Source organism: Dryobates pubescens, chromosome 6 (genome assembly GCF_014839835.1).
Source record: "Dryobates pubescens isolate bDryPub1 chromosome 6, bDryPub1.pri, whole genome shotgun sequence".
NCBI classification, from domain to species: Eukaryota; Metazoa; Chordata; class Aves; order Piciformes; family Picidae; genus Dryobates; species Dryobates pubescens.
In genome coordinates this window covers 19,671,388-19,815,566 of record NC_071617.1, presented here as the reverse complement: position 1 = coordinate 19,815,566, position 144,179 = coordinate 19,671,388, and the positions used below count along the sequence as shown (strand labels likewise).

The following is a 144,179-nucleotide window of genomic DNA, read 5'->3' as shown; positions in this document are numbered from 1 at the left end:
GAAGCTAAGAGCATGATTTTGTTACATAAAGCTTGAAAAGCATAACATTTTTAAGTGAAAGAATGAGTATGCACATGTAGCCTGTATCTGCAATTAATAATACAGTGATGCCATCACGGACAACTGCGTCAATTGATTAAACCACCCCCAGCCTCTTTGTAATTCAATACTGTAGGAGGAGAAGGTCATGGCTATTTTCAGAGGTTAAAGTTAAGAGGAAGATTCATTAACTTTGAATGAAGCTCATCACACATGCAACACTCTATACTGGGCAATGGCTTTACATTCCTAATAAGACAGGAAACACTAAAACACAAAGATTGTGAAAAATAACTTTAATTTAATAATATATAGAACTAAATAGGATCAGATAGAAAAAGTGGTAATTCACTAAATGTGTGCTTTAAGCAGCACTCACAAATAAAACAATAGATAATTTCAATTATATTTTCTCAGGCTGAATTCTGATATCTTTCTCAAATGACTTTTGGAAATTAATGAGAATCAACAGTATAGGAACATAATGCTGGAATTTAGTGCAAAATAGGAATGGAAAATCTTTATGCATGACAAATATCTAATGAAAGGTAAAAATCTTTGGTACTGGGCATTTTCTTTGCCTCCCTCCTCTTTAACAGAGAACCCTTACTTTAGATGTACGTGTGGGTATTGCTATTGTTGGCATCACAGAAACTGTCAGTTACTGAGATTAAATCTGATTTTATATGCTCTTACAGTGGCACAAAGAAAAGAACACAGATATAAAGATAGCCAAAAGGTGGAAGCCTACATCAGTATGATAACAAACTTAAAATAAGGGCCAAGTTTAGCACCAACTATGTGGGACAGCACTGACAATGTGATCTCCAGGACTTCTTACAGCAGACTTTGTAGCAGGAAATAAAAAGCTCCAGTATCACTGAGAGAGTGTAACAGTTTCTATAAGGCTGTACCACTGACTTTCCACAAGGAAGGTCTACACAGACATCAGCTGGAGGTAATAATGCTGTCCTGGCCAAGGACCAAGATCTGTATGTGCATGTACTTCCACCTGTTTGTTTTAAATCCCTTCAAGTATCAGGTAACATGAATCTGTGCTCTGATGTTAAAGCGCTGATGGGTTTGTTTTTTTAATTAATTTATTTTAAAAATAATAATTAAAAAAGTGGGGAAGATTGCATCTGCAGTAGGTATTCCAAAATAAGAAAAATCTTTCAAAAGAGTATTCTCCAGCTGCTTTAGAAAATGGGGTAAACACCACAGTCCCACTGGTGTTAGACTGGGTGGCTGCACTTCTCTTAGTGTCAGGGATAAAGCAGCTAGCTCAGGCAAATACTGTTGCAGGTCTGCTCCTATTGTGTTGCCAGTGACAGCAGTGAAAACCAGCACTGTGCCCTGCCAGCCTGCTCCCTTCTTCCTCAAGTGACTAGAGCTGGGGGGAGTATGAAGGTACTGAAAATTTTCTTTTAAAGCTCGGCTCTTGTTTGCTCTGAACATCATCCTGTCTGAGTGTGGAACCAAGTCTTTCATCATCCTCAGTTTCTGATGAGACTAACGTTAGGGGATGTTCAGTGCTCCCGCTGTGAACTTTGTGCAGTAGAATGCTTTAAGATGAGAGGAGACTCGTGCATTAACTGCCCATATGTGTGCATAGTGGGTCAGAAGTAGAACGGTGCGGTGCAGAAACAAGGGGCAATCCTGAACTCAACCCCATCCATTCAGCACACTGCAGACTCAGTTACACACCAGGTTTGGGATAGGACCTCTCAGGTTTCATGTTGTTTTCAGAGCATCACAATTCTGCCTGGAAAAATAAAGAGAAATGCTCTACAGACGTGTCCTCATCACAAACTCACACTGAAGGCAAATTACTACCTGACGACTGGTTTTATACGCAAGAAGAATCTCTTGGACAGTTACTTACCAGTTCAGGAGTGATCAAGTACTGACTTGGGCATCTTTCAAGTCACTGTGTTTAACATAACAAGCATGGATATTGTAGAAACTGCACTGACAAATGCACGGTAGCAAATACCAAATTTTTCAGTTGCAACTTTTTCATTTTGTCATCATTCTTGTGCTCTGAGGTGCAGGAAGGTTCACTAAGATTTTTATGTTGCTGTAAATTTGTAGTTTTGCTTTGTAGTTTCTGTACAGTTGTGACTGAGTAAGAGGACCTTGTAAAAGGTCAAGTCTGCTGACTCAGAAACCCTTAGATTGAAAGGCAAGTTGAGGGAGGTAGTTCTCCCCCTCTGCTCTGGTGAGACCCAGTCTGGAGTACTGTGTCCAGTTCTGGAGCCCCTATTACAGGAAGGATCTGGAGGTGCTGGAACATGTCCAGAGAAGGGCTATGAAGATGATTAGAAGGCTGGAGCACCTCTCCTATGAGGACAGCCTGAGGGAGTGGAGCTACTCAGTCTGGAGAAGAGAAGGCTCCAAGGAGACCTAATTGTGGCCTTCACAAGAAAGCTGGTGAGGGATTTTTTAGGGTGTCAGGTAATGATAGGAGTAGTGGTAATGGAAAAGAAATAGGAATAGGTAATTTCAGATTGGATATTAGGAAGAAGCTCTTCACCATGAGGGTGGTGAGACAAAGGAACAGGTTGCCCAGGGAGGTGGTAGAAGCCCCATCCCTGGAGGTTTTTAAGGCCAGGCTGGATGTGGCTGTGGGCAACCTGATCTAGCGTGAGGTGTCCCTGCCCATGGCAGGGGATTTGGAACTAGATGATCCTTGAGGTCCCTCCCAACCCTAACAATTCTATGATTCTTGAAAGAATTAAAGCCTGCTATCAACATTGCAAGGATAAGGTGGTGGAAATCAAGAATTATTAAGCAGAAGACTATATTAAAATTGCAGAAAGCTTTTAATCAACAAATTTAAAATTACATGTATCACATTAAAAAAAAGCAAGGAAGTCTCATTAAAAGTGTATCCTCCACTCCCTGAACTAAATTCTGTGATCTCTTAGATCTACCAAATGATATATTCTATGTTCCTTTCATGTTGTTTCAATTTTAGCATACATTTAAAAAGCTACATGCTACTACTATGAATTCAAAATCAATTCATACTCAAGTTTAATACAAATATAATGATGATACATTTTCATCCTCCTCAGACTTAACATTTATTACCTACAAAACATATCCAGACTAGAAGGACAATGAAAATAGAACTAGATAAGTGTATTTCTAATACTTTTGCAGCAGCTGTTATGGCAATACAGCAGCATCTCTAAAGGAAATTCATATAGAGGATATATAGTACCACAGATTGTTCTGAGTTCACCAGCAGATGAAATCCATTTTTCTGCAACACAGATGTTGCCTTAATTTACAAATATTTATGGATCAATTTCTTGCTCACAAGTTTCCTATTAGTCCTGTATTGAGCTCCTTTCATATGCTTAGAGGCAAGCCTATGGAGAAGATTTTTGGATCATGTTTTCTTCTGGTTTAATTTTTAAATTACAGGCTCTCCTGCTGACTTTGAACAAGTCTTAAAAATGGTAACAAAACCAGATGTTGACTTCTTTTAATTTCTAATCCTTCAAACTTTTGCTACCAGCAAACTGTTGTATTTGTGGCGGTCTAGAATGAACACCCTGCTATCATTTACGTAACAGCTGAAAATGCTCATTTTGTAGGCAGCTACATTTGTCAAGCTGGATTGACCATTTCCACAACTTTTATGAGCTGCACAATAAGTGATCACTACATACCTGGCCTATAACACTAGGTGCTCGTGCTTACAAGAGGAGAATGAATCCATTGGAGTGGTTCCATAGGAGGGCCACAAAAGTTATCAGAGGGCTGAAACACCTTCCCTATGAAGCAAGGCTGAGGCTGTTGGGGTTATTTAGCCTGAAGAAAAGAAGATTCTGAGGACACCTTTTTGTGACCTTACAAAACATAAATGGGGTCTATAGAAAATATGGGGACAATAGCTTTAGCAAAGCCTTTTTCAATAGGGCAAGTGGTAAAAACCTTAAACTAACAAAGGGTATATTCAGACTATGTAAGAGGACAAATGTTGGTTTTTTTACAGTGAGGGTAGTTAGTAATATAATGTGAGTTTGTGATGTTGCTCTTTCCCTTCTGCATTTTGTTGGTGATTATTTCAGGTAACTTATCTGAAAACCTCTTTGCAGCAACCAACTTTTCTGCCTGGAGAAATTCATTGCATCTGCCAAGGCAATTCTCCTCCATTCTGCCTTCCTTGAACTCCACTCAATAGGTGCCCACTGAAGAAGACAAGAATTAACAGGGTGGGTTAGTTCTGGGCTTCGATTCTTGACTAGTCTTTCAGGCTCCTTGAATTGAGAGAACTTTTCTTCTGGCATGGAGCTGGCTCTGCAACTGCTCCGGCCCTTGTCAGCTTCATACCAGGGTCCGAGGATGCCACACTCAGCAGTGATATCATCAAATGGTTTGAGTTGGAAGGGACCTTTCAAGGTCATCTAGTCCAAGCCCCCTGCAGTGAACAGGGACATTCAATTAGATGGGGTTTCTCAGAGACACCCCCAACTCCCTCAGCCTTTCTTCAGAGCAGAGATGTTCCAGCCCTCGGATCATTTTTGCAGCCAAAGTATTTGTATCCAAACATTTTAAAATCTGCTGCTGCACAAGGCTGGTCCTTGGCTTCTCAGTGCTGGTGCTGCCCTGCTGGAGTTGGTGGGGCAAGAGGCAGCAGTCACATGCAGATGCACACAACATCATGGTGCACATATGTGCCTCATGTGGAGAGATGCTCGTAGGCATGCCACCTACTTTGGGACCTCAGTAAGTGCCAGCCTGCCTCCTCAGAGTTCCCTTACATGGTATGGCCCATGGTCAGTGCTGGTTTTGCTGACTGGCACAAGCACAGGGCCCCCAGAATCTTGGGCCTTCTCTCAGCTTAGCAAATAGAAAGTGGGCTGGTGGCCACCACAGCAAAGTCTTTAGCTCTTCTTGATTTACTGGTGCATTTAGATAGAAATACAAGGTTTTTCTTTCAGAGACACAGTGTAGTTTCCCCTTGACATGAGTTAAAAATAGCACCTACCTAAACCGGGGGGCCACCAGGCCCCCCGGCCTTTGTTGTCACCACCACCATCACCCAGTGTGCACCATGGGCACTCACCAGTGATGAGAGGAAGATCCCTCAGCCCAGATGGGCTCAGCTTGGGGCTTCTGCCTTTCCTGGGGGGGATTAAATAGGGCATGGGCAGAGAGGGCCAAGTGGCCACACCTGGGATGGGAGGAGACTCCAACAGAGCTCAGGTGCTCTGGGATTTGATGGGAAATAGGGTGGAAAAGGGGCAGACTGTGAAAGCATTGCTGTTGAGAAAGAATGGATCTTAAAATAATATTCAAATAGGAATTATTGGCTTTTAGTTATGGCTAGATGCTTAATATGGCTCCTTTCAGGATGTTCCACTATTTTTGGATATTAGATAATTTATTGACAAACCCAAACATGGTTTTGATAGGTCAATATTGAGTTCAATAAACAAAAAACCCACACACACCTTCTGCTAAGGTAATTGCATAGTGTTACCATCTCAGCAAACTCTTTATCTCAGCCCAGAGGGGTTTTTTTGGCGTTGTTTTCCCACCTATCTCTGTGTGTGGGAGGAGGCTTGCTTCTGAGAGTAGGTTGTGTGAAGCCAGGACACTGCTGGGCTGAAGAGGGTCCAATGGGTTTAGCTGGCAGAGCTGAACTCTCCTACAGCTAAACAGGAACAGTCCATGCCACAATGAACCTTGTGGTCTCCCTTGTGTGAATATGGAGGCAATATGAGTATGAGATGGAAACCATTTGTTCTATAGGTCCAAATGCATGAGTTACAAAGAACAGTAAAGAGAAGAGAGAGTTCTTCCAGAAGGAGAGCTGCACTGCTTCACCATGAGCAGTTCTCAGGTCCTAGTACACGGGCAGCAGATCCAAATTTGATCTGGACAAGGCACTTAGTAATTGGCTAGTGGAATGGGCTGCCCAGGGAGGTGGTAGAGACACTGTCCCTGGAGATGTTAAAAAAAAAAGGTTGGATGTGGCACTTGAAGCCACGCTTTAGTTGTCACTAGGTATTAGGTAATAGGTTGGTCATTACAGGTGTGTTGGACTAGATGGGCCTTCAAAGGTTGCTTCCAATCCAAACCATTCTATGATTCTACAACCTGAAATCCAAATAATATTATTTCTAGTTTGTATGTTCTTCACTAGAAAAAGAAAAAAGGCACACATATTTTGTTTTTCATTCTTTCACTGTTTTCTGGTCACAAGTTTATACACCAGATGTTCTTTCAGCATTGTTCCCACAGAAATTTCTGTTAAATTCTAGTAAAAATGGAAGACAGATTGAACACAGAACTGGCATAATGCTTCTCCTCTCCCTTTCTGTGAAGGGGTGTGAGGTAAGGGGAAACGCAAGACAAGAGGATAAAATTGCTTTAAAAAATAAATACTATAAAAATATGTGCCCATAGTCATTAATGCCTTTATATATTTTAAATGTTAGCAACACAAATACTTGAAAATTGTATTTTAACAAGGTTATAGATTAAAAATATGGTTTAGCAGAATACACTTTAAATTATGGAAAAAGAAGCATGGATATCAGCTTAAAAACTGGGCATGAGTATGACCTCCTTACTTTCAAGTAGCCCCTATCACAATAATGTAAAGAAAATAAAAATTCATATTTTATGACTGACATATTTTGTTTAAAAATTGATTACATTTTCTGTCAATAAACACTGTAGCTGCATACACAGATAACCCTGCAACACAAGGTTTTTTTACTTTATTCCTGAAATAAAATTGTACTGTGTTAATTATAATGAATTTCTGTGCATATATCAATTTTCTTAACACTTGACAGCAGTGGAGACATTCAGAAATAATTTTAAACTTTACAATTTTACGTAATGCCTTATCTGGAAAAAAAAAAATCTGCTAATTTAAAATAAAAGGAAAAAAAAATAGCTGAAGGTTTTTCCTTTTCAGCTTATAATCCTTCTAAATCTGTATTATGTTATATAATTGATTTATTCAAGACAGATAGAAAAGGAAAAGCTATAGTTACCCTCTACTCCTCATAATTAAGTTTTTTTTTTATCCTTTAGAAGCCTAATCCACAGGTCTAGTCACAAGCATTTCTTCCAGTTATTCTTTTTTTTTATTTCACTTTGAGGGAGAATCATTTCAGCCTAGTTAGTTTTGCTAAAAGTTTAACCTTCTGTTTTCATCAAATGCATAAGAAATGCATGTGATGTAGACTTAAGAGGGCTGTATGAGTATACATCACTTACCTGTAGTAGGAGGTTGCCTCTGATCTTCACTTGGTCCTGAAAGTGTACAAGGCATAAGCTGAGCCTGGTTTTATCATTTCAGACAAGCTCTTTTGTACTTTTTTTTTTTCTTTTTTCCTTTTCTTTTTTTTCCCCACCAATATAAGTAACCCAGCTTGAAATACCACCAAATTAAACCAGTAATATTTCCTAAACAGACAAGCTGTAATATTCCAAAAAGTTTCATTGCTTGTTTGAGCACCAACTATCACAAAATACAAAGATTTTCTTGATTTACCACTTTAATTACTGTAACAAGTAGTATGGATAGGAGAAGACATGGTCCCAGAAGTTGGACTCAGAACGCACTGGCTATATTTGTAACAAACCACTACCTCAGTATGGATCAAGTATTTTGTTTCTCTACTGTCTTACATTTTAAACAGAATAATAAAATTCATCTTGTTCATGATGTTCTTTGCAACTTAGAGATACGAAATGACATGATTTAGGCATTAGTATGGCCCACTGCATGCCTGGTTTATGTTCCAATAAACCAAGATAATTCTAAAAAACGTTTCTAAAAACAATGTGCTGGTCATGGATTTGTTTTGCTTAGTGTGAATGCTCAGGAGGAAAATGTTTCATGAAGATTTAGCTATCATCTTAAAGAAAAGATCATGGATTCCCTGAATAGTATTTTTTCTCACATCACCAATTGGCAAAAGAAAAGTGAGGTTGAATAGCTACATCTTTCGGAAATTAAGCTGTTCTTAGTGTAAGAGTCACCACTAGCTGCCCACAAGTCAGTGTTTTTCAGTAATCTTATTATTACTTAGTATATTGTAAGCATTTCTTTTTCTCTGAGTATTTCCAGAGGAAGGAGCACATGTGCTCTAACTTCTTAGAATATGCACAACTATTTTTTATTTTGATCACCAGAATCTAAGAAACTGATATGGAAAAGAACAATTGCAAGCATTTCATTTGCTTCAGTGTCTCTATGTATGGATAGCAAATCTTAAAGCATTTAAATTACTGTGCATTTAAATTATGGCATGCAAACATTAAGTAACATACTAATTTACTGTCTACTCCAGAAACTTTGTGAAAATCCTGCTATGAACAATGAACAATGAAAAACTCATTCTTGACTGAAACTCCAAGGGAAAAGAATCTTTCTTCTGCTGTGATATGCAAAACACAGAACAAGAGGTATCTTCATCCCATTAAGACTGTCACACTTCAGGGTATAATCTATTTATAAGAGTGCTGAGAAGGCCAAAGAATAAGTACTGCAAGTATAAAAACACTGAGAGTATAAATAGAAATATTAAAAGGTGTACTTGTTGTCTGCTTCATGGTTAATTCTTAGAGGAATGGTGGAACTGTGGTAGTGGTGTAGGACAGTTTATACATTTATGTTTATAGATCATGTATAAGTAGTGAGAATACAACTGCTGTGTAACAGAGATGAGGAGAGGAGAAGAAACATGAACTGCTTACTTTTGCAAACTTCTAGCATGTGTACAATAAGTCTGGAAGTCCTATGATATTCTTATTGATTTACTTACCCTTAGTATTTTGGCTTACCCTACTTCAGTGGGCTTTTCCTACTACAGTTTAACATCACAACTTATTAGACAGCCATGATGTTCCGGTCATTCTGCCCCTGTACACTGCACTGGTTAGGCCGCACCTCGAGTACTGTGTCCAGTTCTGGGCCCCTCAGTTTAGGAAGGATGTTGACTTGCTGGAACGAGTCCAGAGAAGAGCAACAAAGTTGGTGAGGGGTTTGGAACATAAGCCCTACGAGGAGAGGCTGAGGGAGCTGGGGTTGCTTAGCCTGGAGAAGAGGAGACTCAGGGGTGACCTTATTACTCTCTACAACTACCTGAAGGGAGGTTGTAGACAGATGGATATTGGCCTCTTCTCCCAGGCAAGCAGTACCAGAACAAGAGGACACAGTCTCAGGCTGCGCCAGGGGAGGTTCAGGCTGGATGTTAGAAAAAAGTTCTATACAGAAAGTGATTGCCCATTGGAATGGGCTGCCTGGGGAGGTGGTGGAGTCGCCATCACTGGAGGTTTTTAGGAGAAGACTTGACGGGGTGCTTGGTGCTGTGGGTTAGTTGCTTGGGCGGTGTTGGATTGGTTGATGGGTTGGACGCGATGATCTTGAAGGTCTCTTCCAACCTGGTTTATTCTATGTATTCTAACAAGAATATAGCAACTAAAATCTTTCTGGATTTCATACTGACACCTGGATTTTTTTGTCTAAGGGTACATAAGAAAATGTGTTGAAGGGACAACACATATTATTGTGCTGCCTGTTGCAAATATTTTTAAGGCAACAAAAAGCTTTTTTGTTTAGAACTATCATGTGTATTTTTACAACCAGCTGCTGCTTGAAGTATGTTTGTAAGCAAATTGCAATTAAAGTCTTCTTTACTAATTTGGTATCCAGGGACAGTCTTGAAAATTAGATCTATATATGACTAACGAAAATCTGTTGTACAATGTAATTAATCGAGCTGAGGTATATCCTTGTGAAATGACACTAAACAAGCCTCAGAGGTCTTGTGTCATTGTGTTTGCATTATGAATCATGCATGAGCCAGCAACTAGTGAAGCCTCTGGAAGGAATGTTCATCATTGTTGAGAAGGGGCACTGTGCTCTCTGGTGGGTGTACAGGAGAAATAGGAAGAAAACAGGAATTTCAGGTGGTGGCAAGCAGTGAAATGCCACCATGGCTGTACTCATTCCAAGTCAATTATGTGAACCTGTAGCTGCCATGCGTTAGACTGGGAGAGCTATACCCTCAATGAAACACATAGGGCCACCAGAACTTTATATGCCCGGAGCAAATATTTTTGGTTAAAGCCAGTTCTGACCTTCACAGTGCTCTCAATTTTGGTCCAATGTAGGCTGAGAAAGCTAGTCTAATTAGGTCATTAAATGCAACACCATCATGTACCATTACTATCCTGGTTAGACTACAAGGTCACATAGAATGTTCAGAAGCCTTTGCTCTTCAGCAAACCCACACACATTTGACATGCTGTTAGGTAATGAAAGGCCACACACAAAGATTGTCCCCACCTTGGACCTCACAGTCACCCCAGCTAACTGTCCCATCCCTTCCTCCGTTCCCCACCATGCCCCAGCACAGCCCCTGCTCCAGCATCAGCCTTCCTGTTCCCCCTTACCAGATACAGCTGCATCAGCCAAGGGCAGAAGCACTTCTGGGGCCTCCCAAAAGCTAGCCCAATGCTTAGGAGGTAGAAAATAGTGCAGAGGAAGGGGCAAGGTTCCTCTCTTTCTCCAGCCACGTTCCTGCTTGGTCAGTGGACATCCTCAGGGCCACACTTTCGTTTCAAGGGCTTCCTTTGCACTTCATCTGGTTGAGGGATGTGAAGGGCTTGTTGTACTCCCCCAGCATGACAATGAAACCTATAGAGCAGTTAGAAAACACAGGCAATTGCATATTTTTATATCTTAATTTCTCAAAATGTCTTCCAAGCCCTTGTCTTGTTTAAGTGCTGTACGGAGGTACTAGGAGGGCAACTCTAATTGCAAAGAGCAGAGCAATATTAAAGCACCATGGTTTGGGGCCCAGCTGCAGCTGAGCCCTAATATGGCCATTCATGAGACTGCCCCCACATCCCCTCCAACACCCAGCTGCTGAAGCATCTGTGGCCACTACAAGAATGTCTGTCTTCATTTGAACCTTGCAACTATGTCTGCACATGCCAGCAAACTCAAGTAGACCCTTGCTGCTTTTATTTTATGTTAGGAGTATCTTGCTCTCTCCTTATGTTCACCTGGACTGTTTCAGAGGAGAAACCACTCTGACAAGATAATATTAAAACTGAGTGAACATAGCATGACAGTTTCTTCATATTCAGCTAAAGATCCTCATTCCAGAAGTTGTCCATCTCTGTAACTCCTCATCCTCTGCTCCAACGTTTAAATGTACTAGAAGGGGAATTTTTTCTATAATGGCAAGTTTATTATAAAATCAAGTGTCTATAACAATAATTACCCTGTCCATCCTTGCATTCAGATAATGGTATTTCAGTTGAAGACAGCAGTTCCTTCCGACTACAGTCGAGGCACTGTATGAGAAGTTGCCTTACATAGTCATACTACACATTTTAGATATTTTGCGAGTCAGAGCCATTAGCTTCTGCCAGAAGACACATCCATATCATGCCACAGCAGCTGTGAACCTGAGGTGTTCACCAAACCTCAGCTGATCGGGAATGTGATCTCTGATCCCAGACAAAGCTCTGCTGTTTACTACTTGTTCCAGACCCACACTGAGGGCTTGATGGAATGGCTTGCACCCACTGTTTTGCAGCGGTGGCTTTGCTCTCCACTTCTCACTACAGGGGTACCAAACATGCAAAATACATGTTATATTTTCAGGACAGTCAATCACTCCTGAAGAAGGCATGTGCATTTAGAAGCAGGTTAAATATGTACATATCCTACACAAACATGTTTGAATTAAAGGTTTGGGGTTTGTTCTTTTAATCACAGGTTTAATGCAATTACCTGTAACTCTAGTAACTAGATGGATAGCAGTCAGAGGAGGTGGAGGAAATAGAATCCACAAACTCAGCAAGAAGGAACAAAAATGAATCTTGTTTCATGTAATGTTTCAAGAGCACCATCTTGTGGTTTTTCCATTCTAGGACACATTTATGTATTTTCAATCTATACCACAGCATCTTTTCCTCAAAAGTGTTGTTAGCCTTTGCCTTCGGGAACAGATATTTTGTGAAGTGGGGAGGGAATTCTTATCACAACCTTAATCTATAATCCTTTTTTTAAACTCAGTGACTCATGGCAGACTTTATATTTTTATCAGTAAATATACTGAGATTTATTGAGTGATCAATGCCAGAACTTTGAGTTTTAATCTCTTTTGTTGAACAAAACACTCAATATACTAAAATGTTGCTTCTTTGTGGGGTGGAGCCTTTGACTAGTGACAGCATAAATGACACATCCTGAAGTTTTACAATGTGTTAGAAATAAGCCTCTGAGGTGAGAAGTGAGGCTGTGTGCTCTACTAAGATGCCAACAATTGCAGAGTTGAAGTAAGAGGAGTTTTGTTTATTTTGATTCCTCCTTCTCCCGCAGTCTTCAAAGCATGAAGGCTGCTGCTGAAGGATAAATTACATTAATAATTGTATGCAAATTAATCCTTGTTTTAGCAAGTGATTATATAATCAGATTCATCATCATTACATGACATTTCTTTCTTGTTTCTCCAATTGCTGTAGCTGGACAGCCACAAAGTACTGATTTCAGAAAGTTCTAAAGACCTGCCCCTGCCTGCCTCCCAGCTAGGGCCAGAATGTGAAGTTAAGGAATTAGCTCCATAGTCACCCAGGTCAGGGAAAACAGCTACTAGCCGCAGCAATTTACAGAGCAGAGAAATATCCCACTCCTCCTCACCATGCAGAGCCACACCTAGAGATAAGCAAGTAATTGGGAGAAAGTTGTATTCTTGCGCCAACTAGCCAGGGGACTCTGTCATCCTGCTGGTATTTATTACCCCTCTATAGGTCTGAAAAGTGTATCTAGTGTGGGCAAGAAGCTTATCACTTTCTTGCAATGTCCCTGAGGCTGCCAAATACTGAAAGTGGCTTTGACAACACAGCTGTAGTAGTGGAGAACGACTCATCTCCATATGTTTCTCTCTAGGTACCACTCTCACACTGATTACATACAAAAGGCAAGTTCAAGATAAGCTCAACACCCTGCATCTACTACTTTGTTCCCATCTCTGGTACATAAATCACTCTCCTCAGCACTGGTTGGGGCACTGCTAGTACAAACTTCCATCTCCCTTGCTCTCTATACGGAGGTGCTTTCTCACTCAGCAGTGGAGGCCAGCATGCCTGGGTAGATGCTGATTGTCCACTCTGTTTTTCCCTGCCTTATATAATTCACTGCAGCTGTTTCCAAGAAGACCAACTGTCGTGGCTTTCAGTAAGATGTGTAGATTTTATATAGGTCCACTGCTCAGCACTGTTGGGCAAGGTTTTAACTATTGGGCAAGATGATCACAAAGGAAGAAATAGTTGTGTGGTCAACACAGATCGTCAAGCTTGTCTTTAGAACTTTTGTGTAAGAACATTGCAAACAGTGATAACAGACCTTTAAGGAGCTGTCATTCACCTGTTGAAATCTGCAATGGAATCATAGAATCATTTAGGTTGGAAAAGACCTTTAAGATCCTTAAGTCCAACTGTTAATTTAGCACAGTGAGGTCCACCGCTAAACCATGTCTCTGAGCACCACATCTATACATCTTTTGAATACCCCTGCATATCTCAGCCATTTCCCCGAGCAGCCTTGTTTCAGTGTTTGACAACCTATTTTGTGAAGAAATTTTTCCTAATATCCAATGTAAAGATCCCTTGGCACAACCTGATGCCATTTCTTCTTGTCATATCACTTCTTACTTGGGAGATCAACAACCACCTTTCTACAACTTCCTTTCGGGTAGTTTTAGAGAATGATAAGGTCTCCCCTCAGCCTCCTTTTCTCTAGACTAAACTCCAGTTGCCTCAGCTGCTCCTCATAAGACTTGCTCTTTAGACTCTTTCCCAGGTTTGTTGCTCTTTCCCAGACTCTTTCCAGCACCTCATTGTCTTTCTTATTGGGGGGGAGGGAGGGGGGGGGGGGGGGCCGGGGCTGGGGCATGGCAAAAGTGAACACAGGTGCAGCCTCTTCAGTATTAATTCCTTAATCCTGCTAGCCACGCTATTTCTGATACAAGTCAGAATGCTGCTGGCCCTCTTGGGTACCTTGGCACACTGCTGGTTCATATTCAGCTGTCTTCAGTTTCTTTTCCACTAGGCAGCTCTGCAGACATTCTTCCTTAAGCCTGCAGCATAGAGTTGTTGTAATGCAAGGGCGGGAACTGATGCTTGGGTCATGAATGTCAATTTTGACCATTAACACTAAAGCTGGCAGACAAGGACCCGAGGATCAGAAAAAGACAAAAGATAAGGCAAGAGGAAAGAAACATCTGTGATAATTTGTAGCAGCCCCATTATAGCTTGGACAAAGCTTTGGTGGAAGTAATCTGACATTTCCAGCACTGTTTCAGGCAAATTGCCTCTTATTCAGAATTCTGTTAGTGAAAAATGTATGTCATGATGCTCCTCTCCAGCTGTGACTACTGAAGAAACAATGTAGTCCAATTCCTCCTCCTTGCCTGGAGATAACTAGGAATCTTCCTCAAAATTCCTCAAAATTATGCATGAAATGTAATTTCTACCGGAAGCAAACAAAAAAGCAGGTTTTTTCCCTCATTCTGTGTACACATTGTTAGGCCTACTAGAGGATGGATAGTTCCCCTTAGTAAGCACCAAACTTTAAAAGGTAAATGAAAATTCTAATTCAAGATGTATCGTAATTTGCAGCACCAGTGGATATCTGTGCTAAATTTCTCAAAATCAATGTACAAAGGAGCAGTCCTGTCCAGAATCACATTAAGGTATCTGTACTCTTCTGGACAGAGGAATTTCAATAGACAGATGAAAACCTTATAACAAACTGTTGCTTGTAGTATTTAGCTGTGCTCAGCCCATGGCCTAACAGAATCAATGTGGTTGCACACATACCAAGTCCCTGACCACTGCCTTTTCCACATCTCTTAAATAACACTGGGAGATACTAATATCCAGTACTTACAGGTTGTTACTTCCATACAAACACCATTCTTCTCCTGGCCTGCAGGACTGGTTGATAAAGATGGCCTAATTACCAGAACAACATATATATAGGATGGAAAGCTTCTACCTTTCATTCTCAGATCTTAAACATATCCAGAAGTACATACCCATATAGACAAGCTCTAGGGAATTAAAAGTTCTTGATTTAACTCAGCCAGCCTCTTGTCTCAAGTTTAAGTTAGGAAATAAGGTTTACCACCTAAGTGACAAGACAGAGGTCTCGCTCAACTGTTTCTAACACTGTTGTTGCAAATGAAAAATTAACATATGGAGGAAAAGCTGCCATGCATTATAGAACTGCAATTCAAGGAGCAGAACCTACAATGCTGCCTTCCCAGCCTGTTATCTAGTTAACAGGAAGGGAAAAAAAAAAAAATTCCAGACATTTCCAGAAAATGATCAGTCCTTTTGTTGAAAGCTTGCCTTTCTTTGCTGTGAGATCACAAAACAGGGAGTTAGTATCACAGTATTGCCAAGGTTGGAAGAGACCTCGAGGATCAGAGTCCAACCTGTCTCCACAAACCTCATGACTAGACCATGGCACCAAGTGCCATGTCCAATCCCCTCTTGAACACCTCCAGGGATGGTGACTCCACCACCTCCCCAGGCAGCCCATTCCAATGACTAATGACTCTTGGTGAAGAACTTTCTCCTCACCTCGAGTCTAAACCTCCCCTGGCACAGCTTGAGACTGTGTCCTCTTGTTCTGGTGCAGGTTGCCTGGGAGGAGACCAACCCCTTCCTACCTTTCAGGTAGTTGTAGAGGGCAAGGTCATCCCTGAGCCTCCTCTTCTCCAGGCTAAACAATCCCAGCTCCCTCAGCCTCTCCTCATAGGGCTTGTGCTCAAGGCCTCTCCCCAGCCTTGTTGCCCTTCTCTGGACACATTCAAGTGTCTCGATGTCCTTCTTAAACTGAGGGGCCCAGAACTGGACACAGTACTCAAGGTGCGGCCTAACCAATGCAGAGTACAGGGGCACAATGACCTCCCTGCTCCTGCTGGCCACACTATTCCTAATGCAGGCCAGCTCTGCAATAGTTCTGCAATAAGTTCAGCCAACAGAAAATTCTCCATTGAATGTGTTGGTTCTAGGAAATACTGGCAACTACTGCCAAGAGCCTTTAGGTAAGCTGCAGGAACATAGCATGCAAATGGATTCAGTATGCTTTACACAAAACCACATTTCCTTTTTGTTAAATCAACGTTTTTAAGGAGCACATACTGGAAGACTTGAGAACTGAGCACAAAAAGGACTCTTTGATGATAATATGGAAGAACAGATTTGCCAAACAAGTTATGAATAGTAATTTATTTTTACATTTACAAGACAAACAGGAATAATATTTAAAGCAGTATTTACAAATATATACAAATATTAAAAATTTATCTTATGATTTTGAAAAAAGTGGCAAAGCAGATTTTTAGCAGTATAGCCATGATACAGTACTTTTTTTTTCCAAGTTGGAAAGAATATACTCTCAATTCAGGGAAAACATGAAGTTTCTGAATGCAGAGATCAAGGAATGGAAAGATCAAGTACAGTTCAAGATTCACAGAAGACAAACCAAAGAAAATGGTATTATGAACTTTCACGTCATAAAATTATGGCAAAGCCTTGGGAAAAAAGAGTAATAAAACCTAGACTCATCATTTTACATTAAAAAGGACTTCACTTGCCTCGCTGGACATTCTTACTATAAATTCATTGAAAGGATTTTTGAAGAATAGTAAAGATTTAAATAAAACACAACTTAAGTTTCTCCCTTCAGGCATTCAAGAATTGCTAGGGCTACACATGGAAGGTTACTTGTCAAAACTGTTTTGGCTTGTTCATTATCATGGGGTGTTTTGAAGACTGAAACACAGTAGAGAGATGAGAATAATGAGAATGTTATTAGAATTCATTCAGAATTTTCTTTTAAATTTATAAATTTAAAAATCTTTTCTAATGGATATTTGTGACAATTCCTAGGAACTCCCAACACAACTAAATAGTACAGAGGAATAATAAAATTAGCCTTTAAAAAAAATAGAGTAGCACAAAGCACTTCCATGTTTGATTTTCTTTGTGGATAGTTTTGTATCTTAAAACCCCCCACATTCAAGAGTATATATTGGGATGGGTGGATCATAATCGGCGTAGATTCTTTTTGCTTCTTTTAGTCCCAGGAAGTGGCCCCAGCTTAGAGTTAGATTTCACTGGTTTGCTACTCATACAGTCACTGGAGTTGTGGTAGTTGCACATGCACTTTGTGCAAAAGTCAAATCCACAGCTTTCACGATTGCACGTTGCCCTTTGTAGATAGGAGTCATACTTTGCAGGTGAGCCACATTGATGGCAGATTTTAAGGCTTTCAGTATTTTTCAAGGTCTTGGCAGCCTGTTGGAAAAAAGCATACAAAGAAAATAGTGAGGAGGGTAAATACACATATCAAACATTCCCTGATGTATCTAAGTGCCACAAAACATCTTATAATTTCTCATACTCCAGACAGAGATATTACAAATTTAGCCTAATTCTGGGTGTATCAAATTCAGATGTAGACTTGACAGTCTAACTGCAGGTACTTGGGACTGGAAGAAAAGTAGTCAGTTTAAAATTCCTTACATTTTAAATTGAAGAAGACAGGCTAAATACAAAGCAGTAAGAAAAGCAGCCCTCTTGAATCCTCCAAACTTCATCCAAGGATGGTTATTTGGTTAACTTTAATAATAGTTCAAGTTTATTTTCTTTTGATTCAAATCATTAGCATTTTTGAAAAGTGAACCATGTGTCCAAAAGTCTCAAATATTTTCAGAAATACACTTTACAAGCTGATTGTGTGCTACATAACATGTAAGAAACTGAAGATGAGTGGAAATCAGTTACCTCAGAGAACTCCATGAGCCTGCTGTGATTCTTGGATGCTTTGGATCTGGTGCCTTTTTTGTTCAAGTTGACAGGTGGGATTGCTTTCTGAATGGAAGCTAAAGCAGCTCGGTAGAGGACAAACTCCCTTGTTGCAGCATTCTCTGATGTCTCAGTGGCATTCTAATGAAAATAAAAACAAGAATAAAATTTAAGAGAGTTATCTGACAGACCCCTATATCAGGTCACCAAACCCAACCATCTTCTATTACAAGTGAGTTGCATTATGTATCATGTCAACACATCATAATTATGTAAGCAAGGCACGTAACCAAACCATCACAATGCTTTAAAGCACAAAGAAACATCCCAAATTCTTTATGGTGAACAAAGATGCTTGCAGTTTTCTTTGAGAAGTAAACTCCTCCCACCAGTTTTCTAAGTTTGCAGTTCAAACTTAAAAATTGTAATGCTAGGGAGGAAATCAAACTTTGAAATGAATATTCAGTGGTGTCCAACTGTTTCACCTCAGCAGACTAGCAATACAAAATGCTACATAAAATCCATACTAGTGGTCAGCCTTATTCTGTGGCCGATCCTAAGCCTTGTTTCACTGTCTTCTCTTCTCTCAAGAGAAGAAAAACACTATTAAGTGTTTTACAAGAATCGTGCCTTAGCACAATGCTGTTGGGGTTGGCTCTTTATTCTTTATTTCACAATACAAATAGGCATTAGGAATAGCTTGCAGTGCAAAAAGCTTTTCAGTTTTCTGTAAGCAACACATTGCATTTCAGACTGTTGCTAGAAAGCATAAGCAGAGAAACATGACTGTCACAGTCATTTGAGCCATTTCTCTCAGTCTCTCTCCCTTCTGGATCAGTGGGGACACTGAAGCAAGAAAGCATCTGCTGAGAGCCTCCAAGCCTTGACCAGCAGGCAGTGCTGTAACTGATCCTTTCCTTCCTGCCTTGCTCTGTAACACAGGACATGAAAATTCTTAAGAAGATATTACTCTCTCCTTGGGTAATCTTCACAGGCAACTTTCCTTGGGCTCCAAAGAGTGACATGACTAGCAATACTTGAACAGGGTATTTTAACAGGACAAATTAAGATGCTAGTGTGACAACATTTTCAATCTGAGAAACTTTTCTGAAATCTCTTAAGATTGGGAAGAGTCCTAAAATGGCAAAAAGACATGGCTGATTTAGACTTGCAATACCAAACTGGAGTAGAGACTTACAGAATAGCTTTTCACAGCTTTACTATACTTTTGGAAAATCCATTTATCTTCTTGCAGAATCTTCTGCCACGTTGTGCTGACTTTGGCAAAACTGCAATGACAATAAAAACATATCAGTTACCTCCTAGGAAAGGGAAAAACTGTTTATTTCATAGTGTGAAGAACTAATGCAATCTTTTTCTTTCATGTGTAGTATGAGATTATGTTCACAGTCCTGATATTTAATTGCCTTCCAAGGAAACATTAACACTTTGTGTTTTAGTATATCAATACATGATGTTAACCAGTGATTAAATGTCATAGGCTCCATATCTAGAACATTCTTAAGACATTAAGTGTTTTTTTTAACTTTCCTAATAAAATGAGATCAAAATACTTACTTTATTAAATCCATCTCACCAAGATGCCTTAAAATATTTGCTAGTACATGCTTCAGGTTCTTTTGGAAGAGTTCAGCAAGAATGTCTATTCTGTCTAGTCCCATTTTCTTTCCAATTAGATTACAAAGTTCAACCTTTCCTCTGAAAACAATTTTCTCTACTGCAGCCCAAGACTTCAGATTTTTTTTACCACTTTTTTTCAAAGTTGAGCAAATCATCTCTTCATAATGGATTACTGGCAACAAAGTCTTTTTTGAAAACTGAATTTGGTTTTGGTTCTTCATGAGACATTGCTTTGGTGTGCCACAGATATTCCCAGCCAAAGGTATACTATCATCATGGTCTACTGGATCAGCATATTGATTGCTTAACATAGAGGAATAACCACTGTCCTCATTAAATTTACTGTGTTCCAGTGCCTCCATTTCATAGATACCTTCATCCAGTCTCTGGTTTATTTGTTTGTTTTCTTTGTTATGTACAGGTCTTCTTTCATCCTCAAGATCTAGAATTCCTTTGGCTACATGGTATGAGTCATTAGGGAGTACTTTCTGATGCTCTTCAGTGCAGCTTTTACAAAAGCCTTCCTCATAATTCAAGTGGCAGGATTCTTCCAATCTTGTGTTCTCCACAGCAGACTTCAGTGGTGCACACCCAGCATGAAGAGACGCACAAGGAAAATTGCATTTCATTTTGAAAGAGTTGTTTAAATTTGATTTCATTATTTTGTTTCTATCCTGCAAGAAACAACGAGAACAGTATTACAACACAGCATAAACTGTATCACAAATTATTCTTCCTATAAAGAACTGATCATGCCTTCCTTCAGAATCATGAATTTTAAGCTTTTTAACTCACTTTCACAGAATCATGATGGTGACCTCTAAGACCACCATGTTTCTAGCATCTAAAATACAGACAACTAGCAGAAAGATTTGAACGGCCACACAGTAAATCTATATAAATTCTTCTTGAAACTAGACCTTTATGCTGCATAGAGCTGGAGCAAGAATACTGACTTTGTCACCATTCCACCAGTACAGATTACGTTTAGCGCATCAATGCCTCCAATTCCTACCTTAAATGCAACTGCATACTCAGGACACTTAGAGCCTCTGAAAACGACATCAGTGGCAGAGTTCCATGAGTGACTGTAGGCCCATGCAGGGGTATAGCTAGTCCACAGCAGCCAGAAGCTTGCATCCAAGGCCAGAGGCAATGCTGCTGATGCAGCCAGGTGTCTGGCATTTTTAAAAGAGGAGGAAACCAAGTGGCACAGAAAAAGCTTGTGTGCCCACATGTCTGTGTAAATTACAATTAAAACCAGCACTGCTTAAACAAAGTGAAATAAGGCTACTTAGAAGCATGATTTTAAGAAGGTGGGAGGTCAACAGATATTGTCGGGAAATTGAGCTTTTCTTACCCTGTTTCTTTCCCCTCCCCCCCGAAGTGTGGTGCTATCTATATTAACAACGGCGGGGGGGATGGGCAAGGACTGAAGGGGAGAAAGAAGCCATCACTGCCGTGTTATATTTAAGGGGAAAATAATGTTCAACAGTTCGTAAGAAAACAAGGTCCCCCATGTGAGTAGATATTTCAAAGGATTTAAGCACATCCAGCAGTTTTGGAAAAATTAGGAAAATGTGTTTCTTGATCGTCTCAGAGCAGAAGCCCCTTCTTCGTACGTACATTTGGTGGAAGAAAGGAGCAAATATGCTTATGGCTTTGTACAGTGAGCTGAGAGAGCTACAGTCCCCTGGCTAAGCCTCCTTCTTTCCTTCCCTCTTTGCCACGCGCGCCGCGAGCGAGCAAAGGAGCTTTTGGGATGAAATCCTGCAGATCTGGAAAATGTCCCCACGCCGTATTTAGGGGCTCCAGGGCCAGCTCCGACCTCCTGGAGCAGTGGGCTCACCCGGGGGGGGGCCAAAGCACTGTCAAGCTGCTCCTGCCCCGCGCTCAAGATGGCCCAGGTCGGAGACAGGCAGACCAGCTCTCACGCCTGCCGTGCCCCATGGCCTCAGGAAACTCTTTCTGTGCCTCTGGGGGTCTCCGTTTCCACCCACGTTGAAGGATGCCCCCAAAAATGGTGGCGCCGAGACGGCCGGGAGCGCTCTGGGGGGATGCCTAGCGTGGCCCTTCGGGCGGGAGATTACGCGGCACCTCCTCACCAGCCACAGCCCGCCGGCGGGAGCTGTACTACCCACCGCGACTCAGGCCCGACCCCGACTACTGTGCAGCGGGGCGCGCCCCACATGCCGTTCGGTGGCGGGACCCGGGAGTTTCGCGGCTGCCTATGCGCCGCCGTCCACTTCCATCCTATCCCGCCGGCGGGATAACCGCGGGGCGAGGCTGCGGAGAGCGGCGGAGAGCGGCGGAGTCCCCATCCGCACTTCTCCTGCATCCTCTCAGAGGTCCAGAAACACATAAAATCCCTACACTTACATATACCGGTCCCCACCGTCCCGGCCACAGAGCCCTCACTTACAGCATCCCATTGCCCTGAAATAACTCTACTACAGAGCCCTCACCACAGCATCCCACTGCCACAAATCGCTCCTACCAGTGAGTCTTCATCGCAGCGCCCCGCTGCCCCAAATCGGTTTTGCCACAGGGCCCCTGCGATCCGCACACACTCACCTACAGGGCTGCCCCGCTGCGGCCGCCGGCAGTGAATGCGCGGCAGCCCTCGCTGGGTACTTTTAAAAACTTTGAATTTGGTATCCAAATCCCTGTCGGCCAATCGAAAGTCGCCGACACGGGAGGCGCAGCCAATAGGAAGTGAGCATTAGGCGGGGACCAATCCGCGGCGCCGTGGGCAGAGCCAAGTCAGCTCATATTTTCCCTCTTCGGCCAGTGAAGAGATAGACTAGTGGTGGAGAGGTGGCGCGCGCGCGCTCCGCGTGGGGCGGGGCTCGGGAACAAGAGCTTGGGGCAGCGCGCGGCAGGGCTGGCAGCGTCTCCCGCCTGGCGGCTTGCCCGCCTCTTCCTCCCGCCCTCCGGCAGCTGGGCGGCCTCACAGCGTTCTCCTAAACTAACCACCGGCATCTGTGCTACGGGGGTGACGTGACACGCACCTGAGTATTGCCTGGCGCCCAGCTTACATTTGCTTTTATCAATGGCTGTGCCTGGGATGTCTCACACCCTGATCGTCCTCCGCAGGAGGATCTAAATCTGGCGGTGGATCGTACACCTGGGCTTCTCCTTGTGGAAACTGTATTTTAAAGTGCAATCGACGTTAGTAGTAGTTGGCAGAGTGAGGAGTTCTACTGGGAGCCGAGCAGCCATGGGTCTCGGATGGAGGGATCCCACAGCTGCTGCAAATACCTGCTCACGGCTCAGGGTGGGCTGCGTTTGTAATTACAGAATACATCCGGTCCAAACTTCAACCCAGCACTGAAGGGTCAACACTAAACTGTGTCCCTGAGCCCCAGGTCCACACATGGCTTAAAAACCACTGGGGACAGTGACTCCACCACTTCACCCAGGGGCAGGCCACTCCAATGTCTGAAAACCTTTTCTGTGAAGAAGTATTTCCTAATATCCATCCTGAACCTCCCCTGGTGCAGCTTGAACTATTTCCTCTAGCCCTGCCACTTGCCACCAAGAAAAAAAGGGCTGTCCCACTCCTTGCTCCAACCTCCCTTCAGGTAGTCATAAAGAGGAATAAGATGTCCCCTCAGCCTCCTCCAGGATGAACAACCCCAGCTCCCTTAGATGCTTCTCCTAGGTCCACGTGTTCCAGGACCTTCAAGAGCATTGTTGCCCTTCTCTGGACGCATGCCAGCACATCAATGTTCTTTCTGTAGTGAGTGGCCCAGAACTGAACAAAATACTTGCCTCACCAGTGCTGAATACAGGGGGATGATCATCTTCCTATTCCTGCTGGCCACAGTGTTTCTAATGCAAACCAGGATGCTGCTGGCCTTCTTGGCCACACTGTTGACTCACACTGACTGTCAACCCCAGCCCCCAGGCCCCTCTCCAAGATGCAGCTTTCCAACCACACATGCCAAATTTGTAGCTTACCGTGGGGTTGTTGTGACCCAGGTGGAGGTCCTGGCACTTGGCCCTATTGACCTTCATAGAATTAGCCTTGGCCCATTGTTCTAACTTGTTCAGATCCTGTTGTAAAGCTTCCCAGCTTTACACAGCCATCCAGTTTGGCAGCATCTGCAAACTTACTGATAACAATATTAAAGAGGACAGGCCCCAGTACCCTGGGGAACAGCACTAGTGACTGGGTGCCAGCCAGATTTAACTCTGTGAGACAATAGGTCTTGTATTAAAATCAATACCAAGCAAGTAATGGACCTTGAGTCTTTATGCAGTGATGCTTGCCTTGACAGGCCAAGGAGGTAAACCTCAAGATAGTTCAAGTACACTTTGTATGATGCAGTCAGATGCCAGTTTTGGCATACCTCTGCAAGCCTCCTGCCAGAACCACAGTGTAGTTGGTTTTTCTCACACTGCCCAGAAGCTGGCCACTTGCAAGATAACATATCTAGTGTCTGTGCAGGAGCTAGACAAGAATAGGAAGGCCAGGCAGGATCTGGCCAGCCAGGCCACCAGCTGAACTGTCAAAGAAGGGCTAGGGTGACAAAGGTTTGAACACCTACATCAGTTTAACACAGTAGTCTAGTGTTTGGACCTGGCTGATGGCCCGTATTTGTTTAGAGGAATATGAAACTGAAGTTAGAAGGAATCATAAACTCCATCCATCCCTTGGTAAGAGATAGCTGACTTAATTGAAGTGAAGAAGACAGTGACAAGTGCCCTGTAGTACTGATCTGCTAGGAATAAAGACTTCAGTCCTAGTTTCTGTTCCAATCAATATCTAATTATTTTATACACAAAATGCATCAATTTTCCCCCCACTTCCTTATATACCAGTTGAGAATTGTAAATCTAGACCTAGGTCTCACACTTACCAATAGGAAATATGTACACCTTATGCTTACAGGCACTTCTACATCTGAAGCTAATGTATGCATCTTTAATGAAAAATTTGGAACTTAAGCACAGTTACCATAGAGTATTTCCCAGAAAACAAAGCTTGATAAAAGCATCAGATGATTCTATGTGGGGTTTTTTGTCATGCAGTGGTTCAAACTGCAGTCTCAAGTGCAGTAAAAGAAAAAAGAGACTGATAGTAAGAAGCTGATTTTTTATATAGGATTTTTAAATAATGTATTTCTATAAGCTAACTGTAGAAAACTTTGTTCCAATTCTAATTAGAAGTCTGAAAGTAAACACCCCTGTATTCATGGCAGCATTTTTCCCTAGCTTCCAATTTCTTATTTGTATTTCAAATACATTCTGTTTGTGTATACACACATGCATAGATACAATATGTAGTGGGATAGTGTGGCATGAAAGCTGCACGTTTTGTATAGTTATACATACTTGGGATTGTAAAATAAGGGTGAAAGTCTAAAACAATAAATTAAATGTAAGGGCTGAAAGTCTTCTTTACGTACAGATATAAACGTGCACATATATCAGTAGATTAGAAAGGTTAAAGTTTTACTTTGCTTTCAGAGATCAAATGTTTTAAGATGCTGTTAAACAGACAAAACCACTGAGATGCTGTTCATATTGTGCAACTTTTAGAAAAATCAATAAACTGGAGAGTCCATTAAAAACATAAAAGAAACACTGAACTGAAGCCAAATGGAGACTGAACTATCACCCAAACAATAATTGCAACAAGTATTTTCACTTTTGACTCAAGAGCAGAAACAGCCTTTTCAAAAACAATTCATACAACTTGATGCTTGGCTTCCACAGCTTTTTTGGGGTTTTTTTTGAACAAGAGATATTCCTAAAACATTTCTGTCTGTATTAGTAAGAGCCAGAACGCCATGAAAACATGATGAAGATAAACTTTGATGCCCTCTCCCATGTCACATATAAGCAATTAACAAACCTGAAGATAAGTAGTGGAGTAATTTATTTATCACTTTCTCACAGTCACTCAAAATAGGATGTTTTTGTTCTCTCAAGTAAACTGACTCTGTACTGATGTTTAAACTTGTTTAAACTAGAACTAGAAATAGCTCATTTTTAATGTGTACCTTTCAAGGGTGGTGTATCAGTATCTTCTCAACGCAGAAACTTAAAAACTGCAGTTTCTTCTGTCAAGTTTACTTTTTAAGTGGACTGCCGCAGCAATAATGTCTCATATAAAGGTGCTAAGGTCTTTACCTCAGCAAGTAAGAAAGCTGTTTATCAGTCACGAGGAAAGAAGTAGCGATATCTTTCATAATCCAAAAGGCAGCTGCATTTTCTAGGTAGTGCTCCAACAAGCTATTTTGCGGACTTGTACTTGTTGCAATGGGATGACAAAAAGCAACGTTCAGGATAGGTTCTTTTTTTCATTTTCTGAAATAACTTCCATTAAAGATTCGTAATCAGCATACGTGCTCAGAGTTTGTATCATTTCATCTAGCATTTCTTCCCCTAACATGAAAGACTCAATATGATGCACTGATCTGCTTATCCTGTGGTCAGTAATCCGGTCCTGCGGGAAGTTATATGTTCTGATCTTCTCTGATCTTCCTTTTGTGCCAATCTATCAAATGAGAAGAATCAGGATGAAACACTGATTATGCATCTAAAGTGAGAGCTTTCTCCTCCTGCCACAATTATCAAAAATGTGTTATAGTTCAGTAGCTCATAGAATGGCAGGGGTTGGAAAAGACCTCTGGAGATCAAGTCCAATCCCCTCGCCAAGACAGGTTCACCCAGAGAAGGTCACAGGAACATGTCCAAGCAGGTTCTGAACGTCTCCAGAAACGGAGACCCCATGACCCCTTCAGGCAGCCCACTCCAGAGCTCCTTCATCCTCAAATTAAAGAAGTTACTCCTCATGTTTAGATGGAACTTGTGCCAGTTACCCCTTGACCTGTCACTGGGCACCACAGTAAAAAGACTGGCCCCATCCTGACACCCACCCTCCTGAAGCCAGGGATACAGTAATTTTTGTCAATCATATAAAAGAATAATTGAGTGCATCTTTTTCTAATATTATTCTGATTCTTCATGCTGTAATCCAGTTTGTTTCATTAGATTTCTAGAATTCACATACTACTGAAATTTTTAATTCTGGCTAATACACAACTTCTATTGCTGAAGCAGAATGTTTTGGGCTTTTTTCCCCCCTTAAGTCCTTCCTGGGCTCCTGTTACTGTTTATTTCGAATTTGCAGTTCAACACAGGAGTTACCCCAAGAACATTCACTTGTACAGAACAGTATCTTTACTAAGTGAAACTTACTTGAATTTTTCGAGCACTGTTTCTCTTCTTGGTTTCTTCTTCCAGTTTGGCATTGTACAGTTTGGCACATAGCATCTGCATTGCCTTCTCTTTGTTTCTAATTTGTGATCTTTCTTGCTGACATTCAGACACAATCCCTGCCAAAAATATCATGACATTTAGCACTGAACAGTTACATACTAAATTTATTATGTTACAATAAGGTGTTTCTTTCATCAAAAGCCCAGGCTTATTAACGTCTAGTGATACATTTTGGGTGAGAACTGCAGACTGAGTTGTTTGTGTGCTTTAAGCCATAACACAGAAAATTTAATTTGGTATGTTGGGACAACAGGTGGATAATGAAATAAAAAATAGGTGATACGGTATCACTTACAGAAGACATCCTTAATACTTGGAAAATTTTGGCCACAGTACCACAAAGTTTAGGATTGAAGGAGCAGTAAAATGCATGAGATAGTGAGTATACAGAATATTGTCAGAATATACAAAAGTGGGAACAATTTTCTTGAAAATCAGTCTGGTTTCTCTTCCCAAAACTAAAAAAAAAAAAGGTTAAAATGAAAAGTGAATGACCTAAGAAAGGAGCAGGAAGAAGAAATACAGGAAGGCAACACAAGCTAAGTTGTTATTTATTTTAAATAACTCTGGTAAGATTACATAGTATTACTTTATAAAAAAATTGTTAATTTTTTGCATCACAAGAAAGGTTTATAGAGAGAGTTAGCATGAGAAAAATGAAAGAAGTAACACAATTGCAAGAGAGGTCAAGAGGAATATGAATAACCACCAAAAAAATCTGCAACATATTTTAAGATTGCTATATCAAACACTAATAACTGCCTTCAGCAAAAACTATGATAATTTGCTGGCTTTAGTTTGCAGGGCTTTTTTCACCAAACGATCCAAAACTTTTTGAATCTTGAGTACCTTTTTGTCACCGTATCTTGAATAGAATTCTACCCTCTCCACTGCATGAAGATAAAGAGCACATGGGATTGCCCTGAGGCTGTAAAGCCTGACTAATGCAGAGAAAAGTTAAAAAGCAATGAAAGTCAAGGCAGCTGTTGTGGATTGCTCAAAGGGAAGTAAAAAGATTAAGAATGGGAATAAAATAAAAAGTAAATAATTTTTTAAAAAGATACAACAGATAAAACAAGGTAGTATTTGAGGGTGTATCTTATGCCTCCTACATTTCCTAACCTGAGCTCTAGAGATAGGCCTCCTAATTATATGTGCAGTCTATGGGAAAGGAGCCAGCAGACAAATGGAAGTTGGCATCCTGTGCAGGCTCTGCATTTAAAAGAAATATTTTGATATGGAAGTTGAAAACCCTCTCTTTTAGATACTAGTCAAGAAGAGGCAAATCATCGGATTTTAACCTGCTCGGTTTTCAGTTTCTTTTCCATTAGTAGAAATCTTGCACATAACTTTTTCATAAAAACTGATCTGGATGCTCTTAGGAGAGTCACACTTAGCAGCAAAATGGGTAGATTACCTACTGAAGCCAACGGTTTTCATTATTACAAACTGGGAGTGAGCACAAGGCAGTGCATTCAGAGTACTATAAACATGTGAAAACTATATGAAAACTCTACTGTTGTCCAGGTTTGAAAAATAACACCATCGTTTCATAAGAAATTCTGACAGCAGCTTTGCAATCTTGTACTAAGGGAAAACTGAAGCACCTGTTGGGATATGGACTATCCTTACAGCACTGTCTGTGGTATTGACATGCTGTCCTCCAGCTCCACTAGCTCGCTTTGTTTCTATTCGTAGATCTTTTGGATTGATTTGCAGCCTCATCTGCCATGGGAGACAAAGAAAAATAATAAAATATAAAAAAAGAACACATTTATGTTGTTTCTTTCTAGACAGATGTCAAATATGGTTTATCACAGTATAACCAAGGTTGGAAGAGACCCCAATTTTATAAAGCACATTCAGAGAAGATCAAATCTTTCAAAGTTTATGAGTGGTAGCTTGCATCCACTTATAAACATGGTAACAAATCTTTGTAGCCAGGTTGGAGTGTGACATGATCAAAGTCAGGAAATCAGACAAATAGTAGCTTAAGATGTAATCACTAATCTTAGCACTAATCTTCCCCCTCTTCTGAAAGCTCTGCACCCTCTTCCTGCAAGAGTTAACCAATATTTGAATTTGACCAGATGTTTTCCATATAAAATGGAATATATTCCCTTTGTTAACTCTGGAATGGGGCTATGGTCTCTGTGAAGAAGGAATGAGATAATTTCAAGAGAAAATGGGAAGGAGTAACATCACTGACAATTTGTTAGATGAAACAAAGATCACAAAAATATTCATTAGTCAGTTGTTTTTAGCCAAACACAGTGAGAATGAATTAGCACACACAACTGTGGAAGTTGAAAGCGAGGACACTATAGAAATGGGGAAGAGGAGGTGCTAAAAGAAATCTCTGTGAGCTCTCTAACTCAGTCTTCTGTTACTTTAAAAAAAAATATAAAGCTTTCCACAAAACATGTAATGTATTCACAGTGAATTTTCCTGTTATGGTGAAGTAAACTGACAGTGACTTTCTTGTGATTAGGGCTATGAGGAAATCCAGAAATTCTTTATTTCACCCCTCTAGTCAAAAATAAAAATAAACAAACAAATATGAATTTGTCAAAAGCTAAGATTTAAAATAACATATTTAAATTACTAAGAGACAATACCAAGAGAGACTAAAACCACTTGGGTATCAGCAATACAGCACGCAAAAATATTGCTCATGGTAAAGTCTGCTACACTAAGATAAATATTACCTCAGTGGGTTGGGGTAATATGGCAACAGTCATTGTGCTGGTGTGAATGCGTCCTTGTTTTTCTGTCTTTGGCACCCGCTGAACACGATGCACTCCCCCTTCAAATTTCATGTACTTGTAAGCCTCAAGACCAGCTATACTGGCAACTGCATGTCTCAGGCCACCTTAGATACAGAAGAAAAACAGTTGTAAAGCTGTAACAGAACCTGTTGGTACTATGTTCTTAAATTTATGAATTTACCACTTAAATACCTAGGCAGAATTATACTGAAAATGCAAGAGAACTCTTAACAACAAAGCCGAACAAACATACTCACATGCTATCTCAAGTAAAGCACTGCCAAATTACTTTTCAAAGTGCAATTTAATTTTTTATACACATTAAAGGATTGCCTACAAACCATGTAAGCATAAACATATACCATAGTAGAACTCTGACACCAGTAATAAGTTTACAAGAAGGTCAAATTTTGAACACCAACTTCAGAAACTACGTTATCCTTTTTTTAATTGTTAGTTCAGAAACTTATCTTTCAATAGGAAAAAAAAATCTTACTAAAGGATGAGTATTTTTCATGTGCTTCCTCTTAAATGGTCTCCTCTATGCATCCTACCAGTGGGGGTAAAAAATGGGGCCCACTGCTGAATAATGTGGGTGTTGTGATGATAGCAGATACAGAAAAGGCAGAATTCTGAATGCCTTCTTTGCTTAAGTCTTTACTGCTAAGACTGACCCTCAGGAATCCCAGTCCCTGGAGGCAGGAAAGTCTGGAGGAAGGAAGGCTCTCCCTTAGTTTAGGAAAAGTAGGTTAGAGATCACCTAACAAGTTGGACACCTTTAAGTCCATAGGCTCTCATGCAATGCACTCTTGAGTACTGGGAGATGGCAGATTTTACTGCTGAGCAATTCTACAATTTTTGAAAGGCCAGAAGACTGAGGACTGAGAACCTGAGGACTGGAGAAATGCCAATGTGACTTCAGCCTTCAAAAGGGAAGAAGGAAGACCCTCACCTCCATCCCTGGAAAGGTGATGGAACTGCTCATTCTGGAGGTCATCTCTTAGTATGAGGAGGAAAAGAATGTTATCAGGAGTAGTCAGAATGGATTCATGAAGGGGAAATCATGCCTGACCAATCTGATAGCCTTTGATGATGGCATGCCTGGCTGGGTAGATGAGGGGAGAGAGAGACTTTTGATGCTGTCTTCCATAAGGTCCTCATAGATAAGCTTAGGAAGTGTGGGTTAGATGAGGGGGCAGTGAGGTGGACTGAGATTGACAGATCGACAGACATCATAAGGTTGTAATCAGTGGCACAGATTCTGGTTGGAGGCCTATAGCTAGTGGTGTTGCCTGGGGGTCAGTGCTGGGTCCAGTCTCTTGTTCAAAATATTCATCAATGACCTGGATCAAGGAAGAGAGTGTACTCTCAGAAGGTTTGGTGATGATACAAAACTGGGAAGGATGGCTGACACATCAGAAGGCTGTGCTGCCTGCACAGGCTGGAGAGCTATGTGTAGAGGAACATAATGAAGTTAAACAAGGGCAAGTGTGGAGTCCTGCACCTGAGTAGGAATAACCCCATTCATCAGTATAGGTTTGGGACTGACCTGCTGGAAAGCAGTTCCACGGAGAAAGACTGGGGATTCCTGCTGGGTAAGAAGTTAACCATGAGCCAGCAATGTGCCCTTCTGGTCAAGAAGGCCAATGGTATCTTAGGGTGCATTGAGAAAAGTGTAACCAGCAGGTTGATGGAGGTTCTTTTCCTCCCCTTCTACTCTGCCCTAGTGAGGTCACACCTAGAGTATTGTGTCCAGTTCAGGGCTCCCCTGTTCAAGAGGGACAAGAAACTACTGGGGAAAGTCCAGTGGAGGGCTACAAACATGATTAGGAGATTGGAGCATCTCTGTTATGAGGAAAAAACTGAGAGACCCAGGGCTCTTTAGCCTGGAAAATGGAAGACTGAGAGAGGAATCTTATAAATATCTAAAGGGTGGAGGTCATGAGGGTTGGGCTGGGCTGTTTTCAGTGATGTGCAGTGAAAAGATTCAGGTGATGGTTCAAACTAGAACACAGGAGGTTTCATTTGAACTTAAGGAGAAGCGTCTTTTCTTTGAGGATGATGGAGCACTGGAACAGGCTGCCCAGGTATGCCCAGATTTTCCATCTTGCATTCAGCCCCATGTTGCTGCTTATTTTATGTCAGCTCTAAGGCTCATGAGAAATAATCCAACACATTAACTAGGCAAAATCTATCCCACTTGTAAAAAGCTTTAGATATTTTAAGTGAAAGGACATCAAAATGAACCAACCCCCGCCCCCCAAAATCAGAAACAAAACAAACCACCAAAAGCAGTACTTCTCATACAGAGAGGCAGTAAGGAAATGAAAGGTGAAAGAACTTATTTTAGAATAGAATAGAATAGAATAGAATAGAATAGAATAGAATAGAATAGAATAGAATAGACCAGGTTGGAAGAGACCTTCAAGATCATCGCGTCCAACCTGTCAACTAATCCAACCCACCTAATCAACTAAACCATACAGCCAAGCACCCTATCAAGTCTCCTCCTAAACACCTCCAATGATGGTGACTCCACCACCTCCCTGGGCAGCCCATTCCAATGGGCAATCACTCTCTGTGTAGAACTACTTCCTAACATCCAGCCTAAACCTCCCCTGGTGCAGCCTGAGACTGTGACCTCTTGTTCTGGTGCTGGCTGCCTGCAAGAAGAGACCAACCTCCGCCTGTCTACAACCTCCCTTAAGGTAGCTGTAGAGAGCAAACTAGCATCAAGCTGTTAAATTGATTACCTGTGAAATTTTAGTAGAAGACTTTCAGAAATAATTAGACCTTTTATTTCTCCTCTACAAGTCTCAATGATTCCTCCACTTTGCTCATCCATTAGCTGTTGCAGATGAGCTATATCAGAACACCCCATTTCCTTATAGAAGTCCCTCTCTCCAAGGGACCATAATAAAACTTCCAAGATGCCAAACCGATCTATTAACCCTAGAAACGTTAAGTAACTAAGTAGAAGATTCTGTGTTTGTAAAAAAATAAAGCTGAAATAACACATCTGCACCACTTTCTTAATTTTCTTCTGTTAAGTACTTAAGTTGTATTTTGAAACTTTTTGAAACTACTGAAAAACATATTATTTTTCATCACTTTAGTATTTTAGCAGTACTTCCAAAATGGAATTTCATTCTCAAATACAGAAGGCAGAGGAAAACTGTACTCAGATATTCAAACAAAATTCCACTTCTAAAATTAAGTTAGTGCAAATTAGCTTCCTGTAGTCAGGAAGTTCAAGTGTCAATGAATGTTTCAACTTAAATTAAAAAGTTAACAGAGATTACGTATTTTTATTACTGACCTATTTCACTGGGAAAGTATTCTAATATTTCAAATTTCCAGTTCTTATAGGCAGCATATCGTTGATACATATCAAATATCTCTGAGGTGAACAGCATGGCTTCTTGCCCTCCAACTCCAGAAGTTACTTCCATGATGAGATCACTCTTGTCTGTTTCTTCTGAAGGAATCAAAAGCAATGCTATCTGTGAATACAAAAATACGCAGACAAGACTTCCCTCTGACACTGCTACCCACAATCAAGATAGTATAAAACACCAGAGAAGTCTGTAACTCATCTAGGCTACCTTCTCCTGCATTAAGACATTGGTTGCCCAGGGGACAAGCTTCTCATGCCTCCTGCAGTAAAGCAGTAGCAGTCAGTAAGAGATGAAGTGGAGGAACACCGTGTTGCAGGAAGACTCCCTGTGTCTATTCACTGTCACAGGAGCTACCCACATCTCTCAAGGCCTACAAAACTTCACAGAAGTTTTCACCCATCAGGAACACTGCAACACTTTGACACCACAGGATATAAACTGGTTCTTGCAAAACAACTGAGCATTTCCCTTCCCTCCAGCCTCCCTTTCACTTGGTCTCAGCTGCAGAGCTAAGGAGGTATGGATGTTCAGGACAGTCCTTCAACATCTGAGCTGTACTGTTCATTTACTTACCTAAAAAGGGACAACCAGCCTTGTATCTATGGAAGAAAGATGCACTATAACCAAAAAAACTACCAAAATTTTGCAGGCTGGATCAAAAGCATTTGCAAATGCTTTTCAATCACCTTCCTTTATGATCAGTAGGTGATGTTTCTTTCCACAGATTACTACTTATTTTGGCAAAATTATTATATTTACAAAAATATTTATAATGTGACTTGTATTGTTAACAAAGGAATAAATAACGTGACAATACCATCTACATTAAGTTACCACAAGTAAGATTAGGAATATATAACAATTTATGTGAAGATCAGTATTTTTAGGTTAAATAAGATAGATAATATGTAGAACCAATATAACATAGTCATCTAAAGTAGTTACATAGTATTAAACTTTTTTTTTCCAATACTGTGTGTTACCACAAAAGTTTAATGTTACCAATTGATTAAAAAAACCCAGGAAATCCATAAAGATACATCCAGACAAGATCAAATATAACACCTACTTATAAAGATGTGTTGATTCAAATAGTTTCAGGCACAAGTAAACACTTACAGCCTGTCTCTATACCTTCTGCATTTTTCATTTTCCTTAGATAACAGACACTAGTTGAGAAGTATAACTTGAAAGGAGGGAAGGAGAAGAGTTTATCAAGACACCTCATTTTGATGAGAAGACAATTTGGCTTTGTTAATTTAAAAAAGGAAACAAGAGAATTTTAAAGGCTACCTAACCTGGTGTTTCAGTGCGGTTACCTCTTCTTCACAGGAGGCAATTTCCCGTTCTGCAAGCTTCTGGAAATCTTCACTCTCATCTGGAATATTTGAGTATAGTTAAGCCTCAGGCTTGTATCAGTGCCACTCTCAGAATATCTTCTGAAAAATAACCATGGCAAGATCTTTGCAAAAAAGCCCCAAAACAACAACCCACCACAGAAAACCCCCTCATACTAAACCTGCCAGAAAATGAGATTAATAATACAACCTGTAACAAAAACATACAGTACATATCAAGAGTGGCAGTGCAGGTTGCTCAAAGAATTAGTGGTGCCCACCCTTGGAAATACTCACAAACTGACTGGACACAACCCTGACCCTGCTTGAGCACAGGTGACTGGACTAGATGATCTCCAGAGGTCATTCTGTGATTCTAAGAAATTACATTCTGTATTTCGGTGTGACAAGAACATCAAGGATTTAAAGAGCACAGTAGCCCCACAACTGACACTTGTCATTAAAAGGACTATTACCCCTATCACTGTATGCAAAAATTTGAAGATGGGAGAAGGAATTTTGAGTATTTTCTGTCAGTTTACTCCAGAGCAACTTCTGAAAAACTTCTAAATGTAACTAGAAAGAAAGGTATGGAAGAACTCTTGCATATAAGAGAAACTTTTACTTCTAAAGTATTACCTACCTGATCAGCATTAACATTTTACTATTAAAACTTCCTTTTCTGTACTAGTTTCAGTATGCTGAAAATGTTCCTCAACCACATCCCTCTGCAACCTGTTCCAGATGCAGGACCATTAGGCTCAACAGGTCAAAGTGCAAGGTCCTGTATCTGGGTCTGGCCAATCCCAGGAACAAACACAGGCTGGGTAGAGAGGGGTTGAGAGTACCTCTGAAGAGACTTTGGTGTATTAATTGATGAGAAGCTCAATATGAGCTGGCAGTGCACTCATGCAGCCCAGAAAGCAAATCATATCCTAGGCTGCATCAGCAGGAGTGTGGCCATCAGGTCAAGAGAACTGCTCTTGCGAAACCCCACCTCAAATAGTGCATGTATGTCTGGTGTCCCCATACACAAAACTGTTGGAGTGAGTCCAGAGGAGGGCCACAAAGATGATCCAAAGGATGGAACACCATTGCTATGAGGATAGGCTGAAGAAGTTGGGGTTGTTCAGCCTAGAGATGACTCCAGGGGAACCTTATAGCTGCCTTCCATACCTGAAGGGATTGTACAGGAAGGTTGGAGAGGGACTCTTCCTAAGGATGTCTAGCAATAAGAACCCCCTTGGTTTTAAGCTGAGTGAAAGTAGGTTTAGACTGGATCTTAGGAAATTCTTCGGTACGACAGTGGTGAGACTCTGGAATGGGTTACCCAGGGAGATTGTGGATGCCTTCTCCCTGGAAATGTTCAAGGCCAGTGTAGTTCAGAGGCATAGCTGCCCATGGCGGGGAGGCTAGAGTAGATGATCTCTAAGGTTGCTTCCAACTTAAGCCATTCTATGATTTGTTACCACTCTCATTGTAAAGAGCTTTTTCCTTACATCTAATTTAAATCTGTACTACTCCAGTTTATAACCATTGCCCCTCTCTCCTTTTCCAGTCTGAGGTGGTGGAGGATAGATTGAAAAAAACCACCAAAACAAAACCCAAAAATACCGTTGGCTTTTAGACAGTGTTTGGCATCTCTTTTAGTCAGAGTAGCTGACTACAGTTAACATATTTGATTAATCAGTATTTAGCAAAATAGTAAGTTCAGGAGGAGACTTGATGGGGTGCTTGGTGCCATGGTTTAGTTGATTAGGTGGGTTGGATTGGTTGATAGGTTGGACACGATGATCTTGAAGGTCTCTTCCAACCTGGTCTATTCTATTCTATTAAATGACCTGGCAAACATGTCATGATTTAGTGAAAGTTTACTGATCTTAACAGTTTTCTGCATTTCGATTTCTATCTATGCTCAAAATGAAGTTTGATTCAATGTAAAAAGTACTCAGCACCACTAAAAGCATGCAGCTACTAAAAGAATCCAAGGCTGTAGCACAGCATCAAGGCAGCACAAACAGATGTTGATGTTTATGGCTGCTTAAACGGGTGCATGTAGGCAGACTGGGCTGTCTTGACAGTAAGAAAAAGAGTCACTAAAATGTAAAAATCTTCTGTCCCTGATTTTTATTTTACATGGAACTGATTATAACACAACTCTTCCTTAAAGCAACAGCTCTCACACCGATAGACGAGACTTTCCTAGCTGATACTAGTTTGCATCCCAGCCTCTCTGCTCGGTGTAGTTTGCTTGCTTTCAGTGACGTAAGGCGACAGGAAACCGCCCAGGCCTTCCCCGGCTGACAGGATTTCAATTCTCCCGCGTCCCACCGCTCCCGCCGCGCCTCCAGCAGACGCTGCGCGGCCGTCACAGGCGCACAGCGCCACGCGGCTGTCTTCGCCCGCCCACTTGAGCCACTTCCCCAATCGCGTCGGTGTATGCAAATCGCTCCCCCCACCACTCCCGCCAGGTGGCGCCGCAGCGGCTTTCGCCGCGCCCCTCTGTGCCGCGGGCCTGCACCTTGCTTCGCCAGCTCCCGTGTGTCACGCAGCTCCTGCTCCTTGTCGTGCAGCCGCTGGATTCGCGCCGCCAGCTCCGGCCCCGCCCCGCCCCGCGCCCGCGCTTCCAGCAGGCGCCGTAAGGAAGGGGCGGCGAACAGCTCGTCCAAGCTGGGCCGGGCGTTCAGCTTGCGGTGCGGCTGCAGCAGGCACGTACCCGCCGCGCTACAGCCGACGGGCGCTGCTCGGGGGCTCCGAGGGGGCATCGCGGCGGGCCGGCGGCCTTGCACCACGCGAAGAGCTCGCGAGAGCAGCCGCATGCCTGGCAACAGCGGGAGCTCGGGCGCCCTTGTCCGCCAGCCCGGCCAGTACCGGAGACTTCCGAACGTACTCAGCCACCTTCCTTCCGGGTTTCCGGAAACTGCCGAAGTGGCTCAGCGCTGACCTCAGGCGCAGTCGTAAATTATCTGGCCTCCGCTGGCGGAAACGAACGAAAGGTTTCGTCTCCTTTTGGTTTTCGGGGCTGTGTTCTGGCTCTGAAGCGCTTTGATTGGCCAGCGCTGGCAGGTCGGGCCACGGGGTGGGGCCTAACATCGGCGGATCTCTAGCGCAGTGCCGCTGCCGCCACCTGGTGGCCTGCGGCCGTGAGAACCTGCAGGCACCAGGGGCTCCTGCCCGCAGAGGGAGTGGCGTATGCGTGGTTGTGGTTTAATTCTGACCCCTCTCTCTCTCAAAAAAAAAAAAAAAAAAAAAAAAAAGGAAAAAAGAAAGTCCCCCAGAAGCCCAACAACCTCCAGAGTCATCACACGAAAAGTGGGACTCGCGTGGTATGAGCCCGCAGGTCTGCTGAGGTCTGCACTGGTGTGGTTTAGCATTCTATGCTGCGGCCAACCTCCAAGTCTGCTCGTGTGGAAGCGCTTATGGAAAGTTTCGGCTGGGGAGTTAGTATCCAGGGTACTGTTACAGGTCTTTAACTTTATAATAAAATTTCAGAATTAAAATACCCTGAGTAGGAAGCTGCAAATACTTGTGGAAGGATACCTCCACAGTAAAAGCAGGTGCAAAACAAAGCATTTAGAAGAAATGCACTGTCAGAAGAAGACAAAAGGGCACTTGGAAGAGCCTTCACGTCAGAGATTAGTGGTGAGATGAGAAGACTATCCATTTACTAAATGCAGAGCTAAGTACATTGTTGTACGTCAAAGTTTTAAACTGGAAGGCTGCGATGATGCAGTTATTTAGTAACTATGATGTGATGATCTTTGACAGATCTACTCCGGTATACAGACAGGTGGCATAATAACCTTGGTTTAGATAACATCATTAATGAAATTCTTGGCTAAATTCAAACCAGTTTGAGGAATATACTTTATTATAAAAATGTGCAACTATCCATAAAATTTTGTTAGGCAGTATTTTATATTACAATCATTGCAGGAGTCAAAGTTGAGCCTTGCTTCTGTCTTTGTTCATTTCTTAACAGAGCTAGGTAATCATACTTTACAACTAAATTACACCCATGGAATAACAGTAACTTCCACATGATACATTAATAAATTGTTATCTTCATGAAAGTAATATCAAAAGAAAGAGTAATGCTTGCACACCTAAGTAGTTTGCGTAACTAGGAATGAAAACTTGGATGTTTTCTTCCATTGTGGAAATCAATCTACAATCATTGTGGCAAGACAGTCAATGTGAGAATTTGTTATTTGGAACAATACACATTAAAAGTAATGGTTGGATAAAAACACCTTCCTATGATTGTAAATGCAACACTTTGAATGAAATTTATTGGCAAAATACACTGTACCAATAATTCAAAAGTAATCACACTTGAAGAGCTTTGCAGAGAATGTACAGTCTGTGTGGTTAGTCTGATGCTGACAAACAGCCTAGGCCAGCACTTAAGAAATCTCATTCACAGAAAGCTTCCCTTGCACTCACTGTTGCCTGACCATGACATTCCCTGAAGCCTTCTTTCAGAAGGGTAAAGTAAAAATGATCAAATATTTGCATTTCATCGACCAGATATGTTGGTATTCTATACCAATGAAAAAGTATGAGAGTCTTAATGGCTGTGTGAACCCTGCTTGTGAGAGGAGTACACAGAATTCAGGAAATTTAGAGTAAGGGGTGATTTTCGGTAAAGCTTTTGAGAAGAAGTAGTATGTCAGTGGCTGATGGTCTGAATGGTAACTCTGCTTTAAATTGGAAGGATGGATTTTCATAGGATGAATTTACGGATAAAGGAAGAGGCAATATCTATCTCTTGGTATAACAGTAAAATAATACAGACTGGTTATGTCAGGCTTTATCCAGATGATTTTGGCACCATTATTGCTTTGTTCTTTTATCCTACAAATACCACTTCTACTGCTGACAGAAGTATTCAGAAGCTGTGTGAATGGGGCTGATGTTTTGTCACTGCAAATGTACTCAGAGTATTGGTGAATGAGACTGGAGCTTTGTCACTGCAGCCATGTCCCAGGATGTGCTCACTCTTGGGTCTCTCCATTATGGGCTGAGAAAGTTCCTGTTTTGAAATGTTTTTGAAGATGGTTCAAATCAACTTGGAGCAGACATTGCAGCTGTCTATGTGCAACCTTAATTTTTTGCTTTGCTGGATTTGGTAAGGACTCAGGCTGTTGTTGGCTTGGTCGATGCTGCTGGGAGCAGGCTCACAAACATTGAGCTTTACTCCTTGTGGGGTACAGTCACTGAAGTTAAGACACTTTCCCGTATCATCTTTGATTGCTCTTGAGTTGGCTTTGTGGAATACTTAATGCTTAGTGGCTTTCGCAAGCATTTACCGCTTACAGAAGCTGCTGGTTCCTGAGCAGCCTCACGGTCCATCAAGCTGCTTACACTGAAAGAGCCCCTCACCATTTTTAGATACTGATTCCAGAGGCAGATGCTCCATGTGATCAAATTTGCTGCCTTGGGGAGGAAGTGTGGCACCAGGTGGCAGCTTAAACCCTGGCTGTTTAAGGTAGAATGTATATCTCTATTAATAGACACTTTTGCATGCTTTTAAATTAAAACAGATCTATTGCTAACTAAAATCTGGTTTGTGTTCACTCTGTTGTCCCACAAATGGATAATGTGGACCATATAGTTGCTCAAGCAAGTTGTAGATGGGTTGCAGACCTGGAAGTGCCACATACCACAGTTCCATGCTGCCTGGACTCAGCTGGTTAACATGCAGCCCAGCCACCAATCATTGACCTGTGTTTTCTCCATCATACCTTTGGTCTCCTTCATACCCTATATGCCTTCAGTCTTATGTAAATACTCTTAATATCACCTGCGTGTTTTGTTTCATCTTGGGTATCCCAAACTATTTTCAGCTCAGATGTATGAAAGTTGACTGTAAACAGCTATGTTGAACACAAGCATAATACAATATATATTCAGTTTCTTTGAACCCAAAAGGTCAGGATTGTACACAAGTGTTCTGCTTATTGGTGGCTATTCGGCCTTTGGCTCTGTTTGGCAGAAAGGATTAAACACTGGGCAAAAGTGACAAAAACATAACTCCCTTTTTGTGGAGCACTTGCTACGTACATTCTCATGAAAAACTGAAATACAAGTTAAATACATACTTATTTTATTCCAGGCTATAGAATAAGTGTATTTAGGCAGTTTTTCAATGTGTATTGCACACTGCATGCACAATAAATCAGTTTATTAACTTGACCATTTTACAGTTTTTGTTCAAAGAACTGTCTGATAGGCAATGAGATCATGTTACAGGTTGTCCATTTGGACCATATTCATTTTTTCATGAAAAAAATTTGGGAAACCCAAACTGATAGATGAAATGTATATTAAACATCTTAATACGAGCATTTCCTCTAAGAAAGAAAACTCACATGTTATGTTAATTTTTTTAATCCCTCCAAATAGAGATTTTAAGACAAGAAATTTTGAACGTGATTTCATTGCAGTAGTACACTGAAGACTGGTGTAATATTCTTCAAAATGGTGCAACAGTTTCCAAATACAGTTTTTTGGAATCTTATGCCAGAAATCAAGATAATATTTTAGGGCCCACACATTTAGCTTTCAAACTGTCCTTGAAAGGATGACTTGTCTATGTTGACAAGAACTTCTACCTGCGTGAAATATCTTATAAAGATAGCTTAAGACTAGCAGGTCACCATCAAATAATAACATTAAGAATATTCAAGTCTACATCTGCAAAGACTTATGCATGCAGTTTTTCTTCTTGCACATTATTTAGCCGTGTGAACTAAATGTATTTTACCTCAAACACCAACAAACTTGAAATTACACTATGTAAATATATACATATATGATGCTGTATATGTTTAGTACCACAGTAAATATAACTGTAAACAAATGATACTAGACATATGTAGGACCATAGTTAAATTCCAACTAAGAAGAAAAGCCAGAAAAAATATCTTTTTTTTTCCTAACAGTATTTCACAGTAGAAGGTGGCAGTCCTTTCTCAGTGAATTTTCCCCCGCTCAGGATTTGTAAACACCATAGCTATTATTCTACCACTAAAATAACTGAATATTTTATTCATAATGGTAAGTAGCTAACCAACATGAATAAAGTTGTCATAACACAGCAACACTTTCAGACAAAACAGGTATTTATTAAAAGAAACATTTATAAATATTTCTTCTTGCATTTTATACTACATTTTCATAAATAACAATATTTAAAAGTGCTGAATATGGTAGGATAGTCAGCAACGCCACTGTAAACAGATTTGTTTTTCACTTTGCAGATTTTGTTTAGATCCCATTTTGTCAGACACTACAACAGTTAAAATATTTGCATAGGGAATAGAGAATAGCCCTTTTAATCTTCTCCTGAATTCTATATAAATTACAAAACCAAATGAGTTTAAGAAACAGTTTGTTAAATTGTTTGTATATATATCCAAAAAAAGCACACAGGTTTCAAGTAAAAAGAATGATTAAAAAATTCCCCAAACTTGCTATTTGAAACATGTTCAATAAATTAAAAAAATGAGAGGTAGTAAAACAAAGGAAAAAAATAAGCCCCAGAAGATAAACTAAGATCTGCATCCTACCAGTTACTGTATAGCAGCAGACCTGACTTCGCAGCAGCAGCTGCAGCAAGAGCCGGCACCCAAGGCTGCCTGCAAGGTGTAACTGCATGGATGCAGCCAAATGTGTTGGGGCTAGATTCCACTCAAGGATACAACTGCCAGACCTTCCAGTTCCATTGGAAGCAACTGGCTTATGCACATTTAGTCCTATGTAAATGAGAAAAACCTTGCCTCTTCGGTCTTAGTATAAGACCAGAGTTGTCAGTATTAAATATATATATATATATATACATACGTACATACATATATATATATATATTTAACAAGTATTCAAAGCCATTTATTGGTATGTCCTTAGTATTTTGTGAGGGATGCTAACACTCCTTTTGGTTGTATATTGTAGGTATGAAGATTTATTGGTTTTTAGTTCTGAGTCACTGTCTCTTTACACATCAAAATGCATCCTAAAATTGGACATTTTTTGATAAAAAGGCCAAGTGAACACCTATTAAAAACACCATGGCAGCCAAGTGATAGAAGTGCTGTACTGCCTTAGCTCTGATTAAGGGCTCAGTACAGGATTCTTACCCAGGAAAGACACCCATTGAATTTTCATAGGGATTTTGCTTGGGTAAGGACTGTAGGTTTAGAAGCCCTTGAAGTTTCATTTAATATTACTCTCAAACCCCCTTGTTTTCAAGGAGTAACTCAAAATCAATGAGTCTAGAAGCTAAGCTAAGTCTTCTATAACCCGCTACCTTGTAAAACATTACTTTGTTTAAAAACATTTCTTTACTGGATTTAGCTTTCCGGAAAAAAACACCCCAAAACACCTTACAGGACAGATGCAATTCATCAGAATGCTCTAAAATGCTCTAAAATGCTACATGTAGGCAATCTTTTATTAAATTTCTTTATTCAAAAAAACTAAATTATCAAGATCTTTGTGGTTTTGTTGTTTTCTTCTTCTTTTTTTTTGTTTATGTTGTTGTTTGGTTGGTTTTTTTTCCAAAGTACATAACATTATACAACAGTGTTAGAACTGGGTAGCCAGTCTTTAATAAATCAATTACAGTAACTGACATCTGAAATGTACATTGAAAATCTTTGTTCTTTTAACAATTAAACAATATCAGCGCATAGATTGTGTCACTCAGCTATGGATCCCTTTAAGTGGTTTGTGCTTTTTTTTTTCCCTCCTGTTTTTGTTTGTTTGTTTGTTTTTCTTTTTTTTGACATTGCAAACTCTGTAATGAAAATTCCACAGCTTTGGCAGTGGACAACCAGAGGAATCCTCTGCTTGATTAAGTTTAAATAAACAGTGATAAATAGCTCTTTTTTTTCCCTTTTCTTTCTTTTTTTTTTTTTTTTTTTTTTACCTGTACAGAAATATTGGCTTCAAAAAATCAGTGTGTTGTACTCAGTAGAGCATATTGAGTAATGCTACACCTTAAAAATTGGCTTTTTTATTTTTTTAGTTAGTGATGTTAAAAAATGCAAGCCTCTTTCTGGTTTGCCGCGACTGTTTATATGTACCATAAGACTGTATTGCACAAAAAAAGTTCTTAAATACAGATATAATTTATGTTATTGGATTAAATATTGCAACAACTAAGTGGTAAGTGAAGCAGGTTTACCTTGCACATGCAGTGTGAGGATACACAAGGAGAATGTTCATAAAACTACAAATACGTCACTGCAATCTTGACTGCAGTAGGGTGAAAGGAGTGTGAAACAAAGGTATTTTGGCAAATCCATTGTTCCCCTCCCACGCCTTCTTGAGCAAGGAGGACCTTGGTAAAAATGTAGACGGAGACCATAATACGTATTTGTTTTCTTCACAGTAGCCTGAGTAGAGCTAAACTGTAGTTCTCCAGGAACCCAGCAACAGATGTTATTAAACTACTTTTCTTCCATCCCACCCACCCCCCAAAAAAGATCAAGTTATTTTGTTTGAAAATTAAAACTAAGTTTCAGAAGTAGAGCCCGTAATACTTTCAACAAGAGACTTATAAATCTGAGAGTTCAAAAACCTTGGAAAAGAGTCTCTGTGCATTAGGGTGTATATCTGGAGCTGGGCATCTTCATACATGTGAGGGCTGGGATCCAACAAGTTTCTGTTGATCACTTCTCTCACCCGGGAGTCAAGACTAACCTGAAGATGAGAACAGAGTCATATTAAACAGTAATATCAGAAGGACTGTTCTACATATCTTTATTTCTCAGGGCTCCATTGACCATGCCAAGTTAATAATTTCTTCAAGTAATGCTCTGTGCTTCTTTTAGAGCCGCCATACAATTACAGCCTGAGACTTGGTCTTTGAGTCCATCTTAAGATCAGCAAGATGAAATGCAGTCATAGAACAAATGCAGTCATAGAACAAATACAGTGCAACTAAATAAAGCTCTGCTGCAACCTGTATTTCCCAAAATATTTTATTAAAAAACAGACTAAACTTTTTTACATATTTAAAATTATTTCTCTGAAATGAACATTGACTGACTCTCATTCAGAGAACTGAAATGTTGTTTTTTTTTCCTGACCACTTGTTGCTAAATCTTTGGAAGCTTTCCATTCAGCATTGTCACCTGTCTCAATATGTTTTATTTCCTTTTCTTTTTTTCCCCTTGTTACTCACAAGTTACCCAGAGTTTTTTATAATTTTTATAATTTTAATCTTCTCCTTAATTATTTCAGATTTTTTTTTTCTTCTTTTCAACTGTTTTTAACAACTGGTAATTTATACTTGCAGGATATTGTATGTCCATATCGAAGCTGTTAGCAAGTTGCAGTTCTAGTTTCTCATTTACTTTCCATTTGTAATGAACTCCTAGGCAGAAAAGGGCATGTTATGCTTGGGACAAAGGCATGGGTGATTTTGGAATATCATTTAGAAGTTGAGTGAATGTACAGCTAATCTACAGAATGCTCTAAAAACAGTAAAATCAACGCTTTCTGGATTAAATGAAATGGCAGTAGCAGGAAAGCCCACTGGGGCCACCAAGAGTTTATTCAGCTAAGAAGAAAAATGCTAAAACTCTGAGTGGAGAAATACCAAGCATAGATCAGTTAAGCCACTGTGATTTACACTACATTGCAATCTGAACCTACTAATCTGCAGCCATATGAATAGATATTCATGTTGTCTTAAGAACTGAATTCAGCCCTGGAAAGCTCCACATACTAAGACACCATATGTAAAGGATGCTAATTGCAATGAAAACTCAGAACATGTGTGGATGTATGAACTTGTGTATTTTCACACGTGGTAAACCAAAATCTTTGGGAATACAGTGGTATGGTATGATGCTGCAGAGTAAATACAGATTTGAATTATATCTTCAGGACCAACTGTAGAATCTAGCATTGCTGGTTTGTTAGCATGTTGGAGTACGTCACTGCCACATCCTGCAAGGTCTTTCTTCTCCAACATTTGCTGCTACTTGGTTATTGGTCACAAGACACAAGTATGATGCTGCCTGTGAGTAAGCTGTTACCTATTCATGCATCAAACTGTACATATTACTCAAGCACCCTGTCTCTGCAGAACATTCATTATGCCGGCTTAATTTAAGCACACCTTCCACCTAAGTGCTCATCACTACACCTGCATGCAACATCCCAGGGGTGCAGCAGGCCTCCCTGATGTACATTTCCCTTTCACAATGGCAGTGGTGGGTGCTGCATCAGCTGTCATCAACAGCTTCCTCCTTTTCTCACCCTGGTGCTTCCCCTCCCTTGTGTTGCCATGGCTGGCTGGGCAGCCCCACAGCTAGCCACTTTTTCTTTTCTGGGTTTTTTTTTTCAACCAGGAATTTTTCTGATTGAATTCATTGTCTAACTAATGTAGCAGACTGGCCTGCACAGCAGAGGTGAATGGACTGGTGAGGCTGCTTGACCAGTGACTACATGCTTTGAGATAGAACAGCATGTAAAGGTGTAGCATTATGTTAGTTTTGAGAAGCAGTGTTGCAGCCATGCATCTTCAGAATTTATGTAGACCACTGCATTTCTGTAGCACAGAAATGACTAAGATTTAAGCAATTCTCCCCCAACACACGCACATATCTTAGCAAAAACATTTTGTGCAGCTAGCTAATTCATTCTTCATTATCAAATATAAGAGATGGGATTAAAAGGTAAATTCATCAGGATGGAGTGGGGTTTTGTGCTATTGAGCGCAGTATAAGTTAATTTCACTTACAGAAAGAAAAAAAATAGTTGTGGAACCATTCATTTATATTGTAGTTTCTCAGTGACTCACTAAAGCCAGATGGCAAAACTAGTTGGAATTACTTACAAGGTATTTTCTTGCTAAACAGATGAATATAAGATATCTGTTTAGAGCACTAAAACCTGCCTCCATAACTTCACCACTGAACAAGCGATGCTGAATATTCCAGCTCTTATGCCAAAAGATAACATCTGGAATGACACACATGGATGAACAAGAAATTTTGAGCTCTGTACTGATCTAAAGCACTGCAAACAGTTGTTATTTGCCTTGTAAGACTTCCATCAGGGATAGGAGCAACTGGATTGATGATATCCACACATGCTTATTTCATCAGGTTAGTGAGCAGTTTTGTTAAAGCCTAAATCAAACAGCACTTAGTTAGTGTTTGATTTTTAACTGCATGTTGATCTAGGCTTAAAAAGACAACTGAGCATTCAGCTCGTACATATGTGTGCTAGGGATTTTTTATATCATATAATGTTATATTATGTTAATTGTATTATATTACATTCTATTCTATTATACCCTATTGTATTATGTTATATTATGAAAAAAACATTATTAGCTTCCTGTACTGGCAATTATCTCACTCAAAAGCAAAAATACACACTATGGCACAAAAGAACATAACGGAGGTAGAAATTACTGTTGGCTTAATTTGTATGAATGAAGTTGAAAATTATTACTGAATGCAGTACAGAAGTAAAATGTAAGAAGCAAGTCCACAGTAAGCATAAATTAGCATAACACAATTGAATAGGAAGTCAGATGCAACTCACAGAGATAAGGCAAAAGAGATAAAGGTACATGATGTGACCTAAGAAGCACTCTTCCAAAGTGCTTATATATTTATATAACTTTCTATTCCAAAACATGTTTTGACAGGGGACGCTTTTTCTTTACTCCAGGTGAAGACAATTTCATAATTTGTCTATTTCATTTTAAGGGTTGAAGAAAATCTTGTATCATTTCCTAGATATTTTCATACCTCATACACGGTCTCCATTTCTGTACTCTCACATGGGTCTAACCAGTGCTAACTTGGATTTTCTTCCAGATAGCTGTTGCAGCAGATAAATCTATAATGACTCTGATTTAAATTTCTTAATTTTGGCCCCTTTTCTCCAGAAATCCGTTTGTGTTACTTACTTACGTACTCTGGCAGGCATATACCACTGGTAAAGAAACCTGCCTATCTCTCAGCTTTCTCTTACTGGAGTTGCTTAAGGCTGACGAGCTTTGAGGTGTTGTGGCCTATAATGCTAAGGGACCTGACATCTGTGTCTCTACTTTTTCTGTCTCTTTCCTAACTTAATATCCATAATATGACTTTGAACTGACAGATCAGGCAGACGTTCAGATCCCCCCATCTGACAATCCAGACGATAACATTTGGAATAACAGAAAATGCAACTGTAATATTTACACCTTTACCTCTTTTGGTGATAGTATAGAAATGTAATCTTCATATATAAGTCTTGCTTTTTCTTCAATAACTTTCTTGTTCTGTTCCTTCTTTAGATCTTCACATGCAAGCCAGAAAAGCAGGTTCTCCTCACTGTACTCTGTTCGCAGAAACTCTCTGAAAAGGTTCCTCCCAGCTGGTGTTTTCATCATCTTGTCAAAATTCTGAGCCCAAGACAAAATTTCATCTGCAGTAGGGTTTTGGCTGCAAAAGCAAAGTATCATTACAAACATGCTTCTATTTTTGTAACAGTGTTTACATACATTCATCCAAAAATTCTCCTCTCAACTGCACTATGGTCCAGAATGAAAACTGTAAGCAACAAAGTTTCAGCAGTGACAGGGAAATTGTGTTCACTCTTCACTTACACATTTATTACCTCAATAGCTTGCTAAAAATACTCAATGTTACAAGACATGCACTTGAGTTTCTACATGTTTTCTACTAGTATTTGTAGCCATCAAAGACAAAATTCCACAACAGCATAAGTTAAAGGAGATGCGATTTCAGGGAGCTGGCAAGAGGCTTTCTTTCATAGAGGATTTAGATGACACACTATGACCCTGCCTGCTTCTGATGGTGTTTGGCTAGTCACTGCCTGCCACAGGAAGGGCAAGGACAAAAAAAAAAAAAAAGGCTCTTGGCAGCCAAGAGCATACTAATGAAGCCCCACAAAATAGTAATTCAGTGAGCATGTAAATTAGCATATTTCTCTATGCTTGCACTTAAGTGTTGCTAAGCTTCCCTCTGTTTAGTGCTATTGACCTGAATGATGATCTATTGGCAAGAGGTGTGATGGATGTTGCTGGCAAAACTGGAGAGAGAAGACATAGGAAAAGGTCCTTATTCCCATTTTCTGAAGGAAACTGTTCATGGCTTGTAACAGTGGATGCACTGGATAAGTGATCAGAAGACTAGCATGTACCAATGAAGGTAATACCTCTTTGAGAAGGTAGTATTACAAGTTAGTTAACAACAAGTACATGCAGTTTCAGACTTAATTCTGAGCACTCACACTTCCTGCTAGGATCTAACACAAGAATTTTAGTTGTTTATAGCTTCTATGCAATCATGTTGCACAGTAAGTGACATTTGAATATATATTTTCTCTTCAGGTCCACTTATCAACTCCTATTCTGCCTGCAAGGCAGACTAGATGGAATGTTATTTGTGATAGCTTACAGAAATCCAAATATCTAATAATTGAGAAAGTATGTAACATTTAAAATATCCAGCAAAATAACTGTAATATGAACCAGAAAGTATAAGCATACAGATAGGAAGATGAAATGAGAGTGAAAATACCTGCCAAAGTAGATGGAGCTGATAAGCAACCTGTACTCCCTCATTGTCTATTGATAAGTTCTCTTCACTACAGTATCTGGTGGAAATTTCTGGCATTGTCCTTTCGTAAATGACCGTAAGTAGCAATGAAGACAATTAATTCTTTGGGTTGCTTTTACCATCAATCATATCCTCTAGAGTAAAATTTCAATTTATTTTTATGATGTTAGAAAACTCAAGGCCACTAATAGGTCAGCATTTTCCCCAACAATAAACACGGGGCCAAAATTTAGACAAAAATAGGGTGTCAGACTTTCAGTGCCTGTTAGCCCATTTTCCAAGATATGTGCTTCCTTGGTTAATTCCAGTAAAACCCAAGTCCAAGCTGTTTTATCAAAGGTAGCCATGTTAAAAATCGATCTGTGAAGTACTCTTGTGCCCATTATTCTTTCTTCTTGTCTGGATAAACAGAAGAAACTGATTGCACATGTGGCAGAGGCTTCTTATAGAGATCCGTGGGTCCATGGAACCATCAATGCACCTCCTGTTCCTCCCCACAGTTCATCCCCACTGTTATGGATTGAATTGAACCTGCTGCTGTTATCCATACCATGCCACAGTCATGCCAGCTAGCTGGAGCAAAGGATTATGGAGCTTGACATTTATATTGCTTATTGTTTATATGAGAGGCTTCCTGTTCCAGTTGCTGCTTCTGGGTTCTTGGGTCTTGGCTCTTTTCTGCAAGGATGGCAAGATGTGTGGGTGTGGGGTAGCTCCCTGGTTTTGGTTTTCTGTATTATGCTGTTGTTTTTTTCTTTTCTTTCTGTATTTCAGTGTGCTGCTTCTGCAAATAGGCTAAAATAAGGTAATCCTGCATAGCATTTTTAGATTAATTAGATTATTAGATAAGGTAATTATGCATTGTGATTATGATATCTCATGTTCTATTTAACTCTTATCTCTTTATTTCAACCCTGAATTCTGTGTGTTACTTTTCCCCTCACTTTCCTGTTGGGCAAGCAGGCAGGTTAGCCCTTGTGCTAAACAATTACACCCACAAATAAGACACTATACATAAGACTAATTTATGAATGTGTCTGCTGACATTTCATTGTCAGAACAGATTTTGCTTCCTTTTGTATAGATTTTTTTGAGGAAAAAGTACTTAAAACTATATTCCTGGAGCATAAATAAAAAGACAATTCTTGCTATTAGTTTCAGACAAAAAAATCACACTTTGACCAACTTACCATTCTTCTATGACTTGGATACTCTCCATTTTGGTTGTATGTGTTGGCCTTCCTGCATTGTCTCCTCTGTCTTCATTCCTAACAGTGAGGCTGCAATGTAGTACAACACTTTATTTTGTCTAGAGAAAGTTAATTTAAAACACTGACTACAGTAATGCAAACTTCTAAAAGACATAAACCTATGTAAAATGTCATTTTTCACTCTTGCCTCTAAAATTTTGGAGAGAAAATTTTGGTAAAAATATTCCCCCTTAATTATGATGAATATTAATTAACAGCTGCTAATGTAAATTTTTACAGGCTCACAGTTTATCCACTGAAAGATGGACACAAAACTTAGAGGTCACTTTTGGAGTGATTTCACAGAGCAAATTGAGAGTATTAGTAACAATAAGGGTAGGGAGGATAAGAGTATCTGAACTGGACATTGATGAGGCCTTGGTGCCCACCAGTTCAGGATGGCTGTTCATTCTTTATGAACGTTCCCTTTTTTTCTCTTCAGGATATGGTGGCAGAAGATGGCTTAGATACAGAACTTCGCATGTGGCAGGCCCTTATGATTTCCACCTCCTCTGACATAAATACGAGTTTCATTTCAAAAAATAAAACTTGCTGGCCTCTCAAAAGAAAGGTGTCCATTACCCTCATGTGAACACAAGCAAGGAAAAGAAAGACTTCCTTTATGTAAGGAATTTTTTTTTATTTTAAGCTGGTAAGTAGTATAGTTTATTTTTCTGTAAATATCTTTTCAATTGAGTTTGCTTTAGTGATAGCGACTTCCTGTGTGTGTGCTCTGGAACATGGTACTGCCAGCAAAAACACAATTCCTGATAATTGCTGAAATAAACCACATTTTGTATGACATGAGTATTTATATAGGAAACCTGACTCTAATACTTAAACTTAAGAAGTGGTATGTAGTAAGGAGATAGAGATTTCCCTTTATTAGGTGTTCCTACATGTTCAATCAAAGAAAACAAGCAACTAAACAAAAAATACCCCCTCCCAATCCCGAGAGAGCTCTTATTTTGAATATTGAGTATTCACCATGCAACGATGCTCTCAGTCATCCTAAGTGGTAATATACAAAAATGTTGGCAACATAAAGCTTCTCTCTCCCCCACTAATATGAACAACATCTGTTCAGATCTAAGAAGAAAGTTCAGCTTTGAGACATTTTTATCATAAATAACCTTTCTTTCTATCCCCTATGCATTTATGAGTTTCTTCAACATTTTTTCAAGCATTTGGCAGACTTAATAGGTGATCTCAAATACTTTTTTAATAACTGGAAGTTTAAGCTTCCACGTAAAGCAGAGCACATATTAAGACTTAAACATTACAAAGACGTACACTTTCAAACAAAGCTGTTTGATACTGGTTGCTCCTTCACTTACCTGCCAAGACCTTAGTTCAGGCCCTTGGTCCTGCTTCCCCTGTTACAGCGTAGGAATGCAGCTCCAGTGCTGCTAAGGTGTTAGGGTGTCATCAACTGCTGCAGGAGAAACAACACATCCTGAACTCTGGGGTTGGCAGGTAAAAAACCTTTCTGTCTCCTCTGACCTGTTGCTTGTCAATCTACAGAGGGAGCACCCAGGAAAGCCAATGGGAATTCCATATACAGGAGGTGAGAAAAAAGGGACCATCCACTTTCTGTCTTGTAATCTTTAAGTCCACACATGTAACTGCTTAGCATCACCTTGCATCTGGATGGAGCACAAAGCTGGGATGAGGGAGAAGCAGGGAAGGCACAAAGCTTCTCTCTCTTCTTCCCTCCTGTGCAGTCCATAGATATAGCAGCATTTGTCTTCTCTGCTGGGTGCAGAGAACTGAGTGTCTTTTGGTTCCATGGAAGAATAACACCATGGATGGAGAAAACAGCTTGTGTAGGTTGGCTGTGTAATAGGGTGTTCACCTGAGACTGTCCAAAATAGAAAGAAGCTGACCATTTATTCCTTCATCATAGCTAAGCTGTACTGAGATAACTTCTTGGGCAGTAAACTTTCAAGGTTTGGTTGCCGAGTCTTACTGGAAGTAGAAGGTGACTCATCTGAGAGCAGTTAACCTATATCGCTAATGTGATGTCTGGGATCAAATGCTGTTTATTTTTCTTGTGCAAAATCTCTGCTACAGTTAGGAAAATCAACACGGGCTGATGAAGGTGGAATACTGATGAGTAAGAAAAAGAAACAGGAAAACAGACAAGAAAGTCCTGTTGACTTCAATGCTGTTTTTTATAAAAGAAGTAATAGACAGGCCCCATGCATTTTGATTTTCTGTAAGACTAAATCTCAAAAAAAAGTTCAGATAGTGGGCCCAGAATGTAGTGTGCACCTTTCTCATATCTATACCAGTGTGACCATGTGAGGTACACATTTGGCCCTAATTCCTTCATCTCACCATTCACAGCTAGAGTTCAATGACTGAAGTTAGTAAGAGTTGCAAAACTCTTAAGAAACGAAGTGTTCTACTTCTTTGGCTTGGGTATTGTATTTAAAACAGTGCTAAATTTATAATACATTTTGGCCTAAATTTTGCATTGTGTTCCAGTGACAAACACTAGCACCACATTTCAGCTTTCACTTATGTAAACCGTTCAAGTCTGGAGTTTCATTAGATGCATTACTTTTGATATGTTTTCCTTGTGAGAGACACCACCATTCTAATATAGACCTACATTAAATTCAGACATGTTCTGTTTTCACTCAGGAAACTGGTTCATGTTTGCTTAGATAAAAAAATTAAATATTTACACATTTGTGACTGCAAAGCTAATTTGAAAGCAGGCTTTAAATAACTCTGATCATAACAACAGATTGCTACCTTTTACCTCAAAATGACAACACTGCTTTGCAATTTTCTGTATTGCTACCTTCAACTGAAAATACCCTATGTGTTCACATTTCTCTGTGGAATTCAAGTACTCCTCAGCAGCAGAGCACCCTACATATCTGGTTCTGGTGTCCTTCGTATATTATTCCATCATGGAAGCTAGTCATTTATGTCGGAAGAATTATGCTACATAGTATAAAACTGAACAGAGCAAAAGTAACAGGATAAAAATTAACAAAATGATCTTACTTTGTTAAGGCTTTAAGGAAAGGAAGTTGCTGATATGCCTCATCAAAAAGTAGTTAAATGGAAGGGAGGTATTCTAGAGAGACATCTGCTGTAAATATGTGCTATTATTATTTATTAGTTGGAGCAGATCTAGCAGATAGCTAGCATATAGTAGTCCAGGGAAGCTGGACATACTTTAAGAAGAATGTCTTAATGCACAGGAGCAGGCTGTCCCCACATGCCAAAAAACAAGTTGGTGGGGAAGGAGACCAGCCTAGCTGAATACGGAACTTTGGCTGGCCCTTAGAAGCAAAAGGAGAGTTTATGGCCTTTGAAAGAGTGGGCAGGCCTCCCATGAGGACTACAAAGATGTAATGAGGCTATGAAGTGAAAAAAATAGGAGACCCAAAGCCTACCTAGAGCTCAACCTGGCTACAGCTGTTAAGGACAATAAAACATGTTTCTATAAATACATTAGCAACAAAAGGAGGACTAGGAGAATCTCCATCCATTTTCGGATGCTGGAGGATGAGGAAAAAGCTGAGGTGCTCAATGCCTACTTTGTCTCAGTCTTTAGCAGTAGAACTAGTTGTTCTCTGGACACCCAGCCCAATGAGGTCATAGCAATTACAGATGAGGTGGTCAGTGACCTGCTAGGCCACTAAGATGCACAGAAGTCTATGGGAATGAATGGGTTACACCTAAGGGCAGTAAAAGAGTTGGCAGATAGGCTCACCAAGCCACTTTTCATTATTTACCAGAAGTCCTGGCTATCTGGGGAGGTAGAAAAACATAACTCCCTGCCCTCAGCTAAATTACAATTAAAACAAAGATTTAATTGTGATTTAAAAATTCCACTGGCGGATGATGTAAAATGGCCAGTTTGATGTAAAATGTGACCAACACAGTTAGAATTTACCAAGTATAATCAGAAAGGAATTACTTTTTCAGATTTCTTTGGAGGGGAAAAAGCCCTCCTTTAGACAAGCACATTAGTGCACTCATTCAGGATTTGAAACATCCTTCCTGTGGGAGTGCAGTGGGGTAGACGTCTTTCAGGCTGTTCTGCTGAAGCAATTTCACTTTGATGAAAATAATAGAATAATCATTACACAACAGAAACAGGATAGCAAGTCATTGTGTAATTAATACATTTAAGCATTTAATATAAAGTAAAATATTTTAAACAGAATTAAGAAGAGAGCCTGAAAACAAGAAGATATTAGTGCATTTTCCTGAAATGAGGGGAAGGTGTTTTTGAAAACTCTGACTCAAAGATGGGCACCAATCTGAGATCCTTCACCAGCTGGACAAATACCTTCACTTTTCAATACAAAGTTTCCAAGCTCTTTGATTCCTTTACTTTTACTGTAAGTATCTGGCTTAAAACCTGCTTCATGGACAGAGAAGTATTTTTCGTATTTTTAATTTGGATGCACAAAAAAGTGCACGGCAATGTCATTTTAATTTCTGGTTGTGGTTCAAACTGACCAAACTGTCTTCTTTGCTGTAGTCCAACAGTCAGCCATTGAAAAATAAATTATTTGAACAGCTCTGTTCACAAGTTCCTACATGATGGGGCAGGCCCTGGTAGAACTCAAGAGATGGATGTGGTCCCCATATGCTGCATGATAATGCAACAGACCACTCTTTAATGTCTTTCCTGGAACCAAAGATAAAATTCTTTTCTGACACCTTGGTTTTTTGACAGTTGGAATAGTTAAAGCTGACAGCAGTGAAAACTAGTCATGTCTGTGTTTTCTTATGAACAGAGGATCATGATGATTTTGCTACACTGCACAAAGTAATAATGAACAATAACTGCAATACTATTGTGATCCCTTTATGAAGAACAAGACATACTAATCTCAAAATCTTTAGAGTTCAGTCAATAATCCTGTCTTCTATCTCCCTATTAGTGGGATAAAAATTAGGATCCATGAGGATGAAATGTTACATGAACAACTGTATCAAAGGATAGGTTCTTTCTTTTTTCTTTTTTTTTGTTACAGATGAGTAAAGTGTAAAAAACTTGCTTCTATCAAAAGTAGGAAGAGAATTCACTTACTTTTACAATAAGTGATTAACACCCAGAATAGTTATTCTGAGGAAGACAGGAGCTACAGTCATGATTTTTGCTATAAAGTGATGCCTTGCACTAGATATCTTCATTGGTTAAGATAAACATTAATTATATCCTCCCATCCCCTGGCTGTATTAGAGAGAAAGCAAATGCATCAGCCATCAAAACTATACGTTGTGGCCTCTTACCTCTGACCTCTAAGAATTTATCTCCTTGTAAGAAGAGAAAGACCGATTAAAGCACTTTGTAGTAATAACACCAGCATATGTATAGCATAGAAATGCAGAAGAAACTTCAGCCAAATCAGTGGCACCAAACAAATTCTAGAGCAGAGGCTTGTGTGGAGGTTCATCCACAGAAAGATATGAAACAGTACAAACTGCAGACTTGGTATATTCATATGCCTGAGTTGGTTGCCTGTGAGAAACTCTTAGAGGGGAATGGTGGTCAAGAGCCTTTGGACAAATTTGATTAAAATGATCAGAATCTGGCCTTAACTCAGCCAATAGAACATGACTCAATTTTTTTCCAAAGAAGAAATACATTTTAAAAAATGTGGATTTTTTTTTTTTTTTACTTCATGTCCATCCTAGTTTGTTAATGAGTTAAGATTTACAGATCTTCACTGAATTCATTAAAGAAATACAGAATGTAACTGAAAATAGAATAGGATTTCAGTGAAAAATAGCTACATACTTCTCTGAGTGAAAAATGAATTGTTTTGTTCTTAAAACTAAATGATGGTGATTGTGTTTAGCAGACTGACACAGAAAAGCAGCCTGGTGGGAAAAAGCCAGCAATTACCATATGGCTATAATCAGCCTATTTGGCAGTGCCCACTGAAACTATAAACTCCTATCAAAAAAGTCCAGGTACCTGTGGTTCTGAGTTTTCTGAGTGCCAGATTTACATTTGCCCTAGGTGAAAAGATGGAGTGAGAGACATTTTTAATCCTGTATTGGTTTTGGCTGAGCTGGAGTTAATTCTCCTCAAAGCATCCTTCTAGTGCTGTGTTTTGCAGCAGTAGTTGATAACACAGTAGTGTTTTGGCTACGGCTGAACAAGTATCCAGGCTGTGTTTTTCCAACATTTCCCCGACCTGAGAATCTGAGGGGTGGGAAAGATCTTGGGAGGGGACACAGCTGAGTCAGCTGACCCAAACTGGCCAAAGGGGTATTCCATGCCATATGATGTCAGCTCAGATGTAAGAACAAAGTGGAAGAAGGAAGTGTGGTGGATATTTGTCCATGGCGTTTGGCCTTCAGAGGAACCATTATGTGTAGAGCCCTGCTTCCTGAGACTAACCACCATCTCCTGATGGGAAATAGAGATTAGCATCTCTCTTTGCTTTCACTTCTGCATGGTCTATTGCTTTGCTTATCATTATTATTACATAGCTTCTATCTTATAACTGGCTTTTGTTATTTTCCCCTCTCCTTGTCCATCTAAGGAGAGTGATAGGGCAACTTTGGTGGGCTCTCAGCCAGGGCCAAACCACCACACATCCAAACTGCTTTTAAAAGAAAAAAAGCCCAATCAAACAAGCATAGACTCCAGCTTGGATTCATCTGTTTTACAGTGAAAAAACCATATGTGCTTGCAAGGAGAATTTATAAACTTGAAATCTAATTTTGCAAGCCTCACCTGATGCAAGAATTTTTTAATTTATTTTTTTAATACATAATCCAAATACTTGCAAGAGATACAGGATCCAATATTTCAAAGCTTCAGATGAGAAGGGAATGTGGAGTCCCAAACCTCCTAGCTCTTTGTTTAGCTTCCACTGTGATCTCATCATTTTGACCTGCAGCCATAAAGGCTGCAGTGATAACTAGATGGTCACAAGAAGTAAAATAAAAATTAACTAAGGGAAAGGGAAAGGGAAAGGGGAGGGAAGGGAAAGGGAAGGGAAAGAAGCAAAGAAAAAGAAAAGAAAAAGAAAAGAAAAGAGAGAAAAGAAAAGAAAAGAAAAGAAAAGAAAAGAAAAGAAAAGAAAAGAAAAGAAAAGAAAAGAAAAGAAAAGAAAAGAAAAGAAAAGAAAAGGAGAAGAGAAAAGAGAAAAGAAAAAGAAAAAAGAAAAGAAAAAAGAAAAGAAAAGAGATAAAAGATAAAACCAGATGCTTTGTCTCTTCCAATGACTAGAAAACATTCAATTTCTTCCTCTGTAGTTTTTCTTGGTGGTATTTCCCCCCTTGATTCAGTTTCCTATGTTGTAGTGTGCTGTACTTTGGATTTTTTTTTTCTTTCTTCCATCTCTTTGTTTGAAGAGCACACAGCTGAGAAACAGTCTGTAACAGACGGCTGGGCACTTATGTGTGCTGTGAATGTGTTTTCAACTGAAAAGCTTAGTGTCTGTTCAGGATCCAGTAACAGTAAATGCAGGCAGACTTCTGGCTCCTATATGCACCTTTCTACATACCATAAATCCTGTGCTCCAAAGGAGAGCTCCAGGTGGAAATTTTCTAGTCTGTCTTTTGCTACTCAGGATGGGTATGGAAGCTGTTTCATGGGCCCTTCCACTGGGGTTTTACAGAGAATGCAGCTGACTGGAACTGAGTTTTTCTGCATGGATTTGACAGTTAATGATAATTTACTTCTGGACTGGATTTTCCACAAAACAGTGTTTGTGGAAAAGTTTGAGTTTAATAAAACTTCATAATGTTTTTGATGGTTAAAAAAATTGTTATAATTACATTTTAAAATTAAATAATCAGTTGCCCTGGTTTCACTCATTGTTAGTAACCATTATTCTAACTAGTCTTTCATAAGTAATGCTAGTTAATGTAATCAAAGAATAAGTTTAAGTGAAATATTGTGCTGAAATTTAAAAAGCTCTTTAGAAAAATTACATTCTGTCATGGTAGCTGTTTTTTCCCAGTAAGTTTTCTGATTACAAGAAAAGTGATTTTCTAATGAAAAAAAACCCACCAGTGTATCAGAAACCCCAGCAGCTATCACTCTTCACAACACCTGAAATTTATTCAAACTTTCTGCAAACAAGTTAGCAGCCCCACCTTCCTCCCAGAATCATGTTTACACTTCCTGTGGAGAGAAGCTTGGAGAGTAATGCTTCATAGCATCAAAATTAAAGCACCACAAAACCTGCATTTGTGGTTTTTTTGTGTTATTTTGAAGTTGCCTGCTTGCCTAAACCAGTCTTGAGATACCTTGAACAGTGGTATAGATATTAGGGCTGTGAAGTGCGTGGTCACAGGAATAGAGATGTGGATAGCCTGGCCTGTCTACTGATGTATTTCTGATACCTACACTGAAGCAACAATCCAAGGGTCACTGAAAGAACTGCAGACAATTCTCCTGTCTTTCTTCCATAGTGCTGCTATTGCAGTCCTATTTAGACTTTTCTGTGTGAAGGAATAGCTTTTAGCCTTGTGAGGTATTAGAGAGAGTTTAGAAGAAAACACACTTGAAAACACTAAGGATGAGAGGGTCCTACCTTCTGAAAATCTGGATTAAGATCTATGAATTCTTTTGATCAAAGGCTTATGATAAGGTTAGCTCATTGTGGTTCAGGGTTGTGACCTTTCCCATGAGAAATAAGAAACTTCTCAGTTCAGGTGAGTGTTTATGTTTCTGCTATACTCTGGAGGTAGGGGAGAGCAGGCTGAATTTCTTACTGCTTTTCAGTTTCAGTTCTTAATACTGTGCTGGATGCAGCATTATTGGCCAAAGCTTTTACAGATTAAACAATAAAAATATAAATAAACAATAAAATATAAACATAAACAATAAAAAAGAAAGATTGGTTAAAATTAAGGTTTAAGATATCTAAACCATTTCATCTTAGGCCATTAAGGTCTAGTCAAGTAAGACATTTAGCTCAGTCCTGATAGTCTTACGTTGTGCTACTCCTCAGCTTGAGTAAAAGCAGAACTGAACTCAAGTTATCTAGCGCTTAAGAATATACTAATCTCTTTGTTAAAGGGATGTCTTGGCCAAGATTTTGGAGTTTATGTAAGATCATTATGTAAGGTTACTAAATTGCATTCCACATGCCACTGTAAAGGTGGATCATCCTTACTGAAATACGAATGCTAAGCTAAAGTAAGTCATAGAGGGATGTGGTCAGCAAAGCAAGTACCTAAACAGGTTTTAGCAGATCTGCAGTGTTCCCTCTATTCCCTTTGCTGTGTATTTAACAATTTAAATTGAATAGATCTAAAATCTGGTGACCTTTTCTGCTTATAGTGGACAGTCAGATTAACAGTCTCTTTTTAGAGCTATGGGTTTTATTCTGCTGCTGTATTTTCCATAAAAGTTGAATTCACTGTACATTTGGCAGACAGGCTTTCACATTTGTCCAAACTGCGTTTTCCTTTTGGACTCCATGAAGAATTTGAAAGCAAAATCTCAGAGAACCAAAAATCCATTTCAGTTCATCTTCCTTCATTGACTGTTATTTACAATGTGATCTTCATGGCAATTTTTATACTGATTCTTTCTTCTTTTAGAAAATGTTCAGAAGCAGACTGGTAGTAAAAACCCTAACTCACTGGAAACCCCCTGAAATGTGTTTTGCAAACATTTAAGATCTGAGTTTAGTCTGCCAAGTTGAACACAGAATCACAGAATGCTTGAGGTTGGAACAGAGTGAGTTCTGGAGGTCATCCGGTCCACTGTCCCTGCTTGAGCAGAGCCACCTTGAGCAGAGTGCCTAGGACTGTGTCCAGATGGGCTTTAAATATCTCCAAGGATGGAAACCCTACAGCCTCTCTGGGCAACCTGTAAACCTGTGCCAGTGTTCACTCACCCTCACAGTAAAGAAGTGTTTCTTAATGTTCATAGGGAATGTCCCATACTTCAGCTTGTTCCCATTGCCTCTGGTCCTGTCACTGGGCACTACTAAAAAGAACCTGGCTCTATCTGTTCATCCTCCTTTTGGCTATTTATATTCTTTGATAAGATCCCCTTGAGTCTTTTCTTCTCCAGGCTGAACAATCCCAGCTCTCGTAACCTTTCCTTGTAGGAAATATGCTCTCTCTCCTCATCATTGTGATCTTTTTTCAGACTGCCTCAGTTAGGTTCAGTGTGGGAAGAGGTTGTCTCTCATTCTGAGGAACCCAGAACCAGACACAGTGCTTCAGATGTAGCCACTGGTGCCACAACCAACACATTTACTGCAATTATATTTAAAGAAAGACTGTGACTGAAGAAAAAAATTTTTGGGGGGAGGGTGAGGGTGTGGATACTTAAATGTAATGATATTTACACTTCAGGATGACTTCAGGGTGAAGGACTGAAAACCTTTCAAGGCCAATGTGGGCTAAAAAGCACAAGAAAGGAGACAGTGCTGTAAAAGGACAGTCTTGCTGAATTTGCTTTCCTCCTCTCTTCATGTGAGACTGATTTAAACTACCTACCTACAGATACAGCATCTCAGCAGGCACCCAAAGGCAGATGGAAGCTACCCATGTGAACTATACTAGAACTTCTGAAATAAAGGGCAGTTATCTTCCTTAAATTTAGACTAGCACTGAGCAAAAGTTGTAAAGGTGCAAGAGAAGAAAGAACTAGTGATTTAAAACAATGTGACTTTCCTCTTTCTTTTTTTCTCAGATGCATTTTGTTCTTCTGAAAATCTGTAAGAAAATACACTTTCTGCTGGATTTTATTTTAAAGTGATACCACTTTTACAGAATGATAGCCACAACGGAATATATTCCAACTTTGGGAAATTTTTAGTCTTTTATAGGATAAATATTTGAGATTTTTGTTCTCAGATATAGAAGGAAATTTCTGTATTAGAAAGAAATCCATGGTTTCCCCAAGTTTTCATGCCAGTGATTCCTAATGGAGTTACTCTAGCTTTGTTTCATTACTGTAGAGCTCATTTCTGCTTTAGGCAAGATTCAGCTCAAGGATGTATTTCTCTTGTCAGGTCACCCTACAGATCACTAGTCTGTCTGTCAGTTTCATTCTTCCATTCAGAATAATATTACCATTCATATTCCAGCTTGTACAATGGGTACATCTAATTACTAGACAATCCTCAGTGTCCTTACTCTTGGCTAGTTATTTTGCAAGCAATTCCTTCATATATTTGAGACAATTAAAAGTGGCAGTTGTTGAGTGTTCAAAGGAATAGAAATTGTATTTTTTTCAAAGGGTAACTGGATGAATAAAAGTTTTTCAGTCCACTAGCAAGTCTAATGGTCTCCATTAGTTCTGATAAATGGGCCTGGTTTCAGTTTCTGTACCTTTTTTTTTTTTTTTTTTAATTATTGTTGGTTTGCAGACATGAAAATAGCAGCATCAGTAAAGAACTGACCCTGATTAGGGTCACTCCTTAGATTCCATAGATTTAGTTGCAGATTCCAAATGGGAAGAGAGGCCTGGGAACATTCATACCAAAATACACTTTTTTTTTCATAGGCTGTTGTAAAGTTCCTCAGTTAAAGAGGGCTTTATGTATTTGTAAAGTACAATTCCTTCCATGATGTCTATGAACACCGTATTTTATGAAATTAGTCTGGACCAAACTAGCTTATGCTTATTCATACTACAGTCAAATAAGACGGAAGATCTTTCACATTAATATCTGTCAAATTAACAAACAGGATTGAGAATCACCATGTAAGTTTGTGTATATAGTACAGGCATCTGTTTAAATGGATGTTGCCTGCTAGTTTCCAGATTCTCTGTTAGATAAGGCCCTGAGGTGGGAAGCACTTTCAACTTGGATATCAGCAGGAACTGAAGATATCCGTTGCTCCATAATGAGTGCTCAGCACCTGCAGGTATCAGGCCCTCAATCAGCTAGAGCCAGAGTCACCATCTGTACAATGCTGCCTCACATAAAGAATGTGTGACCCACTTTTCTAGGGAGAGGATCTCCATCTTTTAAGTGTTATCTATTAGGGGTACAGTCCCATTTCCATAATACATTCTTTCATTTTTCCCCTTAAAAGTACTAGACATTTATTCCTGTTTTAACTGACATTTTAATCCAATTTGGAATGATACATAGTTAAAAAAAATATACCTTTGTAAGATGGAAATTTTGCAGCTAACAGATTTAAGTAGCCTGATTTATTTTCCCCTTTTAGCTAAGAACTGCATCCTGCACTTATTCTTGCAGATAGAGTGGGCTGGGAGAGTTCTCTGGCCCTGAGGTTGATTGCCACCATGTAACCCCAGTCCATAATGCTTCTATCCAAAACAAGGGTTCTGTACCTTTGGCAGATCATTGCCTGAGACTGTGCAGTTTGGCACTGGCCAAACTCTGACAGGGAGTTAACACTTGCTAGCAGTTTAACTATATAGCTAATTGCTTGAGCCCTGCATAGTTTACTAGTATACACACAGTGTATTTAATTTGGATAAGAATTTTTGTTACTAGTTTTGCATATTAAACATATACATTTTTAATAAACTCCACAATAAAGTTAGGAGGATTCACAAGGCCACTTTATTGCCTTTAAAATGACATCATCTAGCAACATGTTTTGCTTCAGCTTATATATTCATCTCAGACCCATTTTGACCTCTCACAGAGTTTTCCATTTCTGCAATTTTCTACAGACTGCTGAGTTCATGCATCTTTGGGTAAATACATAATTGTCGTTTGCAATAAAGAAACAAATAAAAAGGATTTCAAGGGCTCCAAATTCCTAACAGTTGAAAATCACAGTGTAAACTGAACTCAGGCATCCTCACCACTCTTGGGTTGGTTTGTTTTTGTTTTGTTTGGTTGTTTGTTTTGGTTGGTTGGTTGGTTGTGAGCAACAGTCTACTGTGCCCTAGTGACAGAATATCTGCCATGACATTACAGATCTTCCTTCAGTTGGTGTTCTACAGACACTAAGCTGAAAACAATTTTGGCACAGACAGGTGGGAAATAGGCAGGAGTGGCAAGGGAAAGCCAAGACATTAATTCTCTGAAGCAATCCATCTCTTAAGAAGCATCTGAGGTGACATCAAACTGATTTACCCCAGTGGCTATGGTTCTGCCATTGCTTTCTCTCCCTCTAGTCTTCTCAAAAGCAGCTGTCCCTGAATACATTCTGTGTTCTGTTCCAGGGCAGAATCAAGATAATTTTCTAAAGTTAACTAGATTTAGACTGCTCTCTTCTTCTAAGGAGCTACTGTGAGCATTATGCATGACTAAATTGGAATGAGCCTTCTATAATCCCAGATCCCCTCTAAGCATGTATTTGTTCTTCAATCCAGAAGGACTGAACTTCTGATTTTTATTTTGTTGTCATTCAAATTTCCTTTACAGAATTGTTTGCTTGAAATAGGTCCAATATCTGCAGTTAGACTGATGAGAGTTTCTTATCTTAGCTGTATTATACACATAGACTTGTGCATTTGGTTTGTGAGGCATCAGAAACATTTATTAAGAAGTTGCTAATATGTTTATGTTCAACCCCTTCTCTAACCTGCCTCTGTTATCACAGATGGGTGAAAATGTCAGTAAATACAATACCCTCCATCTGTTCCTCAAAATGAAATTAACTAAGGATAAAGTACTGATACTAGGAAGGGTTGGCCCATAGAGTCCAAGGCTGCTGCTGGTGTTAATGAGGATTCTACCACTTGCTTGTAATCAAAGCTAACAGACAAGCTGCTTAAGAAGCTATCCCTCCACTCTTTAATGCATGAGAGTTCTGTTTTATTATGGGGAGGAGTAAGCTTTTCTCACACCTTTGAAAATACAAACATTTATCAGTTTACATGGGGTTAGACTCAGTTTAGAGTGTTAAAGAATTATAGTTGTTGGTTGAAAATTAATTTCAAATAATTTATTTATGCTGAATGTCTGTGTAATGTCTTCTCTATCTTTGTGCTTCCACCATGATTTCATGGTTGGCTAGCAGTCCCTTAGTGACTACCCCTTTGCAGACATTTGATGAAATAAATGCATTGTGTAGCTTACAGATTTCTCCTAGAGAACCGTAAGATTTTAATTTACTTTGCATGACACACAAAGCAATGAACTGCACCAAAACTACTTCTGCTTGGCAAAAGACCTGTGGAAAAAGCCCTGCTGCTTCTGTGGGAGCTGATGGCTCACCTGCCCCTGCTCCAAGGCTGTGCAAGACCCTTTGCTTCCACAGGGCTTTTGCGGTAGATGGCACAGGGCTGAGAAACAGGGAGGAAGACAAAAGGTGGTGGATGAGCTTGGAAATAGGGATTTTGGGGCTGTTCTTAATGAGGAGAGATGAGATGTATTTGAATAATCTGATAATTAATTTGATTAATTAAATGTATTTGATTAGAACAGGGTTTCACAGTGACCAAGGCAGATTCTCATGAGATTTAACTGGTTAACTTTAAGCTTCCTTTAGTTGTTTTTACATAAAATTTTACTTTTTTGTAGATTTTACTTTTATAGTCCTTTCAGGTTGCCAGAAGCATTTTGATTTCCTGTATTCACATCTTACTCTTTAGAAGCAGATACTGGAAAAACTACAGAGAAGTAGTTTGCTGCACTTAGTATACTTGAGCCGTCATCTAGCATACCTTTGCATCTTGTGTCATCATTTATGTAGAAGAAATGTGCTCCCCACTTTCAGAAGGTAGTATCTCACATCTGCTTCACAATGTGAGGAAGTGCTGAAAGCTGCCTTTACTTAACACCTCTGGAGCTCTGCAATAAACTGTGTGAATCATGTGTAAGGTAGATTTGTCTTTTGGCTCAAGGAGGTCAGACTTCCAGGAATCAATAGGCTATCATGGACAGTGTGGCCCAGTGTCAGAGAAAGGTGCAAAGCCTAGAGGTTGGTAAGTCAGGCTCTGATACCCTAGGAGAGCTGTGTAAATAAGCAAGCCACCAGTCCCCAGCCTGCCTTGAGAATCTAAACATTCAACAAAATAATTTGGCCTGTTTGAATTCTAAAGCAGAGTGAGCCAACTAGGAAGACATGCCTCTTCCCTCTGATTTTTAACTATAGAGTTCATCTTTTGCTTTAAAGGAAAAAAGAACACTTTACTTGGGCATTATTTAATAAGTACTGTTAACATAACTTACAATGAAAAATGAATGAAAAAAATACTTGACAATCAACTTATTTTTAGAGTGTCTTCTGCTTGTTTTTCCAAATGCTGAGAATTTTAATTTCTTATTTTAAGTAGTTCAGGGAGCCTTGAGAGACCCATTTCTGAGGACTAAGTATTTAAATCCTTACCCCACAATCACCCCGTGGTGCACTCCAGGGACAAAAGGAATGTCTGCTGGGCAGCATTCTCTTGTGGCCTCCCACAAGGTGATTTAAGACTGGTTTTCTAGAATATCACATTAAGTAGCTTGTGTGATAGGTCATAAAATGGATTTTATCTGACTTTAAATTCTACTTGTTAGTAGAACTGGTGCTCTTCTCATAAGAAAGTACCAGTGCTGCCCATTGCACTGTGGTGACACAGATGATATGTAGATGCACAAAGCATCCAGTGCTAGCTAAGCCTACCATCCCTCAGAATAAATCATTCTTCAGGAAAGAGGAGGAGAGTTTCAATCTTTGACCTCTGCAAGTGCAAATGATAAAAACATAAGGAAGTTGTGTGCTGACTTAAAGAATGAAAAGCCTTAGAATGGAACATCTTTTCCCATTAAAATTTTAAGTATCACCTTGTATTTCAATAAAATAGAGTATGGTTGCCTGCACTTCTCTGTTCTCCCCTAGAATACAATCATTTCCAATGCACTTTTCCAAATTTGCTTTTCTCAGGTGTAATATTTTGAAATGGTACATTGCAGAGAGTTGAGTTCATCTGTTTCAAGCTTGTTGTCCTCCTTTCCTTTCCGTGAGAAAAAGAAGAATTTAAGAACTAGGTTTAGAAAAAAATAAATTTTAAACAAAACAAAACAAAATAAAAAAAAAAAAAAACCACCCAGAAAGCAAAAAAATTCCCTTGAAAAGGATTGCTTTTGTTTCAAAGAGAAAGATTTTATTTTCTTGCTTTAACAAAATCATGGAGCCTGGGTGACTCTTTTTGTACCAGCCCACCTATAGCCAACTCCCAGTATAAAAATTCTGCTAAAGACAGGCACGAAAATCAGAATATGGACTTTATTTTCCACATATTTTAGAATGTGGCTATCATTTATTGCATTAATTTCATTTTGTTTCCATCCTTTCTTTGCTTCCCTCTCCTCTAAACTTTCTACCATAGTTAAATGAAATGAAAAAGCCATGACTATGACCTCTGGGGATTATCTTATGTAGAGTTACGCATAGATCAGACAAAATTTTTGTATGGCAAAGTAATACTCAGTATCCCAGAGAAAGAAAATTATTAATCTCTAAGTACTAGAGAGGTGGCAAATGCAAAATAAAAATTATCTTGGTTTGTTTTGGGTTTTTTGTTGTTGTTTTGTTATTGGTTTGTTTGTTTGTTTTTCATTTAGTATTACTATGCATAGTATGTTTTTGTTGGCAGGAGGTAAACATTGAAACCTACGGGGAAAAATGTTAATATAATTTCAAGTGGTCAATTTGTCATGCCATATTCATGGCATGAGTGACTGGAATATCTTCTTGTAGGCCCAAGTCAACTGTTATACCCATGCAAGGGAAATGCTCCTTTTAATAAAGAAAAATATTTGTGTAACAAGGTCAACAGGAAGAAGTTTCAGATGTAACTCAGAGCAGTCATGGGCAAGAGGTTTCTTGCCAAGAGCAACTCTTGTTTACTGCCAAGCTGGCAAATATCCTATCTTCCCTGGCATCTCTTGGGTATGGGAAACTAGTCATGAAAGGGTCATAAAAAATCAAATTACAAGCACAGTTTTTGTACAGGGCACAGCTTGGAGCTGCTGGATATGTCCCTTTCTGTCTTCTACAGGAGACTTCAGCAGTTGATCCCTTTAAGGTAAAGGCCTTGCAGTTCACACATTTGAACTGAGTGACAGAACCAAGCGAAGTTGTGTAATCATCTTCACTTATCCCCTGGAAGCCTTTTTATGTCCACCAGACTCCTGTGCTGTTAAAGCCTCTTGCTGAGCAGATACCAGATGCCTTCGGAGTGTGTGGTAAAAGGAGAGGGATTATCAGGCATTAGAACGCCCCACAGCTTTAAAATTCACTGAGCAATTTATGAAAGGAAGAAAGGAAAAAAAGATGTGACTCCTGCTCTGGCTGGGAGACAAAAGGGGAAGCTAAATAAAATTGCCAGAATAGACAATCTCCCTGTGCTAGTGTCTTGAGAGGTTTTTTTCAAGGAATTTACAAGTGATTTACAAGTGCTTGCAAGAGAATGACTGGTTTCATGTCTGCTCAGGAAGCTGGAGTAATGGATTGTAAATAAGGTTGGGGAGGTGAGATGGCAGGCTTCTCCCCTTATCTTGCCAAGCTGAGCTCAAAACTGCAAAGCCATAGCACTAAATATTAAATGTGCAGCTCTCTGGAGAAAGTGTTATTGAGAAAATTATAGACTGTCATGTCAGGAGTCTTACTGCAAATTTTGCAACTCTCAGGCTACCTGAGTCATTGAAATTACACCTAGTAAAGAAGGCTTTTCTTCTGTCCTCTATGGGAATGGTGTTTTGTGGAAGACAGGGTGAGAGTCAGTCCAGCACCTTAGGTACCTGACTAGTGTATCTGTTAGGTGCTTTAGTGAGGCAGCCTTCCTGAAGTAGGCACCTAATCTCTGTATCTGATCCATGAGAGAGGAAGGTCCTGTAGAAGATCTCCAGTAGTATATATCACCTGTGTTTGCAGTGAATGGACAAGCTTGTCATGTTAGGAACTTTAGAAGCACCTTGTGCTTCTCCACTGAGGAGGGCTGTTTCCTGCACTACTGATGCTCAAGCACTAGTTCAGGGCTTAAGCTAGTTGGGCAACATCCTGCCCATACCTGCTACAATAAAATGGCCAACTTAAGAATTCTGTTTATCTTCAGCTCTTCCAGTTGAAGAAAAACTTGCTAATCAGCCCTGCTTTGTTCTTGTTAATTCAGCAATTTGCTATCCTAACAATTATAAATGCCAGTAGATGTAATGTGTCTGTGATGGAGTTAATTTTCTTCATATCAGGGCATATGGTGCTTTGGAATTGTGATCAGAAGAGTGCTGATAACTCACTAGTGTTTTAGGTGCTGCTGAACAGTGCTTGCACAGGATCAAGGATTTCTCTTTCTCACACTGTCCTGTCAGTGAGCAGGACGGGTGTGCATAAGAGGTTGGGTGGGTACACAACTGGGAGATCTGAGCCCAGCTGACCAGAGGGATAGTCTGTGCCATATGACATCATGCTCAGAAATAAAATATAGGGAAGAATGAGGAAGGAAAGAGGTTCAGAGTTGTAGTTTCTGTCTTCCCAAGTAACCGTTATACATGATGGACCCTGGCTTTCCTGGAGATAGTTGAGCACCTGCCTGCCAATGGCAAGCAGTGAATGGATTCCTTATTTTACTTTATTTTGGTACACATTTTTCTTATCTATTAAACTGTCTTTATTTCAATCCATGCACTTTGTCACTTTCACTCTTCCAATTCTCCTCTTCATCCCACAGGTCAGGAGTGAATGAATGGTTGTGTGGGGACTGAGCTACCTACCAGGGGTATCCCACAACAGTGGAGAAGTACTCCAAATATTTATTTGAGAAGGAATTATTAAAAAAAGGAGTTTGTTATAAGATGTACTGAATAAATTTTTGATCTAACTGTTTTTGCTGTTAAGAAGTGTCTGTTAGGCAAGGTACTAGTTCCACAAACAAAGGTGTGAATATTTGCCTATGTTTTTATGGAAACAGAAGGCTTAATGCCTATTCTGATTTTAGCACAGGGTGGAAGGGAAGAAAACAAACATCACATGATTCACCAAAGATATTTTTAGAATTCTAATGATTTATTTGGATATATGAACTATTAACTCTTCAAACCGGTAAAAGTGTAAGCGCTTTAATAGGAGCTGTACAAATCCTATCCCCTCACCCTCCCACACTCCATTTTCCTATGAATGGTGAGGTAATTAGGGCACTGATAAATTAGTATCCTCAGTCACACTGACTGGTGTTAAAAACCCAGAAATAGCCTATCTTGATATCAACAGATTAAGAATTGTCATCCTCATTAATGAATCCAGCAACACTTCCAGACAGAGAAGTTCACATGACTCAGATACAAAGACCTGTGGAACTAAGGAAAGTATTCAATTACACTAAGTCCAGGGAATCTGTTAGATCTGTTACAATTATCTGTTTTTCTCTGTGAAAATCTTTTCTATTACAGAAAAATACTCTGGAGAATTACCCACCTAGAATCCACTATATAACAAACAGCTATTAAAGTTTGTTATATATAATTTTATTTTTCTTTTTGTGGTGGTTCAGGCTGGGTAGTCCCCCTGGTGCTACCACACAAGCCACACCTCTGGTGTCCTGAGGGTCTAGCCCAGTGGGTGGACACGGGAAGCTACGTATTTCATCCCATAATGTCCTGCTCCCTATAGAACTATCAGCAGGGTTTCTGCACTTCCTCTTTCTTCCCTCACCGCTATCTGGTTATGGGGGAGCCATCTTGCAGCCTTTTGGGCCTGGCTAGGCCCAAGGCTGGGGGGGAAGGGCAATCTCAGATCTGGCCTGCTGAAATTAGAATACATAGAATACATAGAATAAACCAGGTTGGAAGAGACCTTCAAGATCATCGCGTCCAACCCATCAACCAATCCAACACCACCTAAACAACTAGCCCATGGCACCAAGCACCCCATCAAGTCTTCTCCTGAAAACCTCCAATGACGGCGACTCCACCACCTCCCCAGGCAGCCCATTCCAATGGGCAATCACTCTCTCTGTATAGAACTTTTTCCTAACATCCAACCTAAAGCCTAACAGTGTGGGGGGTGTGCATGCGTGTGTGTAAGAAAGAGCTCTGGGGGTCTTGGGTGTACCCTCAGGTGGGGATGGGATGCTTCCGGGTATGTTTTGGGATCTCTTTTTGTCACTGTGCTTGCAGTTCTCTGTAAAATATTTACTGCTTTTCCATTTAAACTTTCCACCACTTTTGCAATCCGTTTGTCTGAGTCTTACTTTTCTGCCCATAGTGGGAGGGAAGGGAGGATCGGCCCTTCAACCCATTACACTTTTAGAAAAGTATTTTTGTAGGTTTTTTTAGGGTACGTGACTGCAGCAAGAGCAGTAGCCTGTACTCTTCCTAGACAGTTCAAGTTTACTAAATGAATTTTGGCACCAGAACTAGTTTGAACTGAGATTCTGAAACATATTTACTTTTTCAAAGATTTGTCCTATTTTTCCTCTCATGGACTTTCTGCAATGGAATCACAGAAGATAGAGCTGGAAAAAGCTTATTACATCACCCGTTCTACATTTTTGGTTTTAGAAAATGCATGTGACCTAATCCTGAAAACTATCTTAAATTAAAAACAAACAAACACACAAACAGAAACCCAGGAAAAAACCAAGCAACCACCACAACAAAAAACCCCCCACAAAACCCAACCAAACAAAAAAACCCCAAACAAACAAAGCAACCCCAAACCTCTGAGACAGAAGCTATTTACAGCAAAAACAGCTACTAAGGCAAATGAAGGGATATTCTACATTTTAAACAATATTTACTCTAATTTAAGTTTAATATTGATAAGCTTCAAATATTATAATGGTATTGCATTCCAAGGAATGGAGGCACTCCAAGGGTCACAGACCTCACAGAACATTCATAATAAGAGTATAGCTGTCAAATCAGACTTCTTTTGCTGTAGCATGCTTAAAAGTAATATCAATTGTCTTAAGTTTTAGAAATTAGACTGATACTTTTATAGCCATTTATGTTCCAGTCTGCAAGGCTGTGCCAGTTTTAGACTGATACCCACAAAATTTTTCAACAGATTGAGTAGAAAGTGGTAGAATGTAAATACAGTGCAAAAGAAAAATAATGATAAGGTCTAAATAATCCCATTGGTCTGATAACTCCCATTGGTCTGATAACTAACATTAAGTTAGTTGTATAAACTAACTTTCTTTCTCAGCTCTTTGCTCTAGCAGATACTAGCTAGTTGCTTCTGCTGGCTTGCTGACCTTGGCTGTGTTTCTTTATTGTGGCTAAGTACTAACAAGTTATTCTCTGTTTTTCGTCTCTCTTTTCCCTTGCACAGTTTGGGGGAAAGGGAGCGGAGAGGGGGAAGCTATTAGTAGGACCCCGGTTTTGTCCAGGGGGGTTCTTGTGTTGTTTATGAATTGTAAATACATGTAAATATTGTATGTTTTGTGCATATTAATTGCATTTTGTATTTCTAGATTTTAGTGTGCTTGTAAATATAGCTTCATTTGCTTCCAACTGAGCTGGTCTGGCAATTTTATTTTGGAGGTAATTTCAACCCACCACAAAGACAGAAGCCAACCCTGGCTGTGTGTGCACAATGATAGACTTCATTTCCATTCAGTAAAAAGATGTTGTAGTCATGGTAGACAACTACAAAAACATCATCTCAGGAATTGTTTAAAAGCAAATGGAGTACTAGGAATAAATAATTAAAAAAATCAAGAGCAAAGAGAAATCATGGTGCACCCATGTCTTGACTACTGCAACCCATCCACTCACATCTCAGACAGGAGACAGCAGAATAGGAAAGGTACACAGAGAAACACAAGGTAGGTGAATAGACAGAAGAGATAAGAATAAATCATGTTTTGGGTCATTTGCTGTACCATAGAGATTTAAACAGAGAAGACTATGGAAGAAAAGATAGAAGGGGGGCATGAGAGAGATCTCTATAAAATCTTGATCATCCTGGGAACAATTTTTTGCTGTTCTTCAAAATCATAAGAACAAGGAGGCATTCAATGAAATTAACATCTAGCAAGTTGAAACAAATAAAAGGGAGTAATAGTTTCAGAATGTACAGGTCCATTGTAGAATTTATTGCTAAAGGAAATCCTGGATGACAAAAGTTTGGATGAGTTCAGGAAGTCGCTTCAGAAAATGGTTTGACAAATTAATGAAAGAAAATTCCATTAAGGGCTATAAACCACACAGAATAACCTCTGGACCAGGAAGCCCCTAAGTTGCAGATTGCCAGAAGTTCTGAGGCATTTTGCTGTGGGTAGGCAGCAGGTATGTGTCCATTTGTTTTATCCTCTCCTTCTGGCATCTGCTACAGGTCACTTCCTGAAATAGGATACTGAACTAAATGAACTTCTGGTCTGTAACAGTATAGCAATCTTACTTACATTGTGCCCTTGTCAAAAGGCACAGGTAACAATGGCAAAACATCCCCAATTTTATTCCCTTTTAATACACTTACACCTGTTGTATGGGTTGGACACATTGCAAAGTAACTTTTGTAAAAGTATGAGCTCATCTTGTCCTTACTCCAAATATCCTCTGCCTCCTGGTGAAATTGGAATTAACAGCCAAAGCAGGTCCACTGTGGTACTGCCTCCAGGATGAGGCATCTTGGAAAAAAGCTGTCCCATTTGATACTTGGTGGGCATGTGATGGTATATATCTTTAACTCTAATGGGGACAAATAGCCATAGATTTTAGACTGGGGCCAGATGGTTGAGTCAAATGAAAATAATACAGATACATAAAGGAATGGTCACTCCAAAAAGACTGATTTGTGTATGTAACAGGATGCACAGGCCCTGACAGCACTGCATGTCAATTACTTAAAATTTTGATACTGTGATCATGAAAATGAGAAATAAAGACCAGCTACATCTCTGATAATTTACAGCTATTTTTTAAAGTGGTTTTAATCTTCCAAGTTCACTCTTTCTTTAAGAAGAGACAAGCACATGAATTTTGACCTTTTTTGTCCCCCACTAAAATTATGCCACGCAGGTTAAAAGATAAAGTAGAATTTAAGACTTGTGTTTTCAGATTTACATTATTCAACAGCTAGGTAGTAAAACAGGTCACCATATATTCATATTTATGGACACCTCCTGTTTGTCCTTCTGAATGCAGAGAACTACAATATCAAAAGTATAAGCAGGAAAAAAAAATGTTTTGAATGCAAACTATAAAACGTTCAGCATGAAGTCTCTCATTCATGCAGAGTTGTTTTACAACTGAAATGTCCTCCCTTAATTACAAGTAGGGTAAATATAGCTTGAGTTTACTATTTCTCCTCTTCCCCCTCACAAGATGTCCAACCAAATCAGGGACTTGTTTAATCAAATTTTAATGTGAAATGTTAAATTGCGCCTCTTGGCAGCAATCCTCTCCCAGAAGTTTACATGTTCCTAGTGCTTGCCATTCTCATTGTTTACCTTTGGTGGATATGGAATCAAATATACTACAGGACATACCATGAGCAGCTGCAGCAACAGCACCAACAAAAGCAACACGTGTTGTTGGGCCTTTGGTTTCCAGGTGCTTGAGACACAGCTGATGTTCCTTCATTTTGTGACTGCTGCCTCTTTCTCATTTCAGCTACTTCAGTGCCCAAGTGGCTATAAGAACACAGACATAAGAGATGTACAGAATTACTACAGGCCATCATAAAGTACATTCACATTTCTACAGCAGTCTCTGGTTCTACTGATTTTCACAGCTCATAGTGACAAAAGCATGTGGCCATCAACTGTGCTGGCCAAGTAATAGTTCTATTGTGTTAAAAGCAGTTTCCAGAAGATCACATTTTAGGGACACGCTTATGCTACTGTGCTGTTGAATCACATCTATTCTTATCGCTTTGGCTGGACTAAAAGGACTGTTTATTACCCTTTTGAACAGCAAGCTCCACAGCTTGTGTAGCACTTGGTAGAGACTGACTTGTTCCTTACCATATGACTCTCAGTGCTCTTTCCATTGTACTAAAAATACAGCAGGATGGATATTCACTTTAAACATTAGCTAGAAACTGATCTTTTTTATTTTTTGACTTCTCTGGTCAATGCTAGACCAATTAAATTGGTGTAAGTGACATTATATCGTGGGCATTAATAGCTGTCTGTTAAGAGCCAAGATTATTGTAAATGCCATAACTGGGAGGTTTGCTACTAAAGAGTTATTCTCTGTAAATAAAATGAATATTAAAGATTAATTTCTAAAATCCAACTTTGGGGCTATTTTCTGGTCATAGATTTTTTTTCCTGCTCATTTCCAGCCTTTCCTAGGTTTAATTAGGCCAAGATATTTTTCTTTCCAGTGACTTACAATATGCAGCTGGAAGTAATATTCCATGCATTACTTAGTATTCAAAAGAAGTTAAAACATTATTGCCAAGTTATGTTATTTAGAAACGTTTACATGTCAGCATCCTTCTAATGGTTCTTCTTTGTAGGACTTCAAGTTTCCCAGAGCAATGGCTATAACATGCATATATAAATTAGAATAAATTTAGTATTTTTGTCTTTGGAAATATACAAACAAATTACAGCGGGGAGAAGCCTAATTTAAAACAGAAGTGGGCATGTGCTGTACTCCACACCCCCAGAGCATCCTGTTGCTGCAGCCAAAAGTGATGGGGAAAGCCAGGGCATGGCTGATTTGCCACCTTGGTGTATCACGCACAGAGAACCAAGAGATAGGCTACTGTCTGCATGAAATTCACCCACCGTCTGTGAGAGTTTGTATTTACACAGTTGCTAAAACTCTGGAAGCTTTTCTCTTCTGTAACTGTCCTTATAAGACAGCTTACACATGGCAACATGTAGCAAGGATAGTAAGCTTCAGAACTCATGCTGCAAAACCCAAGGCTGGTGGTTATTTCAGCTTCTTGCATAGCTGAATTTTCCCTGAACACTGTGATTCAGTAGAATCAAGTTATTTCTGAAGTGTTCAGTCAAGTTAAATACTGAAGGACCATTTAACTACCTGCGGTAAGTGCACCTGCTTATGCTATTGATATTACTTCTTAGGGTTTAGAGTTGGTGAACTTCTGAAAAATTAAAATGACATATTAAAAAGAACCACAGTATTTTTTTTAATCACATGTAAACATGCTGTTAACAAGGGATACTTTGAGATAATTATAAAACTGCCCATACTTTTATGACAGGAAGGAAAAGTGTCACAGCATAACACACATTTCAGACAGTAAGTTAAAATATGGAGTCACTTTCTCCAAATGACAGTGTTGAACTTCTGCTGACTGTGCATGATGCAGCTAAATTATTTCACAGATAGCTGTGTCATGTTGTGAATGGTACTTGCTTCAGCAAGTGCAATGACTGTGGTGAAAGGAATTAAAGCCAGATATTTTCACAGGGAATGTTTGTTTCTTGCAAGATAGAGATTCTAGAACATTTGTATAAAATCATATTTAATAGTTTCTGAAACTAGTGAAATTATTCATATTTAGGTATTTGGAGGGCTGTAAGATGGAATGAAAACATCTTATGCATTCCACCTGTGGACCTAAAGTCATACACTTCTTACACAAACTTAGCTATACATGTGAAACGCACCACAGCTAGAATCTCTTGCACTTTAGACACAAGATGAAGGTTATCCTTTCAGACATGATGACAATAGCTAGTGACTGATACAGTTTCACAATAACTTGAACACAGCACAAGCTGCTGCTGCCACTGAAACAAATGTCTCTCTTCCTTTCTTCCTGCACAGCTCACAGTCACTCATTCTTTCACCTGAGTTGTCTCCTTCTCTGTGCTAAGCAGCAGCACTTGTGCAATTACTTGGTGAAATGGATAAAAAGGTAATTAATGTAAAAGCCGAAAGCAAAAAAACCACAAAACCCACAAAACGGCCTCATTTTAAGTCTCAGTCATATTCACCCTGGGAAAATGTGAGCACTTGGGCCAGAGCAAAGGAGGAAAGTGAACATCAGGCAGGTCATGAGAATATGGGAACCCCTTCCTTCCATCCCTGCTCACACTGGCAGGAAGCAGTAGTGAAACAGATGGGAGTTCTGCAGCTGCAGAAAAGTAAAATCTGCAACTAATTCCCTACACACAGCACATAGCATATCTAGGAGGGCAGTCAGAACTGTTGCCTCACAGAAATGGTTCACAACCTCAAACCTGATCAGCAGCCTCTACCACTGAAAATTCTCCAGTGTTTACATTTCAGTATGGACTGCCATGACCAGCTGTTTGGGAGGTTTGCAAGTCTGGCAGTATATGGTAGCAACAAGACTTGTAGGGAAACATGAGTCTTTGTTGTAGAGCCTTTCATGAGGCATGGTTTACTCCAGGGCTGCTCAGGACCCACAAGCTAGCCAGTCTTCTCTCACCATGCTCTGGAACATGTGAAGGGACATGACTCATCCCCTTCCTGACTGAATTGCTTGGAGAAGGAAGAGGGCAGTCCTCCCTATATTTATCTATTTAGCCTGTGTTTGAAAAGGGGGGGGGGGGGGGGGGTAGAAGAAAGCAGCTAATTAACCCCCTCAAAATCCTGTGTACCTACATTCAGCAACAGTTTGCATTCTATCCCTAATGCAGTGCTTTTGGCTAGTTGAGGATAAACATTAATTATAAAGGGAATATATTCTGAAATAGCTGGTTAACATGGACACTGTGCAAAGGGACAACCCTTAGCTTCCTAATATAATAGGCAAAGATCTTACTGGCACAGTGGGGCAATGTTGTATTTAATCTATTTCAGATTCTGTCCTTTCCCCAGAAAGGGGGAACACCAGGGTAGCGTTCACTCATCACCTTGTTGTATCTGACAATGCAAACTGTTATTTAGCTTAGTATGACCGGTAAGCTGGTCAGTAAGAATGCAAGGCTGAAAAACCAAGTGATGGGACAATGTTCTCAGTTAATACATGAACGATATTCCTTCATCTGCTTTAACCAGTAGTTGAAGTCAGTTATCAGCTTTTTTCTTCTGCTTGTGTTACATTCTCTTGGAGAAGTTCTAAGCTGAAGTCTGTAAGAAATCATGAAAATCCACCCTGTGATGCAAAACAATAATATGTTTACTGAGGATGAAGTAGGATGGGTGGAAACTTTAGTTCCATGCTTATTTTGGTTGGATTTCATGTTTCACGCTGTATTTGCAAATACCAGATGTCATCTACGCAAACGCATAATTGATTCCATTAGATTATTTAGGATGCAGAAGCAGGAATATCTTAATTCTTGGCTATATTTAGAGTCTGAACTGTAGACAGAGGGTTTATATTTGGTGCCTTGGTCTAAGTCACGAAGAAGAAATTTAGAATCTTTAATTCAGCAAGTCAGTCTGATCAGATAAATTATTTTTCTGTAATTAAGGGTGAAACCACAAAACTGTAAAGAAGGAGAATGTTATGAATAGATATTGAGCAGACCATCTAGGGTAGTGGTACAAATTGTACATACTGTCTCCAAGATCTCAGCTTGCCTTTTAGCTTTTTCAACATTTGCAATCTTCCTGAAACCCTCTGGCCTGGCAAAAATAACCAGGTAGTGAAGATGGACCTTTGTCCAGTGAAAGAATTTTTCTCCATGGTACTCTATATGATCTTTCAGGTCATCACAACACAGGTGTAAGTTTCTTCTGCCAGTTTTGCATCTAATTCTTTGCCTCCATTTGGTGGTGTGGTTTACTAACAGTCTTTTGGTTTCCAATTGTGCTGATAGGAAATATGAATGGTATACTAGTTTGCTTGCCTGACTCATTCTCTTGAAGATGGGTAGGTCTTATGGCCCTCTGAGCAATCCCATAACCATGAAGGATTTAATTTTCCAGAACATCTATTGTCCTTACTGTGCAGCTGAAGACAGGAACCAAAAGGTACAGCAACTGTTATATAAGACAGGTAGTTCACAGAAATGGTAGAGTAAGAAATCTCTGCAGCCCTCTGTGTATCTTCAATCTTGCAGTGCTAGAGGAAATGAAAACTGTAAAACCCGTAGAAATCTGGAGTAAGGCTTCCTGTCAGTTTTGAAACCCATGGCACAAGGATCTATTTCTATGTTTAGACAGTGTAATTACTGCTTATTCCACTGGGTACTCAGGGGTAATTATTACAGAAATCCCCTTGGCACAAAGCAGTATCTTGGGAAGACAGCTCAAAAAGGAATAACTGATGGAAGAATCATTTGGTTTATTACATTTATATCTGGGCAGCTGCAGCAGTTTAGGCTGGGTGCCTCCTGTTGCTGCCACATAGGTTACACCTCTGGTGTCCTGGGTGTCCAGCCCAGTGGGTGGACACAGGAGACAGCATATTTCATACCCATAATGTCCTGCGCCCTATAAATCCATCTGCAAAGTCTTTCACTTCCTCTTTCTTCCCCCTCTGCTCTCGTGGGAGATGCTCCCTATCAGGTAATGGTGGGGAGTTATCTCAAGGCCTCTTAGGCCTGGCTAGGCCTAATGCCAGGAGGAGTAGGGGGAGGGGCAGTCTCAGGCCTGGCCAGCCTAAGACTAGCCTAGCAGTGGGTGGGGGGGAGGGGGGAACCTGGGAGGTTTTGGGTATACCCTCAGGTGGGGAGAAGGGAAGTGTTGGGAGGCTTCTGGGTGTGCTGTAGAGGACTCTGTATGCTTTGAGTTTCTTGTCACTATGCTTGTGGCTTTCTTTACAACACTTAGAACACTTCTGCAATCCATTTATGTGTCATTCTTTTGCCCCTGTCAGGGGCAAGAGAGGAACTGCCTGGCCTCAAACCAGGAGAGCAGCCCTAATGAACACTGACTAGAGTAATATTAAAATCCACTGAGTGCTTCTGGAAGATGAAAAGAAGACAATTCCTGAAGTTGCACTTCCTTGGCTCTCCACCTCCCACAGGACTTGTGCTAAGGTCTTAAGAGTGTTTTCCCAGAGATTCCCAAGGTGTTGGATGTGCCACAAAACACAGACCACATCATTTCAGTGTCTCTATTGTTGGTTATCCTCTGATGAAGCAAGAACAAGCTTTTTCTTTTTATTTTTTTTCCTCCCCCTGGCCTCAAAAGCCTCCCATTACAGTCCTGCAAATTATCTGAACTTCTGGCACGGTCCCATCCAACCCCTTCTGCTCATTTTGGAGGCCTCTCTTGCACATGACCATCCTGTAAGCATTTCTGTCCCACTCTCTCTCTGAAAAAGTTCATGTGATAGGAGGTCATAGAAACATCTTGAAACTCCATTAGGGATTGAGAATTTTTTTGTTGTATCTTCTGGAGTGATTCTCTAATGGCTGTTTTGAAAGACAGAGAACGTGTAAGAGTGTGGATAAACACATATCATCATTTTATACAGCAGTGAAGCGGAATTTTGTCTTTTTGTTGCAGGTAGGACACATAATGGCTTATCTTTCAGGATGGAATTGGAGCAGAATCACCTAGAGCGATCTGTCTTTTCTTCAAACTTCTGCAACAGGCAAGAAAGATCACCTTGCATCAGAAAGGAGCAGTCAATGACTTAAGTGTATTGAGGCTGATTTACTCTGCAGGCAAGAAATTTAGCCCTTAAAATATTTTTTTGGAGAGGTGATACATCACATCAGCTCTTCTGCTTTGGTTTGCTTCCTTTAACTTTGCCTATCAAGGACTAAAACCTCAACGGTGTAGCTTACATAAATTCAGACCTTTTATTAGCTTATACAAGCTCCAGATGTGACAATAGATGATCTCTTAATCATGTTTTCACTGTCTTAAGTGGCATTCAACTAGCACATGGACCCCTACATGATATTTTTATTTATTTTTTTAAGTTTAGGGATATTGAAAGCATTCAAGCACTAAACATTAAGGTAAACATCCATGTAAGACTCCACTCAAACTTCATTGTAAGAGAGAAATGTACACTGAAGAATGCTTTGTATATTGTGGATTTCCCACATATTTGGGTAATTTCAACATTTAGAAATTACCAGAGATACATTAACACTTCCTTGTATTTTTTTTTAAATGAGTCCTTTGGCCATAACTGGAGTGATTTTTATCAGTTTCGATTGCTTGCTTGCATTTTAGTTTCCTAAAACAGTCAATTGGAAAGTGATAGCTATATCCCTAAAATACTATTCATTTATTTTTCAGAGCAGTTAGGTGCCTTGTTGAATATTTAATATAGAAGACATATTTTCACTCGAAATGCTAAGCAAAAAGCATCCACAAATGCTGTTAATGATCTGTGATATGTTATCTGTTTTAAAGCCATAGTGTTTTTTTTCAGAGCAGACTAACTAGTGTACCAGAACAGTGCAACACAGCTTGGATGCACCTGCCATTTAAATAATCTCACAGATATATGTGCTGCTGTGCAATGCAAAAGTAGCCCTAGTACAACACTGATCTTTTATTTGTGCTGTCTTCAATCATCTAGAGGAGCATCTTAAGGGTGCCACAAGCTAAATGAAGACACACCAAGAGATTTTTAATCAGATGCCTCTAAGCTATGGAGATTTCCATACACCCCTCCCAATGCTGAGTAAGTAGTAAAATCAAGACAATAAAGCAATGAGCACCCTTTTAAGGGCTCCTGACAGTGTTCATAGAGCAATGGCATCCAATACTACTCATGCTGTCCAGAAGAAACAGTGACAAGGGTACATTCTCTCTTTTGCCACTAAATCCTAAAAAACTATTCAGCATTTTGCGAATAAATTCATGTAAAGTAATAGGGAAGAATAAGTCTACCAGGAGAAGTGTAATTGAATTACCTTGGGCTCCATTTACTTATTTCAATGTATCTGTAGTCTGTTACAGAACAATTCGAAGCTATTTGCAACAATGAAACCTTAATTGCACTTTAGTTGATTCAAATATAGCCTATATGGAAGTGTCAATTAATTGCAGCAGAAAGTTTGAAGCATTTGCATTTTTAAGAATTTTTGTTTTGGAAGGAAAGATCAATGAAAAAGGCAGTACCAGAAAACTATTCTTGTTAACAGTAGTCATGTCAGAATGTAAATGACAAATCCAAATATTAGCAGATTTGCTTTTCTCAGTTCTTCCAAAGTTGTATTTTGTAACAAGTCTAAGTTCTAAAAACAGTAAGAAGCTCTGAATTAAAACAGAAGTTGGCCCATGTATTTGTAATTCAACATTTATATTGCACACAAAGCCCATATCGATGTGTCATACAGACCAGTGCACAGATTCTGAGTTCTGCCAATAAAGGACATGCATATATCATAGCTTTTAATTTTAAAAGCCTGGCAGCCTACATCAAGCTATATGAACCATTGCTTTTAACTTTGATGGTCCTACATTGATTCCCAATGTGGCAGGGATTTACATCTCTTAACTAGCTTGAAGTGCCCAAGACACCCCACAGCCTTCATTCAGCCATTCTTCTTCTGTAAATGGTAGATCACCTTTTGGTAGTAACTTGAAATTCTAGGTTTTGAATACTTATTTCACCCTCTGATTTTTTCTTTTGGAGAAACGAAGACTTCATTGTCTACAGCAAAACATCTTATCAGTTACTGCAAGTCAGCATAGAGTTTCAAGACATGCACACCTCTTCCACACAGACATCCTTCTGTCAGATCTCCTGTCCTGGATATGTTTGAGTCTTTCCTAAGTCTTTTGGAGCAAGCCCTAAGAAGGCCATACAGTGGACATTGAGTTCATTGATGGAATAGAAAGAAAAAGAAATTGTGTGGACACTTAGAAGAAATTGTTCAGACACCTAATGTTTTATTAGGATAGAAAACTGCTATGTGAATATTCATTTAAATTGAAACTGCAGTTTGGCCAAACCTTATAAAATCCTTTCTTTGTGTACAGTAATATTCTTTTTATGACTTTGCCAGATAGCTTTTGTGCTCATAAAAGATTTCTGAGATTTCTTCTTATTATTTTGTGGTGAATTTAGCATCCTGAGGAAGCCCCGCTTAACTCTGCATCATCATGTAGATATGCATTTGTACTTCTGAAGCAGACACTGTTGATCAGTAACAAAATATTAAGCCTGATGGTAATGCATTATTGAAAACTTTGAGGTGCCTGCATGTGGTTTATAGGGAGCTATAGGAAAATTATTATTAAGAGCACTCTACAGTTTTCAGGAGCAGTTCATAAAAAGCAAAATCTAAAACTCATCGGCAAACCTTTTATCTTTTTTTTAAGCGTATTGTTTTTATTTGTATGGGCTTGCAAAACATCAGAGAATCTTATTTTACACTACCTTCCATTTACCTATTTGGCTAGCACGGCTGCAGCTGACTTAGACATACGATACTGAAAACACTTTTCTCACAGGGGGGAAAAATACAGATCTTGGTGTATTGCTGGAAAGAAGTGTTAAAGCCCATGACATTCCCCATAAAGAGGACACTAAGAAGACTCTCGAGAACACAGAGAGCTTTGCTGCATGCATTAGTGCTATAATTTCTGTGTAATTTTCCCTTTGCTCAAAGCCATTTCTCTGTGTAAAAAAGCCAGATGCCATTTTGGGGGTTATGTGAACTGCACAGATCGTGTACAAATTGCTGCAGGAATTTAAGAAAAAATCATAGGGCAGCACAAAAATTTACAGCTAATGTAGGGTAAAAAGATTTGCTAGTGCAATTCAAGTATCAAATAAGCTTTAATTGTGAACTACATTTTCTGCACAGAAGACTATTCTGGTAAATAGTCATCTGCAGAAATGGCAGCATTTAATCGAATGAAGGCACACAACTTTCATTTGTGGTGCATGTGCTAGTACAGGCTGAAAAACAAAGGAAGGCATCAGGAAAATAGTTTTAGTGTGAGAACAGCTTTTCTGAAAACACTTTGGACATGGTTCTAGTCTTTGAATTACAGAACCTATATTCTACACTGTAAAGTGAAGTCTTGCATCCTCTACTAGAGGCATGTTATTTTTTCAAATTCCTTCTGGAAATAGCAGTTGCAGATTTGGACAGAAAATAGCCTCAAAACCCCTTCCTTAATATGGACTTTTGGAAATAACTGGACCTTTGGTCCTCATGCTTATTTCAGTTTAACAGACTGACTTCTGAAGTATGCCCTCTAAAGTGAAAAAAAAAAAGAAAAAGCTATCATAAACATTACTCAACAACTTCAAGAGTCTGGTGTGGCACATTTGGCTGACATGGTAAAACTGAGAGGGACAGGAGTGTACAGTGGCATGAGGTAGAAACAGGCTCAGGGTCTTTCTGGATGGCTTGGAATAATGGGAGAAGGTTAATCCAAGTATTACATGAAGACAGCCTTGATCTAAAACCATGATGCTTCCAACAAGAAAGGCAGGCAATGTCCATGCTCTACTTGCATGCTCACATTACAGTATTTATGAACTTCATGACTTTAGAACCAAAGGAATGTTTACTCTTGACAGATAGTGGTCAGACTGGTTGCACAGACATCAGTAATCAATCTCCACTTCCTTCCCACAAACTATGTTACTTCTGTTAAACTCATAGCAAGCTCCTGATACTTGTATTAGGTAGTGCTAATGCTTGCTGGTGGGAGGAAGGGAGAGGAGACCAGTGCAAAGGACATGATCTTTCCCACTGTGCTGGTATTTGGATCAATAGCAGTTAGTTTAATGACTTGGCTCTCTCAAGTGCACTGTGCTGTTGGCAAGGTTCTTGCTTCCACTTTGCTACTTCTCTGCTCATTTAACTTGCTGCTGTCTCCAGACAATACATTTATTTTATCACTTCTGACTTCATTCTTAGGTGTTAACCGAGGCTTTTCAAGAGTTTGCTCAGGATTTGTATGTCAGTGTATGTCACTTTCTACTACTCTTCTTTGGTTTCTTCTCCACTCTCACCCCAAGTTTGTAGCTGCTTAAGTGACATGCAGTCCATGGCAGCGTGAGGGGTTGATGTCTTGCTTGTGCTGTGAGTGGCCATCTGCTAATCTGAATAACAGGTTCAGTCTTGTCATGATACAGAATCACAGAATGGTCTGGGTTGGAAGGGACTTCCAAAGGTTGTCTAGTCCAACCCACTTTGCAGTAAGCAGGGACATCCTCAACTAGATCAGTGTCCTCAACTGTATCTGTATCACACCAAGCATTTCTGTTTGCCTCTAACAGGCAGGTATTCACATCTCAATTTGTGCATGGTTATAAATAGCACCTAGTAAGGTACAAGGGATGATACACGGGAGGGATTCCTTTCAATCTCTTGGTTATCATTACTGCTAACAAAGTCTTTTCCTTGTTTTCTGACTATTGGTAAAGATAACTTGTGCTCACTGGCACCAGGACTGGTGCTATGGCACGGGTACAGTAATATCATTACATAAGGTAAGAGCATAATGTATCAAGTACTTCAAAAAGAATAAACTTTTAATCATACTTTTGCTTAAGTATCTTCCAGATTGCCATCTCAGTTTTGGGAGGTGGTTTAATATTAATTTCATTAAGATCAAACAGGCTTGTTCTTGACTTCTTCCAGGTTTGTCTGCAAGTTTCTTACTATGTCTTTTAATTTAATTCCTGTGTTTTTATCAGGCTATACAGATCACTAATTTTTACTTTAGGCAGATATACTAATTATTCCCTGGATGGTTCTCCTGCCATGAGCACTTTAGAATGTAACTTTAAGATGACATCTACTATCCCCACCTAAATCTTTGAACAAATTGTAATCAAATGTTTCCCAAGTCGTGCACTGTTCCTGTAATTTTTTTTCAGGTACTATTCTTGACATCATTGTCTTAGTGTCTCCATTTCTCCTTCCTCCTCCCCTCACTGTAACAGCGCTTTGCTTTCATTTTCACAGAATCACAGAACCACCAAGGTTGGAAGAGACCTCAAAGATCATCAAGTCCAACCTGTCACCACAGACATCATGACTAAACCATGGCACCAAGTGCCACATCCAATCCCCTCTTGAACACCTCCAGGGAGGGTAACTCCACCACCTCCCTGGGCAGCCCATTCCAATGGCTAATGACTCTCAGTTTCTCATCTCTATTTCACAGAAGCAGGTATCGTTCCCAAGCTTGCAGGTTTGTTGTCTGAAATCCTGCATTTGCTCCGATCTTCCACTGTACCGCCTTATTGTGCATTAGATGCTGTTTGGTCTACTTATTTGACACCCATCCTGTGCAGCAACTCTCATGTTTCATCTGCTGCTACCAAGCTTCACGTCCTTCATGCTCTGTCATAGAGGGTTCACCACTTATAAAAGGAACATAACTCTTTCCTTTAGTAGTGGTTTGTGAAGCTGCTGTAGTGAGCACGGTGGCCATATTCTTCCTCAGGGTTTCATCACATATCTGTATATGGTGCTGTTCCCTCCTCAGGCTCTGTCCCCCTCACTGCTGGTTTAGAAACCTGCCTGGGGCTTCCACACTATGGAGAGAGGTGGAAGCCACTGATCACAGCCACAAGCTCAGCACAGTTATTTGGGAGGAGCTATCAAGGACTCTTTTATCCTTTTCTACTATCCAGCATGTTATCAGAAAAAAAAAAAAAAAAGGCATGGAATTAAAAGGGCAGCTGACACCAGCAGGAAAATGGGAAGACAATAAACAAATAGGGAAGTCAGAAAATGGGGATTTACCTGACTAAAACTTGTGTTTGAACCATTTTGGAGCATGAAATCTGAGTGTGTGTCAGGGAGGTGACAAGCTGTGCAGCTTGAAAAGCTTTAAAATTTTAATGGGAGGGTTTTTTGAGATACAGAACAGGCACACAGCCTCTGATTTCTGGGTGCCTTGAACTAGTTGGGTAATGGTTTCACTCAATGATCTTAAAAGATCTTTTCCAACCTTAATGTTTCTATGATTCTACTCTATGCTTTTATATATATATACACAACATAAATGTCTCAGCAACAACATTTATTTTGGCAAACCCCATAAACATTCTACTTAGATCTCATGGAAAAGCCATGCTTAACACATCTCTGGGCAGTGGAATCCACAGGTCTAGAACTTGAAGCTGTTTTCTTCTGAGATTCCCTGAAAGCAGAAAAAAGCACCACAGAATTTAAAAAATGATGACTCTCTGCTCTTTGAGCTTTGATTTGAATTCACCTGCAACAACCCAGCGCAGTGGTATAGGACACGCTTAGCCAATACCAGAGTGACAGACGTTTATGGGACTATCTGCATCCTCCTGACATGCACCAGTGTCTTAGCCCAGCTACCTTTCCATGGCCTTTGTACTTTCCTTTGTACTCCAGCGGACACTGGCTTTCCCTGGATGACGTCTGCCAGCTCTGCAGATAATAACCTAATACAGGAGGCAGATGTGCATCTAATGCTGCTGCAGCAAGACTCACCACAACTCTTCTGTCAAAATCATTAGGCAGTACCCAAGACAAAAAGAGATTAATGAAGAAAAAGAAAAATCAGACTTCTAGGTTAAATCCCCTTGCCATTTAAAGAGCTTTCTAGAATTTATTCACTGTCTTTTCAGTGAGAGAAAGGGGGTTTTCTTTCCTTTCTCATGTCCTTGTTTTAGCCCTTCCCTTGCTGGAAGGATGCCCATCTAGAAAGCTGCAGTCTCCTTTGTGTACCTCATCTCTTGAGTATCTACTTCAGCTGCCTGAATCCTCAGTAGCATGCTGTTTGTTAGCTTGTGTGGAAGAATGGGTTTCTCCAAAGCTACTCAAAGGTCACTTCCCAAACGCCACAAATTTATGTAGCTGTTGGTACTTTATTTGTTGGTAGTGGAGACTTGTATCACAGTCCTTCTTCCCTAAACAGAAGTATGAAGCATGAGTGCAGCAAGAGAAAGCCATAAATGTCTAAATTATACATAAAATGGCTAAGAGTCAAAGTAGTATCTCTAAGTTATCTAAGATTTCCAAAATACCACACTGAGGCAGAGTGCTTGAGATGTTGAGATGTTTTCAAACCACTGTAAGGAGCCCCAAAAGCTAGTTAACATGTTGTGTGTTGGAAGGGATGCATGGAGGTTCAGGGAAAGAACACAAAACCAGTTATGATTTCTTCTCTCCTTACTCCTTGCATAGTAATTTTGTAATGCATCAGTTTTAAAAATACGAATTTCCAACTACTGCAGTGAACACATTTTTATAGCAAGCTGTGCATGTATTCCTTCCTATTCACCAACAGAAAATAATAACTTACATCTTCCTGCAGAATTTGACAGCTGTTGCACTATGGAAAAACTTACATACTGAAAAACAACATCACAGTTTTTCTTCTTTTTCTTTGAACCATATCAAGTATAAGATTTAACTCTTTTATCATTTCTACAAATGCTAAATACAAATTTGTATAGAAAGAATCCATCATTTTTCCTCTTGGGAAAGCATATTTTACTTTAGAGGACAAGTACCAATAGTAACTAACATTCCGGAAGTTAATTTGTTCCCCCTTTTCTTTCCATGATTGTATGCTCGAAGAAGTAACTGATCAGGGAAGGCTATGGTACTACTGATTTTCTTTGAAAGTTTAAAAAGAGAAGTGTAGACTCACAAAATGTATCTGGTTGGAAAAGACCTCAAAGATCATCCAGTCCAACCCTCAACCCAGCACTGAAGGGTCAACACTAAACCATGTCCCTAAGCCCCAGGTCCACACACCCCTTGAATGCTCTCCTGCAAAAACAAACCAACCCCCCAAAAAACAAACAAAACCCCCAAAAAACCCCAAACCCCCACCATGCTGTGAATAATTGAAACCTCTGAAATCTCATACAACAAGCAAGTCGTGGATGAAAGGTTGCATCTAGTCAAATCTACATCTACACTTATGCACAGATCTGCAATCACAGCGATGCTGCTGCACTGCAAACCATTAAAGTAGCTCTTCCACTTGAGTGTGCAATGGGCTAGAGTGAGACAGTTTAATTTAGATAGATCCTTGAAGACCAGCAGACAAGACCTCTTGGAACACTATTTTCACAGGTTACTGAGTGAAGCCTGGACTATCATCCCTCTTCCTATAATGGCTCTGCTCACTGGCAATGCAGCTGTCTGATGTCCTTGTTTACTGTCACACTATGAGGGAAACTCACTTGCATCCTTTTGTTGAGTACTTCATAATGTTAAAAAGATAGAGCTTTGCATGAAGAGTTGTATTTTCTCTAGTCAGTGAAATACACTTAGGAAGTTTTCTTTCTGGATTTAAAGCAAAAAAAGCCTGTAATGATAAGAGGACAAAGTAAAGTTTTAGCAATTTAAAAGATCTTTACAAAAGCCATGGGCAGCCTGTTGACCATGTTACAGGACAACATGAAGTGGATTAAAAAGAAGAATGAACATGGCACGGCTGGCACACACAGCAATCTGCGGCTCCACTTTCCCTACAACTTCCCCTCTCCCTGCCATTCAGCTGCACAGAGACTTGAGTACTGACATCTGTCCCAAACTTTCTTTCAGCTCTCTCTTGCTGTAAGATCTGTACAAGGACAGAGAGAGAGGAAAGCTTGGGAACAAGCTTGAATACAAGGCCAAATTGTACTGAGACCTTATATCCCAGTTCTCTTTGAAAACCTCCTCAGTGAGCTGTCACAGCAACTCTTCCAACAGCAGGGTTTTATACAAAGTCTGTGTTGGCCCGTAAAGGTTCTGCTTGCAGACAAAAACTCTTCACAAGAGCTTTAATAGGACCTCTCTCCTTCACTCAACTGCTGGGATTCTTTTCCATGCACTTGAATTAGTTTTCTGGTCTTGAGATTGTCTCTGGAAGTTTTACCTGTTGTTTGGTTAAAATTGGATTAAATACAAAAAGTGGAGAGGGGCAGGCAGGAAGATACTGCAAGGTCTCACAAGCACCATCAGCTTAGAACACCTAAACAGAAAAGTCAGAAATGAGATGAATGTGAAGAGCTTTGAGCAGTACATCCTGGAATAGCATAATAAATTCCCATTTATCTAGGCATGGCTGTGATCCAGGAGCTATCCAGCAGTCATTGAGGCAAACGGTAAAGGATGCTGTTGGGGAAGGGCATGGAAGGAAAAGTACAGTGCCACTGTCTAGTGCAGTCATATTGAGTAAAGCAGAGCCAGACTCTGCTGTGGTTTTATTTTGTGTATTATGAGTATTTAGGCTAGATCCAGTCCCACCAATTGTGCAGCTTCTTCACATGCATTAGGGAGGGGGAATAAGTTATGGAATAAAACTAGGAAATACAATTAAAGTTTCCAAGCTTTGCAGCAGGTTAAGGAGGAGGTTTAATATCAGAAAATTCCTCAGCCTCTTTTTTTTTTTTTTTAAAGGTGACAATTAGAAAGATGTTTTCCTCAGACTTTTTTTTCTTTTAGTTCCATAAGATATAAAAATCCAAAATATTCCAGCTGAAGGGCCTTATCTAGATCCCATTTCAGGTGAAAATTTATGTGACTTGTTCTTTTTTGCCACAGTTGAGGCAAAGAGTAGAGTGTGTCATAATATAATACTTTTATGTTATTAGAAATAAATATTTAATGAGTTACATTAAAATCTGATTGCACTTTTTCCCAGGAAAATAGAGTGGAGTTAAATGCTGCTGATAATAGCAACTAATAGACAAACCTTTTCAGAGCTATTTTCAAGTTTGTAGTTTAAAAAATACACAGTATTCTGAAAAACAACAACAAAACACCCCTTCGTTGTGCCTTGCTGTGAATTACTGAACACTATTTGATATGGTTCTGCCAAATACCATTTTCCTTGTAACTGCTAGAAAATGGCATTTTTTCAACATTAGAGGTTTCTGCAGGTATCGTAGTGGTGGGAAGATCTTACTGGTTCAACATTAGAGTGTTTCTGCCACTGATGCCATGATTCACCAGTTTTCCAAATGCTTGGAGTATTCTCTAGATTTATCTCCTATGATGCACTGTTTTCCCCTTGCTGCCTAATTCCTACACATACCACTGAAGTCTCATTACTGAGAGTGTATCATGCGAAATGGTGGGTAGAACAGATGCAATGAGAAGGTGCTGCTCTGCAACTAACGCATGAAATAATTTGGTCAGAATAGTTAATTTCTAAATCAAAGTTCAAACTTTGTAGAGTTATTTCAGTTATTTGAGATGAACACAAATATTTAAATTTAAATAAGATAGATTTCCATTGGAATGATATTCTCATTTTTGCTCAAGCCAATTTCTCTTTTAAAGTAAGAAGAGGGCCTGAATAAACCCATTGGCATTTCTATCAGCTTTGGGGTCTCTTCAAATTCAAATTAGTCCAAAAGAACAATTTTGCTGAAGTGGGTCCTTTCCTACTCATATCACTCACCATTTAAATTCCATATACTGAAACTATTATTTATATTCATGAATTGCCATATTAGTGACAAAAGCCCAAATTCTGATCTCCCTGTTTAGAGGTATATGTGACCACCCGTTTGACTGTATTGCAGATGTTCTTCTTTTGCAGAGGTGTTGATAAGCCTAGGTTTTGTTGCACAAATTACAAATGCCAGCCACTATGGCATTTCTAAAGACCCCTTCTCTGTGCCTACCTACTTCTCATTCAGCAGTTCAAGGCTGGAGACTGATTTCAGTCAGCCTCTAGGTAGGCTGAAGTAAATCAAGCTGGACCTGAGCCAAGTGATTTATAGCCATTACATTCCCTGTGCTTTTCCTCCTCCTTCCCCTCCCCATTCCTACCGGCACATGTACACACAAGATGAGATAAATATTGTAATCAATTTATGGGTATTACAAGAAATTCCTATAACAGTGACATTTGTGTCCTCTCTCTGTGCTCAAGTCTTCAGAAAGAAGAGTAGCAGCACCCAGTGTGCTTTTTTACCCATTCAGTCTGAGACAATCATCTGTTCTCTTGGAAAACCTAGGGTTTTAATGTCATTGAGACCTCTGCAAAGAAGACTGTTTTTATTGTTATGACTGGAAGATGAACTGCCACTACACTAAAAACCTGGGTATCTTCTCACTCTTTGTTTTATCATTCCTTAAAATTTCCACTGAAGACTGACTGCTTCAGTGAATTAGGTATCTAGGGGGTCTCTGATAATTTTGGCAGCTGTGCTTCAGATTATGCATTCTCTTGAGGAGAGTTTTTCTTCTAAATGAAGAACTAGTCACCACAGCTTCCAAACATCATTTTTTTCAAAGTCTCTTGAAATGTATTGATTAGGATGTTCAAAGTGAGTGATTTGTAGCAGTGAATAAATCCCCCCTGGGGAACAAAGGTCTCTGCTGAAGATGAGACTTGGAGAGTATCCCAATGCATTCTCAAGTGCATAAGGAAAAGATTAATTATATCTGCCACCAAAATGCCTGTGGCTAGAAAGCTGTAATTGCACAGGGAGATTGTAATCACTACTGTCCTGTTGTGCTCTAGCAGGAAGAAGGAAAAAAAAAAAAAAGAAGAAAAAAAAATGGAGAGAGATTAGATTTGGAAGAATAAAATGGTTTTGAAATCTCTTCAGTATCTCATTTCCTCTCCCTAGGAGTGCAGAAATCCCCACTCATCCTATGTGTACCTGACTCTTTCCATACTGCACTTTTTTCCACTTCCAAGGGTACAACTTCTGCTGCAAGCACTACTGCTGTCTCAGTGAACCTTACCATCATCCTCTGCTAGTGAGAAGGCTGTGGTAGTAGCAGCAGTAGAAAAGGTGTTAGGAGGTGGAAAAAAACACCTTTTATTTTTTCTTGAAAATTTAGCATAAAAATATGGAGAGGCTTTATAAACAGGGCTAATTTGCAATCAGTGATGTAATTATTCTGTTACAGATTTTTAACAGGAACATCAAGCTCTGCAGCTGTGTGCATGTAGATAATTTTCCACAGCCCTGCAAGTAGCAGAACACAAACTGTTTCGTGGGCATTACTGTCACACAGGCTATTCCATGAAGTGAAGGAAAATCTAGATTTTAATTATTTTTTTCTTTTCATCAACATGAGATACTGATGACTCCCATTTCCAGTGATATTCCAGCTTTTTAACCACAGGCACTGTACGCATTGATACACTACTGCTATGTCCTGCAGAGGACATAGAAATAGGTGCAGATGCTCTCCATAGCTAGGTCATGAAGCACACTAGTTCCCCTTGCTGTCACAGTAAACAAAATCAGCAATGCTTTCTGTTCGCTATGAGATTTTCCTGGGAAAGGAGCTGTCTTATGTAACATCACCTTAATTTTATGCTCTCACTGCCCAGATTTCTTTTTTCCCTTAGCCTGTGCAAATATCCTGTCTTTTGCATAGTGTCCAACTGCTACTCAATTCCAATGTCAATCTAGAATGGACCTGGTCAGGAATTTATCAATTAAATATTAATTATAAAAGTCTGTATTTGTCAAAACTGTCCCCTTCATTTTTTTGTTTGTTTGTTTGATTGGTTTTTTCAAAGAAAGTATGGAAGTTACCAAAATATCTCACTGAAGAGGATTTGATTTAGTTTGTTGGACTTTTGTTTGATTGATTGTTTTTGTTGTTGTTGTTACATTAGTAGAGACCAGTTTTTCATTTAAACAAATCCTTGGTTTGAAACTAATGGGAATAATATATTGAGAATTGAAATAAAGGAATTCCAAAACTCCAATGTTATAATTAATTCAAGCAAACTTCTACATTTTCTATTTAGTAAGGGTTAGTATGTTTGAGAGACTCTCTTCACTGTTCAGGCAGGAACATTGTTGAAAATGCTCATGGGATGGAACAAATCTTTCTATATCTGTCTCTAGAATGGAACTGTTAAGACTGTGTCAACTCATTTCTACAAAACCCAGGAAGTCAAATGTAAAATACAATCCTTTTCTGATAGTATCAGTTCCCCACTTGACTATAAACTACTTTTGCTACTCTTAAGAGTTATAGCCTCCTCTGGAATCCAATTTATCTAGTTTTCAAGCAGTCGTGATGAAAAAACGCTGAGTACTTCCACATGAATAGAGAAAACTGCTGTGGTATGACTGAAAATGGGAAAATAATTCAGAGGAGAAATCAGTGTTTAAGTTCTAAATAATTGGTTGGGAAAAAAACCCAAACCACTATTTAGAAAATACACTGAGAATTCTTCTTGTACCCAACCCATATTTGCTTGCATTTTGAGATGTGAATACATTCAATTTGGCTCTAATGAACTGATTGCTAGTAATTCTAAAGGGAATACCTGGGTATTTTACAACAGAAAACAGGGTACCTTCATAGTAAGTTATGTATTTAACTTTAAATAAATACTAACAAAAGCTTTTTAGGTTGCCAAAGCTCTTCCACTTAATTAAAAAATTATACTTGAAATAGCAATAGTATGTACAAAGGTACTGGGTTGTATTCTTTTCTCTAAAGCAAATACATGGTAGCTAGAAGCACATTGGTTGTTCTCAGCATCTCACTGTGAGAAGAGAAACAAAGTATTTAGAATTTTTGACAGTTTAATCTCTTCTGTTACAGACATCTACACTACCTGTCCTAATTAGCTCATCTCCTTTTGAGTACACCAGTAGACAAGTAGATGATTGAACTGAAGGAATGGAATCCTCTGGGGGGATCCTCAGGAAGAAAAGCTACAGCTTTGCTCAATCAAGTAGTGTTAAATACTCAAAGAATATGCAGAGAAATATAATATTATTACATTCTATTCTAAAATAGTAATCAAAATATATGAGATTTAAGGCAAAGCTGTGCAAAAAAGAACACTTATATGTGGGGAAAAAAAGTTTTCACATAATTATTCCTGTCCATGCCTATAGTGATTGAGTGAGCACCAATCAAGTTTACTGAATATTATTATTAATAAGGTGTTTTGTCCTGATTGTACCTCAGCACACAAACTGTGTGGTCAGCTGAGCAGGTCAAGGATAGAAAACCGAGTGATACAAAGTGACTGAAATTCTGCTTCAAATGTTCAGAAATTTACTTGTTCCTTCTTTTACAAGACAGCTATCTATTATTTGCATAGCTGCTTTCCAGGAACATTGAATCATAAATCCATGTAGGAATTATTAGTCACCATTTACCATCCCTTTACTCTCATACTGAAAAAGCTATATAAACTGATATTTCAAAATGAAAATGTGAATAGTGAGCAGTAAGCTTTATATGAGCTGTTGGAGAAGAGGCATAATTTAAAGAGCATCTGCAGCATACATCAAAGTGTAGTCATTTTAACCAATGACCCAATAAAACTGCCTAGATGTATTTCTGGTTTAACTCCATCTTAGCTATTGTAAAGACACTGCTTGGTAAGAAAGCAGCTCTGTGCACTTGCATAGAATTTCCATCAAGCTCCAAGTGCCTCCAATATAAATCAGGTTCCCAAATAACCCTGACAGGAAGGTGGTTTTGGCTTCCTATAATTGGCCATATAAACAGAAAATCAAGTGCATAAGGGTTTGGTGGGATTTTCTGAAGAGTTATCCAGGAAACCACTGAGTTATAATTTAGAGCACAAGATCTATTGAATGTTGGAACTGTTAGAATTGTGTGTATTTCATATTAGACACAGTTAAAGGGCTACTTTGGGAGCTGGAGGTTTTTGCTTGGTTCATTTTTTGGGGATAGATTTTGTTTTGTTGGGGTTTTGTTTGTTTTGTTGGTGGTTGTTACTGCTGACTGGTTTGGGTTTTTTTCCCTGTTTTCCTTTCATTTTATGATGGAGGAAATGAGAGACAAAGTTCTTACACAGAATGGATTGTCCTTGTGTTTTTTACTTCAATGAAGAGTAAGAGAATGGTATAGGACTCAGATTTTTGCCTTATTTGCTTGATAGTCAAGAACTTAATACTAAGAACTGGGATGTCAAATTGCTATAGAACAAGCAGAAACGAGTGACTATTTCTACCAAAAGCCAAGCAATAGCTTGGATATACTGTGTTTGCTAAATGACTCAGGATTACTCCTGGGCAAACTCAGAGGACAATTTACTCTTTACTCCTTGCTTGAGATGCTGACATAGGCATGATGCAGGAGTTTGCAGGTGCTTACCTTTTCCTTCTTTTACAAAAACACTTCTGTCAGCTGTCTCAGCATTTTCTGTTCCCTTTCTCTGTGCTCCTTCCTTACACCACTTTGTTTTTCTTCAGTGAGCACTTACCTTCCGGCAGCAAAGGCATCTAATTCACAAACAATATAGTTTTAACAGACTGACCTCAGGAATAATGTCAGTCTGGTTTCCTGCTATAGGTATGCCTTTCTAGTGCCTCAGCTCTGACAGTTCATCTGTTCAAGCGTGTTTATGAGGCGAAGCTGCAGTCAAGAGAATAATACTTTGGGTTTCAGCACCTAGAGATTCTGTCACTAAATAGATCAGAAACATATTCAACCTTTTTGATCCCATGCTAAATGGTGTACGCTGTTGCTCACTTGAACATTTTTTTCAGTGAACATCTGACGTTAATCACCCTGTGAGAACACTTGCATTTTACATGGGTTACTTTGGTATGCCTGCTTTGGGAAAGGTAGGACAATGTTGTTGGTTTTTATAATTTAAAAACATAAAAGAAAAATCCAAACCAGCAACAAACCTCACATACCATACCTCCTTGAAAAGCTGATTTTTTCTAAATATGGAGTAACTAACTAATCTATAATCTCCCAACTACCATTATACTAACCTAGGTACAAACTAAACATTATCCTCCTTCAGATTCAGAGGCTATTTTTATCAAATGTGGGAAATAAATTACTTTTCCAATGTGAGATTGTATTGGGTTTGACTGAGATGGAGTTAATTCTCCTCAGAGCATCTTTCTAGTGCTGTGTTTTGCAGTACTGTAGCTGGGTGTTGATAACACACCAGTATTTTGGCTACTGCTGAAGGAGCACCCAGGCTGTGCTTTTCCAACATTTTCCCATCCCAAGAGTGGTAAGCAAGGTTTTGGGAGGGGACACAGCCAGGCCATCTGACTCAAACTGGCCAAAGGGCTATTCCATGCTATATGATGTCAGCACAGATGTATATACCAAGTGAAAAGGGGATGTGGGGGGAATATTTGTCCATGGCATCTGTCCTCCAGAGCAACCACTACATGCAGTGCCCTGCTTCTGGGGAGTGACCAAAGATTGTCTGCCGATGTGAACTAGAGAATAAGGTCTCTCTTTGCTTCTGCTTCTGCACGCGGTCTTTGCTCTTTGCTTGTGCTTAGCATTATTAAATTGCTTCTACCTTATTACCAGCCTTTTGTTGTATTTCCCCCTCTCCCCTGTCCATCTAAGAATAGGAGTGATAAAGGGCCTTTGGTGGGCATTTGGGCCCCAGCCAGGGCCAAACCACCACAGATATTCAAAACATACATCAAAGAAAATCAGAAACTGAAACAGATTGATAAATTGAAGTAATATATAAACAATTAATCATTCTTTGGACATGCCTGGCAAATTTTCCTGGTAAGAGTGCTCTCACTTTGAAAGACAACTCAATAGACAGGACAGGAAAACTGGTTTGCTTCTAATGGCATTGCTATGGTATAATGGGGCTGAGATGGCTATATTCAAGACAGATGCTATTATTTGTTACAGTTTTACCATAAGTGACTCTATGATATTTCCAAAATCAAGCCTAAAAGCCTACTAAAAACATCTTGCAGGCTTGACTCATAACGAAAAGTATGAATTGTTTTTTTGAGTCCTACTGAATGGAGGAGCTTTCAGAACACTCAACCTGATAACCCCTAGCTTTTACAGCAAGGTACAAGGCAAACTTAGTGGTCTAGTGATATGCTTTTATCACCTTTTCTCTTTTAGTGGTGTGTCTCTTTCCATCTAATTTACTGCTTCAATGGATAGAAATATTGCTTCCCCATTTATTCATTTATTCCTGTTTCTGTGCATTTGTGTCACTTTCACAGGAGGCACAAAAAAGTTGGTCAGTCTGTTAGTCTCACAGAAAGATACTTGCATGATTTTTAATTGAAGAAATGAGTTCTGTGCTCCAGGTGCAATCCAGATAATTAAAGTTTAATTTAACACTAAAAACTCTCTCTTGCTGCACTTGGGTTTTAATAGTGCTCCCTTAGAGTAAGGCATTGCATTCCCCTAACAGACCACACAGATTCTTGATTTGTCTCTCAATGTTCATCTTCACAGCCCTCTCATATCCTATAATCTGACAATGTATAAGCAAGACATTTCTTTCAGGAAAAAACAGCAGTGCAGAGTTGATGTTTACCTTAACTAATTAGAAAATCTGGTGATGGAGATAAGGATACTTTCTCAGTGTGCTCAACTCTACAACAAAGTCAAAAGGCAACTGTGTTATGATTCACATCTAACTGTGGCAGTAGATGAGCCAGAGGCATTTTAATGTTCCTAAACTATTAATAAATAATTAATAAAGAAAGTTCTACTTGTGCCCAACATAGGCACCATGTGCAACTGATCAGATAGTCAACAAACTGGAAAGAGGATCCAGTAGCTGAGGCCAAATTGTAGCTTACTGTCTTTCAGTAAGTTACTTCTTTCAGTAGGAGTTGGAGATCACATATTGTGAAATTATCCATTTCAGTTATGTTTGTAGAAAGTAATTTTTCCACTTCACAAAACATATCTATGACTTAAAAATCTTTCCAGTTTTGAATTGAGTGCTCCAGACTTCTCACAAGGTGTATAATTGTTAGCAGAGACAAAGCTAAGAGCTGCTGGTTGAAGTCCCTTTACTGCTCTTTGTGAGCTTAAACCTTGCTTTCTAAATCCAGGTGAAAGACCAAATAATTGACTATTGTATGAGCAGAGAGTAAGAGTAAAGCTTGGAATTTTTAAGATTCTGAGTCTCTTGGACAAGATAATAATGAAAGATACATAAGAAACATAGACAACCAGAGAAAAATATTAACTTGTAAAAAGCTGTCATTTGCATTTCTCTAAGCTACGCTGCAGAGCCGTAATAGTGGACTTGTCTGCATCACAGAAGCCCTTTCTGGAATTATAAAAGGTGTTCATTATTTGTTTTAGTCCTATGATCACTTTCATCTCCCATATATGACTCCCGTCATATTGATGATTTCATGGACGACCGAGAGTAGAGCCTCTTGTCTCTTCTACAAGGTCTCTGGATAATTCAGAAACATTGAGTTTTCTATATCCATCCACATTCAGCCTTCATCAGAATGTGTCCTGACCACAGGAAGTAATTTCCTTACAGGCTTGTTTGATGTCCCCATGGCATTTGGAAGATTAAAGACAAACGGTCTTTTCAGAAAGCAACAATTTCAAAATTGTCTGACTCAAGTCAAAGAAGATCTCATCTGCACCCAAACCAAATGATGTATCAGAAGAAACACTTAGAAAAGGTCTGCCTTCAGTGAACTCTCTGTTCAGGTTTGGTGAATATCAACTTTACCCAGGTGAAGTTTTAAATGGATTTTAGTATAATCAGAAAAAATAAAGGAAACTATGGGACAGAGGACAAATGAATTTGCCAGTTATGGGTTTAGGATAACCACATAGCTGCAGAATTTCTATGCAAGGATAGACACCTTTTAGGATGTTCAGTCACGTTGAGCATCCACTTAATACTAATTGAAGATTTTTGAAGAAAACTTGTCTGGCTATTTGTTTCATGTAGCAATTACAGTAAGTTAAGTCTTTGTCCCAACTTTGTTGGTTTTAATGTGCTCCCTAATAACATTTTTCCATTTCTTTGGGCAGTTCTTAAGTTGAACCACCTTTTTGGCTTTTGATTTAGCTATTTGTTATACACTAGTCCTGACACATACAATCATATTTTTTTATAAAATAACAAACATATATTAAACATAAGCATAACCCTGGAAGTTAAAACTGGAGCCAAATAAAACTAGAACATCAGAAGGAAAAAAAGCAGACTTCGCACAGGCACTATTATGAAGATGAGAAATGAGAAAGCCTGATGCTCCTTCTGCTTCTAGTGCATTGTGAGGAGCCTTGGCTTCACTAGAGCCAGTGCATTCAGCTGGCTTGCAGATGCCACAACAGGAGAATCTGGTTGTAAAGAGGCATTGACTTTTTGCTTTTAGAGGTTGGTTGTTGGTTTTTTTGGAGGGTTGCCTCTTAAAAAGAAACAGCCTTATGTAAAGCACCTGAGCATCTGCAATACCTTGACAGGATAAGACAACTCAGAATTCTAATGCCCAAAGACAGCAACCCAAGTATGAGGGTCATTGGCAGCTTTGGTCAACTTAAGGCCAAGCCTTAGGGCAAACTCCTGCTGTCTAGTGATGCACTTCTTCAAATGAAGGAGGTGTTGTGGCAGAAAACTAACTCTGTAGAAACAATTGATTAATTGTCAGGTGGATTAGCTCTCTGAACTAATTCAGTGTGGTTGGTTATATGTGGTAGGGAGAAAGGAGCAGCAGTGCATAGTCTGGTTTAAGCTGCTGCACAACCAAGAGTGGAGGACTGGTGAACAAGACAGTACTTTAATCCTGCCTCTTGTTGGGACTGAGAAACCCAGCCCAAACTGCAGAACGATTTTTCAGCCATGGCCCACTCCTAGTTTTAGAATGCCAAGTCACCCCTTTTAAAAACACATTAAAGACTAGAATATGCCTTGAAAAAGTAAATGGTGGATGTGCTCTCTTGCTTTTATTCAATATTGCAAAGATTAAATAATGTGGCTCCCATGCTCTTTAGTGCTTATAACAGCAGGGCAGAAATCAAGGCATTCCTGCTCCCAGGTGAATATTGTAATGGTGGGTACTTTGCTGCCTCTCTGGCTAATTATTCTTTAATTGTTTGATGGGGTTTGGGTTGGTTTTTTGAGTTTTTTGCATAACATCATTGTCAGTGGGAATAGTATAGACTGCTTCTCCCTTTGAGTATCTTTGGAACACAAAATTCATAAGAGCAGGCTTATGGGATGAGCCATAAGATGATGGGAAAAGGAAGATCTGAATTCCCTTATATTCACATGGGATGAACCCAGGTATGACATCCTGGCCAGAGTTGTTCCTCCCACTTTATTTATGAAAGACAAATTGAGAAAATGACAACAGTTTTGGGGAGGGCATGACGGATGAAACAACCACAAAACTGACTTCTGACCAGCTTCCTTCTCTGGAGAACTATCTGAAATGACAGGTTACTTGTGTTTTGTGACGAGCTTGGCTCTTTCAGGAAATAAGAAGCACACTCTAAGCATGTCTCCTGGACTGAGCTCCTCTGGGATCTTAGGCAGAAAACATGCCCTGATGAGAGCTGGTTGTGATTTAATTAGCTGGAAGTAGTTTCAAGCATGAGCAATAGGCACTCAAAGGCACCTGATGGGAAATTTGGGTACCTCATGGTATGAAGGGAATGGAATATTGTAGCTTCTTAGATACAGAGCACTGAAAGCAAACCAAATTCTAGTTTGGATGCCTAATCTCTGTAGTAGATTTGAGCCAAGGTGCATACAACAGTTACTATCATCCCAGCTTGAGTAAAGAAAAACTCTTTGCCTATCTCTGTGCTAGGCCAGTTCAGCCTATGCACAAATACCTCATCCCGGAAGGCAGCACACAAAAAGGAGCTGTAGGAAATGTTTAAATTAATTGAAATGTTTGAATTACACTTTTTAAAATGTCATTTTTCTTTGGTTGTTTAGGGGTTTTTTTTGGTTGTGGTAGTTTTTTGTTTGTTGTTTGTTTGTTTGGTCTAAAACTATGGTTTTCTCAAGAAGAATGACAATTAGGAATGGCTCTGTCCCTAAAAATATTGGAGACCTTAGATTTGATTACAGAATGTATATTCAGATATTATTGAAACAGCCACTTTCTGTTTACCAGAGAGTTGGTACTCAGGACACTAGTTTTGACAGTAAATGTTCTACTGTAGTATTTATGCATCTTCCACAAATGAAACTGATGAAAAATGCTATTAGGGAAATCTTAATTGAGACAAAATGACTTTTTTTTTAAAAAAAAAGATGTAACAAAATCAATTTTTGAATGTTAAAGTTATTAATCAGGATACAATGAAAGTTTGAGTTATCGCTAATAGAAATAAAATCTTTGGTTTGGGATACTTCCAGTTGGTTCTATAGTATCTTTTTCCTTAGGACCTTAGCCCTGTAATAAAAAGCATGCTGTGGATAAGAAAGACCTCCAGTAGATTTGCCACATAAAGCAAACCTAGGAATGGCATGAGCTTTTATTAACTATCAAAAGTTGTCTGCCTTCTTTCTCTTCATGTGCAGATCTCCAGATCCGAATAAAGCACAGCTTTGGAAAAATTAATACACTTTCTACTCAAGAAGGGCTTCTGCTCTTACTTAGCCAGAGTTGTCTTAGTTATGATTGTATGAAAGGATCAGAAAGGCAGAGAGGGAATAGAAGTATTATCTAATTGTTAGCTCTGATCTCTTGTTACCTCCAGATCAAGGAAATTTAGCTGAATAGTGCAAAGTTTTGAATACTGCAGACAGCAAAAGAAAAATGAAAGTAGATTTTTTGGGTTTTGTTTGTTTTTCTTCTGGCATTGTCCATATGTCATTATTTATTGCATATAAAGGAACTACTTCAATTTTTTTCCTACTTTTTTTTTTTTTTAACGTAGGACTTGAGTATTATCTTTCTTAATATTCAGGCTGAACAAACACAACCTTATAAAGAATAAATTCTTCAGATGCTACAAGCATCTAATAATCAAAAGCAATTTTAAATCAGCTTTTATTTTTAAAAGTTACTATAATACATGTCTATAAAATTTTTCAGCACATCTTTCTAGCTTTCTTTTTCCAACAGCATGTTCCCACACTGCCTTAAGTCGACACCAGCACCCATGCAGTCAGTATACTGCTGGTGAGATCTTGGTCTTTTCATCCTCTTGCCCAACGGTTAATGCTTTCTTCTTGATGTCGCACTAGCAATTTAAATTCATTGGATAGAGAGAAAATGTCTTTTATCTATTCTCCAACTTTTCCTCTCTGTTCTGTACCATAAGATTTTAAATCACTTTGTTCTCAACCTTTTAAACTTCAGTCACAATTGACTCCTCTCTCCTTCATTTATCATCTTATTTGGTACAAAATACTGTTAATTTTTCTGAGCTCTAAAATTCTTCTCTCCTTCCCACCTCCATAGCAAAAAGCCTCCCTCTTTCCCCAACCTTCACTTTCCAGTGTCCCACTCTCCTATTCCATACTTGCAAGATTGTATCACTGTAGCCATTTAATTCATGTTTTCTTCACTAATTTCCTTTTTTCTTCACTAACTAGCATCCAGAGTCCTGTTCTCACTTCAGTACCTCTCATTGCAATCTACTTCTGCAGTTCTGATGTCTATTATGTCCGTTTCTTGCCCTTTCACATTTTAAAGGTCTCTTTAACATCTCCATTCTCTCAGTCTGTGCTGGTTATTACTGCTGCTCTTGAAATTTGTTCCTTTTCCTGGAAGATCTGGCTAGCAAATTCTGAGCTGTAACACAGTCACAAAAAATTTCTGTAGAGTATCTCTGTCAATAAGTCAGTCCTGCTCCCCAAGTTCAGCTGCTCTTGCCTTGGGATGTAAGCAGTGAAACAGCTGGAGAGCCATGGGCAAAAGTCTCAGAATGAATAGAAATCTGGTATAAAATATTCTTTAGATCTTATGGAAGGGCTGTGTGGAAGGCAATGAAACAATATTTAGCATCTCAATAGAAGATTCATCCCACTTAGTGAATAGGATAAACTTCTGTTCTCTATGGAGCTGACTCAAGCACTTCCTCCTGCAGAGAAATTTTTGTGACTTTTGCGGAAAGAACTAGTCAGAATTAAATTGAAGCGCCTGCATATTTGGTCACAAAGTAAGATTCTGCAGATTTTTCTGTTAGGGTGGAGGCTTGTGCTCATGTTCATCATTCTGTTGTGTGGAAACAAAGGAAGGAGTTTTGCCTTTCAAGTATTGATTTGGACTAACATGTTTCCTCACTGGGATAGCTGTTTGGGCAAGTACTACATGATATTTGTGAAGAATATTTTTATTTCACCAAGCACCTTAAGAAAGTATATGTCTACTCCTACTCCCACAAACTATACCTGGCCACTGGCCCCCTATATCACTGCAAATCTACTTCCCAGTTTCATTAATATTCTGGAAAAAAAATTATAGATGCTTCTCAAAGACAATTCCTGAATGTTGTTTGTCTGGTTTCATCCTAACTTACAGCCTAATTGCTCTAATTGTGCTATGAACAATGATGTCTAAAGAAAGATTAACAAAGGTTAGATATTCTTGCCAACAATATTCCATCTAAATAAAAAATGAAATTTTGTTTCTGGGGAGCTGCAGATTATTTTAGTCCCAGCAAGAATAAACATGTGCTGTGGAAACTTCCTGTCTGCCTTTGAGAAGCTTTACTTACGCTGGGACAAAACCCACAGGCCCCTGCTGGCTGTTAGCATCACAAGTTCCTGTGGTCCCTCCACATCACTGTCTTGTGAACAAGACACCAAGACTTATGCCTGTGTGTGGCACCACAATAGCAGCAGGGCCAGAGAGGCTCTGATACTCAGGCCTGCGTAGGGTGTGGATGCCTAATGGAATCACAATCAACTGGACATTCAAAAAATAAATGCTTAATCACTTGGGCACTCAAATCAACTCACTGTTGTCCCCACGTTTGTTGAGAGTATCTGAGCTCCAGACTAGCCGTTAACAAATGGAGTATGTAACCTACAGCCTCAAAGTAGCTGCTTTTGCTGATCAAGGGACTGCTTTCTGACAGACATAAAAAATATTTGTGACACACGTTGCCTGCTGATCTGTTACCCATGCAACATCTTAGGAAGGAGATGTAGATAGAAATGTTGTCAATGTGCTAATAGCGCTGACCTTTACATTTCCATTATACATCACTCAGAAGCAATGACAAGGCATTCAAAATCCAAAACAGCCTGGAAGCCAAATGGTTTCTGAATGGCTTTATATTTGTTTGAACAATACTTTTTTTCTTTTTTTTTTTTCCCCTTTTAATACAAAAAAATACACTGAAGTCATGTTATAATTGTATTTTCTTTTGGGAGCACAACTGCCTGCTGATCAAATCAGACCTTTGGATATTGTTCAGCCACCATAGGTCTGGGTGCAGTCAAATTACGTTTCCTAGTAAGGTCCCTGTCCTGGGATGGGGATGAGTATTTTTCTCAGTGCATAGTCACAGGTAGGATAGTAAGTGGGATAAAAGAAATTGAATGCTTATTGTAGTTCAAACCTCTTCTTCAGTGTAAAGACAACTTTTTAGACGTATGAAATCCTCATAAAGCAGCATGGTCTGTCTCTGTTCAAGTCTACAAGTGGGCCAACAATACCTCATTCAGAACTGAACTCTAAGAATAACCACCAACCAATTCAGCCGAGTAGCCCAGATTCTTCATTTTCTTGACAAATATTTACTTTCTCTTGTGATTTGAGTTATACTTTGAAGGTGACTCCTGCAGCAACAAATCAAAGCAATGATATTTTAGTTTGTCATGAGCAATCTCCTGTAGGTGAACCAAAGCATTTGCATCAGTTGTTACTGCTGGAACCTTGCTCTTCTAGACAAATATCTAAGAGTCTACATGAATATTTTGTTTATTAATCTAGTCCTACAAAATACCCAGATGAGAAGCACTTATGAGTAACTTACAGAAGAATTTCCTGAAGAAGCCATTTTATCTGATAAGAGAAATTGTAATACTGAAGCTTTCTTGTATCCAGATCAACATGGAAATGTATTTTGGTGATTAAGAAAGGGGAAAAAAAAAAGACACATTTAGCTTCCCCTCAAGTTTATGCAGGTGACTTTTTTCTTACACGCGTGACCTCCTGTGTCTTGCTTCCACAATTCACAGCAAAGATTGCACTGCATCATAACACTGAAACTCACTGCTTCTAAGTTTTCTTTAGCTGTTGGCTGCACCTTGAATACTCTTTAGCAAGAGAGCTCCTTTACATAAATGAGAGTGAGAGAATGCTCATAGAATAAATCACGCAGCCTACAGCCTTCCTACTCCAGGAAACTCCACAAATGAAGCTATGAAGGGAAAGGGCTGGAAGACGGGCTCTCTGATTGGAAGGAGTGCTGCTGCCATGGCATTTGAGACCCTTTTGTACACAAGATACAAAGATTTTGCATTCTGAGGGTTCCCTCCATCTTCTGATGTCTGTTTGATCTAAAGAGTATTACTGGACAAAGTAATACTGGGGAGGAAGGTAAGCTTGTCAGGTAGATAAACGGAAGGGAGGAACAAGCTGCTTTTGAAAAAATGTGACTGGAAATGGGAAAAACATATTTAACAGGAGCTCTGGAACATCCTTTGAGTAAGAATAAATGTAAAAAAAAATCTTCCTGCTTTTAATAGTAACGTGATCCAGAAAAGGAAAGAAAGGTACTAACTGGCTGCTGGGAAAAGCAGAGATTGGGATGCAATTAGTCAGGGTGTTCCTCCAGCCTATGTTCCTATTTTCCAATGTTCCTATAACTACTACTAAGCCACCTGCTGGACTTGGCCATACTAATAAAAAGCAGTCTGATCCAGAATGCTGGTAAGCATACACCGCCAGCCTGGTTCGATGGCAGTTGATTTGCTTGGCACTTTGCTGGATACGTTCTGTACCTTAGAGGATAGGACTGTTGTACAATTTAAAAGTCTCTCACCTCCATAGCTTGCAGTTTAACACAGTTAAAATCTAAGTTGGGTTTAAAACACAAAATACTGGTTGAAGTGATTCCAGTACCTCACAGCATAGGGTGAAAAGTCAAGGTGTCTCTGGCATTCAGTTCCCACGCCCATATGATCTCACTGTCCAGCAGACCAGTTTCTACTTAGCAGAGCCTAAACAGAGCCATGCAATCACGTTTTAGATATGACTGATAACTAGCAGTTTGTGTAATAAGAGTTTCTGCCACACAAGCTATAAGAGACTAAATCTTGTCTCTCTTGATGTGAATCAACAAAGATAAAATCACCTTTGCTCCTTGCCCAGACAATAGCTGATGTGTATTGGGCAGATGCCACTGGATAATGACTCTCTGGAATGTGCATAGACAAGATCATCTCTACCTATCAGCTACCCCACAAAGGGAGGATGGTGCAAAGGACAATGGTTTCACCATCTGGACACATACCTGAAAAACTGTATAAAAGACCTGAGCAACTACTGGCTCAAGAGAAGGAAAAGACCTGGGCAATGCTGCACTGAAGAAAAAGGAAGAGAATACCAGGAGAGAAAAGGACAGACACATCACCATGTAGCCTGGAAGCAGCAGAGCAGGAGGAACACTCTCTCCATGTCCTAAGTTCCACTTGCTGCAACTCATGGAGCTGAAGAGGCTGCTCAGAGAAAGACTTGGACTTGGACTTGGACTTTGGGATCTCTCCCTCCCCTCCACCAGTGGAGGACAGCACAGCCAACAAGGCAGCACCCTTCCTCCAAAGATCCAAACCATCTTGGAGGGTGGGAGGTGGTAATACAATTCCTTTCCTCTTCTCTCTCCTTCTTCTTCTCTCTATTTTCTCCCTTTCTCTCTCTCTCCTTCTGATCTCCTTCTCCTTTATTCTGTTACTAAGTAGCCTCACTGTTGATATTTTGGCCTCATTTGTGCCCCTAATTTCATAACACGGGAATATTCAAAAGAACTGAGTCTCTTTCCCTCTCTGGACTGAGACTCAAGCCCATTCAAGTAAATGGAATTAATAGCAAATCAATTATTTGGAGTCTTAAAACCCCTAGGAACCTTAAACCAACTGAATTCCATCTACAGCTGGGTCTGCAATAAATTACATTTTTAGACAAGTTTAGTATTCTTACATTGAAGCTATTTTAAACTGTATTTACTTGAATTCAGAGACCTTTCCTTCCATCTTTAAAATGGATATGGAGTAACTTCTTTTCATTAATAAACAAACTACATTGCATTTACTTGGGTAATCAGCATACTTCAGGGTAAGTTTACTGAGGGAGTTGATTGGTAGTAACTTATGCCACAGCACAGAGAAGTGTTCTCTCACTGTGTTAAGCAGAAAACCATTAATTCAAAGTATCTTAGGCTAAATTACACAGAAATATATATAAGCATATATAAAGTATATGTTGATGTAGGCTGATATAGATTACAGTCTCTCTGATCAAGCCCAAGAATGCAGTGTAGTTAAAATTCAGAGTAATCTGGTGTTGTGAAAGGTGTGCTACACTCGTTACTAGAACTAGTCGTGAGTTGACTATTAGTACCTGTAATAACATTTTCTGGTGCATATAGCAACTGTGACTTTACAGAATCTTTTATTATTAAAAAGATCAAAACAAGACAAATGTGCTTGCTTGCCTTTTTTTTTTAAACTGAACTTGGAAATGATAGGGCAGATGTTATTTGACTGACTTTACTGTACTGGAGTTCTTTTATGAGTAATGGTTTAATGGATCAGAGAAATCCCATATTGTTTTAAAGAACTGATGAGCTGAGTGTCAGATAATATATGCAGAAGGCAGCATGTTACCTGCTATGTGCTTCCATTTTATCTTTCTGATTTTTTCTGTTTGTTAAGTCTTTTTTTTTTTTAACTGTGAGCCTTGAAAAATTTTGCCTTCTGCCTCCTATATTTAATTTTTGCATCTGCCACTATTTTACTGTGTGATCCTGTCATCACTTAATTGATAGGTATCTGTATTTCTTTTCTGTGAAACAGCACCACTGTTGTTTGGAAAGCAAGCTTTTAGAAAAGATTGCATGACAGGACAGTTATCTCAAAACTCTTACTAGGTCTAAACCCCAGAAATCAGGGAAGAAAGCAACAGCCTTTTCACAGTGTTCTATGCTTGTCCTCAGTGCTTACTCAATAGTCTAGATTTTCAAGATAATAATAACATGAAGATAGTCCCCTCCCTTTTCCTGGTTCGAACTTTCTGGGTTATCTATTTTCTTAAAAGTTCCTGAAATGTCACCTGCTTTACACACCACATGAAACCAGGTCACAGTATTTATCACACCATTATATGCCTGATCCAGAAAAATACTCAGTAGAAGTGAACTCACACAAGGTATATAATTTTCCTGTTATATCATGCACATTATGACATGGGCCACTCCTCTTTCCTAACCTTTATATTTTCTTGCTGAATATGCAATAAACACAAGAAGGGCTTGCATGAATATAGCAAAAACCATTCCAGATAGGATAGGATAGGATAGGATAGGATAGGATAGGATAGGATAGGATAGGATAGGATAGGATAGGATAGGATAGGATAGGATAGACCAGGTTGGAAGAGACCTTCAAGATCATCGCATCCAACCTATCATCCAACACTACCTAATCAACTAAACCATGCAACCAAGCACCCTATCAAGTCTCCTCCTGAACACCTCCAGTGATGGTGACTCCACCACCTCCCTGGGCAGCACATTCCAATGGACAATTACTCTCTCTTTGTAGAATTTCTTCCTAACATCCAGTCTGATCCTCCCCTGGCGCAGCTTGAGAGTGTGTCCTTTTGTTCTGGTGCTGGTTGCCTCAGAGGAGAGACCAGCCCCCGCCTGTCTACAACCTCCCTTCAGGTAGCTGTAGAGAGCAATAAGGTCTGCCCTGAGCCTCCTCTTCTCCAGACTAAGCAACCCCAGCTCCCTCAGCCTCTCTTCATAGGGCTTTTGCTCCAAACCCCTCACTAACTTAGTTGCCCTTCTCTGGACACGTTCCAGCAAGTCAACATCTTTCCTATGAGTTATGCTAAATACAAATTTTAAAACTACATGTAATTGGCATTATTAATTCTTTTTACTACTTACTAATTTGATGGCTAAAATTGATAGACATTTTGTCAATAGAAATACATTGATTTGTTAGTACACATGATATTGTGATTGTAAAATCAACATGATAAAAATCAACATGATAAACATTAAATGCATTAAAATCAGATAAATTGTGGTCTGAAACTAAAAACGAGGTATAATTATTAAGCAGATATGTTTCTAACTGGATCCTTCAGGAATATGCTCTTTTATACAACTTTAGAACCTTCCCTTCTGCCACGAGTGAAACAGCAGGAACCATAAAAACCACTAATGCTATTGTTTGTAGTAGGTGAATATCAAGGGAACAATATAAGCTAACAAGGACAGACCACTGACTTAAGATCTGGACCTACGGTTAAGTAAATCACAGCAAATATGGATTTACTTTGGTTGAATCTAAGCTGAAATCTTAGCGATGGGAAACCCATGTTACTTCTGTATTTGTCACTGACGCTGTTGAAACAACAGATGTGATGTATTTAGAAGGCCATTATTGATGAAATGAAGCAAGTTTAAGAGTTAAAGCAACAGTTGAAGGAGTATAGAACATACTTCATGGTAAATGTCCTCAGGAGCCATTTAGCTTAAAAACAGAAAAAAATCAGAAGTGGATTTCTCAGTTTCTGAATACAGATTGCAGAGGTAAAATAAGGTAATTTTCTTGCACAGGGCTCAGTGTTGCTTTAACTAGATTTTTCAAGTGTCCAACCTTTAATGGATTTCTCTGCCCTACATTGCAACTGGAAGTGCAGATGTAGGCTCTGAGACAGATAATTGATACAGGATGGTTCTTCTGCAGAAAGAGCTCAGGACAAATCCAATAAACAGATTTTTGTATAGTGAATCGTTGTATATTGAATCACTGATCAATGCCCAGTCCTACATACACTATCAGCTCAAAGATGCCACTTTCACAACTCCGTAATTTATGAAATTGCTGCATTCACTGGGTAAAGATATTCCTTCTATCTTTTTCAAGATCTCTGCTACATGAGTACTTAATTGATGTTTTTGTGGTAGCTCTATGCCTTGATTTCATATATCAAATAATCAGACATAGAAATTGAAAACATCATTGTCTATTCTGGTCAGGATGATGCTTACCATACAGCTGCTATTATCAGTGTTTTGGTTTTTTACATTGTGAGGGTCAGTAAATGTTTATAAAAATCTTTGAACACATATAATAACAGTTTTTAAATGCTACAAATGAAACTCTGGTTACCAAATTATCAAATATAACAGGCTGTATCAGTTAAATTATCAGACCATTGTATCACAGTATCACAGTTCATTAGAGGTTGGAAGGGACCTCCAAAGATCATCGGGTTCAACCACCCTGCCAAAGCAGGATCACTTAGGGTAGTCTGCACAGGAATGCATCCAGGTGGGTTTTGAAAGTCTCCAAAGAAGAAGACCCCACAACCTCTCTGGGCAGCCTGTTCCAGTGCTCCATCACCCTCACTGTAATGAAATTTCTCCTTATGTTGAGGTGAAATCTTCTATGTTCAAGCTTGAATATTACAAGACAACTGCATTCCAACAAACTAGTTTACACTTAAGCATCAAAAATAATTTGTGAATATATTTTTAAACCACTCTGATGAAAAATAACTTACACATCTCACTCCTCTATTCCCAAACTCATCTTGAAAGCTATGAAGTATCAGGAATAGTATTTTAGGACTTTGTAATTACTCAAGGTAATAAGACTTGGAAACAAAAGAACCTTTTGGACACTGAGCAATTAGGACCACACTTCCCACCTACATTCATTAATATAGAGCTACTTGTGAATTTATTGTATATGATGTTTATTACTCTCTGTTCTTGACTTTCCTATGATGCAAATAATTGAGAAAACAGCATCTATACCACCTAAAGGTCTGGAGCAATGTAAATATCAGATTGTTGCTGCCTGCAGTGCTTCCATAACAACATGAATTGGGTAGGAAATTCCTTACTTCAGAAAGTTGCTCTCATTACATAAATGATAAACAGTAACTATAGCATTTAAAATGTTCTTCTAAATTAGGCTTTTAGGAAATTAGTGTGTGTATCATGATATCAGCCAGCAGTACTGAGAGAAATGCAAGGACTTCCTGAAGCTCCATGTGCTGCTATGTGCCTAGCACACAGTCCCCCTGGAGTCCCCAAGGTTTTGAGTTCTCCCATTTGAAAGCTGCTTGAACTACGGTAGGCATAAAAGTTCTGTGCTAAGGATACTGTGACAGCCATCACCCATGATTCCTGTGGTTTAATTGCCTTATCTCATAGGATAATTTTACTATAACTGACATGAGTTGCTGATAAATTAAGACCTTGTTACAGAGTAGCACAGCACAGCAAAACACAACACAGCAAAACATAAGACAGAGAAACAGACCAAACCATATTCAGGCTCCTAAAATAGAGTAAGACCAAGTCTTGCTTAAACTTGTACTTGACAAAAAGGAGCAAGGTGGCATAATCAACTGACTTTTACAGCAGGAAGCTATGGCAGTCTTCCTTTAAAGGCAGCATTATTCTGGCATAATCTTTGCTAGTCTGTACATAGAGTTAAGGCTACATACAGTGGCCCAGATTGTGATCTCTCTCTCATATTTTAGCAATCACAGAGCTAGCATCACTGGAGAGAGCAGCCAGGCTGCTTTAAATGAAGCTGCTTTGGGTAGCAGAAGCTGCATAGCTGTGCTAATGCATCACTCACTCTAATTTACTCTCTCACTGAAGAAATGAGGCTAGATACGTAGTAATTCTGCTTGGACAAAGAAAGACTATGTAGCACAGATGTAGTGTTTAAGATATCTGTGCATCTTTAAGAAATGCATAATAACGATTTAAGACGTTATTAACAATTTATTTCTATTCCATCTCCCTACCTGAAATTCCTCACATACATTCTGTCTAGAAATTTACTGATTTCTAAGAACTTTGCGCTATTTGCTTACAAAGTGAATAATATATGAGAATTTCAATTGTATGGAAGGTAGGAAGCATTTCATCCATATTTTATAAACAAGGAACTCAAAGATAAATCTATCACTCAAAGCTTATATGAAGATATGATAGAATCAGTCTTAAATTGATTATTTTTGTTGTTGTTGTTTTCTTATTCAAGCCCGGATTCATTAATATACCAGAACAGCACAAATTATCCAAAGCGCACACATTATTTAAATCGCGTTTACATCTACTTTGCATCACTGGAGCTGTGCAGAGCAAATGAACCATGCCAGGAAATCAAGCCCCTACACTGGTCTGGAGAACCCACGTTTAGCGAAGTCCCAGGTTACATTGGAGCTGGACAGGAGAAGCAATGCAGAACCTGAGTTCATTTTTGTGCTTTAAGCATTCCCCTAGGTTCCTGCCACAGTCACACTGCATGGCTGCTTCCTTTGTGTACATCAGAGACAGCAGCAGTACCAAAGGAAACCTTTTGAGAGCAGATACCCGGCTTCGAGTTGAGACACAAAATCTTTGCAGAAAATATATCTCTGAATTGATTAACCTGCCAGTAGATTGGAGTGAAACAGGTATTCGGTGTTCTATCTCAGACCCACTGTAGCCATGACCTGCAAACATGCTGAGCTGAATGGCTGAGCTCCTTTGGAGGGTGCAGAAGGCCCCCAGGAGTCAGCAGCAAAGCTATTTACACAAGCCTCCTTACAGCCGCTATAGTTATAGCCATTAGCTATAACCATGAAAAGAAAAACTTAACTACAACCTAATCTATTAATTTGTTTTTATAACTAGGCACAAGCTTCTAATTAATCAACAGTATGGACATTTTTATTGTGTTATTTCTTTATTAAGACTACTTAGGACAAAGAACAGGTCAACAAAAATGTTAAATTTCTTGACAGATTTAGTTTTTAACTTTAGCTCATGAATTTTATGTTCTTAGAAAACTCATTCTGTATTCACAGAACATGCATTACACGTATGGTGAGGATATATTTTTCATTACAAAAGCTGAAGCTAAGACCTTGGTACAAGTGCACTATAAGTCCCTACCTGACGTAACAGAGACACGATCAGGAGAAAGCTAATGGAACTGTGATGAACTGTAAGAGTTACTACTTCTTCAGTTTGTATACTTCTAGCACATTCATAAGAATCTCTCTAAGTTTCATACTTAAAGGCATGTGTGTGAAATAGACAAGTAAGAAAGCTCTATTTAAAAGACACTAAAATTGTAAAATTTATTCAAGCTAATTTATCTTCTGAAAAGGAAATTGTATATACTGCTTATATGTATGCATACACACATTTATACCAGTTGTATGTCGAAAATCATTTTCACATTTAGTTGAGACTGGCTTAAGTCTGAGACTGGTTGACATCCATTCTATTCCATCAGCATAATGATGCCACTCAGTCTTTTCTTCTAGTCTTTTGGGAGATGAGGTTTACTGCACCTGAGATTCCCAGTATTTTATTTTTTGAAGGATTTCACAGCTCACATGGTTTTCTACCATTCTCCACTTGTTCACATGCTGTGGATTGTGTTGCTTCAAGTTGTGTCTGCTGCTGATTTAAAACTATGAGAACTTCTGGGTCTTTGGGTCTGGGTTCTGCTTTTGTAGTTCTCTGCTCTCTTATTTCCCAGATATTCTTGTGGGGAAATCACAGCAGGACGACCTGTGAGATCATGGAAGCACAATACTAGTGCTCCTCAAGCATGATTCGAAGTCAGCAGTATTCCTGGGGACAAGAACTTGTGTCACAGCTCCTTCCAAATCAGTCAGATTTTACTTTTGAAGCTATGCAAGTTGTTCAATATGCACATCCTTATAATGAATGTTTCAAAGAACAATTGGTAATTATGCTAATTCAAGTGCACAGAGTTTATAGATATATGTTCCTTGACATATAGCTTGCATTTTGTATTTAGTATTACTTCTCAAAAATGAAGAATTGCAGTGCAGGAATAAAACAGTCCATCTTATCTTCAGGTTGGCAGAAAACCGGATTAGGATAGGGAATTTTTCACCAAGCTGTCAGTCAGATTTTGATTCAAAACAATAGTGTAGAGAATTAATTTTCAACAGACAGCTTTTCAGTAGCCTTCTTAAAATGAGTTCATGGGTTCAGAGCAATTCTTCATGCACAATGTCCATGTTGTGTAAGAAGAAAAAGAATGACTGTTCTTATCTGTAGATTTCAACATAAAGACTGAGGGCTCAATAGGGCTTTACACCTCTAAGCAGAACTCTCAACTTAGTGACAGATAAAATGAAAGGACTTGATCTGCCAGCACTGTACCTGCTCTGATGTCAGAGGACACTCCTAGTACTTTCTACAGATACAGTACGCACTCCTTGTCACATATGACAGCACTGGATGAAATTAGCAGGCAGTAGGTTCATAGGAAACAAAAGGAAGTTCTTTTTCACACAAGTCATAATTAAATTGTGAGGCTCATTGCCACAGAATGTGGTTGGGACCAAAGTATAAACAGATTTTTTAAAAGGGGTAGAAAATTCAAAGGCTTATTAAATATGATGGGAGCAAACCCCTCTTCAAAAAATCCTTGTACTGTGGTTTTACTGGAACTTGAAAGGATATACCAGGAAAAGACCACTGTAAACCAACCTAGTTTCTTACATTTTTCTCCCTTCAGCATCTACTAATGACTACAGTCAGAGCCAGGATATTGGACTAGATGTCCAACTCACTGTAGCATTTTTTCTGATTGGATGTTTTAAAACAAATTATGTTCTTATTTTGGTGACTTAAAAGTATCTAGGACCCTGATGGAGAAAAGTGTTTAAATATCTAATGATTACATATTTTAGGGAAGTAGGTACTAGTGTGTATTGTAGCCTTTGCGTCAGGTCATAAATTTATTGGGTGGGGCACATGTATCTTTTATTAGGACTTTGATTATCCTGAGTATGAACTCAGATAAATATATATATATATTTGATAACAGTGATAACAGGGTGTAACAGTTTCTTTATAAAGGTTAAATAATTTGTTTGCCTAAATGGCTTGTGCCACAGGAAAATTCCCTAATGTTTTAGGTTAGGATGATACTAACACTCACTGATGTGAAAAAGAATTAACTTCTTTTATACAACTCCCCATGTTCATGATGCATGAATGTTACATTTGTAGAAAGTCATTTATCACCTGTTACCCATAATTAATAGTATTGTCAGACAATATGTAACTTACATTACCTAGCAGACTATTTGAGATTTCATCCATTTTGCAAAAGCATTTGGCTGCAAACCTATGACACATGTTGGTGAAAATCCAGATACAGAAATGAAGAAAGCAAACACCGAAATTCCTAATTTTTACCCCTGCCTGACAGTGCGGGTAGGGTTTCCTCCTAAATCAGCAAGAGGTAGCTATGAATTGTGCAATATAGTATTGACAGCTGAGCAAGCTAGGCAGCCTCAGATTTCTTAATCGCGGGCGGTTTCAGGAAAGGTACATTACAGCATCCCCGCAGCACCGGGAAGCGGCGGCAGCTGGTATTTCCCTGGACGCGGGGAAACCCTGCGCTGCTTGGGGCTGTGCCGGCGCTGCTCTACCCCATGCTACTCGGCACCGAGGCTGGGGCCAGACTGCGAGCAGTCCACGTCCCGCCGGCCGCGCCCGGCCACCTGCTCCTTCCGCCGCCCCACCGCTCCCGCTCGCATCCCACAGACATTTCCCGGGGAGGGGCGGGAAGGAGGCCGAAGCAGAGGGATGGCGCTGCCGCAGGGTACAGCGGGCGAGGGAGCCTGGGTGCCGCCCGGATTGGGGGCGGCCAGGAAAGGGGGCCGAGGGGCGGCAGGGATAGCAAAACAACTCTTGGTCTTAGAGCACAGACTGGTTTGTTCACCCTCACATTCCGCCGGCTCCTCGGATTAAAATAACAGCAATAATAGTAATTACAACACCTGCTCCGCCGCCAAAGCAGACCTGCGTTACAGAGAGAGGAAGGTCAAGAGGAAAGGCAGGAGGAGCGCTGCCTCATCTGCGAGCTGGTGCTTGTCACACTGCCAAGCCTATGCCCCCGGCTTCCCCGGGGGTGGCCCGGTCCCTCCCCCTTCCCGGGCTGGGCAGCATCGCCGGCCGTGGCGGATACTCCGCGGCATCGCCCGACGGAGCCTCGGTACTCCATCCACAAACCAGCGGGGGAGGGCGCGGGCAGAACCCGGCGGCATCTCTCCCAACCCCTTTGTACACCGCGGGCAGGGATACACACACACACCCCCTCCACTTTGCAGCTTCGGCGCCGCAGCCGCCCGTTGTTACACACACACACTGACACGGACACTGACACACAGCCGGTCCTCCCGGTGAATGCATCTTCTGTGGCACTCCACCGCCCTCCATCCATCCTCCCTCTCGCTGGCCTGCCTCCCTCCTCCTCTTCCTCCCCCCATTTGGTTGGTGTTTTGGGATTCGGCCACCACCAGTCTATGCATCAGTATAAAGCAGACATTTTGATACCGTGTAACCGTGTTCAGGTTTAAATAAAAGCAGAGAGCCTTACCCACTCCCGCCCGGCTGCGTGCAGTTAGCTCTGAGCGATCCCGAGAAGGGCTGGCGTGGCTCGTCTCTAACGGAGCGGGTCTGCTGCCATCCGCCCAACTTCAGCACCCAGCCGGCACGCAGAGGGAGACGGCGGCAGGAAGGCGGGCGGGCAGGCGGGCTGACAGGCAGGCAGGGAGAGAGGGAGGCAGGGAGGGACGGAGGGAAGGAGGAGCGCGGACGGCGAAGAGGGAGGGAGGGAGGGAGGAAGGGTGCGAGGAGCGGCGGGGAGGCAGGGAGCCTCCGCACATGCGCTCTGCCACGGGCGGTGGATCCCGGCGGCAGCGGGAGTTTCCGCGCTTGTCGTCGGCGGGTGAGTCACGGCCCGCTACGGCGCTCGCCCGCCTGCAGCGGGGGTGCTCGTCTGGGCTCCCACGGCAGCCATGGCTTCCCGCGCGGCGGTGTCTCGGGAGGCTGTGGGAGTGTCGGGGAACCCGGGCCAGGGTCGGGGCAGGGGTCCACCGGGCGGCAGAGCGCCAGCGTTGGAGCTTGTGGCCTGGCAGCGTGCTACGGCTGCAGCGGTGTAAGGCGGTGGTAAAAAGTGAAAGGCTAGAAGTGCAGGCTCCGGCTTGGTTTTATTCTTGTCCCCATATCGGTATATCTAATAATAATAATAAAATATCAGGTGTATAATCCACTCCGACTCTTCATTCCCCTCACATAGCTGAGAGAGAGGCAGGGATTTAGCAGCTGAGTAACTTTTTGATGCTGGGCACACAAAGCATGATGGCTAAATAAAGAACCAGTGTGGATCTTGTGGTTGCGGCTGTGACAATCAAGATCGAGATGTTCTGATAATGTGAATCTTGAATGATGGATGGGTCTTGCCAGTTTGTGTCAGCTTTACAAACTAATTTCAAAATTTTGACTCAATAGGTAACTATTTAGCTTCCCTACCATACCTTAAAAATCTGAAGTTTGGTGTGTCTCAAGGCAACAGCACTGAAAAAATAGGTATATGGTATCTGGATCATGTCAAATCGTGCCACAAAACCAGAAAGATTGCTATCTCAAAGGAGAACACATCACTGCACTTATCACTCCACTGAAACCATCCAGCAAGACAATACAAAAAGACACAAAGCTGGACTAAGGTGGTACCGATGCCTTGCCAACAGTCTGTATTGTCTTTGCAAAACTCTGCCAGACAACTGCATATGCCATCGAAATCCCAAAGGGGAATGCTACAAAAGCTGCAGCCAAAACTGCACGTATGTTAGTGGGGCTGAAATTAAAAGAGTTGGAAGCAGTCCTGAAGGGCTGACTTGCATGAGAGCTGCACAGGAACATCAACATTATCTTTGCTTCCATGAATCTATATTCAAAGCATAACTAGTTTAACAAAATGGCAGTAGCTGTAATTACTGGCTATGTGGCATACTTTTTGACTTCTGGGATGAAAGCTTCAAATTCTGAATCCTAAGGACCGGAGTTAGTGATAACCTCATTTAAAGTGGCTCCTCACAAAAACGTCACTTGTTTTCTGATCTTCATCCTCATGGAGAAGTCCGAGAACTTGTTGCTGAGAAGTTGTAGCTCTTCTTGATGCCAAAGGTTGTTGACTAACTGAAGACACTTGGATCACTGATTTCATATCATTTTCTGTCCTGGTATTGGTCTCCTCTTGGTCTCTGCGTTTTATAGTTGCACATACACCTTTTCACTTTTTCCCCAGCGGCACTCCCCTCTGCTCCTTGTATCTTAACAAACTTCTCTTAGATTGTTCAGCTATTTTAAAATAATTAAGAGCAATTGATACTTAGCCTGATCTTTAAGCTTTTGTTTAAATCATCAAGAAGAGCTTGAAGGTCTGATTTTTTTTTTGTTGTTAACTATCCCAAGTATCCTAACAAAAATGCTGCTTACATGTAGAGTCTTGCCCCAGACAACCAGACCATTTTTAGCTACCTACCTAAATAAAGATGTAGGTGTAGTTCCAAGTTAAACATCTGAGTACATAGCAATTTGGAAATCTTCATGGTAATTTAACTTACATTCTCTTTCTTTAGAAATAATGCTCAAAAGAGCAGTTAAAAGGATAAAATATATTTATGAAGTGTTAACAGTGGGGTTTTTTGTAATTACAATGCCTAAAATATTGCTTGGATATTTTTTCATACAGCTTTAAAGAGCATCAGTTCTATTCTAAGGCCTCAATTCAGAAAAGCTTCCATGTTTAGGAAATAGTCTCAAGACATGTTTAACTTTAAGCCCGTATGTGTGACCTACACTGACTATATACTGCAAACAGTAGGCCTTCAGTACCTGCTTAATATTGGGTAGGTAGTTTTACTCTCAGGAGCTGTGACACTAATCAAAGCAAGTATCTTCTCCTAATGATTTAGTAGGTATGTGGAAAGTAAATGCAGGTGTTCAACCTAAAAGATAGAATGAGTAATGGGTAGGAATAAAAAGAAATACTTATATTCAGGGTCAAAAATACTAATGAAGATAACATTTTGGAAGCTTTGCTTAAAATGTTTAGAGGTATAAAAACTTCATCTTTTTATTACTCTTAATATTTCCTGCAGCTCTGAACAAGTGCAGCCATTCCTATTTACTGTAGTTTCTTGCACTGAAGCCTTTCCTTGTTTTTGAACTGTTTATAAATCCACTTCCTTTCAATAGATGTTCGGCAGCTCTGTTCTGACCACTGCCTGATCCTTGTGCCTGTTTTAGAGCCCTGCAACTGCATTCAGTGACTTTTTCTTTCAGGCTTTTGTGTCTTCTCTCCCTGGTTCATGTGTCTTGTTCCATGCTTCTTTGCATTTCTTAACCCAGTTTCCTTACTACCATGCATTCACTGTCTTTTTATTAAAATCTTTTGTCTTGTTTTTTCAAATGAATTGTCACTAACTTTTGAGAAAAGGGAAATGAATGGAGCAATGCTTTATAAAAGGGCTTGTGAAAATCTAGAACACCATGTACATGAGAAGGCTTTCTGGTATAAGAAGTCCATATAAATATCATAAAATAATTTTATTTTTACTTTGTGATCTTTAATGTCTGGATTCCTAGTGACTTGAATGTACATCAAGTTAGGCTAGTTATTTTCCACTACTACATAATTATTAGTTGACTATAATTTGAGTCAATTTTATTTTTTACCTGTAGAATACATGATGTTTAAAATTTGGCATGGTCAGGAACTCTTCAGGATTGCATTCAGTTAATAGCAGTCCCTGCTGATCTTCAAAACAAAACAAATTACAAGGATCTCATTAAAATAAATCAATAGCCTGAGAATTCAAACTGATCAGAAAGTTGTAATCTCCTATCATGTCCTCAGTATTGCTTCAAAGTGATAAAAACTGAAATGTTTAAAATGTGTCTAAGCCACTGATCATACATATATATTTCTCTGCAAGAAGCATTATTCCAACAATGTGAAGGTGCTTACCATTTCAGCACCAGCTAAGCAATGGGTTAGAAAAATGTGCTGCAGTTACAGTGATTACTGCGTATTTATAGTCTGCTTCATGAAAAAATCTGCTTTGAATTTTTCTTAGCTGTGTCCATGCAATGGTCTTTTACAGCCATGGCTGTAAAAGTCTTGAAATGTCTAATACCATTTGACAATCTTAGGAAGTTTTAAATGAATTGAATAGACTTTTCTACATGACTATACAGAAAACCATGAAAATGTAAAATAAACCACTATACCCCCAGCCTCACTCTTCTTCTGGCACAAAGCAAGTAAGTTGAAGAAGTGATCATCTTCAGTTGGCTATTGGGATGGAGAGCTGGCTTGCAAAAGTGATTAGAACAACATTTCAGTGTTACAGAGACTTATTTCTGCATCAGCAAAAAGAATTGAACAAACACAGCCTGTCTGTGAGAGTCCAGTTTCAGATTTCCTCAAGAACATTTATAATGTCTTGTTTATATGCAGAAACAAAGACTTCAGAAGTCACCTTATTAAAGACTGCTCTTTGCAGATGGCAGTGCATTTGTAGCTCACTCAGAGCAAGACCCAGAGATAATGACATCTTGTTTTGCAGCTGTTTCTGTTAACTTTGGCCAAGTAATCAGTATTTCAAAGGCTGGTATTATGCACCAACTGCCACCAAAAGTCTGTTGATTCAAATGAGAAGAAAAATGTCACTGGCACTAAACTGACAAGACCAGACTGAGCTATAGCTCTGGTGCTTTAGATAGTTCCCTTTGGGAATGAGCTAACATGGTAGTCTCCTGGTCCTAGCTCAGTAATCAGCTGGTATTATCATTTTACCATTTCACCAAATATATTCTTCTGTGTTGAGCTAGACAAAGATTCTTAGCATTATTCCTAGAGCTAAATATATTTTATCCTCTGCCTCTAGCAGCTACAGTGAATAAATTTTAAATGGTTTTATTGCACAGAAGTGGAAGATGGGGACTTCAGTAATCAGGTGATCGGAGTACTCCGCAGTGAAACACTTCTGGTCGTTAAGTGAAAGTGAACAGAAGGGAACAGTAGATGTTAAGTATTTTTTTAAGACCAGCAGTAATGAAGTCCACTTACACATTCCAAGAAATGGCATTTAGATGGCAAGAAGTATGCAGTAGTGCATAAAAATCCCCAACAACACAACGGTGGCTGTAAGAGTTTACACTGTGGAAGTTCAAAGAGGTATGATTAGACTTAAAATCCCCAAGCATTTGAAACCAGAGAATATGAGTGAATGCAAGTCCACGTCTTAAAACAGCCAAACACTTCAAATGGAGAATTTTACCTAAACATGGAAAAAGGCAGATGTACTGGAATAAAACTGGGCCTTTTATTTCATGGAATAGTTTGAGTACTATCTATTCTGTATTATAAATATAGGTAATGTCTTCAACATAATGTGAAGAAATTTGTTTTGTGTCTAGTAATTAAATTAGCCCATTTCTTTTCACTGTTATTTTTGAAATATATGTAATTCTCCTGCCAGAGTTGTTAGCAGCACATACATGGTTTCTGAGAGAATCAACAAGAACATTTACAAGAGAAAAAAAACATAACTGAGATTTCTCTTATGGAAATAAAGGGTAAAGATATTTCTTTAAAAGTTACTTAACTTTTAGCTTTTTTAATTCATGTGGTTCTAGTTCTGTATACGTCTGTCTATACTATGCAACTGGTGATGAACTGATCTGTGGCTGAGATCTTCCCTTTCCTCAGCCCCATGTGAGAGGTTTAGCAGGTCTCAGTCTCAGAGATTTTATTATACAGCCAAAACGCAGGGTGAACAGCTTCATGGAATCACAGAATTGTCAGGGTTGGAAGGGACTTTAAAGATCTAACCCCCGTGCCATGGGCAGGGACACATTTTACTAGATCAGGTTGCCCAGGCCATCCAGCCTGGCCTTAATAACTTACAGGGATGGGGCTTCCACCACCTCTTTGGGCAACCTGTTCCACTGTCTCACTACCCTTATGATGAAGAACTTCTTCCTAATGTCTAATATAAATTTACCCTCCTCTAGCTTGGATCCATTCCCCCTGGTCCTATCACTACCTAACACCATAAAAAGTCCCTCACCAGCTTTCTTGTAGGCCCCCTTCAGATACTGGAAAGCCACAATAAGGTCTTTCTGGACCCTTTTCTAAACCGAACAACCCCAACTCTCTCAGCCTGTCCTCACGGGAGAGAGCTCCAGCTCTCTAATCATCCTTGTGGCCCTTCTCTGGACATGTTCCAGCATTTCTATATCTTTCCTGTAATAAGAGTTCCAGAGCTGGACACAGTACTCCAGGTGGGGTCTCACCAGAGCAGTGTAGAGTGGGGAGAATCACTTCTGTTGAGCTGATGGCCATGCTTCTCTTGATGCAATGAGGATATGATTTGCTTTCTGGGCTGCAAGTGTACACTTGTGGCTTATATTGAACTTCTCATCCACCAGCACTCCCAAGTCCTTTTCTTCTGTGCTGCTTCAATCCAGTCACTGCCCAGCCTATATCAGTGCCTGGGATTGCCCCAATCCAGATGCAGGACCTTGCACTTGGTCTTGTTGAACCTCAGGAGGTTGTCATGGGCCCATGTCTCCAGCCTGTCAAGGTCCCTCTGGATGGCATCCCTTCTCTCCAGTGTGTCTGCCGCACCACACAGCTTGGTGTTGTCAGCGAACTTGATGAGGGTGCACTCAATGCCACTGTCCATGTCACCAACAAAGATGTTAAAGAAACCTGGTCCCAGTACTGATCCCTGAGGGACTCCACTCGTCACTGGCCTCCACTTGGACATGGACCCATTGAAAGCCACCCTTTGGGTGCAGCCATCAAGCCAGTACTTTATCCACTGAGTGGTCCGTCCATCAAACCCATATTTTACCAGCCTAGGGATCAGGATATCATGCAGGACAGTGTCAAAGGCTTTGCTCAGGTCCAGATAAATGGCATTGGCTGCTCTCCCCTTGTCTATTGATGTCATAGAAGGCCACCAGGTTTGTCAGGCAGGATTTGCCCTTGGAGAAGCCACGTTGATTATACCAAATCACCTCTTTGTTATTCTTCTGCCTCAGCAGTGCCTCCAGGAGAATCTGTGCTATGATCTTACCAGGCACAGAGGTGAGACTGACAGGCCTATAGTTCCCTGGGTCATCATTCTTTCCCTTTTTGAAAATGGGGGTTATGTTTCCCCTTATCCAGTCAGTGGGGACTTCCCTGGACTGCCACAACTTTTGGAATATAACAGAGAGTGGTTTAGTGACCTCATCCACCAGTTCCCTCAGCACCTATGGGAGTATCTCATGGGGTCCTATGGGCTTGTACGCTCTTGAGTTCTTCAGATGGTCACGAACCTGATCTTCACTTACAATGGGCAGTTACTTCTTCTAGCCTCTGCCATTATCTTCTGTGATTTCAGGAGTGTGGCTGGAGCCAATGAAGACTGAGGTAAAGAAGTCATTGAGAACCTCAGCCTTCTCCACATCACTTGTCACCAGTTCTCCCCTTTCCTTTGTGAAGGGGTCCACACCTTCCTTAGTCTGCCTTTTGCCGTTAATGTACCTATAGAAACTTTTGCTACTCCTCTTGATCTCCCTGGCTAGATTTAATTCTAACTGAGCTTTAGCTTTTTCATGTCTCTTGCTGTTCAGACAGCTTCCTTATATGCCCCCCATTTTAGCTGTCCTTTCTTCTACTCCTTGTACAGTTTCTTTTTGTGTGACAGTATGTCTAGGATCTCCTTGCTCATCCAGGCAGGTCTCCTAACATTCTTTCCTGCCTTCCTCTTTGTCAGAATGTGTTATGGATGGTGCGTTGCCTTCTCATCCATCCTCACCACATTTGTCAACAGCTTAATAACTCAGCCCAGAGCCTACCATCATCAAAGAGGCAACTTTCCTGCCTGGCTTTGCTGTCAGTTGTTTGTATATTCCCAGAGTCCCCAGACACATGAAGCGTCCTTGATTCCAGGCTGCTGGGAAATGTTCTGTTTGTTGCCTGTGGCCCACCAACAGGGATTCAGCTTTGGTCTTTCTTCTGCTGCCAGCCTTGTTGGCTTCAGCATTCAGTGCTATAACCCCTGGTGAAGGCACTTTTCTGTCATTGTTCATCTCTTTGTTACTGCATACTGAAGAGTCCTTCCAAAATAATATGGACTTTAATGGGTAGGAATCAGCATTAGAAATTACTTTGAAAAGATTCCTTAGCACAAGCTAGATGACGTTTTCAGCTCTTCTTGGATCAGCACCACAAGCTGTACACTTCACGTGTAGCTGCAGTTAGCAAGAGTCCCAGAGTAGTGGTGAGAACACCCTGGGAGAAAAGTATATATGAATGATTCAGTATTTATGTTCCCTGGTCTGTCATAGCACAGCTGTCCTCTGCTTTGAAGCATCTGTTTCATCTGGCTTTTGGATCAATGAGGAATCCAGGTGGAAGTGTTTCATCTGGCTGCACTTTCTCTTCTTCACCGAGAGATGGAAGCAGAGTACTCCCTCTCTGGTGCCAGGCCACGGCACTGTACCTGTGCACTTGGGACACTTCAAATGAGGAAAAATTATTTAATAGCATGATTTTTCACAGTGGATTACTCAGTGTTCACAAACATGCTCCTTTTTAGAGTCTGTCTGGTCTTTCTACTGATATTTGTATTTGCATGTAGGCAACATTGTTATCTGGTTGGTACTTTTTTCTCTTTGTGATGTATAAGCTGAAACTTAAAAGTAGGAGAGGCACACAGACACAGACAGTCCACAAAAGGTGAGTTTGGTAAGTAATTACTAACAGGTAACTAGGAGAGCAGGAAAATGTCACTAATGTGTCCTTGCAAATGGGGTCTCACATATTTTTTAAAACATCCTTTTGTGGTATCCTTCTTCAACAATAAATGGGAACATGAACTTCATTCTTTGTCTGGTAAGCTCTTCTACAAATACTTTCAGATAATTTAATGCATTTAAATACTTCTCAATAACATCTGACAAAAGAGGTTGGAGCTTTTTGTGAAAGCAGCACAAATGGCCTCTTTCGTAGCAGTAGATCTCCAAAAATTCTTGTGTGGTTTTTTTTGTTTATTTTTTTTTTTGGGGGGGGGGTGTTGTTGTTGCTCCTCCTCACTCACTTTTTTCTTTTTGCCTTGACTGAGAATCACTGTCAGTAGAGCCAGTACAAAGCAAGCTCGTGTCAAAGTTCCACTAAAATTACCATTTTCCTTCAATTTAAGTCTTCTGCAGAAAACATGGAAACTCAGTTGCAATCTCCTTACTTCTGAAATAGTCATCTGAAAATCAAGAAACAGTTTTACATCGGATTATCTTCCATGCTGAATTTATCCCTTAATCTGCAAACACATGGATTGATCCATATGCTGAGAGATCAGGAAGTCTATAATTTCCACGTCTTTCTTGCAGAACAATAGAATGTTGACCTGCAAGTGATACATGCAGCTAATCAGAGGACAGTGCTTTTCAACCTTTCATATTAAAGACCATGTAAAATGTTTTGAAAATATTCCAGTGCCTGTGCAGTATTGCTATGCTCACCTCAAAATTAGCATAAATTCTGAATGCTCTTATATGCTTTTTTCCCCAATTTAGTTTCTTTTCTCAATTGTCAGTGTAAGGATATGTAGGATGCGTTCTGTTTCCTTTTTTCCCCACAGTCATTTTTCAAGGCAACCTCACGTCCAGAAGCAGCGACATATGCAACACTCTCCTCTCTCAGCATTCCTCGTATAAGCTGCATCAAGTTTAGTCCAAATGTATCACTCATGATTTGAGAGATTTGCAGCAGGTGAAAAGTAGGCATAGCTCCAGCAATCTGCAAAACACTAATTTGAAAATATGCTGGCTTGTGCAAGATGGGTTTTTTTATTACTCCATTTGGACTTGTTTAGCTTTTTGTTTCTGTTAGTACTCTTGCAATCTTACTGACCTCTGATTTTATGACTCCTTTTGGAAGACTGGAAACTGCATTATAACAAGAGAAGGTAGTGGTCCATAATTTCAGCTATGTATCATTTTAAACCAAAGTCCTGAAGTAAAGGAGTAATAGCAGCCGTATTCATGGACTTCTGCAAAGGGGTGACAACCATAACAGGGCTGAGCAGAGCAGTGTGGCAGGTGGCTCCTAGGCTTTCAGTCTTCCATTTTTTTTGGCTCCTATGCTTTCAGTCTTCCTTTTTTTTTTTTTTTTTTTTTTTTTTTTAGGACTATTTAATGTTCTGAACTTAAAGTTCATATAGAAGATAAAAGAGAAAGGTATTTCCCTTACTTGCACAACTGAAAGCATGTACATTTGAGTATGGCATAATTATTACATCAGTCCAAGTTTTAAGAAGGCCTGTGATCTTGCCACTCAACCAGGCACCATGATTTAATGAGCTGAGCACATGACTGGAAGCTAACAGGCTTCATGCAGATACTATTCATGTACAGTTATTATGTACCTGTCAAAACTTACTTCCCTAAGTAGACTCCTGGAATAGTCTTTATTTATTTAAAGACTTTTAGACTAGTCTATATTTATTTAAACATGATAATGCACTTCCAAAATTATTTCCAGACTGCCACATAAGTTCATTATTTCAGTTTTAGCCTCCTTCCCTCAAAAAAAATAATAATCCCCAAACCCTATGTTTATTATCTTCTGCTGCTGCCTATAGGCACTATAACAAAAAAAAAAAAGGAAGAGGTTGCCATTGTGTCAGTGGTTTAATATTATACAGACTGATGGATATGATACATAAACATGACTACAGTAATGTACAGAGAAATATGGACTCAGTCTTTGTTCAGGAAGAATCATTCTGAGTTCCTAAAGTAAAATCAACCGAAACCCTCTCTGCGTATTGAAATTGTTGGCTAGCATCTAATCTAGGGCATATTACTATAAATCCTGAGAAAATCTATCCAAATTAATAGTGGTAAACTAGGTGTGAATGTATCTTCTAAAATAAAATATAATTAGCAATCACTAGGAAATTTGTATCCATATGAAGTCATCATTTGCTCACTTCCATGAAACCCAAGATCTTGTCAACTCTGGTTTGTCTCAAAATTGAGAAAGGTAGCACTATAAATATGCTGTGGACAACACCACTGTTTGCATATGTAAAAATTCAGCTTTTCAAGCTCAGTCACTTGTTTGCTAAGCCTGCCTGAAGCCTAATAATTCAATATACCGCATGTAGCTGATATTGCCTGGTAAAACACTTCAGACACAAAACCCAACAGAAAACAGAGTCTTTTTGAGAAGAATGATGTAACTGTTTTTAAAGGCATTTCAGTGCCTGTCACAGTCCAGAAGGCAATAGATCAGAAATGGAACAACAAACTTAGCCTGAAAAATGAATGTTTCAAAATGGTACCCTCTAACCAAAAAGGCCTGTTTGCAAGATACAATCAGAGCTATTGTAGAGGGAATACATCTGGAAATGCAATTGTGTGGAGAAACACTACAAAGAATTCTTAAGCACCACTTTATGAATCAAATCAAAGGGTGTAATATGAAATAACATCAAAGCACCTTAAACTTGTAGGCCCTCTTTTACACTGACCAACTGTTATTTACAAGATCCAGTTCTCATGGCTGGTGTGTTGTCATAGGCAGGTAAATAAGGCTGCCAGCATTAAAAAGAAACACTTTTCAGAAGTGACTCATTAGTTTGGCTCAACAATCTCAGAAAACCCAAACCCCCTCTTTTTTACAGAGCATGCAGAGGAGTGATCTTCCCATGAAAGGCCAGCCTTCTAGAAAATATCTTTAGTTGGTTGGTTGAACTCACCATTTTATAAAAATCATGGTCCAGTTTGATCTCAGTTATAATGCTAAAAATTTAAAAACAGCATCCACCACATTTAATAGAATTGACTGACCAATAGTGCTATTTTAATTTAGATCAGGATAGGATTCACAAGACAGTTCATAACCCATAGGCGGAACTATGAAAATATTTACTTTTCATATAAATCCTTCAGTGAATGATATAATCCAAGAAAGGGACTTTTGGTGTGCTACTACTACTACTAACAACAACAGCAACAATAGCAATAATAATAAAGGAAGTTTTTTTTTTAATTGGCAATGGATTTGTGATATTGCCAATAGTAATTAAAAAAAAATTAAGAACTGCCTGTGTATTCTGCTCTGTTTTCACAGTGCTACATGCAAAAGCAGCCTCTGGTCTTAGGGGAAAGTCATACAAATGGTATTGAACATGTATGCACAGATACACAATGCCTTTGGTACTCTAGGCTTTCTGAGAAAATACTTTGATGGAAAAGCAACCATCAAGGCCATTCTTTTAAAAGCCCCTTTAAAATTCAGATCTTGGATAAAGTTATGTTTTCAGTTATACAAGCTCTGTTTGGAAGTCAGTCGCCAAATTCAGTCCTGCTTCACAACCAAGTAGATAAAGATGCACTTCAATTCCTTGGGACTGGGAAAGCCATTTTATCAGTCTGCTTTTGTGCTGAGATCTGCTCACATTGGAAGCTGAGATGCCTTCCAGATCCCTTCTGTTTATCAATAACTCCCATCTCGCCAGCTATGACCAGATTTGACCTTGTTAGCTATTGTCTTATTTAACAGCAGCTTTTACAGGCTATTAGACCATATGCTATTTTGGAACTTAATACAAGGAAATGTGTATGAATTTTCTAGTGATGCTGGCAGCTAGAGTATCCTTTGTAAGAATCTCTGCAGCACCAGATAATCGGCTCATGCATACAGAAAATGCCAGGGAAATCATGACTGCAGATAATTTTACCATTACATGAATCTGATATTTCATTCCTTACATGCTCAATGCTCTCTGGGCTTTGCTGTAGAATTATTGTATTGGAATTTGAAATGAAGTTTGTGTTTCAAAGTAAATAAAAAGAGAAGGAAGGAGAACATCCGATTTGATATAATAACAAGATGACCAACACACAGCAAATTCAATTGTAGGAGCAGGACAATTTTGATTATGAGAAAATAAAAAATAGGAGGAAAAAGTCAAAGGAAAATGTGTAAAAGGACTTAAACTTTATCATATTGAGCAATTTCTTTGAATCATTTCCAAATAAATACATTCTCTTTCTCAAACACTTAGACACTCTACTTTCCCCCCTTCCTCCAGAAGTCAAGGACCCAGCTTTGCTGCTGGCAGAGACATTAACATTTCTATGCAAAGGAGCTACCAGTGCACACCACTGGGACAGACAGCTGTGCCTATCCACATTTGTCTTCTGGAAAAAGAGCTGTAACTACTGAAGCTGGGATACACAGTACTTACAAGGTCAGTGGTTAGTGTAGTTACTGAAACCAGCCAGAGAACAGTGTATGTCTGAGGAGAGGGTTCTCTTATTTCACTTTAGGAAACTGCGTAGCATACCTGCTTTTTGACCAGCAAAGATAATGCCATTTCAGTATAGTTAGATGTTAGCCTAGATCTTATTTAAATGTTGGTAGAGATTTGTTAGTTAGTACAAAACTGACATTATGTGTGCCTGATTGATGGCTAGAAGTGCAACTGCCAGGATTTTTATCCATGTTGTTGTTGATGGCCCTCAAAATAAATTGATGTTCCAGAGATGCTGATTACAAACAAAACCAGCAAACCAAACCAAGCAACAACAACAAACCAAAACACCACCCCACTCTGAAAACAAAACCCAAAGCAAAACCAAAACCAATATCACTGCAAGTTTCAGTAAAGATCAGGTTATTAGAAGATATCCTTCACTTTTTTTTTTTTTCCCACTGCTAAGTCCACATTCCTTCATCTTGACCTCAATATTCATTATTGAAAGTTTACAGTGAATGAAAACTAGGTCTGGGGTTTTGAAAAATTATTTCAAAGAACAGCACATGAACAAACTAGAAACTTCTCCAGTTCAATTATAAAGCTCATTTATTCAAACTTTTCCTTCCCAACAAGCAGTAAATAAGCATGTCTACTTTTTAATGTTTCAGTTTTAATTTTTAATATACACTCAATTTTTTTTGTTCATATGAATATCAAAACATCCCTCCACACAGCATTCACATAACTTTTCTCTGTGGGAGAGGAACAGAGAGGAAATTTCATATGGCAGACATTAGTCTTCTGTGTTTAGCCTTAATTTGGTAAAGTGCTCAGATGCTGTGATGATTAGCATAGGATGAATAGAGAAGGACAACAGAGTAATTCTGCTTCTCATGCCACCCTCTCACTCCCACTGAAGTCCATAGGGTCTCTAACTAAGGGCAAAATTTGTCTGGTATTTCCTAAAAGAAGCTTGGCTCTTCCTTCTACTAGGCTTCATTGGAATAAGGTTGTGACCTCAATTCTATTCCCATTTTGTGAACATTAAGTGGCTTACCTGAGAATTCTGAGGTAACACTGAAAACATCAAGATCAACGTGTGCTCAGTTTATTAAACCACAACATTTACAGTTTTCCTTCAATACCATTATTAATTTACAGTAAATTTCAGTTTGTTTGCAACATCCTAAACTCTTGTGTGTTGCATTTGTGGGGAAAAAGAAAAAAAAACACAACAGTGGTTTTAAAAGAATTGTGTAAGGCACAGTAAACCCCTCCAGGTACACCTGGAGTACTTTTGCTGCTTTTTAGACACACTAATTTCAGGAAAAAAATAGTAGATTCAGTGCCTTCTTGTTTCACTTTGGGTTTCATACCTTCATCTGCCTTCAATATATATATAGAGAAACTTTAATTACTTTCTGACATGGTAATGCCATTAAAAGTCCTGTGCAGAGCCATAAAACCACCACCAATGTTATAATAAAAAATCATAAAACTCAAGTCTTTGTGACTGCATAAAACACCTTGGACAATCTAACTCAAGATGTTTTATAATCCATTTAGGCTCAGTGTTGATATCAGGTTTGCCATCTGCATCTTTCTCTTCTTGGACCATGAAACTGAATACATGAGATTCCCTTCAGTTTTTCTAATACTTATGTTTCTACATTATATGCTAGAAGACATTCAACATTTTGCAGCTTCAATCTGCAGGGCACCAATTGCCTCCTCCAGAGTCCTGAAGTCCTTAAACTGCTGCAGTAATTTGAGAGAGTAAAGAGAGAAACTGGAAAATAAACAGGGTTCAGTTTCTTGGTTATTAAAGCTGATTTCTGCAAAGCTTTATATAGTGGATGCTGTATTTGATGTAGTCTTTGCTATGCTTCTAGGGCTTGTTGTCATTAGTAAATCGATCAGGCTTTAACACTGTGAATTAGCAAAACAGTGAGGTGGGAGAAACATGCACTCCCTATTAAAGCCTTGTCCCTGAAAGAGCCCCAGTACCTTCAGAAGTCAAGCCAAAAGCAGACTGAGAAAAATGAGTGAAAGCAGCAGGAATTTTAAAAGCAAATGCTACATCAAAGGGACAGGAAGGAACTGCAATAACACTGCTGTGATTGCAACTGGGCACAGTCCCAGGAGCTTGGGGAACAAGCACCTCCAATAAACAGAGTCATTTCTGTACCAAGTACTTATGAAAGCTGGAAGAACATAGAAATATGCTCAGTAAAAAGGTGATGAGTGTGCTGGTATTTAATCTTTACAGGCCTTTACTACTCAATCATCAGCAAATACAAAGCCTGATAAGGACTTATCTTGCTACCAGTATACAAAGTGTCTGTGAACCCCAGGAAAAGGATGCCCCCATGAAATCATAGTCTAAGAGCTAACCAAACAAAGGCATTCAAATGTGCCAGCAGGCTGTGTGTAAGAGCTTGAGAGTTTGAAATGGATTAGGAAAACAAAATGCATCAGGCCTGTTCGCATTTTATTTTAGCTTAATTGTTCCCAACTGAATGAAACGACAAGTCCAAGGGTAGTCACACCAACCGTACAACGCCAAGGCAAAGTATTAATTAGCTATTCATTCTCTGCTGACTACTCTAAGAAAAAGAGAGTATTTAATTCTGAGAGTCACCATCCCGTCCTGCCTTGCACCCTGATGACCACAATGCAAATAAACACTGTGACTTGGCATGAGTTACTTGTCCCACAGTATGTATTCCCTAGTCTCAATTTGAGAAACAGAAGCACAGGAAGAAGTGCCTGCTTTTCTATTCTGCCAAATACGTGTGCGCCTTGGGAAGTGAACTGCTCCTAAAAACCAAGAAAGAGGAATGTCTAATGGCTCCTTAGGTGCCAGCTTTTATGGCAGGAGACATGGGCAAGCTCCCTCTGGATTTATGATGTGCACACTGAAGCCATGATTCTACAGACAGTTATGCATATGCATTATTTTATGCAAGTAGTCTATTTAATATGTTTAATCTTACAGATATGTAAAGTTTAAAATGTGCAAAGGAGAGACCACAGAATTATTAAGGGGAAAAAAATGCTATAGCCATCCCATCCAATATAATAATAATTAAACCCCCCAAACAAACCCAAAACTCACCAGCATAAATGGAGGCTTCAAATGCTTGGAAGGAGGTGAACTGAACAGGAGGTCCATGCCTTTCATTGCCTCACACTGAGACACTTGAACATGTCCAGAGAAGGGCAACAAGGCTGCTGAGAGGTCTCAAGCACAAGCCCTATGAGGAGAGGCTGAGGGAGCTGAGGGTGTTTAGCCTGGAGAAGAGGAGGCTCAGGGGAGACCTTATTGCTCTCTACAACTACCTGAAAGGAGTTGAAGCCAGGTGGGGGTTGGTCTCTTCTCCCAGGCAAGCAGCACCAGAACAAGAGGACACCGTCTCAAGCTGTGCCAGGGGAAGTTTAGGCTCAAGGTGAGGAGAAAGTTCTTCACAGAAGGAATGGGCCATTGGAATGGGCTGCCCAGGGAGGTGGTTGAGTCACCGTCCCTCGAGGTGTTAAAAAAAGGATTGGATGTGGCATTTGAAGCCATGGTTTAGTTAGTCATGAGGTGTTGGGTGATTGGTTGGATTGGTTGGACTTGATCTCTGAGGTCTTTTCCGACCTGGTTGATTCTATGATTCTATGATTTCCCAAAGAGCCACAAAAGCACTAATTGCTAATTGACACCCATGTGGTAGGAACAGACTCCTTGATATCTGAGCAGGTCATCTCAATCACCATTACACCCCATATGGAGCACAACCAGGGGATCAGGCCCAGTCAGCATGAATTTATGAAGGGCAAGTCCTGCCTGATAAACCTGATCTCCCTCTATGACAAGATGACCTGACTATTGGATGAGGGAATGGCTGTGGATGTTGTTTACCTAGACTTTCCAAAAACCTTTGACACTGTTTCCCACAGAATTCTCATGGACAAACTGGCTGCTCATGGCTTAGATGAGCACACACTCTGCTGGATAAAGCACTGGCTGGGAGAAAGGGCCCAAAGAGTGGTGGTCAATGGAGTTAAATACAGCTGGTGGCTGATCACAAGTGATGTTCCTCAAGGCTCAGAGTTGGGACCACTTCTGTTTAACATCTTTATTGATGACCTTGATGAAGACATAGAGTGTGTCATCAATAAGTTTGCAGATGACACCAGTTTAGGTGGGAGTGTTGATCCGCACCAGGGTAGGGAGGCTCTACAGAGGGACTTGGATAGATTGGATCAATTGGCCAACGTTAATGGGATGAGCTTTAACAAGGCCAAATGCCAGGTCCTGCACTTGGATCACAACAACCCCAAGCAATATTACAGGCTTTGGGAAGTGTGGCTGGAAAGCTGTCTGGCAGAAAGGGACCTGGGGAGTCTAATCGAAAAGCAGCTGAATTTGAGCAAGCAGTGTGGCCAGGTGGCCAAGAAAGCCAACGGCATCCTGGCTTGTATTACAAATGCTGTGTCCAACAGGATTAGGGAAGTCCCTGCCCATGGCAGGGGGCTTGGAACTAGATGATCCTTGAGGTATTGCCCCCTTGTACTCAGCTCTGGTGAAGCCACACCTTGAGTATCGTGTCCAGTTTTGGGTACCTCAATCCAGGAAAGATGTGGAGGAAGCTGGTGAAGGGCCTAGAGAATAAATCTTGTGAAGAGTGACTGAAGGAGCTGGGGCTGTTTAGTTTGAAAAAAGAGGAGGCTGAGGGGAGACCTTATTGCTGTGTACAACTACCTGAAATGACATTGTGGAGAGGCTGGTGCTGGTCTCTTCTCACAGGTAATTAGTGATAGAACAAGAGGGAATGGCCTCAAGCTGTGACTGGGTAGGTTTAGGCTGGACATTAGGAAAAAAAAACTCACAGAAAGAATGGTCAGGCATTGGAATGTGCTGCCCAGGGAGATGGCTGAGTCACCAACCCTGGATGTGTTTAACAGTTGTTTGGATGTGGTGCTTGGGGATATGGTTTTGGGGTGAACCTTGTAGAGGGCGGTTATTAGTTGGACTCGGTGATGCTGACAGACTCTTCCAACCTGAATGTTTCTGTGATTCTGCGAGTGCTTAATGGGAGTTGATATTGTATTCTTTCTTTGGCACAGCATATCTTGCAGAAAGAAAATGGGTAAAAGAAGCTCAGTTTTGATCCTAAGCTTTATGTACTCAAGTTTCCCATCTGTGAAGGGGATGGAAGAATTTTTCTGTCTCGCATGAGGGAGCATGATAATGGAAGCCATATGTAAGCCCATAATGGGCTGGAAAATGTGACCCAAAGCACAATGATGGTTCTAGACAATCCTTGTGTGGATACATCTTTTCATACCTCTTCAGCTATTTTGTGATTGAATTAGAAAACAGAGGCAATAAAATGTTTGCATTATAACTTCCTGATAAAACTGATAAGAAAAGTGAGTTTTTCCATAGGAGCTTATTGCGCTAGCTTGATTTCAGTAGCCTTACAAACCAAAGACATAAAGGAGTAATACAGTGCAACACAAGGCTACTCACCAGCCAAAATCTAACATTCTCTTCTTTGATCTGTGCTCTGGATCTTTTAGGTGTTATTTGGATATCAATCTACAGTACATTCTGCACTTACTGTAGAATGTACAGTGTACTGTGATTTGTGATGTCGATCAAACAGATGCCTTGATTGGGATGATTAAAGTAAGAAAGCACACCCATGTGTTTCTCTTTCACACAAGCGTACACAAGGGACAGAAATTAATCAGTTAGGAGATGAGGAAGCTTCATATCACATACCCACTTTGGTCTAGAGAACTAACTTTAATCACCAAAAAGGCTCAGAGAAGGGAAGAGAATTTATGCCTTAGACCATTTGATTCTCATGTCAGATGCAGAAAAAGACTTACCACATGGATCATATGCAAGTAGGAGAACTGGGCAAGTACGCTCAGGCAGGAGTCCTGTTTTGTATTCTTTTGTTAAAGAGGTGTGTGATCAATTTCAATGTATTCAAAGAAGCTAGAATTACTGAACAAAAATTTAGGGCATCTCCTAATGCATTTGTTCTTTAATACTTGAAAGGAGGTAGGCTTTTATGGTTTGGTCTTGTGGTGCTTATTTTGTGGGTTTTGTTTTTTTGGTTTGGTTGCAGTTTTTATGTTTCTCCAAATGGCTGCCTACGTTTTGTTATATGGTATCTTCTGGAGAGATGTGACATCAGGGCATGAAAAATGTTCTGCAAATTTTCCTTGATCTCTGTCATATCAGGGAGCTCCTTGACATTTCAATCACTACTGTGCTTCACAGAAGGTAGTGAAGTTTTTAAGAGCTGAAAGTGACCTTCCCCATGACTAAAACTTACCTCTGAAAGTGCAAAATCTATTGAAGGAGCTATATGTGGGCATCTCTCATCCTAGCTCCTTACAATCATTTAATCAGAAGATGTTTTACCTCCCCCCCCATTTTTTTTTTCTTTCTAATGAAAAAGTGAAGCTAAGTCAATTCAGTTTTTGCCACAACAATCACAGTACAATTTGTGTCTGCAACTGGAGAGTACGACAGCGGCATTCTGGGTTTATGTGTGATGTGATTCCCTTAAGATGTGGGCAATCTGACAGCTGCTTGTGCAGCTTATAGATGGTCTCTGAAATTCAGATGCTTCTGGTCAGAGAAGCCAATGCTTATTATATTGGTTGACTGAAAATGGAGCAAGTGTGTTGGGACTTTTCAGCCACAGTAGCATTAGAGAGATCATGATACTTTTCACTTGCTATGTCTTGAGACAGCTCAGGCCTCACTCTGTGTTAGAATTCTTCTCAACATAGAAAAAAACCCAACCAAACACAAACAACTAAAAAACCACCAGACCTCTCCAGACATGGGCATATAGACTGTGTTTGGATGTAATTTTCAAGATGTTCTGAAGTAGCTCCTGTCATTAGTGTGTACGAAAAAGTTTCTTTGTACAAAAATGTATATGTGTGAGTATGGGTGGGACTTAATGATGCCCAGATATGACTCCAGTGCAGGATGACACCATGAAATATATCTGGAGCTAGGAAATGAGAGGAAGTTCCGCAAGCAGTGAGATCAGCATGATCATACAGACCTGGAAAATTTGTGATATCTATCTGGGTTGCAGTTTAGCAGCACAGGACCATGTAAACGTAAGGCAAAGTCACACTCACTAATGTGTCCCTTTTCACCCTAACATCTTCAAATTCTTAAAGGAACTATGGAAAAGTCTCATAAATCTTATAAATTTGGAGGAAAATTTAAGAAATACTACAACAAATTAGGAAGTCAACATTTTTTGCACGTGTAAAATATTTTTTTGCACAAGGTATTTCTGTAGCTTTGGTTTTTTGGATGAACAAATCAAACCCAGCATGTTCCAGTTGCAAGCCCTATGAAGAGAGACTGAGGGAGCTGGGGTTGCTTAGCCTGGAGAAGAGGAGACTCAGGGGTGACCTTATTGCTGTCTACAACTACCTGAAGGGGGGTTGTAGACAGGCGGATGTTGGTCTCTTCTCCCAGGCAAACAGCACCAGAACAAGAGGACACAGTCTCAGGCTGCGCCAGGGGAGGTTTAGGCTGGAGGTTAGGAGGAAGTTTTACACAGAGAGAGTGATTGCCCATTGGAATGGGCTTCCTGAGGAGGTGGTGGAGTCATCATCACTGGAGGTGTTTAGGAGGAGATTTGACAGGGTGCTTGGTTGCATGGTTTAGTTGATTAGGTGGTGTTGGATGATAGGTAGGACATGATGATCTTGAGGGTCTCTTCCAACCTGGTCTATTCTATTCTATTCTATTCTATTCTATTCTATTCTATTCTATTCTATTCTATTCTATTCAACATCTTCTTACTTTTAGAATGTAAAATAGAAAGCATAGACATAAATAAATTTGTTTCATCATCTACATCAAGATCACTTAATTGTTTCTAATAGCATACTATAGATCTAATTCCCCTTCATTAATGCCTTGATTAATGATTTTCAAGTACTTGTGGAAAAAATCTGAAATTACATTTTTATTGAATTTTTTTCAGTGAGTACTATGTTATTACTAAATTGTAAAGTGGGTAGAATAGCAAACTATCTTGCTGCATCAATTTATGCCAATATAGTCACTGCTTAAAAATAAGCAAATGTATAAATCATACACATACTAGTCACATTAAATAAAATATGCCTGAGAATAAACAGATCATCATCTGCAGGTTCTGCTTAACAACATGGCTTTGAATAACAGATTTATTTATTTTTTAAAGTGCTATATGTAAATTTAATGACACAGAAAACATCATGCCATTTATTTATTTAATGGCATGTATTAACAAACAGGAATTTGTGGATGTGAACATGTTGAAAGTTTTTGCTAAAACTTATGGAATGTTGTTTTTTGGGTTTGTTTTGTTTTGTTTTGTTTTTTCAATGAAATGTGACTCTTTAATAACACATTTTCAAGAGGACATGAAAATCAGAGATGTTGGGATCTTAATTTGTAAACAAAACAAGATAGAGTGTAGCCCTCATTCTACCTACTGCACGAAGGAAATGCTCTGTTGCTGTATAAATAAAGAATGAAAAAGAAACCAAACAGCCTTGATTCCTCAAAGCATTCTGAAAGATTAATACTTATTGCAACATAACAATAGTTAACCTACCCATCACAGGTTTGTGAACATAATGCAAATCTAGTGCTTAGAAATGGAAGGTAATATTCACAACTACAACTAGATTGTTTTGCACCAGATTTATTCAGCCCCCTTCACCCCTCCCACTCCCTTTTTTACCAGCATCTGCTTTCTTTGACCTGCAGAATTTCATTTCAGGTTAATACATTCTGATTACAGTTTTCTTCTCTATCTCCATCATTTAATGGAAAAGCCTTTCAGAACTGCAGCAGAGACAATATTCCACAGCATGAGGCACTCACTTTTAAAATCAGATGGCTTGGAAAGCTCACTCATCCAAGCATGTTAATTGGTTGAATGCTCTTGAGTACTTTATCACATTATTTCCAAGGGCTGCCCTAGATGCTAGGATGCAAGCCATAGTTCCGATGATTAGTGCCAGAAAGCTGAATGTTAATTATTTCTGGGCTACATTAGCATAGTGACTGATTATCTATAGCAAATTTCAAAATAGACTGTTGAAAGAACTAATTAAAATCTAATTATTTGTTTTATTAATTTTTGATAACTTCAGTATGAAGGTTGATCACAGATTCATTTATAGTTGTTCACAATAGCACGGAAAATTATCATTTTACTATTTAAGATGGTACCAATGAAACAGAAAAGATTGTGGCAATGACATAACATAGGATGGGAAAAAGAAGTAGAAGTTTTTCTGAAAAAAAATAATAATTGTAATCAGCAGATATTAATTTTGTTTCTATGAAAGCAGTCATTTCAGAACAAACTTACTTTTCACTTCCTGAAAGATCAAGCTTTTCTGGAGGTTGACCTTCTGACAAAAACAGTCTAAATTAATTTTCAAAGGTCTTCCTTTCACACTCAATTTTACTAGTTTACCAAATTATCACTACAAATTATTGCATATATTACCAGATGTATTCAACAATATGTCTGCTAATTTTGAAAGTGTATGTGCTCTAACATTGACTACTCCCTCATATTAAATAAAATTACTTAGTGATGTGGATAAATAAGGTAGATCTTATCTGTATTTGGCTGCTAATTATTCACTGGCAGATATTTAAAATCCTCTGCACTGTTAACTTTCTATTTTGTCATGGAGGCAGGTTTCTTACTGGGCATTAAACTTTCATTCCTAATCCACTATTTTATTTTTGTGATTTCAAAACCATCTGTGCATGGTAGTGAAATGATAGGGACTATAAATGGTCAAATCCTAAACTCTCTTTTTTTTTGGTGGCAAACATGTTCTGTTTCTAAGTAGTCACACTAAATTCAATAGGTATTCATTATCTAAAACCAAAAAATACCCTTCCCCCAAACACGGATGTGAACAGTTTTTATTTGCAACTCATAATACTGAATGTCTTTATTGTCATAAGAAAGAAAAGTAAATACATATAAAGTATTGTATCATGGAGTTTGAACATCTCTGACCAAGTCTTACATCTTGTACGTCATAAACTCAGCACCTGACTTGCTGAGGCAAAGATCCCAGTAGTAAACAAGTATAACAAAAATCTAAGAGTAATTTCCATCCACATTGCTGACTTCAGATTTTCAGCCTAGTGTCTTTGTTCAAGGGAGACAAGGTGGACCCAGCAGTATATCTTGATACATTCAGTACTTTGGGCATCTAACTGGAAAGCAGCTTTCAAAAGCATGATCTAATCAGACACAAACTACAGGCGAACTCTTCTTATCTGAAAGAAGCAGGTGACTTTCTGTGATCAGAGTTGTGCCACTACCAAAGATAAATGAGTGCCAGACAGAAATAGTTCATGCAAGCAAATTCTGTGCTTTATTTGTTAAATCCATATACAAAATATCAGTGCCCAATACCAAAAGAATGGAGATCTTGAAGCATGGGTCAATGAGCTTGTAAAATGTTACACTGTTGAAAGCAAGTGTGTTAAAAATTTCACTATCCATCAACTTCATAAAAATTCAACTTCGAGCCTGAAATACAGCAGTATTAGCTGAAACACTAAATATATACGAATTCTTAGCTGCTTTGTTCATAGGTGCTCTCCTAGGAGCAATGGGAAAATAACCTGGCTGTCCAGACTATGAATCCAGTTCATGCATATTTGTCAGTCATTTCCAAACAAAGCAGGCTATTAATAATGTGAAAGGAGATGAAGAAGAAAAACATGACAAATCTAATGGCTGTAATAGTTCTTTTCAACGTGTGATGAAGAGTTTATTAATTTATTATATGTAATATGCATTACATAAATAGTAATTTATTAAAATTATCAATAGCCAATGAATCACTATTTGATATACAGATTCTAGTGCACGATTGTGAAATACATCCCATAAGTGATTCAGTATTTACAATTTGGACCCAATTAGACATTTTACAGAATTAATTTCTATTAACGGAACGAAGGGCGCAATTCTGCCACTTGTCCACCAGGCGGCGACTCGACAGGACGCTAGCTGCTCCTTAACTGTATACAGAGAGTATAAAAATGTGTCAGGGGTTTGAACTGGAAATGTTATGATTCTAGGCGTGGGTGCTTTGAACTGAATGTTAGCGAGTAGAAAGTTTGTGGAAGGCACACTGTGTCTGTTGTTTGTAGTGAGGTTAGTTGCTAGGCTGTGGCAGAGCGGGTGGTGGGCAACCTTGTCCCTCCCGCAGCAGCGGAGAGGGGTCAGAATGTAGGCTAGCCGGATAAGCACGCTCCCTTCGCAGGACTCAGGCGGCTCCCTCCGAACGGCAGGGAGCAGTCCTGTGGGGTTGGCCCGGCAGGGCTGGTACGGCTGGTTCCTGGATGGGGTCAGCCCTTGGGGCAACGACCTTCAGGGCTGGTGAGGACGGCGCTGGGGAAGTGGCGCGGCTACATGACTTCCCCTTTGCTTGGCTTGAAGGAGCGGGCGGGACCTTCTCGGAGTGGTCCCGGCTTTGGAGCACAGGCACGGACGTTGCGCTGGATTTCCCTGGGGTTCACAGGGCATGGAGCGGTGAAGTGGCGTCTCCTCTTCTAGCCGCAGCGGCAGGGTCACACAGGCATGCGGCTAGGCGCTGGTCCTGCTTTCCGAGCTGACACACAGGGTTGTGCAGCTCATTAGTCTGCTACTGTATTTTACTTATGAGGTCATTACAAACATAATTTCACAGACAGATTTCATAAATGCTACTATATTTTAGCTTGTTACAGTCATGACATATGTAGGGCTATGTGCTGTATTGGCTAATACACCAAGTGGACAGGCAAAGCACAGTCATTTTATTTTTTCCATAAAATACTGTTCCACTGAAAGTGAATTGCCTTTAAAAATATTGGTTTTGGTGACACATTCAGTGTCAAGCTTCTTTGCAGTCCAGCACACAGTCCCTAGTCTGTTTCCAGGACATAGAAAATTTGAATGAAAGAGGAGAGTTTTTCAATCAGAAATGGAGTCATCATTATGATTCCTTTTTTGTACATCTTTTGAAGGCTTTCACTTTCATGCTGATGTGGAATGCACAAAACTTCTGAAACCTTAAACATTTTACAGTAAGGGAGTTGTCAGTCTCAGGCCACCGTTAATCATCAATCCCACCATTAATCGTCAATCCCATCATGCCAAAACAGCATTAGCAGACTGAATGGCCTGCCAGTAAATTTGGAGTCCAAAGATCTGTATGGAAGTTCATGGAATCAAGGATGGAAACACGGTCAGTTCATGATGGCACTCTCTAGCAGAGGAGGCACCAGTGAATCACCAGTGAAACTTTCTCTTTTGTCAATGTCATTCTTTCCCTGAAAGTATTTCTATAATAATAGTAATTCAGACAGTTTCAGCAGTTTTTATTTGTTCCTTTTCTTTATTTTACTACCAGTTAATTAATATATAATTTAATTCTAGACCTAACAAGGATATAAATGACGAGGACTCCTCTGTGGTCTTCAGGCACTTTTTTCTGCAAGGCTATCAAGTATACTTATAATGGAAACCTAACAAATAACTTCAGAGTGAGGCCTTTGCTGTTTCATTATTTAGAATCAGGACTGAAAGACAAAGACCAACAAGTTAGTTAGAAGTTGATCTGTTTTCTCAATGGAAGAAATAGAAATACTGCAATCCAATGGGAGATTTGATAATTATGAACCTTGGTTTCTTAAGGATAAGTAAAATTATGGTTCTACATCACATCAGAGAGGCAGCTATTTGCATTGTTGACCTGAACTATCTAAAAATTGCAAATGTTGTAGAGTTCTAGACTTCTCTACAGTTTGACAGAGTAATGGCAAGCTACTGTTAGTGAAGAATTAGACAAAACATATGTAAACATCTGGCCACTGCTTCTCCCAGACCAGGGCTATATTTCTGCCTCTTATGGCCACAGCCTGGCAGAGTCCCTTTTCTTTGGGTAACTGTTTGCTGGCTTCAGTTGCCCTATTGGCCCAATTGAATCTCAGGCAAGTGAATAATACAGGCCCATTTCTAGTTACCTTGCCTTGCCTGCTTGGACCTGCCTTGCTTTAATTTGCCTTGCCTCGAGTTGCCTTGCCTCAAATTGCCTGGTCCAAAACCTGGGATAGAAGCCACAAGCGTCCTCACTGCAAACTTGAGAAGCCACAAGACTTAGTATCCCAGCCTCACTTCCCCTTGCAACTAGAATTTATGCCATGCCTTAGTTTACCCAGGAAGACTCAAGAGCCCTTTGTGAGAAGCGTTGTATCGCCCACTGTCCTGCTGGAGCCAGACCAGCCATCAAAGACTGCATGGCATTCCTGCTGGCAACCACCCATGCTTGGCACACAAGAGTGCCCCAAAAAACCTCAATGGCTAATACAGCAGCAGCACCCTGCTACTTGGGGTAGAACTCTGTGTGAGTAATAAATTCATTGCCACCATGGCTTAACAGCTCTTGTTTTCTCCCCCATGGTTGAATGCCATTTTGCACTGGGGAATTCTCTCTTTCTGTTATTCCTCCCAGTTTGCTTAAAATTGTTATATTGCCTAAGTATTGTATATTCCCAGCTGTACATCAAACCTCTTTAACACCTTTTTGGCTATTTTCCATATTAATACAATGTTATTAATATTTTTATTAATATTAATAGTTGCCATATTAATTTCATAAATGTGTTACAACAAGTTACAGGCAACTGGATGCTAAATTGATTCATCTACCTGGATAAATACAGAAGAATAAAGTTATAGTTATACTTCCTGAAAAAGAAAGAAGTGAGCTTCTGTAAGAAAGAGTAGGCAAATTCCCTATCTATATTTTTTGATAACAGTTTATTTTTTCTTTCTTAAAAATAAGTCTGTGAACTAGAGGAATTCAAATGGCAAAGAAAATAAGAAACAAGAATAAAGAATAGAACATATTTCTAATTCTAGTTTGGATCTGAATGGTGGAAACAATGTGAAATCAATGTGAAATTATTTATTTTACAGATTGATAAAAGGATACTAGATACTAAAAGGATACTAAAAAGGCTACTAGAAAAAGTTTCATTACTAATATTCCAAGCTATAGTAAGCATTTGTTAAAAAGCATAATAGAAGTAAATTGTAAGTAAGATATTCTTTGTGAAATGTATTTTAAATTGTTTATTTGGAAAAGAAATACAGCATCAAGATTATGATGTTTTCAGCATTTTTATTACCCTAGAAATAAATTTACTGAAACTAATACTAATGCACAAAAAATTCTGCAACTGTCTTCAATATGAATTTTATGTTGAAAACTATAGACATGAAGAAAAAAAATCACTCACTTTGCCTGGTATTTCTGGCATGGAATTTTCCAGGCAAAAGAAATTCAAATGGCAAATATCCAGTTATCTGGGTTATAGATTTTCCCTGACATCAACACCTGCAAGCTTTTTCTGCTTAGCCAAATAGTCTTGACAGAAAACAGTAGCAAAATTGTTTCCCTTTCTCTTAATTGCCATTTTTCCATACAAACTCCCAGCCCCCCATCAATATTACACTGGAATGCAAGATTGGATATTAGCTCCTAAGAGATGTGATATTTTCTATTGTGATTAATTATATTTTCCTTATGATTACTTGTTTTGCCATGATTACAGCAAAATTAATCTCTCGTGATCTAACCTAAGGATTAAAGGTAAAATATGAGTTATTGTCATGAAATAACCCACTTGAACATTTTATTCAGGTTATCTTCCATTTATATTTACCAGTATTTGGGCTAAGGGAAGTTGATCAGGAAATACTTATGACATTACAAATAAGGATTGTATGCTTGTCTTTGAAACAAAACTTAACTTAGTGGAAATAACAAGTTTATGGAGGATTCTGTAGTGTCATGCCCAAGAAAGCGAAGACTTGGTCTGAGAAGGCTGACATCCTTCTGTGGTGGAATGGAAAGAAGTGGCTGTTGTACTGGATTAAGCAAAGAATCCTCAGCCCACTAGTATTTACAAAGGAATCCAGCTGTGTACAGTTGGGTGCCTGGTGCAATTCACTGGATTCAGCCTGCTGCAGAATGGAATTTGATATAATGATTTATACATACTTTGTGTTGCCTGAGTGATTCAGGTGGCCAGGTCTTATCTTGGTGATACATGGTAATTCATTCACTAACTAGGAATAATTACTCCCTTACATCACACAGTCACAGAATGGTAGGGATTAAAAGGGACCTCAACAGATCATGTAGTCCACATCCATGGTATATAAAGCACTGTTGGAGAATTACACTGTAAAGAACTTTTGAAAATAGAATTTAGCCT

General features: G+C 39.6%; 3 protein-coding genes across 4 annotated transcripts; all 3 read right to left on the bottom strand.

The window, feature by feature from the left end:
• Positions 1-17,085: 17,085 nt before the first annotated feature.
• Positions 17,086-20,227, bottom strand: FBXO5 (F-box protein 5). The gene is made up of 4 exons (XM_009907199.2): positions 19,498-20,227; positions 19,118-19,208; positions 17,899-18,060; positions 17,086-17,409 (listed from the first exon to the last, which is right to left on the bottom strand). The coding sequence occupies exons 1-4, from the start codon at positions 20,217-20,219 to the stop codon at positions 17,158-17,160; spliced, it is 1,227 nt and encodes a 408-aa protein (XP_009905501.2). The 5' UTR covers positions 20,220-20,227; the 3' UTR covers positions 17,086-17,157.
• A 4,375-nt stretch (positions 20,228-24,602) lies between these two features.
• On the bottom strand, positions 24,603-37,294 carry MTRF1L (mitochondrial translation release factor 1 like). Its single transcript, XM_009907203.2, has 7 exons — positions 36,878-37,294; positions 34,318-34,397; positions 32,941-33,124; positions 29,562-29,725; positions 28,461-28,578; positions 26,773-26,909; positions 24,603-26,068 (listed from the first exon to the last, which is right to left on the bottom strand). Exons 1-7 carry the CDS (start codon positions 37,173-37,175, stop codon positions 25,853-25,855), a joined length of 1,197 nt encoding a protein of 398 aa, XP_009905505.2. The 5' UTR covers positions 37,176-37,294; the 3' UTR covers positions 24,603-25,852.
• A 5,998-nt stretch (positions 37,295-43,292) lies between these two features.
• On the bottom strand, positions 43,293-116,282 carry RGS17 (regulator of G protein signaling 17). 2 transcript variants are annotated; one of them, XM_009907198.2, is made up of 5 exons: positions 116,095-116,282; positions 73,527-73,670; positions 50,147-50,236; positions 47,582-47,816; positions 43,293-44,064 (listed from the first exon to the last, which is right to left on the bottom strand). In XM_009907198.2, the coding sequence occupies exons 2-5, from the start codon at positions 73,643-73,645 to the stop codon at positions 43,876-43,878; spliced, it is 633 nt and encodes a 210-aa protein (XP_009905500.1). In that variant the 5' UTR covers positions 73,646-73,670; positions 116,095-116,282; the 3' UTR covers positions 43,293-43,875. The 2 variants fall into 2 exon arrangements, with proteins under 2 accessions (XP_009905500.1, XP_054018676.1); XM_054162701.1 differs by having other exon boundaries at positions 50,147-50,224.
• Positions 116,283-144,179: the final 27,897 nt, after the last annotated feature.

Excerpts from the sequence above, each read along its gene's own strand:
- FBXO5 (XM_009907199.2), bottom strand. The coding sequence starts at position 20,219 with ATGAAATCAAATTTAAACAACTCTTTCAAAATGAAATGCAATTTTCCT. Across the intron at positions 19,209-19,497 it reads GGTGAGATGGATTTAATAAA|TTTTGCCAAAGTCAGCACAA; the intron begins GTAAGTATTTTG and ends TTGTCATTGCAG. Across the intron at positions 17,410-17,898 it reads GGCTCATGGAGTTCTCTGAG|GCTGCCAAGACCTTGAAAAA; the intron begins GTAACTGATTTC and ends TTTTTCCAACAG.
- MTRF1L (XM_009907203.2), bottom strand. The coding sequence starts at position 37,175 with ATGCGGCTGCTCTCGCGAGCTCTTCGCGTGGTGCAAGGCCGCCGGCCC. Across the intron at positions 33,125-34,317 it reads TAACCGCACTGAAACACCAG|ATAGCATTGCTTTTGATTCC; the intron begins GTTAGGTAGCCT and ends TTGTATTCACAG. Across the intron at positions 26,069-26,772 it reads ACAGTGCTCGAAAAATTCAA|ATTGGCACAAAAGGAAGATC; the intron begins GTAAGTTTCACT and ends CTCATTTGATAG.
- RGS17 (XM_009907198.2), bottom strand. The coding sequence starts at position 73,645 with ATGAGAAAGAGGCAGCAGTCACAAAATGAAGGAACATCAGCTGTGTCT. Across the intron at positions 47,817-50,146 it reads ATCCAAGTCATAGAAGAATG|CCAAAACCCTACTGCAGATG; the intron begins GTAAGTTGGTCA and ends TTGCTTTTGCAG. Across the intron at positions 44,065-47,581 it reads CTATACTATCACCAAAAGAG|GTTAGTCTTGACTCCCGGGT; the intron begins GTAAAGGTGTAA and ends TCTCATCTTCAG.